Here is a 125212-nt window from a genome sequence, read left to right on the forward strand (position 1 = left end):
GGCCTGCATCATCTGGAATACAAGGTGCCCGACGGCGAGGACGGCGCCCTGACCACCCTGACCCCCGTCTCGGACGGCAGCGCCAAAGTGGTCATCTTGGAGAGCGTCATGTGACGCGGCACTTTGCCCCCTCCCCCCGTCCCCCAACGAGAAAAGGCACCGTTGGGTTTTTCTTTTTCTTTTCTGTGCCACTCAATTCCTGGCTGCCAAGGGGTGGGGGGGAGTATGTCGCCTGCTGAGTGTTGAGAAAGGTGCACCGGGGTTCTTTATCCGCTTCCCACCTTCTCCCGTCCGGTGCCGGAACCCACCCTGGCCGTGGGAAAGAAGGGAACCGAATCCCTAAAACCGGAGCGGGACGGTGGGCGTTCTAAAGGCCATATGGGGTGGGGGGAGGGTGGGGGGGGCAGGGAAAGAGAGCCTTAGATTTACATTTTTTAAAAAAAGAAATGTTATTTTTTAAAGATAAAATATTTTAAATTTCTATATATATATATATACATTATAATATATATATACACCTATATATCTATATCTATATAGCTAGCCAAATTCACGGGAGGGTGGGTTCCCTCCTCCCCAGGGGGAGTAGAGCTGTGTGCGGGGGTCACGATCCGGGATTAGGGCTGCCAAGCCCCCAGTCCAGCCAGGGGTTCCCGTGCCCAGGGGGTTCCCAACCCACCCGCCCACATTGGGACAGCAGGGGGGAACCTCCCCCGACGTTGCCGGCGCAATGACATCACCTGGGAGTGACATCAAAGTGACGTCGCGTGGCGGCCACCCTAGGTGTTTCCAGGGAAACTATGGTTTTTTCCGGTCACTCTAGCCATTTGGAAGGGAAAACTCTATGATACAATAGGTACCATAGAGTTCCCCCCCCTCCCAAATGGCTAGAGCGTCCCCCGCCAGAGGCTGCGAGGGACTTGGCAGCCCTATCCGGGATAGGGAAGATTTGGCATTTCATCTCCAGCTATCTGGGACTGAAGGAGCTGGAGACGGGATGTCAGGATTCGAACTTCAGCTCGGTGAAGGGAAAGCAGAGACCGGCGGTCGAGAGAAGCAGGAAAGGTTGCTGAGAACCGTGACGCCTGGTCTGTGTGCACCAGGGCTTTTTTTGTAGCAGGAACTCCTTTGCATATTAGGCTACACACCCCTGATGCAACCAATCCTCCTGGCGCTTACAGTGGGCCCTGTAAGAAGAGCCCTCTGAGCTCTTTGAGGATTGGCTGCATCAGAGGTGTGTGGCCTAATATGCAAAGACAGGGCTTTGTTTTGTAGCAGGAACTCCTTTGCCTGTTAGGCCACACACCCCTGATGTAGCCAGTCCTCCAAGAGTTTACAGTAGGCTCTGTATGAAGAGCCCTATAAGCTCTGGGATGATTGGCTACATCGGGGGGGGGGGTGGCCTAATATGCAAAGGAGTCCCTGCTACAAAAAAAAGCTGGTCTGCACAGTGCTGGGAAGTTAACGACACCGTGGAGCAGTGGAGAACCTGTTCTTGATTCCCTCCATGGAGAGCAGGGATGGCCAAACTGTGGCCCAGGTGCCATATGTGGCACTTTCACACATATTGTGCGGCTGTTGAAGGCCCCGCCACCCTGTCAGCCAACTTGGAGAAGGCATTTCTGTCTTTAAATCACTCCTCTAAGCCTAGCCAGCCGGCAGCTTAGAGAATGCAGTTAAAGTTGATTTCTTTCCACCTTTCTCTCTTTTCCTGCCTCCCCCCCTCCCTTCCTCCCTCCCTCTTGCCCTACAGAGTCGCAATAAATCCGCTGTGATTGGATGGCGCTGTCTGCCAGATTAAGGTGGCAAATATGCAGGACCGGCTTGCCCACTAGGCAAACTAGGCGGTTGCCTAGGGCTCCAGCAGGGTGGGGGCACCAAATCCGGCCTTCCCCCCCCCCCCACCCCTCCGCTCCCCAGCCGCCTCCTCCTCTCCTCCCTCACCCCAAGTCCATTTGAATGCCTCAAACAACAGTCGAGCGCCGCTCTCGGGCTATCTAAAGGCGCCCCCCCCCACTCACGCCTGCCGCCTACTCCCAGTCCCAGCTCTCTCTTGCACTCTCTCACTGCCGCTCTCTCTCTCTCCCTTGCTGCCGTTCTCCCTCTTGCTGTTGCTCTCTCATTCTCGTGCTGTCTCTCTCAGTTTCCCTGTTGCTCTCTCGTCTTGCGTGCTGTCTCTCTCTCACTGCTGCTCTCTCAGTCTTGCGCTGTCTCTCTCACTTTCCCTGTCGCTCTCTCGTCTTGCACTCTCTCTTTCTTGCTGTTTCTCGTTCACGCACTCTTTCGCTTTTCCTGTTGCTCTCTCGTCTTGCGCTCCCTCTTTCTCGCTGTTGCTCTCTTGTTCTCGCACTCTTGCTTTCCCTGTTGCTCTCTTGTCTTACGCTCTCTCTTTCTTGCTGTTGCTGTTGCTCTCGCTCTCATGCTGTCTCTCTGTTTCCCTGTCACTCTCTCATCTTGCATCCAGTCTCTCTCTCACTGCTGCTCTCTCATTCTTGTGCTGTCTCTCTCTCTCTTTCCCTGTCACTCTCTCGTCTTGTGTTCTCTCTCGCTGTTGCTCTCTTGTTCTCGTGCTCTCTCGCTTTCCCTGTTGCTCTCTCGTCTTGCGCTCCTTCTTTCTCGCTGTTGCTCTCATTCTCATGCTCTCTCTCTTTCCGTCGCTCTCTCGTCTTGCGCTCTCTTTCTCGCTGTTGCTCTCGTTCGTGTGCTGTCTTTCCCTGTTGCTCTCTCGTCTTGCGCTCTCTTTCTCGCTGTTGCTCTCATTCTCATGCTCTCTCTCTTTCCCTGTCACTCTCTCGTCTTGCGCTCTCTTTCTCGCTGTTGCTCTTGTTCTCGTGCTCTCTCTCTTTCCCTGTTGCTCTCTCGTCTTGCGCTCTCTTTCTCGCTGTTGCTCTTGTTCTCGTGCTCTCTCTCTTTCCCTGTTGCTCTCTCGTCTTGCGCTCTCTTTTTCTCGCTGTTGCTCTCTCGTTCTGATGACCCTGAAGCGGGGGGAGGGCCTCCAAACCGGGGGATCCCCTGCTCCCACCTGGGGATTGGCAACCCTAATCTGAGAGGCCTCACAAAGCTGAGGCGTTCGGAGCTAAGAAACTTCCCCATGCATTTGCCACTGACAGGAATCATTTCCTGAGCCTGCAGAGAAAGAATATGGGATTTAGGCCTAAGAGAAATTTTGAGAAGAACTCTTGTGTTCAGTGGGCCAAGTCACAATGATTCCCAGCGCCCTTTCCCTGCCAGACTGAATCCTGCCGGTTCTCTGCCGCAACGTCTGCCCACAGCTCTGCTCAATTTTTAATTTGCTCATTTTCTATGAGAGAGAGAGAGAGAGTGCGCTCTATATATATATATATATGTATGTATATATATGTATGTATATACGCACACACATCTATGTATCTCAAACAAACAGAACTTTAACTGTGCAAAGCGCTTCCCACGTGTATATTTTTAAAGGAAGCGATTATACAAGGGAAGAGAAATATGTAATTTTCTTAATAGGTCCATGGGTTGTTAAAAAAAAAAAGAGAGAGAGAGAGAGAGAGAGAAAGATAAATCAGAAATTTATTTTGTGGCAAAAGCTATAAATATTGCATCTGTATTTGTTTCTAATGTGTATGTATATATGAGATTAAATCGCATAACAAGCCAACCTCATGATACAAGGGACTGGGGCGTTCGGAGATTATAGGGATCGAGGAAACGGAGGGGGTGGGGCATTCATGCCAGTGCAGCAAGAAAAAGCAGGCAGGTGTGTGTGTTTCGATTGTGTCCGCACTACCCAAATTTTGTGCAAAACGGTTCCACCCCACGCTGGACGTTTGCCCTGTCAAGAGCTGTATTCCCCTTGGAATACCTTTGAATCTGTTCTACCAGTACTTTACACCGCAAAGATACCCCACCAGGGCATTTTTTTGTAGCAGGAACTCCTTTGCATATTAGGCCACACCTCCCTGATGTAGCCAATCCTCCCAGAGCTTACAAGGCTGTTCGTACAGGGCCTACTGTAAGCTCCAGAAGGATTGGCTACATCAGGGGTGTGTGGAACCAGGGGTGGAATTCTAGCAGAAACTCCTTTGCATATTAGGCCACACCTCCCTGACGTAGCCAATCCTCCCAGAGCTTACAGGGCTCTTCTTACAGGGCCTGCTGTAAGCTCCAGGAGGGCTGGCTACATCAAGGGTGTGTTGCCCAGGGGTGGAATTCTAGCAGAAACTCCTTTGCATATTAGGCCACACCTCCCTGATGTAGCCAATCCTCCAAGAGCTTACAGGGCTCTTCGTACAGGGCCTACTGGAAGTTCCAGGAGGATTGGCTACATCAGGGGTGTGTGGCCTCATATGCAAAGGAGTTCCTGCTACACACACAAAAAAACCCTGATTGTAACGGCTAGCTGAAAGAGTTCGGAATGAGTGGCGCCTCCATGCGGAGACGCAGTCTAGCCTCGGCCGCCCGAGCTGCCAAGGCCAAGCCGGAATCCTGGGACAGAGCAGACTTTGGTCTGATCTGGCAGAGCATTTTTTCTTGTCTCCCATCGCTTTCACTTTCACAGCGGTAATCCCACGCGGCCTGCGTGGATGTTGTCACGTACGTTATTCACCCACATGTTTGGGGGAGGGCGGGGCAGGGCTGTATTCTCCGTCTGAGGCAGTTGCGCCGGGAGTGGTGTTGTGGGCGCAAGCGGCCAGCCGTTTCCTCCTTCCAACCGGGAGGCTTGTTTTGTCTGAACTCTCCGCGCCCCGTCCTTCAGCACCCGCAAAGGTCGTTTCAGCAAACAGCTTGGAACCCCTCCTGAGGCTTTGACCTTCCTATCGGCCTTGTTTCTGAAACTGTGGCTGGCAACCGTCCGATCCCCCAAATCCTTGATAAGATGAATCGCTTGCCTTTTAAACCGCTTGATAAAATTGAAAATCTGTTTCGTTTGACCCAAAGGACAATAGAGGTGTATTTTTTAAAAAAAGATTATTAACCCTGTTAGAATGTGTGTGGGGGGGTGTGTGTGTGTGTAGCAGGGGTGCAATTCTAGCAGGAGCTCCTTTGCATATCGGGCCACACCCCCTGATGTAGCCAGTCCTCCAAGACCTTACAAAAAAGAGCCTTGTAAACTTTTGGAGGATTGGCTACACCAGGGGTGTGTGGCCTAATATGCAAAGGAGCTCCTGCTAGAATCCTGCCCCTGGTGTGGAGTCATTTCCCAGTACAGCGAAACATCACAACCCAAGTGCCCTGTTAACTCCAACAATCAAAATAAGCCCCAGCTGACTGCCGTTAAAGTTTACAGCCCTGTCGAGAAAAATAACCACCTTTCCAAATCCTGTCATGCCCGTTCAGCAAGAGTCTGTCAGTATTTTTTTTTCCCTCACCTCTTTTGGATGCTAAAGTTTGGGCCTCTGAATTTGGGAGGGCAAGTAGGGGTGCCCGGTCTGTGTTGGAAACTACCTGAAGACTTCGGGGGTGGAGCCAGAAGCGGGCAGGGTTTCAGGAGGGGAGGGGCCTCAGCATGATCCAATGCCACAGAGTCCACCCTCCCAAGCAGCCTTTTTCTCCAGGGGAGCCAATCTCTGCCAGCGGGAGATCTCCAGGCCCCACCTGGAGGCTAGCAACCCTCCGTACAAGGATTAATGCAAGGGTCCCCAACGTGAGTGGGGCCAGGTGGGGCTTTTGCCCATCGGGGTTTCTGATTGGCCGCTGGAGATCTTGGTTAAAATAACATGATTTCAACAGGCATTAGAACCACAACGTTGGTTTTATTCCCTCACTTGCCTTTCCCAGTGTATTTTTTAAAAAATTAACCCTCTTCTGCCATGCCTTTGGGATTCCTCTGTTATGTGTGGTTCCGCCTCCCGTGGCAGCCATTTTGTGGATGGCTCCACCTCCGGCAGCCATTTTGTGGTTGCGCCTATCATCCTGTGTCAGAATTCCAGAGTTGACCACACGCTCAAAATGGCTGAGGAACCCTGGAATTGATGGGTCGGATCCTACCAGTTTTTTCCACTGGCCAAAGGGCAACGAAGAGCCCGTTTTGATCACTGGCGTGGTTTTGCCAGGGCTACGATCCAAAGCCATGCCATCCAGGGACTTTAGTGACGAGGGGAATTGGGTGAAAGGGAACTTAAAAAGCTGCTTAGGTCCAAACTGGTCCCTTCGCATCACGTGCTGTTTTCAAAACAAGCCTTCACCATACAAAGAACTTACCATAATTCTCACTGCATTTCTGGTGCATCATTAAGGGAGAAGGAAGCCTCATACATGGTTGGAGCCAGTTTGGTGTAGTGCTGAAGTGTGCAGACTCATATCTGGGAGAACCGGGTTTGATTCCCCACTCTTCCACTTGCAGCTGCTGGAATGCCCTGAGGTCAGGAGTTGTCCTTGAAAGGGCAGCTGCTGTGAGAGCTCTCTCAGCTCCACCCACCTCACAATGTGTCTGTTGTGGGGGAAGACAGGAGATTGTAAGCCGCTCTGAGTCTCTGATTCAGAGAGAAGGGTGAGATATAAATCTGCAATTCTTCTTCTGTAGGCAGTTGTGAGCCACTCTGGGTCTCTGATTCAGAGAGAAGGGTGGGGTATAAATCTGCAATTCTTCTTCTTCTTAGCCAAGTATGGAACACGCAGCTTTTGGTGCACATTGTACAAGAACTCAGGAGGTACAGTGTGTTGGACAACGAAACGATGAGTGACAGCATTATTGTGGACACAGTCTTAGAGGTGGAAGAGAGGCGTGTGTTCAGAACCGGTCAGAGTCCAGATCGGTCTTGACATTGGGTCGGTCAGTCCCTTGCTCCCCTCCACGTTGCCTCGCCCTATTTCCTTGCAGGTATTCAATGCCTTACAAAAGATCCCTGTAAACATGTTGCCCGACACCCTGGAGATATGTGCTTTCTGAGCCATGCTTTTGATGCAGTTGACCCTGGGTCTCTAGAAAGGGGGCTGGGGAGAAAGGAGGACGAGGAAGTGAGGAAGCATCTCTTTCCGTGTGGATGTTCTGCTCTGCCTTGGCTTCCGTAGAGCAGTTCTCTTCTTCAGGAGTATCCACACAAGGATCACATTCTGTAGCCAGTCTGGTGTAGTGGTGAAGTGAGCAGACTCTTATCTGGGAGAACCGGGTTTGATTCCCCACTCCTCCACTTGCAGCTGCTGGAATGGCCTTGGGTCAGCCATAGCTCTGGCAGTTGCCTTGAAAGGGCAGCTTCTGGGAGAGCCCTCTCAGTCCCACCCACCTGTTGTGGGGGGAGAAGATATAGGAGACTGTAAGCCGCTCTGAGTCTCTGATTCAAAGAGAAGGGCGGGGTATAAATCTGCAGTCGTCTTCTGTCCCCCCACCCCCTTGCTTTGCTGCAGTCTTTGACAAACCAAGTTTGGTATTATCTTTTTGCAAAGGATGAAGTCAAAGCAGCCTTTGGAATGCCTTGTCGGGGCAGGACGGTTTTGTAGGCGGGTAGCATTTTCTTTGCCCCTACGGCTACCATCATCCCCCTACACACACACTGGGGGGGCTTTTTAAAAAATCAAGATGTGCCAGCTTGCTATAGCATTGTAACGTATTCCCATAGTGTACTAGTTGTCGGCTTTAATTTTTAAAGCCATCTAGCCCTTTTCATTGTAGAGTTATAAGGGGAAAGTTGTCGCTTGGACGTGTTCTATTCTGATTCTCCAATGAAAGTTCTAGAGACTTTCACTGGAGAATTAGAAATTGGAAAACTGGATAATTGGAATTGGGATATGAAAGCTGGGAATGAGAAGATCATGGCCGCAGATTCCTTTGCATATTTCGCAGTTTTGAAGGCGGGTACCGTTTTCCTTGCCCCTATGGCTGCTATCATCCACACACACACACTTGGGGGGCTTTAAAAAAAATCAAGATGTTCTAGCTTGCCATAGCATTATAACAACATATTCCCATGGTGTACTAGTTGTCAACTTTCATTTTTAAAGGTATCTAGCCCTTTTCATTGTAGAGTTATAAGGGAAAAGGTGCAGCTTGGACGTGTTCTATTCTAATTCTCCAATGAAAGTTCTAGAGACTTTGATTGGAGAGTTAGAAATTGGGAAACTGGGGAGAATTAGAATTGGGAAATTAAAGCTGGGAAGGAGAAGATCACGGCCATAAATCACTATACCCAGTAAAGCCCTCTGGTGTGTATGGGGGGGGGGGAGGAACAGTGGCTGCAGCTAGCCAAGCAAGGAAAACGCAGAGAACACTTCTACGTGGACTCTGTTGCCACTGTGCATGCCTCAGCGTTTGCAGCAGCATTGAGAGATGCACAGAACGGTCTGTATGTGGGAAAAAGCTGGTGCAGCTTGGGCCCTAGCTTGAGAGAGCAGCCCAGAGTTACTACGGTGGCATGCTGTAGTAATTCCTTCCCACTTCACGCTGCAAACCTGAGAGAGGTAAAAGAACTGAGGCCAGGGCTTTCTTTTTTTGTAGCAGGAACTCCTTTGCATATTAAGCCGCACCCCCTGATGTAGCCAATCCTCCTGGAGCTTACAGTAGGCCCTGCAGGAAGAGCCCTGCAAGCTCCTGGAGGATTGGCTACAGCAGGGGGCGTGGCCTAATATGCAAAGGAGTCCCTGCTACAAAAACAACCCCTGAGACAATCTCCCAGCCAGCTGAACAGCGAGGCCGTAGGTTTGTGTCATTCCGCTAATGCAAACCCAGCCGGCTGTCGGTTGTGATGAGCCTTCCGCCTGTCTTAGAAACCGCACTCCCACCTAGCAGACGCTCTGGGGACGGCTCTTCCCTTCGCCCTTTGTGGCTCACCCATCTAGCATCACCTCTTCTGTTCCCGTCCTGATTGACGGGAATCAAACGGGGGCAGACAACAACACTCTCTGATTCAGCACACGGAAGTATGAAGACTTCCGACGGGGATCAGGCCAAGCTTTTGTTTCATTGTTGAAAGGGCATTAGCGGCTGGTATCGATTGCCAAAAAGGGAGGCTATATAAATTTCCTGTCTCTCCCTGACCAAAATAACCATGGCGGGAAAAGGGGTTTGTTGGGCGAGGCCCTGTGACCTTGATGGTCTTCCGCTGTAGCTGCTTCGCCAAAGATGGCGGCCCTCTCTCCCGCATCCCGGAGCGATCACAAATGGTTTTTATACCTCTCTGCGTTTGCCTTGCCGTTCTGCAGTTCATAAGGGAAGAGGGGGCTTAGCACCGACCCTAGAAAGTCTGAGAGGACAAGGGAGAAGTTTCTAGAAGGCACAGGTTAACTCCTAATGCAGAACCAGGGAAGAACAACTAAGCGGCGGTGCGGTGGAAGGGATTGGATTTTTGCTCAAGGATCCCTGCCCGTTTTGCTCTCGCAGTCTCGCCAGGGGATCCGTAGGGTTGCCAAGTCTGTGCTGGAAAATACCTGGAGACTTTGGGGGTGGAGCCAGGAGAAGGCGGGGTTTGTGGAGGGGAGGGGCCTTGGCATGGTACAAGGCCATAGAGTCCACCCTCCAAAGAGGCAGCCATTTTCTCCAGGGGAGCTGATCTCTGCCAGCTGGAGATCAATTGTAATAACAAAAAAAGGGGGGAGATCCCCAAGCCCCACCTGGAAGCTGGCAACCCTAGTGGATCGGTAACAAAACCGGGAAATGCTCTTAAGAGACAGCGCCTTACCGAAGCCTTACGGAGGCTACGGCAAAATTCACCTCCTTGAGTGAAGCAAAATTCCTTTTCCCGCCGCGCCACGGTTTTCACCCCTTCTTTTCCGTAGATTAATTTGTGTTTCTGAAGTTCCAATAACAAAACATTACTTTCTGGCTTAAACTGGCTTGACCACCCTGAGAATTTCTCCCAGTTCTACCATCTTGCCTTTCCCTCAGAACGGCGGGAATTATTTTCCCCTCAAAACCGGGCCTTGAAGCGGTATTTGGTCGGGGAACTTTTCCTCAACAACCTGCTGCTACTCCCATTAAGATAGGCCGTGCTCCGTGAACCATGCCAAGCCTCTATCCTCCGTCCGCCTGCAAAACCGGGGACACGCGGCCTCCGAAACAAGGGACGTGCGCCCATTGGGAGTCTCATCTGCTCAGGGCCCAATTCCTCCCCTGTGGTGAACCAAGAGAGCGGCTCCGTCTCCTTCTCACGCACACTCCCTCATGCCTGCATTGCCAGAGCCGTGGGAGAACCCCAAATGCAGTCTTCCAGGGTTGCAGCTTTAAATAATTCAGCAGTGTTGTCTCGATGCCAGTGTTGTCTCAAATCCTCTCTCCCTCACTGTGGAACCTCCCTGCCCGGTTTTACCCAGTGCTGGTTATGTACTGTCTGTGATTTTTCATTATTATTTTTGTGTGTGTGCTAACTTTGTCATGGAACACAGCAATAAAAGGAACCACCTGGACCTTCTCGTCTGCACGCGTCTCTGTTCATGGGTGGGTGGGTAGATGGGGGTTGGAGAATAAGCCACCCAAATCGTCATGCGGTCACCCACGGAGTCAGTTTGGTGTAGTGGTTAAGATATCACCTTGAGAGTCAGTTTGGTGTCGTGGTTAAGCGTGTGTACTCTTATCTGGGAGAACCGGGTTTGATTCCCCACTCCTCCACTTGCGGCTGCTGGAATGGCCTTGGCTCAGCCATAGCTCTGGCAGAGGTTGTCCTTGAAAGGCCAGCTGCTGTCAGAGCTCTTTCAGCCCCACCTACCTCACAGGGTGTCTGTTGTAGGGGAGGAAGGTAAAGGAGATTGTCAGCCGCTCTGAGATTCGGAGTGTAGGGCGGGGTCACTACACAGAGAGAGGCCATGGCAGAACACCTCTGTCTCTTACTTAGAAAACCCAACGGGGTCACCGTAGGATATTGACAACGTCACGGTAGTTTCCACCGCTGATCCTAACGCCCCTCCCATCTTCAGAACAGGGACAGTGGCTTCCAGGCCTTGAATTCAGCAGGAGCTCACCGGAGCACAGCTCCTGAACCTTTCTTTCGTTCAAATACATTTGATTGTAATTTTACAAAATATATAAAGTACAGACATGAGATGAAGAATTGATGCAGTATAAAATCACATATTACTTTTTGCAGGTAACCACAAAATATTTACCTCCTGCACCTTTCTGAGGGTTCCCCCTCCTCCTCCTCCCCACCTACCTTGTCCACTGAATAGCAGGTGCAGCTGCATAACGATCCCTGGATTAGGAGAGCAGGCAGCCAGCCAGCCAGCCCCCAAGGGCTTTGCCACACCCCCAGCAGCCCTCATGAACCCCTGGAGAAGCCTACACCACCCTTTCTCCAGTTCTTATGTGATTTTGGGCAGCGGCTGGCTTGTTGGTCTTTTGATTGTGTGGGGAGGGGCGACTCAGGAAGGCCCCAGGTGAGCAAGGCCTGCTTGGGCTGGCTGGATCTCTAGCCAGCCCAAGCAGGCCTCGCTTGCCCGGGGCTGTCCTTGTGTTGAGTTGCTTTTAGCTGGTGGGAGGGTGGAGAATGCTGAGTTATGCTAATGAGCTCCGCCACCTATTTTTCTACAAAACACCCCCTGGTGGCTTCCAAACAAAAGGCAGGGCACGGGAGTGGGGTCAGGCAGAACCCACCAAGATCTGCATGGCTCACATACGCTGCAACCACAGACGTGGGCAGAGGGTAGGGACTTCAGCTTTCTGTATCGAGGGGTGTGCCAGCGCTCCGCTGCCAACCAATGCAGTTCTTAAGCATACCAGCCAAAAGCGGCCACTTGCAGATACAAGCATAGTTTCAAGAGAGGCTTGGATGGACATTTGGAGCAGAGGTCCATGAGTGGCTATGAGCCACAAGGAATAGAGAGCATACTAGGTCTGGGGCAATCATGCTCTGTATTATTGATGTTGAGGGGGGGGGGAACAGTGGGAGAGCTTCTGGAGTTCTGGCCCTGCTGGTGGACCTTCCAATGTCCCCCAGGCTTTGGCCACTGTGTGGTACAGAGTGCTGGACTGAATGGGCCCTTGGTCTGATCCAGCATGGCTTCTCTTATGTTCTTACGTCTGGGGCAGTGATGCTCTGTACTCTTGGTCCTTGCGGGGGGGGGGCAACAGTGGGAGCGCTTCTGGAGTTCTGGCCCCACTGCTGATGGCACCTGGGTTTTGGCCACTATGTGACAGTGTTGGACTTGATGAGCCACTGGCCTGTACCAACATGGTTTCTCTTACGGCCAGAAAGCTGAGAAACAAAGCGTGGCTTTCCGGCTTGGAACAGAGACGGCCGAGGCTTCTTGTTTCCTGCTGGCAACTCAAACCGAGAGTTGCCAATTTCTGCTTGGGAAATTCCTGGAGAGTTATGGATGGAACCTGGAGAAGGCAGGGCTTGACTAGAAGGAGGACTTCACTGGGGTATAAAGCCACAAAGTCCTCCTTCCCAAACAGCCATTTTGCCAGAGGAGCTGATCTCTGTAGTCTATAGATGAGTTGTAATTTTAGATCTCCAGGCCCCAGCTGGAGAAGAATGGCAACCTTACTCAAAACGCAGCCGTGGGTGAACCAAAGAGAAGCCATGTTGGATCAGGCCAGTGGCCCATCCAGTCCAACACTCTGTGTCACAGAAGAACATAAGAGAAGCCATGTTGGATCAGGCCAGTGGCCCATCCAGTCCAACACTCTGTGTCAAAGAAGAACATAAGAGAAGCCATGTTGGATCAGGCCAGTGGCCCATCCAGTCCAACACTCTGTGTCACAGAAGAACATAAGAGAAGCCATGTTGGATCAGGCCAGTGGCCCATCCAGTCCAACACTCTGGGTCACATAAGAACATAAGAGAAGCCATGTTGGATCAGGCCAGTGGCCCATCCAGTCCAACACTCTGTGTCACATAAGAACATAAGAGAAGCCCTGTTGGATCAGGCCAGTGGCCCATCCAGTCCAACACTCTGTGTCACAGAAGAACATAAGAGAAGCCATGTTGGATCAGGCCAGTGGCCCCTCCAGTCCAACACTCTGTGTCACATAAGAACATAAGAGAAGCCCTGTTGGATCAGGCCAGTGGCCCATCCAGTCCAACACTCTGTGTCACAGAAGAACATAAGAGAAGCCATGTTGGATCAGGCCAGTGGCCCATCCAATCCAACACTCTGTGTCACAGAAGAACATAAGAGAAGCCATGTTGGATCAGGCCAGTGGCCCATCCAGTCCAACACTCTGTGTCACAGAAGAACATAAGAGAAGCCCTGTTGGATCAGGCCAGTGGCCCCTCCAGTCCAACACTCTGTGTCACAGAAGAACATAAGAGAAGCCCTGTTGGATCAGGCCAGTGGCCCCTCCAGTCCAACACTCTGTGTCACAGAAGAACATAAGAGAAGCCCTGTTGGATCAGGCCAGTGGCCCATCCAGTCCAACACTCTGTGTCACAGAAGAACATAAGAGAAGCCCTGTTGGATCAGGCCGCTGGCCCATCCAGTCCAACACTCTGTGTCACAGAAGAACATAAGAGAAGCCATGTTGGATCAGGCCGATGGCCCATCCAGTCCAACACTCTGTGTCACAGAAGAACATAAGAGAAGCCATGTTGGATCAGGCCAATGGCCCATCCAGTCCAACACTCTGTGTCACAGAAGAACATAAGAGAAGCCATGTTGGATCAGGCCAGTGGCCCATCCAGTCCAACACTCTGTGTCACAGAAGAACATAAGAGAAGCCATGTTGGATCAGGCCAGTGGCCCATCCAGTCCAACACTCTGTGTCACAGAAGAACATAAGAGAAGCCATGTTGGATCAGGCCAGTGGCCCATCCAGTCCAACACTCTGTGTCACAGAAGAACATAAGAGAAGCCATGTTGGATCAGGCCAGTGGCCCATCCAGTCGAACACTCTGGGTCACAGAAGAACATAAGAGAAGCCATGTTGGATCAGGCCAGTGGCCCATCCAGTCCAACACTCTGTGTCACAGAAGAACATAAGAGAAGCCATGTTGGATCAGGCCAGTGGCCCATCCAGTCCAACACTCTGTGTCACAGAAGAACATAAGAGAAGCCATGTTGGATCAGGCCAGTGGCCCATCCAGTCGAACACTCTGGGTCACAGAAGAACATAAGAGAAGCCATGTTGGATCAGGCCAGTGGCCCATCCAGTCGAACACTCTGGGTCACACTGTCATGACCTAATGCTGCCACCACTCTGAAATGAGGGTCCCTAGGCAAGGCCCAGAGTCCCCTCCCAAGCCCTTCAGATCTCTTGCTTTGTCCAAGAAAATAGGCGTGTAGACCAGGCAGAGTAACAAAGAACAACAAAAAGGTTTATGTTAAATAGGAAAATCAATAAAGGAGAAGCGAAAGATAAGGTGATTTAAAACTATAGAAATGTAGGTGAAGGAAAATAAACATAAAAGTCCCTAACATGACTAAATTTAACTGTCCTGTTCTGTTAGGCCCCAGGCCTTGGCCTGCTCACTCTCTCCCTCAGAGTGAAGGCCTTTCCTCCTAAACAGCAGCTGTCCTGCCTGCTTGGCCTCTCAGGAGGAAAGGCCAGCATCCATCTCCTGAGAGAGCTTTTAAGCCATTCTCCTCAGAGCCTTACTTGGACGCTGATTGGTTGAAACCAGCGCCAAGCATTCTGGGGATTTGTAGGCTGTCTCTTTCTACTGAGATACAGGCTCCCTAGGCCCACTAGGCCTCTGCTCAGCACAGCATAGATCATGACACACACAGTGGCCAAAGAAACCAGGTGCCATCAGGAGTTCCATCAGTGGGGCCAGGACACTAGAAGCCCTCCCACTCTTGGCCCCCCAAGCACCAAGACCACAGAGCATAGATCATGACACACACGGTGGCCAAAGAAACCAGGTGCCATCAGGAGTTCCATCAGTGGAGCCAGGACACTAGAAGCCCTCCCATTCTTGGCCCCCCAAGCACCAAGAATACAGAGCATAACTTGCCCCAGACCGAGTTCCAACAATACGCTGTGGCTAAGAGCCACTGATGGACCTCTGCTTCAGATGCTTATCCAATCCCCTCTTGAAACTGTCTATGCTAGCACCAATGTTCCCCCTAAGCTGCAGAGTCTTGTTAGCAAAATTTCCACTTTGAGCTGCTAGCATTAAAGTTGTGAGCTGCTGCATAAATTAGTGTGCTCTGGGGTCATCCTTCCTGAGTTAAGACAAAAATGTGTGAGCTGGAGGCTAAAAGTCTGTGAGTTAGCTCACGCTAACTCAGCTTAGAGGGAACACTGCTCACCACCTCCTGTGACAGTGAATTCCATGTATTAATCACCCGTTGGGTGAAGTAAGACTTCCTTTTATCCGTTCTAACCCAACTGCTCAGCAATTTCATGGAATGTCCATGAGTTCTCGTATTGTGAAAAAGGAAGAAAAGGACTTCTTTCTCTACCTTCTGTATCCCATGCATAATCTTGTAAACCTCGATCGTGTCACCCCTCAGTCAATGTTTTTAACCTTTCTTCATAGGGAAAGTGTTCCAACCCTTGAATCGTTCTAGTTGCCCTTTCCTGCACTTTTTCCAGTGCTGTAAAATCTTTTTGGGTACTTAACATTTTATTGGAGTTTTCCAATACAAAAAAACAAACAAGATTGCAAAGGGACAAGGATGTAAATAACGTTGCAAATAACACTGCGGTGCAGTAAATAATATTGACTATAGTTAAGTAAGAAGTATGTATAAACAAGCTGCAAACCGTATTGGACAAGAACAGAACAGCCACGTTATGTATAAAAAAGAAAATAAAAGATAGGAAACCTAGCAAGTAGATTAACATTAAGTTATGTAAGATGCTATCATCAATCAATTATGGAATTTAAAGAATATAAGTGTAAAGAGTAATGTATGCTATTACTATTATAAAGTGTACCTTCTGCAACAGTATAATTACCTTGTGCAAGATGTAGGCCACGATTAACACAAACAGAAGAGGAAAGAAGATATATCAAAGGGGGGGAAAGAGAGTAAATTGAGATATTCTGAACTGTATGGTTGGAGATCCCGAGTTGCTACATAATCTACAAATGAAGACCATTTGCAAATGAAATGTGCGTTTTTAGGGCAAACTTCAGAGTGTTGTATGTGAGCAGCGATTTTTTTTTCATGATAAGGCTGTCCCAGATTTCTTTTTTGAGGTGTGGTGACCAGAATTGCACACAGTGCTCCAATGAGGCCGTGCCATCGATTCATACAGGAGCATTATGATACTAGCTGTGGCAGGGGTGGGGGTGGGAGGGTAAGGCAGATTACCAACCTTCTGGTTTGTCTAGGATGGTTCTGAATTCCACAGTGTACGGAGATGACCAGTAGCACAGGTGACCTTATGTTAAAAAGGAACAGTAAACAAATTAATGGAGGAGAAGGTCAACCACAGCAGACCAAAGCGAGAACTGAATGCTGGATTTGATGGGCCTTCATCGATGCCACGTCCCAGTGTTTTTCCTTTTTCCTCCCTGCGAAAGAATCCAGGTAGCAGCCAACATTCTCTGGAATTGTTTTGCAAGTAGCTCTTCTCAGAATTTGCACTCTCCAAGCGGTGATTAAAATCTGGAACGACCCTAAAATTTTCCATTTAAATATATATATATAACGGAATATACATCTTTAAACATCAGGGTTTCTTGGAAGTTCTGGAGTCAAAAATAAAACGTTGCTTGCTAAAACCCTAGAGGGCTGGCGTTGTGTCTGGCATTCGTCCCGGAAAGTAAAGCACAGCGCACCTGTGGGCGGTGCCTGGAAGGGACGAACGCAGCCCACCTATGACAAACAGTGGCGGGAAGTTTAACTGGCCACGGAATCCCTGACACCGTAGTGACAAACAACGGCACCGCGTTTACCTCCCAGGAGTTCCAGGAATTCCTGAATAGGTACCTCATCCACCACATACGGTCCGCTCCCTCTAACGGCCAAGCGGAGCGCATGGTTCGCACAACCAAGGAGGCCCTGGGTCGCATAGTCCAAGAGGATTGGGACCACCGACTGTCCGCCTTCCTGTTTGGGAACAGGATCAAGCCCAACCTGGCTATGGGCATAAGCCCTGCTGAGTTACTCATGGGCAGGCAGATAACCACCCGGCTAGATAGGTTACACCCCAACCGGGCCCTGGACTTCCACAGCTCCCCTGATACCAGGGAGGCCACTAGGGGGTTCTTTCCGGGGGATCCAGTCTATGCCAAGAACTTTGCCAGCGGGCCAGAGTGGATACCAGATCGGGTGCTGCGGCTCACCAGGTCCCGCTCTTACGAGGTCTCGTCGGAAGGGGGGCAGCTCCTCCGCAGACACATAGACCAACTCTGCCGCCACACCCTGCCGGAGGAACCGGCTGGGGCAGGGGGAGTGAGGAATGGGGAGAGCACAGGGCCACCAGAAGAAGCAACCCTGCCGGGGTCGCTGGCGGAGGAGCCTTACAGGGCGGGGGAGATACCTCCACAGGATCAAGACAACACTCTGCCAACCGCGGCCCAAAGCGAGGAACCAGCGGTTACAGAACCCCAGGCAGCAGCCCCAGCTCCCCAGCTCGAACCTCGGCGGTCACTCAGAGAGCAGCAGCCACCCGCTCATGTATCTTGAACTGGGGGGAGGAGTGTTGTGTCTGGCATTTGTCCCGGAAAGTACAGCACAGCGCACCTGCGGGTGGTTCCTGGAAGGGATGAACGCAGCCCACCTATGACGATCAGTGGCGGAAAGTTTAACTGGCCAGGATTGGACCTGACCAGGAAGAAGGCTGTTCCGGGAAATGTATATAACAGGGGCCCGGCCCCGCCATGTTCTTTGTGATGTACTCGCTAATAAAGCGTGTTGCCATCTGAACGTCTCCGACTTCAGTACATTACAGCGAATGATCCCAGAACTGTCCAGTGATTTCTGGTGGAATAGCATAAGCGAACGTAACATAAGCGAAGCCATGTTGGATCGGACCAGCGGCCCATTCAGTCCAACCCTCTGTGTCACACAATAACCAAAACCCAGGCCGCTTGTTTGACACCCCTGACCTTGAGATATACACCCCTTGGGAGGATAAAACGGAGGCAGCTGTGATTTTGCAAGCTACTTTGCATGCCTCTAGACAGGGCTTTTTTGTATCAGGAACTCCTTTGCGTATTAAGCCACACACCCCTGATGCAGCCAATCCTCCTGGAGCTTACAGGAGGCCCTGTACTAAGAGTTCTGTAAGCTCTTGGAGGATTGGCTACATCAGGGGCGTGTGGCCTAATATGCAAAGGAGTTCCTGCTACAAAAGAAGCCCTGCGCCATAGGGGAGAAAAGAAGGGGATACATAAATAAATATAGCATTTCTTTTTCCTTAATTTAAAGAGAACCTTAGCCTGCTAAATTCCACCCAGACTTGCCTCAGGCAGGGAGTGTAGTTAGCAAACAAATCACCAGGGAACAAAATTTCAGTTGTCAAGCCTCGGGACACGCCACGCTATCGAAGAGTGACAGGTGGCGTGAAGTTAAAACTCCGGCCCGTATACTTTCTGCAATGGGTTGCCGTCAAAGGACGACACACCAAAGGCCTCACAGCCTGTTCACTCACTTGGCTGTTCAGGTTCAAAGGAGCTGCCAGGAGCAAAACAAATGCTAAGCCGCTGGTCCGTGGGCAGGATTTCACCCTTTGAGCACCACAGGTACGAGCTGTTCCCACAGACTGGCTGCACCGCCTTCTCTCAACCAGCACCAGCCAGGATTCGGGCATGGGAGTCCAGACTGCTGCGAGCTAGGGGGTGTTGATTTCCGCCACCCTCCCATTTCTGGGAAGAGGGACGGAGAGAAAAGGGCCAGTTTGGAACACAGCCTCTGGCTTGGTTGTTCTTCTTGGCTGTGGTTGTCCCCTGGGTAGCGAAATACCCCTCGCGTTGTCAGGGATAGCCGTGAAAAAAACGGAGAAAGCAGTGGAGCTTGTAGACGTGTCGCTGGCTCCAAAGCAGGGTACGCTTCAGCTCAGGGGTTGTTTTGTAGAAAAATAGGTGGAGGAGCTCATTAGCATAACTTATTAGCATAAGCTACCCCGCCACCAGATAGAATAAAAAGACTGCAGATTTATACCCCCCCTTCTCTCTGAATCAGAGACTCAGAGCGGCTCACAATCTCCTTTTTCTTCTTCCCCCACAACAGACACCCCTGTGAGGCGGGTGGGGCTGAGAGGGCTCTCACAGCAGCTGCCCTTTCAAGGACAACTCCTGCGATAGCTATGGCTAACCCAAGAAAGGAGAGCCTCAGGCGAGCGAGGCCTACTTGATCTGGCTAGAGATCCAGCCAGCCCAAGCAGGCCTCGCTCACCTTGGGGCTCTCCTTGGCTGTCCCCCCGCCCCCAATCAGAGGCCAGCAAGCCATCCATCATCCAAAATCACATAAGAAGTGGAGAAAGGGTGGGGAGGCTTCTCCGGAGGTGAATGAGGGCTGCTGGGGGCGTGGCAAAGCCCCTGGGGGCTGGCTGGCTGCCCAGGGATTGTTCTGCAGCTGCACCTTCTATTCAATGGACAAGGTAGGTGGGGAGGAGGAGAGGGATTAGGGTTGCCAAATCCAATTCAAGAAATGTCTGGGGACTTTGGGGTGGAGCCAGGAGCAAGAGTGTGACAAGCACAATTGAAATCCAAAGGGAGTCCTGGGCATCACATATAAAGGGACCTCACACCATTTAAATGCCTTCCATCCATAGGGAATAATGAAGGATAGGGGCACCTCATAGAATTGGACCCCCTGGTCCAATCTTTTTGAAACGTGGAGGGTGTTTTGAGGAGAGGCACTAGATGCTATGCTGCAAATTTGGTGCCTCTCCCTCAGAAAACAGCCCCCCCACACACACAGAGCCCCAGATATCCACAGATCAATTCTCCATTATCCCCTATGGCAATCGGTCTCCGTAGGGAATAATGGAGTAGCAGCAGACACTACCCTCCCTCCCCCGTTTTCTGATGATCTGGGGGGGGGAGGGCCTCCAAACTGGGGGATCCCCTGCCCCCACCTGGGGATTAGGCAACCCAAAAAAGAGTCACACGGTATGTGGAGCTGGAGAAGAAGCGTCAGCACCGTACGGAACAGACCTCTATACTGATTCAAACTAAAAAATATATATATATATATTGCAGTTCAATAAAATTTCCAATAGCAAAATGTCTCAAGTATCTTCATTTATTAGAAAAGTCATCCACACATCTCATCCGCACGTATTTGGTGACAGTAGTCGCCCTTTTCTAATAAGCGAAGATACTCGAGACACATTTTGATATTGGACATTTTATTGAACTGCAGTATGTTTTTTGAGTTTGAATCGATGTAAAAGTCTGTTCCGTACGGTGCCGACGCTTGTTCTCCAGCCCACCTGGGGACTGTGGCAACCCTAAGGGGGAACTCTCAGAACGGTTCAGGAGCTATGCTCCTGTGAGCTCCTGCTGAATTCAAGGCTTCAGCCGTCTGTCCAGACCCGGAGAACACGGCAAGGCCAAGGGAGTTTCGGAGAGGTCGGGAAACCAGAGGATTTTGGGATGAGAAGAAGACAAGACCGTAGGAGTAAGAAGGGACCTGGATTTTTACTTCTATTCCCAGCCTCTACAAAAAAGCATTCATTAAAAAAAGAGAGAGAGAGAGAGAGTTGTCACACTGAGAGGAAAAATACATCCTGCCGTTAAAAGCGGGGAATGTCTGCTGTCTTCCAAGGCTGGGGGCCAGAATCGCCCTCACCAGAGAGAAAGAACAGGCCCACCATTCAGAGCTCTCCTGGCCTGCCTGCCAAGGGGGCCTGCCCGAGCAGAGCGTTCAATTTGTTAGTCCTGGCTTCCACCCTGTTTTTTTCGCCTGATAAATCACCTGGCAAGGTCTGGGAAAACAGATCCATCAGCCCGCAAATACCAGCCCAGGATGGAGCGAGACAGCGAAAACTTTCCACTTTCGGCCCTGCGTTTTGGGAAGGGGTCAGCCATCCCTCAGGAAGGTCCACAAATCCTTTGGATCACCTCTCTTGTACGAAAAGAAAATCACATCAGCCGACCCTCATGTCTCCATCGAGGATAGCAGACAGGCAGTCCATGGCTGACTCTTATTAGAACATGGTAAGAAAAGGCAAAAAAGTTAAGTCCCCTGTGCAAGCACCACGACATTTTCACGGCAGACTTTTTACGGGGTGGTTTGCCATTGCCTTCCCCGGTCATCTACGCCAGGGGTGGCCAACAGTAGTTCTCCATATGTTTTTTGCCAACAACTCCCATCAGCCCCAGCCAGCATGGCCAATGACTGGGGATGATGGGAGTTGTAGGCAAAAAACATCTGGAGAGCTACTGTTGGCCACCCCTGATCTACGCTTCCCCCCCAGCAAGCTGGGGACACATTTGACAGACCTCGGAAGGATGAGTCAACCTGGAGCCGGCTACCTGAACCCGGCTTCCACTGGGATCGAACTCAGGTCGTGAGCAGAACTTAGGACTGCAGTACTGCAGCTTCACTGCTCGGTGCCACGGGGCTCTAGGAAGAAACGGAACCCTGTTCTAATAACAATCACCCAGTGACTGCCCAACTGCCATCCTCGGTGGAGATATGAACAGAAGAAGAAGAAGATATTGGATTTATATCCCGCCCTCCACTCCGAAGAGTCTCAGAGCAGCTCACAATCTCCTTTACCTGCCTCCCCCACAATAGACACCCTGTGAGGTGGGTGGGGCTGGAGAGGGCTCTCACAGCAGCTGCCCTTTCAAGGACAACCTCTGCCAGAGCTATGGCTGACCCAAGGCCATGCTAGCAGCTGCAAGTGGAGGAGTGGGGAATCAAACCCGGTTCTCCCAGATAAGAGCCGGCACACTTCACCACTACACCAAACTGGCTCTCCCATGGGAGCCCCATGTGGTACTGGAGTCCAAGCTCTGCTCCTGGACTGAGTTCAATCCTGGCGGAAGCTGGGTTCAGGTAGCCGGCTCCAGGTTGACTCAGCCTTCCATCCTTCCGAGGTCAGTAAAATGAGGACCCAGCTTGCTGGGAGGAAAGTGTAGATGACTGGGGAAGGCAATGGCAAACCACCCCGTGTAAAAAGCCTGCCAAGTAAACCTCCTGATGCAATGTCAACTCATAGGTTGGTGATGACTCGGTGCTTGCACAGGGGACAACCTTTTTTAAGAGCCCAGTCGCATGGAGTGGTAAGCTGCAGTACTGCAGTCCAAGCTCTGCTTGAGTTCACTTCCAGCACAAGCTGGGTTCAGGTAGCCAGCCCACGGTCGCCTCAGAGAGCCAGTTTGGCGTAGTGGTTAAGTGGGCAGACTCTTATCTGGGAGAACTGGGTTTGATTCCCCACTCCTCCACTCGCAGCTGCTGGAATGGCCTTGGGTGAGCCATAGCTCTGGCAGAGGCTGTCCTTGAAAGGGCAGCTGCTGTGAGAGCCCTCTCCAGCCCCACACACCCCACAGGGTGTCTGTTGTGGGGGAGGAAGGGAAAGGAGATTGTGAGCCGCTCTGAGACTCTTCGGAATTGAGGGCGGGATATAAATCCAATATCTTCATCTGCCTCACAGGGTGTCTGTTGTGGGGGAGGAAGGGAAAGGAGATTGTGAGCCGCTCTGAGACTCTTTGGAGTGGAGGGCGGGATATAAATCCAATATCTTCATCTACCTCACAGGGTGTCTGTTGTGGGGGAGGAAGGGAAAGGAGATTGTGAGCCGCTCTGAGACTCTTCGGAGTGGAGGGCGGGATATAAATCCAGTATCTTCATCTTCATCTTCTTCCATCCTTCCAAGATCGGTCAAATGAGGACCCAGCTTGCTGGGGGTCAAGTGTAGATAACTGGGGAAGGCAATGGCAAACCACCCTGTAAAAAGTCTGCAAAAAAAAAGTCCCGATGTGACGTCACCCCATGGGTGGGTAATGACCCCATGGGGACTACCTTTACCTTTTTAAGAAAAGGAACACAAAGTACACCCGATACAGATGCTATGAACTGTCTGAATCCCTTTCAGTAATGCAGCAGGGCAGAATGTCCCATTCCATTTAATACTTAGCATCCACAACAAGATGCCCATGGGCACAGCAGTATCCGCCAAGTGCTTTCAGAAAGTTGGGTAGGTGGGTGGCCAGCAGGGCTTTTCATTAGCCACTGGAGCTTTGATCGGCTGTGCAGATTCTTAAACTTGGATGTGAGACCACCAAGGAAGTTCAGGGTTGCTACGCAGAGGCGAGCAATGGCAAACCACCTCTGAATACCTCTTGCCTTGATGTGACTGGCTCCAGCTAGCTCAGCCTTGTCAGATCTCAAAAGCGACACAGGGTTAGCCCTGGTTAGCCCTTGGATGGGAGACTACCAAAGAAGTCCAGGGTTGCTACGTAGAGGCAAGCAATGACCAACCACCTCTGAAAGCCTCTCGCCTTGACGTGGCTGGTCTCGGCTAGCCCAGTCTCATCAGATCTCAGAAGCTACACAGGGCTAGCCTTGGTTAGTACTGGGATGGGAGACCACCAAGGAAGTCTAGGGTTGGTACGCAGAGGCAGGCCATGACAAACCAAGTTTGAAGACCTCTTGCCTTGACATGCCTGGCCTCAGCTAGCCCAAGTCTCATCAGATCTCAGAAGCTACACAGGGCTAGCCTTGGTTAGTGCTGGGATGGGAGACCACCAAGGAAGTCCAAGGTTGCTACGCAGAGGCAAGCAATGACCAACCACCTCTGAATGCCTCTCGCCTTGACATGCCTGGCCTCAGCAAGTCCAGTCTCATCAGATCTCAGAAGGCTAGCCTTGGTTAGTGCTGGGATGGGAGACCACCAAGGAAATCCAGGGTTGCTACGCAGAGGCAAGCAAAGGCCAACCACGTCTGAGCGCCTCTTGCCTTGACATGACTGGCTCCATCCTGCCCAATCTTGTCACATCTCAGAAGCTATGCAGGGTCAGCCCTGGTTAGAATTTGGATGGGGAACCACCAAGGAAGTCCAAGGTTGCTCTGCAGAGGCAAGCAATTGCAAACCACCTCTGAAAGTCTCTAGTCTTGACAAACTGAAAGGAGTCCCCCGTAAGTGGGCTGCGACCAGAAGGCATTTTCCACCTCCAATCGTTCCTCCAAGCCACTCTGAAAATGATGTGAGGTGGGTGGGGCTGAGAGAGCTCTCCCAGAAGCTGCCCTTTCAAGGACGACAACTGCGAGAGCTACGGCTGACCCAAGGCCATTCCAGCAGCTGCAAGTGGAAGAGTGGGGAATCAAACCCGGATAAGAGTCCGCACACTTAACCACTACACCAAACTGGAGCAAGGCCCACAGACTAGAGCAAGGCCCACAGACCAGACTGAGCCCTGGAAGCGTGGGGCTGAGCAAACCCCCTGCCCACTTTGTGACACAACAGGGCACTCATGTTAACTGTGGCGGAGAAGCTCCTACAGCTACTTAGTCAGCAAACAAAGGGTCTGGTTCACAAATGCCTGTGAATCATTCGAGGAATGCTTCAGAAGCAAGCAACGACACCCCATGTGGGCAGGAGACCCACTGGCAGTTGAACTCTGCCTCCCCAGCAAGAGCCATTGCAGTTGAACTCTGCCTCCCTAGCAAAGCTTTCATAGATGACCGCCGTTTGCCTGAACGTTTTTCGATGGAGGCGAGTCAACCGGAAGTCACCAAGAGATAGGTCACCTTGCGAGGCGTCAGCAAAAGACACATACCGAGCCGGTCGGCAGAACGCACAGGGTTATACATCTTGTGCCTTCTGCAAATTCCAAACGGGGAACGGTTTCTGCTCGCCTCTTCTGCGCTCTGCTTCTTCTGGCCACCTGCAGGGCTGAGTATCCTCAAGCCCTTTTCACACCTTCTTCCGCCAGCTTGTCCTGAACTCAACTGACGATGAGAGCCAGTTTGGTGTAGTGGTGAAGTGTGCAGACTCTTATCTGGGAGAACCAGGTTTGATTCCCCACTCCTCCACTCGCAGCTGCTGGAATGGCCTTGGGTCAGCCATAGCTCTGGCAGAGGTTGTCCTTGAAAGGGCAGCTGCTGGGAGAGCCCTCTCCAGCCCCACCCACCTCACAGGGTGTCTGTTGTGAGAGAAGAAGATAAAGGAGATTGTGAGCTGCTCTGAGACTCCAAGTGAAGGACAGGGTGTAAATCCAGTCCCTTTTTCTTCTTTTTATCTTCTTTATTTCGAATTTAGCATTTGGGATTGTGCAAACTTTGTTGTTTTTGCAGCTGTTGCTTGCAAGGGGCAATGGGGATTGGAAAAGGGGAACAAGCAGATGAAGGATGAGGGACGGGGGGTTCCTTGTAAATTAAGGCACTGAGAGTGAAAATAGCTAGAGGTGAGAGTCAGTTTGGTGTAGTGGTTAAATGCACGGACTCTTATCTGGGACAACCGGGTTTGATTTCCCCACTCCTCCACTCGCAGTTGCTGGAATGGCCTTGGGTCAGCCATACTTCTCGTATGAGTTGTCCTTGAAAGGGCAACTTCTGGGAGAGCTCTCTCAGCCCCACCTACCTCACAGGGTTTGATTCCCCACTCCTCCACTTGCAGCTGCTGGAATGGCCTTGGGTTGTCCTTGAAAGGGCAGCTTCTGTCAGAGCTCTCTCAGCCCCACCCACCTCACAGGGTTTGATTCCCCACTCCTTCACTTGCAGCTGCTGGAAGGGCCTTGGGTTAGCCATAGCTCTCGCAGAGTTGTCCTTGAAAGGGCAGCTGCTGTAAAAGCTCTCTCAGCCCCACCTGCCTCACAGGGTGTCTGTTGTGGGGAGGAAGGTAATGGAGATTGTAAGCTGCTTTGAGATTCAGAGCGAAGGGTGGAGTATAAATTCAGTATCTTTTTCTCCTCTAAAACAGGAGTCCCCAACATAGCACCTGTGGGAGCCACGTCACCCCCTGACACCTCTTCTGGTGTCTGCCCAATGTTTTTAGGAAATAGGCAGGGCTTTTGCTCAGGAAGGCTTCTAATTGACTGCTGGAGATTTAATTAAACTGTGAAGATTTCTAAAAAATGTTGCTTTGGAAGCAGTTGCCACCATAGCACGAGGATCTTCCATGGTGTGACTGCAGTTCAGCCACTAGGGTTGCCAATCCCCAGGTGGGGGCAGGGGATCCCCCGGTTTGGAGGCCCCCCCTGCTTTAGGGTCGTCAGAAAGCGGGGGGAGGGGAGGGAAATGTCTGCTGGGAACTCTATTATTCCCTATGGAGATTTATTCCCATAGAAAATAATGGAGAATTGATCCACGGGTATCTGGAGCTCTGGGGGGGGGCTGTTTTTTGAGGTAGACACACCAAATTTTCAGTATAGCATCTAGTGCCTCTCCCGAAAATACCCCCCAAGTTTCAAAACGATTGGACCAGGGGGTCCAATTCTATGGGCCCAAAAAGAAGGTGCCCCTATCCTTCATTATTTCCTATGGAAGGAAGGCTTTGAAAAGGTGTGCCGTCCCTTTAAATGTGATGGCCAGAACTCCCTTTGGAGTTCAATTATGCTTGTCACAGCCTTGATCTTGGCTCCACCCCTAATGTCTCCTGGCTCCACCACAATGTCTCCTGGCTCCACCCCCAAAGTCCCCAGATATTTCTTAAATTGGACTTGGCAACCCTATAAGCCATGGCAGCCATTTTGGTTGCTGGCTCCGTCACATGCAGCAGCCATTTTGTGGCAGCCATGCTGTTGCAGTGTCCCACCACACCATGACAGAATTCCACATGTGCCCGCTGCCTCAGAAAGGTTGGGGACAGTGTCCTCTCTAAGATGAATTAGTGTGAGCTTGCTCACAAGTATTTTTAGCCTCTGCCTCACACATTTTTGTCTTCGCTCAGGGAAAAATCGCCTCAGAGCAAACTAATTTATGCAATAGCTCACAACTAGGGTTGCCAATCCCCAGGTGGGGGCAGGAGATCCCCCGGTTTGGAGACCCTCCCCCCGCTTCAGGGTCATCAGAAAGCGGGGGGAGGGGAGGGAAATGTCTGCTGGGAACTCTATTATTCCCTATAGAGATTTATTCCCATAGAAAATCATGGAGAATTGATCCGCGGGTATCTGGGGATCTGTTTTTTGGGGTAGAGGCACCAAATTTTCAGTATAGCAGCTAGTGCAACTCCCCAAAATACCCCTCAAGTTTCAAAACGATTGGACTAGGGGGTTCAATTCTATGAGCCCCAAAAGAAGGTGCCCCTATCCATTATTTCCTATGGGAGGGAGGAATTGAAAAGGTGTGCCGTCCCTTTAAATGTGATGGCCAGAACTCCCTTTGGAGTTCAATTATGCTTGTCACAGCCTTGATCTTGGCTCCACCCCAATGTCTCCTGGCTCCACCCCCAAAGTCTCCTGGCTCCACCCCCAAAGTCCCCAGATATTTCTTAAATTGGACTTGGCAACCCTACTCACAACTTTAATGCCAGTAGCTCACAAAGCAGAATTTTTCCTCACAAGACTCCACACAGCTTAGCGGGAGCATTGGTTGTGGGGCCCTGTTCTAGGAAAAAAAAAACGGCTTTTGTTCCGGTGACTCCCCGTATAATCAAAAACAGCTTTTTGATTATAATTTTCTTTTTACACAAAAGGTTGAAATGAGACCCCCTCCCCTCCAAAAAGGGTGAAATTCCCTAGTAGTATAGCTGCTCTCTGGCCTTTTCCAGAGCTAAAGCGATTCACATGGCTGAGAGAGAAATGATTAAGATTGGCGTCTTTCTTTCTCCCCCCCCCCAACCCTTCTCAGTAGGAAAGCTGAACAAAACCAGTAATGTTGAGTCTCAGAACCCAACCTGTTTGCAATGGCAGCTAATAGATAAAACCCAAGAAACAGAGGAGAGAGATGGGATAGGCAGGACCTCCTGGAATGGGTCTGTGGCGTTTGTTTGGGAAGTTGCAAGAATTTCCCTCAACTGGCCCGTGGTTACATGGCTAGGCCAGTGGTGACGCAGGGAAGGGCCAGCCGTTTGAGTAAATGTTTGAGGAAATGGGTGTGTGAGCCCCAGCAGGGCCTGAAGGAGGGGTGGGGTTGGTGAAGGAGGTCTGGAGGTTTCTCCCTCTGCCGAGGGCCATCAACAGAGTTCACTCTAAGTTAAGAAAATAACATGTGAGGCAGTCTTCCATGCAACTGGCCCTGCGAGCATTTGAATGTGGGAAAATGCGGTTAGGTAAGAAGAGCCCCATGGCGCAGAGTGGTAAAGCTGCAGTACTGCAGACTGAGCTCTCTGCTCAGTGCCTGAGTTCGATCCTGGCGGAAGCTGGGTTCAGGTAGCCAGCTCGAGGTTGACTCAGCCTTCCATCCTTCTGAGATTGGGTCAAATGTGTCCCCAGCTTGCTGGGGGGGGGGGGAAGCGTAGATCAGGGGTGGCCAATGGTAGCTCTCCGGATGTTTTTTGCCTACAACTCCCATCAGCCCCAGCCATTGGCCATGCTGGCTGGGGCTGATGGGAGTTGTAGGCAAAAAAAAAACATCTGGAGAACTACCATTGGCCACCCCTGGTGTAGATGACTGGGGAAGGCAATGGCAAACCACCCCGTAAAAAGTCTGCCGTGAAAACGTTGTGATGTGACATCACCCCAAAGTCGGAAACGACTGGTGCTTGCACAGGGGACTACCTTGACCTTTTTAAGAAGGCCTAAATGTCTCAGTACAACTGCTGAAGGCAACAAATGTGGCGCAGTATGGAACCAAATATCATTTCGGAGGTTAGTAGTAGTAGAAGAGAAAAAGAAGAATTGGATTTACATCCCTCCGTCCAATCTGAATCTCAAAAGTGGCTCAGAATCTCCTTTATCTTCCTCCCCCACAAGAGACATCCTAGCGATGGCGATCCATGCGACGGTCACCTCAAGACTGGACTACTGTAACGCTCTCTACATGGGGCTGCCTCTATACCGGACCCGGGAACTGCAGCTAGTGCAGAATGCAGCAGCCAGGCTACTACTTGGTCTTCCAAGATGGAGGCATATACGGCCTGGGCTGCGCGGACTGCACTGGCTGCCGATTGTATACCGGATCCGGTACAAAGTGCTGGTCATAACCTTTAAAGCCCTATATGGCCAAGGACCGACTTACCTGAGGGACCGTCTCTCCCCATATGAGCCCCAGAGAGCACTGAGGTCAGTAGGCAAAAATAAACTGAATATCCCTGGGCCGAAAGAAGTAAAACTGCAAAGCACCCGCACTCGGGCCTTTTCCGCCGCAGCCCCACAACTCTGGAACCAGCTCCCAGAGGAGGTGCGGGCCCTGCGGAACTTAGATCAGTTCCGCAGGGCCTGCAAGACCGCCCTCTTCAAACAGGCGTTCATTAATGATGGTACCAATGTTTACTGCTAAATTAATAATGCTTACCGCCACTGTTAGTCTAGGAATGTTTTAATCACTGATTGGTTTTAATGTGTTCTTAATGTTTTATTATTGTATTGTTCATTTTAAATGTTGTAAGCCGCCCTGAGCCTGCTCTGGCGGGGGAGGGCGGGGTATAAATAAAATTTTACATTACATTACATTACATTACTGTGAGGTGGGTGAGGCTGAGAGAGCTCTTACAGCAGCTGCGCTTTCAAGGACAACCTCTGAGACAGCTATGGCTGACCCAAGGCCATTCCAGCAGCTGCAAGTGGAGGAGTGGGGAATCAAAGCCGGTTCAGATAAGCCTCCGCACACTTAACCACTACACCAGACTGGCTCTCTGAAGCTGTTGGTTTTCAGAGCTGGTTTTATACCCTGCCCATCGCTACCCAAAGGTATCTCAAAGCGGCTTACAATCGCTTTCCCTTCTTCTCCCCACAACAGACACCTTGTGAACAGTGTTCCCTCTAAGCTGAGTTACTGTGAGCTAGCTCAGTTTTTTAGCATACAGCGTAACACATTTTTGTCGTACCTCAAGGACGGCCCCAGAACAAACTAATTTATGCAGTAACTCACAACTTTAATGTCAGTAGCTCATGAAGTAGGATTTTTGGTCACAAAACTCCACAGCTTGGAGGAAGTGTTGCCTGTGAGGTAAGCGGGGCAGAGAGAGCTCTGACAGACCCAAGGTCACCAACCTGGCTGCATGTGGAAGAGTGGGCATCGAACCAGTTTCTCCCAGAGTCTACCACTTGTAACCACTACGCCAAACTGGCTCAAACAAATTAGCCATGTCAATGCACAGTACAACAGCCAGATATGAATCCAGTAGCACCTCACAGACCAGGAAAATTTTGGGGGGTATATGAGCTTTTCAGAATAAAAAAAGAGGACCAGTTAAAAAGGACCAGGCAGGAGGCGATGAGAAAGACCTCATCCTGAGACCCTGGAGAGCAGCTGCCAGTCTGAGTCAGCAATATTGACTTCAGTGGATTGAAGATCTGATTCAGTAGAACGCAGGGCTTTTTTTTTGGTAGTGGGAACTCCTTTGCCTATTAGGCCACACCCCCTGCTGTAGTCAATCCTCCAAGAGCTTACAGGGCTCTTAGTACAGGGCCTACTGTAAACTCCAGGATTGGCTACATCAGAGGGGTGGGGCCTAATATGTAAAGGAGTTCCAGCTACAAAAAATGTGATAGATGATAGATGACAGATGATTGATACATGATTGATAGATGATAAATAGATAGAAGGTAAAGGTAATTCCCTGTGCAAGCACCAGTCGTTTTCCACTCTGGGGTGACGTTGCTTTCACGTTTTCACGGCAGACTTTTTACGGGGAAGTTTGCCACTGCCTTCCCCAGTCATCTACACTTTCCCCCCAGCAAGCTGGGGACATTTGACCGACCTCGGAAGGGTAGAAGGCTGAGTCAACCTCGAGCTGGCTACCTGAACCCACCTTCCGCCAGGATCGAACTCAGGTTGTGAGCAGAGGGCTCCGACTGCAGCACTGCAGCTTTACCACTCTGCGCCACGGGGCTCTTTCAGGTAGATAGCATTTTTGTAGCTGGAACTTCTTTGCATATTAGGCCACACCCCCTGCTGTAGCCAATCCTCCAAGAGCTTACAGGGCCTACTGTAAGCTCCAGGAGGATTGGCTATATCAGAGGAGTGGGGCCTAATATGTAAAGGAGTTTGTTCTACAAACAAAGCCCTGAGTAGAAGGCAGCTTCAGGTGTTCAAAGCTAGAAAACCGTGACTCTTGAAAGCTCACACCCTGATCGCTGCTGTATTGGAATCCGGGAGAAGTAAACGGAGTTCTTTAAAGTAAGAAAAACACAGACTTCAGAGTCTTCTGCAGGGAGACTGGCCATTGACTTCTTGAGTTCACCGCTACTGTGGTTGTGCTGCCCCACAATGAATTCAGGAGAGGGGGAGGTTGTCTGATTCAGCTGCCGACAGACCAAGAGTCTCATTGCTCCCGCCGATTTGCACTCCCACAAATTCGGAACATCTGGAGGACTCTCGGCCTGCGTGGTGCGCAAAGGCTCTTTCGGGTGCCCTAAATTCTCTCCCAGGCACAATAGCTTCTCACCCTGTCCCAACACCGTTTGGGGTTTCCTCCCCCATTGAGTCCCTTCCTCAATAAAAAAAAGCCACTTTGTCTTCAGAACCTTCTCTGGCCCTCCCTTTTGCTAATATCCCTGGCCCAAAATTGCTTCTTGTCCTCTCTCAAATTTTGTAATCTTCTCTCCCCCCCCCATCCTTTTTTGGAACACCTCTTCTCCTCGCTCAGACGTCTTACAGGCAATTGCGTCACCTCAGCGGGCACCCTTCTGGCACCAAGCGGAGAATCTCAAACACAGGACCGGCTTGTTGCTGCGGACCTCGGGTGACCTGGGGAAGGCGAAGGCAAAGCCAAGGCCGGATGGATGGAGATCAGAGCCAGGAGGGGGAACCAAGGTGAGACCAGGGAGAGGAGCCGGGAGAACAAACGGATATATTCCACACCTGGCGACCAGCGAGCTGGTTTTTTGACCTTTGAGGCAACTGGGCTAGGCTTGCGTCTAGTCCAAGGGGGTCGAAGTCATTTGCTACGGGGGTCAGATTTGACATAAATGAGTCCTTGTCGGGCCAGGCCATGTGTGCCAGAAAATGCAATAAATAATAAATGGGGGTTTAAAACAGTTTGTGAGAAACCCGACACTTAGGCAAAAAATATTCTAATATTAATTATATTATGAAATAATTGAGTCCAACGCAGTGGTCTTATAGCCCAGTTTCAAATGAAGGTCCTAGGTATTTTTTCCCACTTCGTTTCAATTTTTTCTTCCACAGTGGTTAGGGCTCTTCAAACAATTTATATCCAGGATGTCAATTATATGCAACTTAAGTGGTGATATTCTGCTGTTGTGCAAGATATACTTTTCTTTGAGATATTCTTCTCTTATCTCCTACTTATTTCTTGCATGAACTAAGGAATCAAGCCTCTTTTTTTCTCTGACGTCTTCATAAAATGCAATGCCAGGTAGCAGAGAAATGAACTTTATAAAGGACACAGACAAGAACAATTAAATATTTTTTTTAAAACTTAAAACATTAGCGCTCATCGGTCTTAAAGGTGTTTTCTTTGTATCTCTCCTGTGCAATCCAGGGAACTGGGTGCAAAGGAAGCTCTGGCTCTTTCCTTCCTTCCCCAGGGGACCAGGAGGGGGCGGAGCCTCAGTCAATTGAAGGAAGAAGAGGCTTGGTGCTGTAGCTCTGCTGTGTGATTGAGAGAGCCTGGCAGATCAAGCTGTGATGCAGAAGGAAGCAAGAGAGAGGGAGAAGGAAGCAGATGACAGCCAGTTGCTTGGGGGCCTGATAGGAGCCCTCCGGGGGCCTATGGGTTGTATGTTTGACACTCCTGGTCTAGCCAGTTGGGCAAGAATACACTGAATCCCCCCCGCCCAAACACACCCCTTATTACCCCAGCGTTACGGGAAGGGCTAAAAAAAAGGACGAGATTCCGCCGCCACACCGTTCCGTCACAAACCACAAAGCCGGTTTTGTTCCAGAGGTTTTAATGAGCCGCTTCGTTACAAACACCTTGTCCTTTATACATATATATAAAAAATTACAGAGGGTGTGAGACATACTAAAGCAGGTATTTCCTCGCTCCCAGCGGCGGCAAGCCCCTTCACGCTCCCCGTAAAGCTTTGGAGGGAGCGGCGCGCTACCTAAAGTTTGGGGGAAGGCGAGGAAGGAAGGAGAACACCTGGGGGAGCGGGGCCACAACATGTGCGAGAATAGCCAGAGGAACCTCCCCCTCCAATGGCCCAGCCCCCTCCTGCCTCACCCCAGTGGTCTTCCTTCCCCCACCCCTCTCCAAGCAAGAAAACAATAAATTCCCTGGTTGCAAAGTCGGGCCTTCAGTTCCATGCTGGTAAGCACACAGCTAGTCTCGGGAAGGCAAAGAAAGGCAGCGACGTGAAGAGTTAACCATCCACTCAAAGCTAGAGTTGCCTGGAAGGGGGGGTGGGGTGGATGAGGAATAAGCGCCCCCCACCCCACCCAAACCGATGTCCAGAATGAGAGGGCTCAGCTAGGTCCCCCCCAGACCCGGGGTGGGGGAAAGAATGTATAGCGACCAGCAGATGGAACGAGGACTAGCCAGGGCCAGAGACGGGGTGGGGGTCACTCTTCCTTCTTGTCCCTCGGGCCGTCGCACGCTGCCTGTTGGAGACAAAAGGCAAAAGACAGAGTTGAGAAAAAGGGGACAAGATATCAGGAACGGCTCTCCTGAAGGCTCAACTGCAGGTGTATGGGGCCCTGGTTATAGACAGGGAGGACGGATAATCCTAGGCCGTGACCATACCACAAACCAGGCCCTAGAGCGAAAGAGCATCAGGAGAGCCCCGCTGGATCAGACCAGTGGTCCATCTGGCCCAGCATCTCATCTCACACAGTGGCCAACCAGTTCCTCTGAAGGGCCAACAACAGGGCAGAGAGGCTGAGGCCTTCATAAGAACATCAGAAGAGCCCTGCTGGATCAGACCAGTGGGGATCCATCTGTTCCCTAGAAGGAACAACAAACTTGGTATAGAAGCTGAGGTCTTGGTAGGAACATCAAAAAAGCAGTGATCCATCTAGTCCAGCATCCTGTCTCACACTCAACCAGTTCCTCTGCAGGGCCAACAACTGGGCAGAGAGGCCGAGGCCTTCAGAAGAACATCGGAAGAGCCCTGCTGGATCAGAGCAGTGGTCCATCTAGTCCAGCATTCTCCTGTCTCACGCAGTGGCCAACCAGGAGGGCCAACAACTGGGCAGAGAAGCTGAGGGCTTCAGAAGAGCATCAGAAAAGCCCCGCTGGATCAGATCAGTGGTCTGTCTAGTCCAGCATCCTGCCTCATACAGCGGCCAAGTAATTCCTCTGGAGGGCCAAGAACAGGGCATAATGCCCGACGCCTTCCCTTGATATTGCCTCCTGGCCCTGGGATTCAAAGGCTAACTGCTGCTGAAATATTGATACACCCATGCTAAGAGAAATAAACATGTTTTGGAGCTATATTTTATAGCACACCCAATGTTTTTTGGTCTGTGCACTGCATGTTTGAGAGCAGGGCTGGTCTTTCGCACCAAGCAAACATATTTGCATTACACACAGGTCACCTTTTCCTTCCAAACCTTCCCTATATGGGGCAGCTGAATTTGACCACTGCAGAATTCCCTGTTCTGCCCGCCTCCTACCCCTTGCCTGGAATATGGCTGGAAACAGCGTAGCTGAAAACAATCCAGGACCATGCAGACTTTACTCTTACGGGGCACAATTTCTTCTGCCATCTGCTTGAGCCGAAAGGAGGGACCCGAAGAGCCACACAAAGTACTGAAGGTCATCCCAACCCGGGAAGCTTTATTCAGGCGTCTTTTTCTTTCAGGTGGGTTGGTACGTAACAGAAGAGCTGAATTCGAGTCCAGTAGCCCCTTCAAGACTAATGGAATATCCATGGTATTTTTCTTTCTGGAATTCTTAATTGTGTATGTGTGCGAGACAGAGTGTGTGTGTGTGTGTGTGCACCTGGAAGTCACAGTGACTTCAGGTGACTGACCCCTACTGGAGGCCTGGAGGATATTCAGGGAGGGAGCTGAATAGAGCCTGCCCTGCCCTCCTGACTGCTGGTATTCCAAAGAGGTCTCCCATCCAAGTACTTGCCAAAGAACCTGGAAGTCAGGGCAACCTCTGGTGACTGACCCCTACTGGAGACCTGGAGTACTTGACAGCGGGGCTTTTTTTGGTAGAAGAAGCCCAGCAGGGACTCATTTGCATATTAGGCCACACCCTCCTGACAGCACCATTGCTCCACACGGGTTTTTTTTTGTAGAAAAAGCCCAGCAGGAATTCATTTGCGTACCAGACAGGCCCGTAGCCAGAAAATTCCAATGGGGGGGCATGGAAATGTTTTTGGAGTGGAGGGCCCCTCCCCTCTCTGCCACCACTTTTCTCTCTGGCAGCCCCGCCCCCTCCACGCAGCACCTCCCCCTCCCACTCACCCGCCTGGCGAAACTAAAGGGTGGGCTCCAGGGTGCAAGGTGCCCCCCCCCGCCAGCCGATCACGCGATCAGCTGGAAAAGCCGCTCTGAAGCCAGCGGTGTCTATGCTGGGGCAGTCAGCGCTGAAATTGCTGATCACACCGAAAAGCCGGCGTAAGAACCGCCCGCTTCGGAGTGGCTTTTCCAACTGATCACGTGATCGGCAGGGGCCACCTTGCAAGAGCCCCTGGAGGCCACTCTTTACAGTTTCGCCCGGTGGGTGAGTGGGTGGGAGGGAGGGGGAGGTGCTGAGCGGAAGGGGGTGGGGCCGCCAGGGCCATGGGGAGAAAAGTGGCGGCGGAGAGAGCAGGGGCCATACCCTCTGCCGCTAAGCCAGCCAGAACTGCGCTCCTGCTAGAAAGAAAAGCCCTGCTTTCCAGAGAAGACCCTGGAAGTCACGGTGACCTCTGGTGACTGATCCCTCCTGGGGGCCCAGAGGATATTCAGAGCGGTGGCTGAAGAGAGCCTGCCCCTGCCCCCTGACTGCTGGTATTCCAAGGAGGTCTCCCATCCAAGCACTTGCCAGAGAAGAACCTAGAAGTCAGGGCAACCTCTGGTGACTGACCCCTACAGGAAGCCTGGAGGATATTCAGGGAGGTGGTTGAATATAGCCTGCCCCCACCTCCCGACTGCTGGTATTCCAAGGAGATCTCCCATCCAAGTATTTGCCGGGGCTGGCTCTGCTTAGCTTTTGAGATCTGATGAGATTCTGGCTTGCCTGGGCCACCCAGTTCAAGGCAGCGTCTTATAATCTCCTTTCCCTTCCTCCCCGACAAGAGACACCCTGTGAGGTGGGTGGGGCTGAGAGAGCTCTCCCAGAAGCTGCCCTTTCAAGGAAATCTTTGCAAGAGCTATGGCTGAGCAGCTGCAAGTGGAAGAGTGGGGAATCAAACCCCGTTCTCCCAGATAAATGTATCTTCTTCTTCTTCGAGAGCCCTGTTTGGTGTAGCGGAGAAGCGCGCGGACTCTTATCTGGGAGAACCGGGTTTGATTCCCCACTCCTCCACCTGCAGCTGCTGGAGTGGCCTTGGGTTAGCCGTAGCTCTCACAGAGTTGTTCTTGAAAGGGCAGCTTCTGTCAGAGCTCTCTCAGCCCCACCCACCTCACAGGGTGTCTGTTGTGGGGGAGGATAAAGGAGACTGTAAGCCGTACGGAGTGGAGGGCGGGTTATAAATCCAATATCATCATCTTCTGCTCTAAAGTGCTACAGGACTCGAATCATATTTAAGCGTCTGTCTGTTTGGGACTGTGGTGAGTGTTGATCCCATACACAGGAAACTTACTTTGGCTTAATTTTTTTCTTTAAAAAACCCCAGAGATTCTCAGAAAGCTGAATTTGATACCCCTTACTGCTCGCCCGTGGAAACGAGGAGAGAGAGCCCTGCTTTACGGGACTCCTTGGACGGAGGGCAGAGCGAGAGATAGACAGCTTCCAGCTTCCTCTGGGAGCGTGCCACCCAATAACAAGCGCGGCTGAGTCACCACTGGCAGACAATGGGCGAGTCACAAGACTGTAGACTCAAACACACACATAACAGACCGGCTCCCCGCAGGCCGGTGACGCGAAGTTCAGCCCCATTGTCCTTTGTCCTTCGGCAAGGTCAGGGGCGCTTTTGTCCTTAGGCGCGTCGTTCCAACGTGTGTCACACTGAGCCGCCTTCTGCTGCACACCAGCGGACCACGCTTGCAAGTTATACCAGCAGTCCCTAGCAGGGCTTTTTTTGTAGCTGGAACTCCTTTGCATATTAGGCCACACACCCCCTTGATATAGCCAATCCTTCAAGAGCTTACAGTAGGGCCTGTAAGACGAGCCCTGTAAACTCTTGGCTACATCAGGGAGGGTGTGGCCTAATATGCAAAGGAGTTTCAGCTACAAAAAAGGAGATAGATGAGAGAGAGAGAGAGAGCGCGCTTGTTTTTTGTAGCAGGAGCTCTTTTGCATATTAGACCACACACCCCTGATGTAGCCAATCCTACAAGAGCTTACAGTAGGCCCTGTTATAAAAGCCCTGTAAGGTCTTGGAGGATTGGCTACATTAGGGGAGTGTGGCCTAATATGCAAAGGAGTTCCTGCTACATAAAAGGCGATAGATGATAGTGAGAGAGACTGACAGATAAATGAGAGAGAGAGAGAGAGAGAGAGAGAGAGAGAGAGAGAGATTGTTTTTTGTAGCAGGAACTCCTTTGTACGATACCATTAATACAGCCTTGAACTCAGTACCATACCAAACCTTTAATGGCATAATAGATTCAGATAAAAATACACAGAATATAAAAATTTAAACATTGGAGATAAAATCAACATAAAACCGAGCTTACAGATGCATTCAAACATGGTCAGAATTAAATTTAAGGATGTCAGCCAGAAATTTTGCCACATCCTCACTAACCACCCCCTCAGTATCACTCAATAAATAATAACAGGGTGGCAGAATAGACAAATCTGGAGAAAAAGAAAGCTTGCCAAATAAATCTTTATGGAGGTTATGGTATAAAGAACAATCAAGCAATATATGCTGGATTGAGTCAGGGGTATTTGCTCCACAGGAGCAAAGTCTGTCGGCTAAAGGGACTCGCTGATATCTCCCTTGTAAAACTTTGGAGGGAAACGCGTTTAGTCTAGCCAACATAAATGCCCTGCGATGACTTGGAGTGGTTAGGTCTGATAGATAATTGGGCATTTTGCCACAAAAAGCATAAAGACCTAAGGAAGCTGGAGAGCAAATATAAGGGTCAGTTGGCCGTAATTTCGTTTCCTCCGATTCCCATAGTCTCAGTTTAATACATCTGAAGATATATGACTCATCAGCGGTCCTTTGTATATTAGACCACACAGGCCTGAGGTAGCCAATCCTCCAAGAGCTTACAGGGCTCTTAGTATGGGGCTTACTGGAAGCTCCCGGAGGATTGGCCACATCAGGGGCATGTGGCCTAATACGCAAAGGAGCTCCTGCTACAAAAGAAGCCCTGGTCCCTAACCTTTTCTGAGCCTGTGGGCAACTTTAGAATTCTGACACGCTGAGGCGGGCTCAACCACAAAATGGCTGCCACAGGAGTCAGGGCCAGCTACGAAATGCCAGGGAGTTAAGGCCACGCGCCACAGGAAAAGTAAAGCTTCAACATTTCAGGCTGAAGTTCTGTCTTAAAGGATCCTTTTAAAAGGTCTTAAAAATATTTTCTTGCATCTACGCGGCTTACTTCTAGTCATGCAGCGGATATTTACATGCCGTGACAGCAGCTGCTACTGAGAGAAATTTTTTAAAGTTTGCTAAACAGATCTCCAGCGGCTGATCAGAAGCCGTGGCCTTGCCCACTTTCTAAAGACACATGGCCAATACCAGGAAAAGAAGATATTGGATATCTGGGGGAGGGGGAGGAAGGAAGGGAAGAAGAAATTGGATTTATATCCTGCCCTATACTCTGAATCTCCGAGTGATCACAATCTCTTCTACCTCTCTCTCTCACACACACACACACACAACAGACACTCTGTGAGGTAGATGAGGCTGAGAGAGCTTTTTACAGTAGTTGCCTTTCAAGGACAACTCCTGCGATAGGTATGGCTAACCCAAGGCCATTCCAGCAGCTGCAAGTGGAGGAGTGGGGAATTAAACCAGGTTCTCCTTGCACTTAACACCACCACCAAACTGGCTCTCAAAGAGGAAGATACATCTATCTGGGAGAACGTTTCATTCCCCACTCCTCCACTTGCAACTGCTGGAACCGCCTTGGCTCAGCCATAGCTCTTGCAAAGTTGTTCTTGAAAGGGCAGCTTCCAGGAGAGCTCTCTCAGTCCCTCCCACCCACCCCACAGGGTGTCTGTTGTGAGGAAGGACGGTAAAGGAGATTGTGAGCCACTCTGAGACTCAGAGTGGAGGGCAGGATATAAATCCGTTATCATCATCATCTTCTTTGAATGTGCGTGGCATGGGGGGCTGTGAATTTCCTGCATTGTGCAGAGGGGTTGGACTAGATGACCCCTGGGATCCCCATTAGCTGAGTTTCCTGCTCAAAGCGCACTACACGCCAGATTAGTGACTGGCTGAAAAGCACAAGCTGGGATTTTAACTGTACTTTTTTGCATGCGCGCACGCCAGATGAGCGGCGGCTCAAGGGAACCCCAGCCTGGACTTGCTCGGTTTTTGACAGGAACCGGCTCTGCCCCGCAGCTGTCCACAGCAACAGGGGGACGGGCAGCTGCTCCCAACGCCTGCCATTCCGCCAACTGTCTTAGTGGGGAATCCTGCGGTCCCCGGGGGGGGGAGGAGGAGGAAGGCTCATTTACACTGGCCGGAGGGAGCCGAGAGACAACCATGCTCCGCGTGGCCATGCTTCTCTGACACAAGCTGTGAACGGCACACGGAAGCTGCCCAAAAGGGCCCAGAGGATGGAAGCGAAATCCTGGGCCGTGTGCCAAGATGGCCACGCCGGCTCTCAACTCTCCAGGCTGCTTGACGAACAGCGCGAACGGCTAACGACTACATTTCAGGCGCACGTGCCCAAACAGCACAAAAAGCTAACTCTCTCTTTCACACACACATCCTGTAACAAAAATACACAAAGCTCCCCAAAATAGTCATTTGCAGGGATCATTTTGTAGAAAACTGGGGATTGGATAAGCATACGGAGCAGAGGTCCATCAGTGGCTCTTAGCCACAGCGTATTGTTGCAACTCTCTGTCAGGGGCAATAATGCTCTGTATTCTTGTGCTTGGGGGAGGCAACAGTGGGACGGCTTCCAGTGTCCTGGCCCCTCTGATGGACCTCCTGATGGCACCTGGGGGTTTTGGCCTCTGTGTGACACAGAGTGTTGGACTGGATGGGCCACTGGCCTGATCCAACATGGCTTCTCTTATGTTCTTATGTCTGAGGCAGAGATGCTCTGTAATCTGGGTGCTTGTGGGGGGGGGGCAGCACTGGGAGGGCTTCTAGTGTCCTGGCCCCACTGATGGACCTCCTGATGGCACCTGGGTTTTTTGGCCTCTGTGGGACACAGAGTGTTGGACTGGATGGGCCATTGGCCTGATCCAACATGGCTTCAATTATGTTCTTATGTCTGAGGCAGTGATGCTCTGTATTCTTGGTGCCTGGGGGGGCACAGTGGGAGGGCCTCTAGTGTCCTGGCCCCACTGATGGACCTCCTGATGGCACCTGGGGTTTTTTGGCCACTGTGTGACACAGAGTGTTGGGCTGGATGAGCCATTGGCCTGATCCAACATGGCTTCTCTTATGTTCTTCTGTGACACAGAGTGTTGGACTGGAGGGGCCATTGGCCTGATCCAACATGGCTTCTCTTATGTTCTTAAAAAGAGGTGCTGGAGCTCATTAGGACAGCTCATTTGTATAACTCATCTGCATATGCCACACACACCTGGAGGGTGTATCAAATCAGCTCAACATCCACCTCAGAATGCTTCCTGAATTAAGAGTTGTCATAATAAAGCCTTACTCCCATCATAACGTTTTAAATAATAATAATAATAAATTTTATTTGTATCCCGCCCTCCCCGCCGAAGCAGGCTCAGGGCGGCTAACAGGACATAAATGACTTTCTTCTCTGTGGCCACAGTGGCATGTGGAAGATTTCCATCTGTCTGCTTCATATGTTTTGGTTATTCCGCCACCCCTTTCTGGGGGAGGGATATCAGAAAGTTTGTCAAATCTTAAGAGTTCAGCAAAACTTTCACGAAGGGTTTGAACAATGGAGCCCAGAAGCAAGCAAGAGCCAGTCTGGTGTAGTGGTAAAGTGCGCAGACTGGGAGAACCGGGTTTGATTCCCCGCTCCTCCACTTCCAGCTGCTGGAATGGCCTTGGGTCAGCCATAGCTCTGGCAGAGGTTGTCCTTGAAAGGGCAGCTTCCGGGAGAGCTCTCTCAGCCCCACCCACCTCACAGGGTGTCTGTTGTGGGGGAAAGAGAAAAAGGAGATTGTAAGCTGCTCTGAGACTGATTCAGAGAGAAGGGCGGGGTATAAATCTACGGTTGTCTTCTTTTTTTTTGGGGGGGGGGGTTTAAAAAAGAAAGCACAATACAATTTAGAGGTTCTGGAGCTCTGCTCCTTTGAGCTCCTGCGCAAAATGGGGCCCGATCGTTTGCAGCATCCATCTCCATGCCGCCAGCCTCCAGCTTCCTTAGTAAATGGCGCATGAGAGGGGTGTGCTGGTGTAAGACCCGGCAGCTGCCATCTGGGGCACACAAATAGCAGAGGGCATGTGCCACATTCCCACCCAGCGAGCTGGGGGCTCAGATCGCCTCCTGCTATAGATGCCCGCCGGCCCTCTTGCTGCATCAGCGCTTTTTAAAGAGCCTCCGCCCCAGGGCATCGGAATAGGCCGATCATGCACAAACCCTATTTTTAGGCCCACCGTAAGGCAAAATGTCATTCGGCCTCGGCAGCCGGATCGGACCAGCTGCAACAGGCAAGCAGGTGGGCAAAGCCAAGACAGAACTCAGGAAGGAGAGGCAGGGGAAGGCGGGAGAAGAGAAGACGGAACGGGAAAGAGGATATTCAGAAAGCTCCGTCTACACATTTCTGTAGTTATTCTCGTTGACTTGTTATAGTTATATCTTTCCTAGTCACTATAGGATGGTAAAGCTTATGCAAAACTGTCTTTCTCACCTCTCTTATGTTTCCTATTTATATGCTTTCTCACCTAGCCCTATAACACAGCTGGCCAAACTTGCTTAATGTAAGAGCCACACGGAATAAACATCAGATGTCTGAGAGCTGCGAGACAAGGAAGGAAGGAAGGAAGGAAGATTGGGGGAGAAAAGTGGAAAGAAAGCAACTTTAACTTTGAACAAGATCTCCAAGCTGCTGGCTAGCTGGGAGGGAGGAAGGAAGGAAACATCAGATGTTTGACAGCTGCAAGACAAGGAAGGAAGATGGGGGGAAAAGCAAATTTAACTTTAAATGATATCTCCAAGCTGCTGGCTAGCTGGGAGGAAGGAAAGGAGGGAGGGAGGGAAGGAAGGAAACATCAGATATTTGAGAGCTGCAAGACAAGGAAGGAAGATGGGGAGAGAGGCAGAAAGAAAGCAAATTTAAGTTTAAATGCTATCTCCAAGCTGCTGGCTAGCTGGAAGGGAGGGAGGGAGGAAAGGAAGGAAACATCAGATATTTGAGAGCTGCAAGACAAGGAAGGAAGATGGGGAGAGGCAGAAAGAAAGCAAATTTAACTTTAAATGCATTCATCAAGCCACCGGCTGGCTTGGCTTGAAGAAGTGATTTCAAGAGAGAAATGCCTTCTCCAAGCTGGCTGATGGGGCAGCGGGGGCTTCGAGAACCATACAATAATGTGTGAAAGAGCCACAGTTTGCCCCCCCCCCTGCCCTCCAGATAGGAAATGACGGGAATATATTATGTGGAAGGGCTATCTGTTTTCACCGCATTCTGATTTGTCATGCTATTTTTAATGTTTTATATTTTCACATTCTGCAATATCCTTAAAATGTGTCTCGCAAGCGGTACCTTATGCTCCTTATTTCCCCTTGCGTTCCTTTTTTATTCTGTATCCCTTTCAATGTTAAAATAAAAAAAGAAGATATTTTTTTAAAAAGCTCTGTCTAAAGAAATAGGCCCATGGCAATACAGAACAAGGAGGGGCAGAAGCAGAGGCCCTGGGTATTTTAACCTTATTTGGCAGTGCTGCTGGTTGCGAATTTTCCAAACTGCATCTTCCTTAAGGGCCAAGCAGGCAAAGACCCAACTCTTTCTGTCTGGCTTGGCATCTTGTGATACTTAGAAATGCCGTACGAAGAAGAAAGAAGAAGAAGAAAGAAGAAGAAAGGAGGAGGAGGAGGAGGAGGAGGAGGAAGAAGGAGGAAGGAGGAGGAGGAAGAGGAGAAGAGATGGGATTTATACCCTGGTTCTTCACTCAGAGCTGCTTCCAATCTCCTTTCCCTTCCTCTCCACGCAACAGACACCCCGTGAGATATGTGGGGCTGAGAGAACTCTAAGAGAACCGCTCTTGAGAGAACAGCTCTTTCGAGAACTGTGGAATGCAAAAACAACCGTATGGATTCCAAATAAAACTTCAATTACAAATAATCAGTCATTTCCATTCACGTACAACCACGGCGACAAAACATGGAACGCTCCAAAAGCATACAAATATCATGTTTGCAAAAATGAACAGGTTCACGGTGAGTGGATGGATCTTCAAAGTCCAAACTCCCTTTCAAGTATCCAATGCTTCCTTTCCTGTCGGACCCAGTTCTCATCCAAAAACGTCGGTGCAGAGATATAAATGTTCTCTCAACGCATTGCTAGCTAATACCGGCTGCGTTTCACAACTAGAATGATTAAAGGATTGGAACACTTTCCCTAGGAAGAAAGGTTAAAAGACTTGGGGCTCATTAGCTTGGAGAAACGTTAACTGCGGGGTGACATGATAGAGGTTTACAAGATTATGCATCGGATAGAGAAGGTAGAGAAAAGTACTTTTCTCCCTTTCTCACAATACAAGAACTTGTGGGCAGTCAATGAAATTGCTGGGCATAGAATCGTAGTTGAAAGGGATCTCCAGGGTCATCTAGTCCAACCCCCTGCACAATGCAGGAAACTCACAAACACCTCCCCCCTAAATTCACAGGATCTTTATTGCTGTCAGATGGCCATCTAGTCTCTGTTTAAAAACCTGCAAGGAAGGAGAGCCCACCACATCCCGAGGAAGCCTGTTCCACTGATGAACCGCTCGAATGGTCAGGAAATTCTTCCTCATGTTGAGCCAGAAACTCTTTTAATTTTAACCCACTGGGTTAGAATGGATAAAAGGAAGTACTTCTTCACCCAAAGGGTGATTAACACGTGGAATTCACTGCCACAGGAGGTGGCGGCGGCTACAAGCATAGCCAGCTTCAAGAGGGGATTGGATCAACATCTGGAGCAGAGGTCCTTCAGTGGCTATTAGCCACAGTGTATCGTTGGAACTCTCTGTCTGGGGCAAGTGATGCTCTGTATTCTTGGTGCTTGGGAGGGGCAACAGTGGGAGGGCTTCCAGTGTCCTGGCCTCCTGATGGCACCTGGGGTTTTTGGATACTGTGTGTACAGAGTGTTGGACTGGATAGGTCATTGACCTGATCCAACATGGCTTCTCTTATGTTCTTAAGTTGCTTTTTCATGAGCCGGCAATTCAAAGGCTTGCTGTGGTATCTGAAGACCTCCACAAAACCCTTTGTGTCTTTCCAGGCAACTGTGAGAGTATTCATCATGAACTTGTTCATTTTTGTGAATATTATATTGTATATTTTGGAGCATTCTGTGTTCTGCCGTTGTGGTTGGGCATGAATGGAAATTACTGATTATTTGTAATCAGTTTGGTGTGGAGAGCCAGTTTGGTGTAGTGGTTAAGTGTGCGGACTCTTATCTGGGAGAACCGGGTTTGATTCCCCACTCCTCCACTTGCACCTGCTGGAATGGCCTTGGGTCAGCCATAGCTCTGGCAGAGGTTGTCCTTGAAAGGGCAGCTGCTGTGAGAGCCCTCTCCAGCCCCACCCGCCTCACAGGGTGTCTGTTGTGGGGAAGGAAGGTAAAGGAGATTGTGAGCCGCTCTGAGACTCTTTGGAGTGGAGAGCGGGATATAAATCCAATATCTTCTTCTTCTTCTAACTGAAGTTTTATTTGGAAGCCATACGATTGCTTTTGCATTCCATTGTACTTATGCTGTGCGAGCACTGTGACTGGCCCAAGGTCACCCAGTAGCTCTATGTGGAAGAGTGGGGAATCAAACCTGGTCCTCCAGATTATAGCCCACCGCTCTTAACTATTAAACCCATACTGGGTGTCCTTAAGAACAGCAGCACACCAGGACTCAACAAGATCTGGGCACACGGTTGCTAACTCCAGGAAATTCCTGGAGACTTTGGGGTGGAGCATGAAGAAGAAGAACAGCAGATTTATACCCCACCCTTCTCTCTGAATCAGAGACTCAGAGGAGCTTACAATCTCCTGTATCTTCTCCCCCCACAACAGAGGTGGGTGCGGCTGAGAGGGCTCTCACAGCAGCTGCCCTTTCAAGGACAGAGTCTCAGAGCGGCTCACAATCTCCTTTATCTCCCTCCCCCACAACAGACACCCTGTGAGGTGGGTGGGGCTGAGAGGGCTCTCACAGCAGCTGCCTTTCAAGGACAACCTCTGCCAGAGCTATGGCTGACCCAAGGCCATTCCAGCAGCTGCAAATGGAAGAGTGGGGAATCAAACCCGGTTCTCCCAGATAAGAGTCCGCACACTTAACTACTACACCAAACTGGCTCTCACAAATGGTGAGGGTGGGGTGTAATGCCAGAGAGCCCCCCCACCCCACCCCCCAAGCAGCCATTTTCTCCAAGGGAACAGAACCCTGTCGTCTGGAGATCAACTACTGTTCTGGGAAATCTCCAGGTCTCACCTGGAGGTTGGCAACTCCAACTGCCTGCTGCCACCACAAGCCCACAGACAAACATTAGACTCAAATAACTCTCCCTTGCCCTGCTGATAGTCGTCAGATAGTTGAGCATGAGACAAATAAAATAAGAGCAAGTAGATTCTAAGTGCCGCCCGGTGACACGTTCAAAAGAGTCAATTCTTGGAACCGCATCAAGGGTAATGGTGACTTTGAGGGCATAGTGTCACTGGGGGACTTCACTCATGCCCACATGCCAAAGGTGGTGGGGTCAGGCCTCCTAGACCTTGAAGGGATGAGGACTTGTGCAGGCTGATCCGACGGTCTTGAAGCCAGAAAGATTTTTCAGGGAAATCTTTTGTCTGGAAACCTCTGAACACTGGTGTGCCAGGAGACAAACTCAGGGGAAGGCCTCAGCCTCTATGCCCTGCGATCGGGCCCTCCACGCTTGGCCATTGTGTGAGACCAGATGCTGGACTGGGTGGACTACTGTTCTGACCCAGCAGGGCTCTTCCGTTGTTCTTATGAAGGCCTCAGATCTTTCTGCTCGTTGTTGGTCTTCCAGAGGAACTGGTTGGCCACTGTGAGGCAAGATACTGGAAGGACCACTGGTCTGATTCAAAAACAGCTCTTCTGATGTTCTTATGAAGGCCTGTTGTGGGCCCTCCAGAGGAACTGGCTGGCCGCTGCGTGAGGCAGGATGCTGGATTGGATGGACCACTAGTCTGATCCAAGCATAGCTCTTCTGATGTTCTCATGAAGGCCTCAGCCTCTGTGCCCTGTTGTTGGCCCTCCAGAGGAACTGGCTGGCTGCTGCGTGAGGCAGGATGCTGGATTGGATGGACCTCTGGTTTCAGCCAGCAGGACTGTTCTTATATTCTTATCAGGGGAGAATCTTGGCCTCTCTGCCCTGTTGTTCACCCTCCAGAGGAACTACCTGGCCACTGTGTGAGAAAGATGAACCACTGGTCTGATCCAGCAGGGCTCTTCTGATGACTAGACGTTTGTATTCATTTACAACAAGTCTAACCCTTCTCAGGATTAAGGCAGGTGACCACGCAGGAGTATAAATACATTCACCAAATTGTACTGCTTTTGTTTCTAGGGTATATCCAACGATGTTTGAAACGAAGGCCTGTTCAGCTCCCCCGCCACCACCTCCCTAAAAATCTATGAAATGTCTCATTCCTTCTGTCCCAAATCAAGAAGGAAAGTTAGGGGGCCTTGTGTTGTTCCCGCTACTCCCGCTGCCCCGTTCAGGCACTCCCTTGGGGTGTGACGGCCCAATGCTGAAGCCACGCCCGCCTCATTCACCTTTATCAGTTCCCTCACATGAGGTGGGTGTCTTGTGACTAGCTTACGTGCAGGCCCAAGCGTGGCAGGAGATTTGCCAAGAAAGGGTGCCCTGGAGCTGCCAGGCTCTTCCTCCTCGCCTGGGCCTGGCAACAGGGCACAGATAGGGAGGAGTTGGCCAGAAAGCCCCGGAAGTTTCTTTCAGACAGACGCTGTTTGGGCCGAAACGTAACCTGGCAACCGAAGCCAGGCTATTTTTAAACTTGTGTGTGGCAGTGCCGCAGAGTGTGCTTTTAAAAGGCCTTTTTGGTCAGGCCTCTGCAGGCCCGAAGACGGAAGGGCCGACCTCTTCAAGAGCCAGTGTGGGGTAATGGTTAGAGCAGGGGTGGCCAAACTGTGGCTCAGGAGCCACATGTGGCTCTTTCACACGTATTGCGTGGTTCTTGAAGCCTCCACCACCCTGTTGGCTGGCTTGGAGAAGGGGTTTTTCTCTTTAAATCACTTCTTCAAGCCAAGCTGGCCGGCAGCTTGGAGAATCATTTAAAGTTGCTTTCTTTGCACCTCTCCCCCCACAACCTTTTTTCTTTGCTTTCCTTCCCTTCCTTACGGCTCTCAAACATCTGGCATTCATGTCTTGCAGCTTGCAAACATCTGATGTTTATTCAATGTGGCTCTTACGTTAAGCAAGTTTGGCCACCCCTGGGTTAGTGTGTCAGACTAGGAACTGGGAGGAGAAGGTTCAAATCCTCATTCCGCCGACTAAGAAGACAACTGCAGATTTATACCCCGCTCTTCTCTCTGAAACAGAGACACAGAGAGGCTCACGATCTCCTATATCAGGGGTGGCCAACGGTAGCTCTCCAGATGAAGAAGAAGAAGAAGATATTGGATTTATATCCCGCCCTCCACTCCGAAGAGTCTCAGAGCGGCTCACAATCTCCTTTACCTTCCTCCCCCACAACAGTCACCCTGTGAGGTGGGTGGGGCTGGAGAGGGCTCTCACAGCAGCTGCCCTTTCAAGGACAACCTCTGCCAAAGCTATGGCTGACCCAAGGCCATTCCAGCAGGTGCAGATGGAGGAGTGGGGAATCAAACCCGGTTCTCCCAGATAAGAGTCCGCACACTTAACCACTACACCAAACTGGCTCTCCAGATGTTTTTTTGCCTACAACTCCCATCAGCCCCAGCCAGCATGGCAAAAATCATCTGAAGAGCTACCACTGGCCACCCGTCCTATAGCTTCTTCTCCCACAACAGACACCCTGTGAGGTAGGTGGGGCTGAGAGAGCTCTGACAGAAGCCGCCCTTTCAAGGACATCTCTGCGAGAGCTCTGGCTGACCCAAGGCCATTCCAGCAGCTGCAAGTGGAGGAGCGGGGAATCAAACCCGGTTCTCCCAGATAAGAGTCCGCATACTTAACCACTACCTGGAAGCTTGCTGGGTGACCTTGGACCAGTCACACACTCTCAGCCGAACCCACCTCACTGGAAAGAGCAAGAAACCAGAAGCACCTGAAAGACTCACAAAATTGGGGGCAGAACGGCAGCTTGTGCGAATCACTGCTCACCTCTTCAGAAATCAGGGGAGGAGCTTGTGTGTGTCACTGCTCAGCTCTTCAGAAATCGGAAGACGTGAGCAGTAACACATGAAGGTTCATGCCCTGCCATAAATCTTATCATTAGTCTTCCAGGTGTTGCTGGACTCTTGCACTTTTCTCCTGCTAGACAGACTAACACGGCGACTCGTCTGGATCTGCCTGACTGGGCTGCTGTGAGGATAAAATGGAGTTGCGGAGAATAACATAAGCTGTTTAGGGCAGGGGTGTCAAACATGCGGCCCAGGGCCAAATCAGGCCCCCGGTCTTCTATCAGGCCCCCGAGCAACTGGCTGTCGTCTGCTTCATCCTCCCTCTCTCTTGCTTCCTTCTGCATAACAGCTTGCTTTGCCAGGCTTGCTCAATCGCGCAGGAGCTACAGAGCAAAGCCACTGTTTTCTCCATTGGCTGAGGCTCCTCCCTTGGGGAGGAAAGGGGGGAAGGCAGAGCTTGCTTTGCCAGGTTCTCTCAATCGCACAGCAGGGCTACCGAGTCAAGCCTCTCTTCCTTCTATTGGCTAAGGCTCCTCCCCCTCCTGGTCCCCAGGGAAGGGAGGAAAGAGACAGAGCTTCCTTTGCCCAGTTCCCTGGATCCCATGGGAGAAACACAAAGAAAGCACCTTTAAGACCAACGAATGCTAATGTTTTAAGCATGTTTTATTTTAAGGTTGTTGTTTTTCTAAAAAAAAAAATCTTTGTGTTTGTCTGTGTCCTTTCTAAAGTTTGTATCTCTGCTACTTAATCTCAAACAGGTACACACGCGGCCCGGCTCAACATGGCTCAGTCCAGCAAGGTCTCATTTATGTCAGATCCGGCCCTCATAACAAATGAGTTCGATACTCCTGGTTTAGGGTCTCCCCTTGGGGATAAAAGTGGGACATACAGCAAATAAAATGAAAATAAAGTAAAAGCTATGGCCTGGCATCAGGGGTGCCCAAGCTTGCTTAACACAAGCGCCACACAGAATAAAGGCCAGATGTTTGAGAGCCACCAGACATGAACTTCAGATGTTTGAGAGCCGCAAGGGAGGCAAACGGATGGGGGGGAGAGGTGGAAAGAAAGCAACTTTAACTGTAAATGCATTCTCCAAGCGGCCAGCTTGGCTTGGCGAAGTGATTTAAAGAGAGAAGCACCTTCTTCAAGCCGGCTGGTGGGAGCTTCAAGAGACACACAATGCGTGTGAAAGAGCCACACGCGGCTCACAAGCCACAGTTTGGGCAACCCTTAAACAACAGAATAAAGTTAAGAGTCCAGTGACATCTGAAAAAAAATCTCACACCTTGAACAAAACTTTGTTAAAGGTGTCACTGGACTCTTAACTTGATTCATAAGAGCTCAGGCATTGCTGCCTCTTTACGATACGGATCTGCAACCCAAGTACTAGATCGGGGTGGCCAAATTTGCTTAAGATAACAGCCACAGAGAATAAATGTCAGATGTCTGAGAGCCTCAAGACATGAACATCAGATGTCTGAGAGCCACAAGGGAGGGAGGGAGAGAGGAAGGGAGGGAGGAAGGGATGAAGGAAGGGAGGGAGAGTGGGAGGGAGGGAGGGATGGAGGGAGGGAGGGAGAGTGGGAGGGAGGGAGGGAGAGAGGAAGGGAGGGAGGAAGGGATGAAGGAAGGGAGGGAGAGTGGGAGGGAGGAAGGGAGGGAGAGTGGGAGGGAGGAAGGGAGAGAGGGAGGGAGGGAGAGAGAGAGGGAGGGAGGGAACGAGGAAGGGAGGGAGGGAGGGAGAGAGGAAGGGATGGAGGAAGGGAGGGAGAGTGGGAGGGAGAGAGGAAGGGAGGGAGGGTGGGAGAAAGGGAGGGAGAGAGGAAAGGAAGGACGGAAAGAGGGAAGGAGGGAGAGAGGAAGGGATGGAGGAAGGGAGGGAGAGGGAGGGAGAGAGGGAGGGAGAGAGGAAGGGAAGGAGGGAGGGAGGGAAGAAAACAGATGGGGGAGGGAAGAGAGCTGAAAAGAAACAACTTTAACTTTAAATGCATTCTCCAAGCTGCCATCTGGCTTGGCTTGGCAAAGTGATTTAAAGAGACAATGTTACATGAGTTTGCCCCCTCCACCACCCGGTACCTGGAGCTTGGAGTGTTCATCCAGCAGCCGGTCGTACTCTTTGGTCAGTCCTTCGGCCTGTTTGCGCATTGCCAGTGCCTCGCTTTCGGCCTTCTCCAAGGCTGGGGGAGGAAGAAGATACGCGCATTAAAGTCCCTCTCCACACATCCCCGGCAGGTTCCATCAGGGGTGTGTGGCCTAATATGCAAAGGAGCTCCTGCTACAAAAATCACCTCTCCAGCAAGTGAGCCAGAGCCAGAAACATGAGCACTTGTTTTTGCATCCACTGAAGTGGCGAGACCCCCCCCCCCCCCCCATCTACACAACAAGCCCGGATTTTACCATTTCTTCCTGGGCCATCAGGGGAACTACCCTGCGGAACTCTCAGTCTATTTCAGGGGTGTCAACGCGTCTGTTACAAGAACTTGTGGGCATTCGATGAAATTGCTGAGCAGTCAGGTTAAAACGGATAAAAGGGTGATTAACATGTGGAATTCACTGCCACAGGAGGAGGTAGCTACAAGCATAGCCAGCTTCAAGAGGGGGTTAGATAAAAATATGGAGCAGGGGTCCATCAGTGGCTATTAGCCACAGTGTGTATGTGTGTGTGTGTGTGTGTGTATATATATATATATATATTTGGCCCCTGTGTGACACAGAGTGTTGGACTGGATGGGCCACTGGCCTGATCCAAAATGGCTTCTCTTATGTTCTTATGTGACACACAATGTTGGACTGGATGGGCCACTGGCCTGATCCAACATGGCTTCTCTTATGTTCTTATGTTAGGAGGGCCAGATGTGACGTAAATAAGACCTTCTTGGGCCAGGCCAGAAACCCTCAACTTCCTTTCAGATTTTAAAGATTTTATTAAATTTTCCGAAAAAAGGAAAAGGGAAATTGGAAATGGAAAGTTGAAATAGAGATAAAAAATACAGATATAGTCCAGTCTGTATGATAGCACATCTTCCAAATAAAATGTCATTAGGGTTATTATTATACATTTAACACCATTTCTTCATAATCTATGTAATATTATACTGACTGTAAGTTATCATTTAAATATCCACCAGCTTCGATCGCAGCTCCACACTGGTGGAACCAACCACTGGATGAAGTGCGGGCCCCGCAGAATCTTGCTCAATTCCGTAGGGCCTGCAAGACTACCCTTTTCCAACTGGCCTTCTCTTAAGGTGGATTTTAGTCTCCTACATATGGCCATCATAAATTACAAGAGGAGAACATCCAGAACATAGCACCTGTAAATGTTAGTTTTTAACTTTGATGGTTTTAATTATATTGTTTTGAAGGTAATTAATGAATTATATTGTACTGATATGTTTTATATTGTAATTATGTATTCGTTATATGCTGTGAGCCGCCCTGAATCTGCTGTGGAAGGGAGGGCGGGATATAAATAAAATATTATTATTATTATTATTATTAAATTGGATTGCCTTTCTACATTTTACTATGCATCTTAAGAGATAAAAGTACAGGTTTGCACCAGAATATCTTGAATGTCTAACCATACATATAATCTTTCCCAGTGACTCCTTGCTTCGTCCTTGGGTTTCCCAGCCAACAACCGAGATAAATGGTTTGCTTCCAGCGTTTCCAAAATTTCCCCTATCAAGTCCTATCTCGTAGGAATTTCGTGAAGTTTCCATTTCCGTGCCGGAAGAATTCCGGCTTGCTGTGTTCATATGAGCTCTGAAACGTCTCATCTCTTTTGTAGAGTCACTAGGATATACGTTCAACAAAATTAGTTCTGGTTTCAAATTGGATCTGTGTCTTCAATATTTTCTGTAGAAGTTCATGCACCATCTTCCAATAGCCTTTCGCCACCTCACAGGTCCACCACATATCATAAAACGACCCCACAACAACCCCCAACACCTCCTTGGCCGTCTCCCATCCAAGGACTAACCAGGACCGAGCCCTGCTTAGCTTCTGAGCAATGCCCCCTCTAAGCTGCAGTCTCATGAGCAAAAATTCTACTTTGTGAGCTACTGGTATTAAAAGTTGGGAGCTACTGGCATTAAAATTGTGAGCTCCTGCATAAATTAGTGTGCTCTGGGGTCCTCCTTCCTGCGCTAAGACAAAAATGTGTGAGCGGGAGGCTAAAAATCTGTGAGCTAGCTCACACTAACTCAGCTTAGAAGACGACGACGACTACAGATTTATACCCGGCCCTTCTCTCTGAATCAGAGACTCAGAGCGGCTCACAATCTCCTGCATCTTCTCCCCCCACAACAGACACCCTGTGAGGTGGGTGGGGCTGAGAGAGCTCTCCCTCAGCAGCTGCCCTTTCGAGGACAACTTCTGCAACAGCTATGGCTGACCCAAGGCCATTCCAGCAGCTGCAAGTGGAGGAGTGGAGAATCAAACCCTGTGAGGTAGGTGGGACGGAGAGAGCTCTGACAGCTGCCCTTTCAAGGACAACTCCTACGAGAGCTATGGCTGACCCAAGGCCATTCCAGCAGCTGCAAGTGGAGGAGTGGGGAATCAAACCCTGTGAGGTAGGTGGGACGGAGAGAGCTCTGACAGCTGCCCTTTCAAGGACAACTCCTACGAGAGCTTTGGCTGACCCAAGGCCATTCCAGCAGCTGCAAGTGGAGGAGCAGGGAATCAAACCCGGTTCTCCCAGATAAGAGTCCACTCACTTCACCACTACACCAAACTGGTTCTCTTAGAGGGAACACTGCTTCTGAGATCTGACGAGATTGGGCTAAGCCAGGGGCACCGAGTTCAAGGCTGGACTAACCAGGAGAGGGGAGATTTAACTCGCAATAAGGATGGCACAGATGGAACCCAAAGGTGAGAATTAAATCAGGGCACACCCCGGCAGCGTCAGCGATAGAGACGGCTGGACTTTGTCTAGGACATCCTGCAATTTGTCCACGGCTCATCGGCTGACCTTGGAGAAGCGATTCTGCCTTATCTGTCTGCAGGGGAAAGTATCAAAACAATTTTTTTTAAAAATGAGAAACCCTCCACATAAACTTCCTGGAAGAAGGGTGTAACAATGCCATAAATCCCTCAACTTCAATGGCCCGGGTTTACAATCTTGTCTGCCTGTTGGGACAGAAATAGATCTCTCTGGGCAGCTCAACATTCCACGCTCCCCCTGGGGAGGTTTGGAAAATTCTCACGGCCTCTCCAGATTTTACAACACAAGTCCGACCAACAGGAGAAGGCAGCCAATATCATAATGCCCCCTGTATCAATCAACGGCGCAGCCTTGTTTGGAGCACTGCGCACAATTCCGGTCACCTCACCTCAAAAAAGATATTACGGCATTGGGGAAAATTGCAGAAAAGGGCAACTAGAATGATTAAAGGGTTGGAACACTTTCCCTATGGAGAAAGATTAAAACGCTTGGGGCTCTTTAGCGTGGAGAAACGTCGACTGAGGGGGTGACATGATAGATCAGGGGTGGCCAACGGTAGCTCTCCAGATGTTTTTTGCCTACAACTCCCATCAGCCCCAGCCATTGGCCATGCTGGCTGGGGCTGATGGGAGTTGTAGGCAAAAAAAACATGTGGAGAGCTACCGTTGGCCACCCTTGTGATAGAGGTTTACAAGATTATGCATGCGATAGAGAAGGTAGAGAAGAAGATATTGGATTTATATCCCGCCCTCCACTCCAAATCTCAAGAGTGGCTCACAATCTCCTTTATCTTCCTCCTCCCACAACAGACACCCTGTGAGGTGGGTGGGGCTGAGAGGACTCTCACAGCAGCTGCCCTTTCAAGGACAACCTCTGCCAGAGCAATGGCTGACCCAAGGCCATTCCAGCAGCTGCAACTGGAGGAGTGGGAAGCCAAACCCGGTTCTCCCAGATAAGAGTCCGCGCACTTAACCACTACACCAAACTGAAAGAAGTCCTTTTCTCCCTTTCTCACAAGACAAGAACTCGTGGGCGCTCGATGAAACTGCCGAGCAGTCGGATTAGAACGGATAAAAGTAAGTCCTCCTTCACCCAAAGGGTGATTGACATGTTGAATTCACTGCCACAGGAGGTGGCGGCGGCTACAAGCATAGACAGCTTCAAGAGGGGATTGAATGGAGCAGAGGTCTATCAGTGGCTATTAGCCACAAGGTACAGATGGAACTCTCTGCATGGGGCAAGTGATGCTCTGTATTCTTGGTGCTTGGGGGGGGGGGCACAGTGGGAGGGCTTCTAGTGCCCTGGCCCCACAGATGGACCTCCTGTTTCCTTCTGCCTCTCTCTTGTGTCCTTTTCTCCATTGGCTGAGGCTCCTCCCTTGGGGAGAAAGAGAAGGCAGATCTTGTTTTTCCAGGCTCTCTCAATCACACAGCAGAGCTACTGAGCCAAGCCTCTCTTCCTTCCCCCTCCTGGTCCCCTGGGGGAAGGAAGGAAAGAGCCAGAGCTTCCTTTGCCCAATTCCCTAGATCCCATGTGAGAGTTACAAAGAAAGTACCTTTAATACCAACAAGTGCTAACGTTTTAAGCATGTTTTAAGGGTTTTGTTTTGTTTTTTAAAAACCCAATATTTAATTGGGTGCTTTTTCTGTATCCTTCATAAAGTTTGTATCTCTGCTACCTAATCTTAAATAGGTATACACACAGCCCGGCTCAACAAAGTCTCATTTATGTCAGATCCGGCCTCCATGAGTTCGACAACCCCGCTCTAGTGTCTTACGCTGCCAGGGGTTAATTTCGAAGGGGATGACAGATGATACATCGGCTTGACTAGAATGAGCTTTGAACCAGGGGATTTCCTAGCTCGCAATTTACACTTCCATGAGCCACCAGTTGTCCGTTAGCATCGCTGTCTTGCTGCTGCCAGAGGCGGGAAATCAAAGACGACTGAGCAGCCCCTCAACCAGTGTGGGAAGCTCAAAGGCAAGTATACAGCCTTCTTGCACCTGTCACGAAGAAGAAGAAAAAAGGAGACGAAGAAGAGAGAAGAAGAAAGAAGAAAAAGAAGAAAGGAGAAGGAGGAAGATTTAGACCCCGCCTTTCCCCCTGAATCAGAGACTCAGAGCGGCTCACAATCTCCTATATCTTCTCCCTCCACAACAGACACCTTGTGAGGTGGGTGGGGCGGAGAGAACTCTCACAGCAGCTGCCCTTTCAAGGACAACTCCTGCAGAGCAGAGGTCCATCAGTGGCTATTAGCCACAGTGTGTATATATGTGTGTGTGTATATATATATATATTTTTGGCCACTGTGTGACACAGAGTGTTGGACTGGAGGGGCCGCTGGCCTGATCCAACATGGTTTCTCTTATGTTCTTATGTCTGGGGCAGGGATGTTCTGTATTCTTGGTGCTTGGGGGGCCAAGAGTGGGAGGACTTCTAGTATTCTGGCCCCACTGATGGACCTCCTGATGGCACCTGGCTTTTTTTGGCCACTGTGTGACACAGAGTGTTGGACTGGATGGCCTGATCCAACATGGCTTCTCTTATGTTCTTATGTCTGGGTCAGTGATGTTCTGTACTCTTGGTGCTTGGAGGGGAGGCACAGTGGGAGGGTTTCTAGTGTCCTGGCCCCACTGGTGGACCTCTTGATGGCACTTGGTTTTTTTGGCCACTGTGTGACACAGAGTGTTGGACTCAAGGATGGGCCATTGGCCTGATCCAACATGGCTTCTCTTATGTTCTTAAGAGCTATGGCTGAGTTAAGGCCATTCCAGCAGGGAATCAAACTCCATTCTCTCAGATAAGAGTCTGCATACTTCACCACTACAACAAACTGGCTCTCCAAGAGTGACAAAGATCCCTTTATTTCCTACAAGCCTGTGCTGGCAGAATTCTCCCGCCTTGAGTTTCATTTGGCTGTTAATTGCAGACAGCTCATGCGCTTCAAAACGGGGAGGGGGAGACTTGCAGCTACCTCCCTGCCAAGGCCTGTCCACCTGGGCAGGTAAGCTGGGAAAAGGTGACTGTGAATTGAAATTTAAAGGAACAAGTATGTCCAGGCCTCGGATTCAGCAGGAGCTCACAGGAGTAAAGCTCCTGAACCTTTCTGAGGGTTCCCCCTCCTTCTCCCCACCTACCTTGTCCATTGAATAGTAGGTGCAGCTGCGTAACAACCCCTGGATGAGCTCCGACATCTATTTTTCTACAAAGCGACCCCTGAGTATGTCTGGAAATACTTGGCCGACCCTATCAACTTCTCTGCGTGTGACAGGCGCTTGGAAGACTCCGAATAATAGAATCATAGAGTTGGAAGGGACCCCTAGGGTCATCTAGTCCAACCCCCTGCACAATGCAGGAAATTCACAAACACCTCCCCCTAAAGGTGTACCTATTTAAGATTAGGTAGTGGAGATATAAATTTTATAAAGAACACAGACAACCACAAGTTTTTTTAAAAAAAAAAACTTAAAACATGCTTAAAACGTTAGCGCTCATTGGTCTTAAAGATGCTTTCTTTATATTTCCTGGGCAAAGGAAGTTCTGGCTTTTTCCTTCCTTCCCAGGGGACTGGGGGAGGGAGGAGCCTCAGCCAATAGGATGAGAGGCTCAGCTCAGTAGCTCTGCTGTGCAATTGAGAGAGCCTAGCAAAGGAAGCTACTCCTCCCCTCCTTCCTCCCCAAGGGAGGAGCCTCAGCCAATAGACAAAACTGAGGTTTTGCTCTGTAGCTCTGCTGGGCAACTGAGCAAGCCTTGCAAAACAAGCTGTTATGCAGGAGGAAGCAAGAGAGATGGAGAAGGAAGCAGATGACAGCCAGTTGCTCGAGCCTGATAAGAGCCCTCAGGGGGCCTGATTTGGCCCCCGGGCCACATGTTTCTGTTTCAAAACCTCCAAGGAAGGAGAGCCCACCACCTCCCGAGGAGGCCTGTCCCACTGAGGAACTGCTCTGTCAGGAAGTTCTTCCTAATGTTGAGCCAGAAACTCTTCAGATTTAATTTCAACCTGGTTCTGTTCCTGCCTGCCTTCCTACCCACGGATAACTGGGAAGGGAGAAAAATAAGGACGGATATACTGGATGGAACGGTGCTGGAAAAGAACGCGGCAGATACCACGGACCACAAAGGACAACCGATCGGGCCTCAATTCTGCCTTGAAGCAAAACGGACCGAACAGAAGCTGCTGTACTTTGGCCGCTCGTCGGAAGGGAGTAAAACCTCATGCCCTGAAAATTTTATTGGACTCTTTAAAAAGTGGCTACTGGGCTCAAAAGCTAACCGGAAAAAGCCAACAATACATGGAAAAGTTGAAGGCAGCAGGAAAAATGGCAAGACCCTGATGTAGCCAATCCTCCAAGAGCTTACAGGGCTCTTTTTACGGGCTACTGGAAGCTCCAGAAGGATTGGCTACATCAGGGGTGTGTGGCCTAGTATGCAAAGGAATTCCGGCTAGAAAAAAGGCCCTGGCTTAATGTCATATTTCAATGCTGACACTTAGCTTTTGCTCTGTTTCTGCATGATTCCAGATTTCTGCCGTCCAAATCCTACTGCAGTTGATTGCATTTGACTTAACAGCACACAATCTTGCCTTGGATCTCAGTGTGATAAATTAAACAGCAGGAGAAGGGGACACTGAAGTAATTTGGGGGTCGTCCATTCCTGCCTGTGTTCCCTTTGCCTCCCCCATTCTCACAGTTTTAATTTTCTCGCTTCTTGGGGAAAGAGGTCTTCTCCCTGTGCCTCTTTTGCTTACAATGGTCCACATACTTTGAAGAAGATGATTATATTGGATTTATACCCTGCCCTCCACTCTGAATCTCAGAGCGGTCACAATCTCCTTTATCTCCCTCCCCCACAATGGTTTTAAAACTGATATAAGTAAATTATGGTTTTATATGTTTTATTGGATTGATTGTATTTTATGATGTTGTAAGCCGCCCTGAGTCCGCTTGCGGAGAGGGCGGGATATAAATTGAAAGTAATAAATAAATAAATAAAACAAGAGACACCCTGTGAGGTGGGTGGGGCTGAGAGCCCTCCCAGAAGCTGCCCTTTCAAGGACAACTCTTGCAAGAGCTACGTCTGACCCAAGGCCATTCCAGCAGCTGCAAGTGGAGGAGGGGTGGGGAATCAAGCCCAGTTCTCCTAGATAAGAGTCTGAGCACTTAACCACTACACCAGGGGTGGCCAAACTTGCTTAATGTAAGAGCCAAACAGAATAAACAGATGTTTGAGAGCCACAAGACACAAACATCAGAGGAAGGGAGGGAGGGAGAGAGGGGGAAAAATAGATAGGGAGGGAGCGGTGGAAAGAAAGCAACTTTAACATTAAATGAATTCTGCAAGCCGCTATCTGGCTTGGCGAAGTGATTTAAAGAGACCTCCAAGCCAGCAAACAGAGTGGTGAGGACTTCAAGAGCCACATAATATGTGTGAAAGAGCCACGTAGCTCCCGAGCCGGTTTGTCCACCCCTGCACTACACCAGACTGGTCATGCTATGAGAACACCAGCCAAATGCATGCCCTCCAGAGTGCAGGTGTGCCATGGGAGGGGGGTGGAATGCTGCTCACACAGAGAGAAGGTGCTCGCGTGATAGGATCTCAGCCTGTGCATGACTTTGTTTCGGACTCCGGCGGGCTCCTTGCCTGCAGGGAGCGTCGCTAGTTCCCAGCAGGTTGTTGGCTGCTGTTAAATCCCCGGGCTGGGGTGGAGGGGAGGGGTAAGGGGTGGGGGACGCATACAGCATACTGAGCCCTGTTTTTCAGAAGCTCCGGTTACATTTTCTTTCTCTCCACCCCTCGGTCTTGGTGCCTTTAAAATAACACGGGCGCAGAAAAAAATAGCGAGCGGCCGCGGTCTCAACCGGTCTGAGCGGCTTCGGTGGGTCTCATTGTGTCTGGAGCTGGCAAGCCAGACAGGCTGACATCAGCCTGAGAGGAATCCTGCACCGGGTTGGGTGGCGGGCCGCCTTCCTGACCTTCTCGCCTCCCGGGGCTCATGTAACGGCTCGTTCCGTCCCACTCCTGTAGCGCAGTGCCCCGGCAGGGGTCCAGTGGTCAAGGCCTGTGCAAACTGTGCGTCTTTCCAGATCGGTCTAGCTGGGCAGGCATGTTGGCTCTGAAGCAGGGGTGACTAAACTGTGGCTCTCAAAATCCGCACTGCCCCATCAGCCACCCTGGAGAAGGCATTTCTTTCTTTAAATGCATTCTCCAATCCAGCTGGTGGCTTGGAGAATGCATTTAAAAGTTGATCTTATTTTATTTATTTATTCCTCGCATTTATATCCCGCCCTCCCCGCCGAAGCAGGCTCAGGGCGGCTAACAACAATCGAACGCCAAACAATAAAACAGTAAGCAAACAATTAAAATTAACCATCGCTACCAATTAACAATTTAGAACAGTTTAAAACAATTTAAAACAAATTTTGGTGCTGGCGTTGGTACCATCACATTCAGCGATGTTGGGCATCTACTTATACTGTAGTTCCAACGAAAGGCAAGTCGAAATAGAGCTGTTTTGCAGGCCTCGCAGAACTGGGCAAGGTCCCGCAAGGCCCTTACGTCTCCTGGGAGTTGGTTCCACCAGTGGGGGGCAGCAATTGAGAAGGCTCTTTCTCTGGTAGCCTTCAGTCTCGCCTCCCTCGGCCTGGGGATTGACAGTAAATTCTGCAATCCAGATCTAAGTACCCTCTGGGGAACATGTGGGGAGAGAGTTAAAGTTGTTTCTTTTCACCTCAACTTCCCTCCCCCATCTATTTTCCTTCCTTCCTTCCAATATCTGACATTCATGTCTTGTGGATCTCAAACATCTGATGTTTATTCTACGTCACGGGGGGCCAAACTGTGGCTCGGGAGCCACATGCAGCTCTTTCACACATATCGTGTGGCTCCCACCACCCCACCAGCTGGCTGGCTTGCAGAAGGCATTTATCACTTTAAATCACTTCTGCAAGGCAAGCCAGCTGGTAGCTTGGAGAATGCATTTACAGTTAAAGCTGCTTTCTTTCTGCCTCTCTGATCTTCCTCTCTCCCCCATCTTTCTTCCTTCCTTCCATCCATCCATCCATCCTTCTTTCCCACCTTGCGGCTCTCAAACATGTGACGTTCCTGTCTTGCGGCTCTCAAACATCTGACGTTCATGTCTTCCGGCTCTCAAACATCTGACGTTCATTCTATGTGGCTCTTACATTAAGCGCATTTGGCTACCCCTGCTCTATGCAGCTTTTGATGTTTAAGCAAGTTCGGGCAGCCCTGGTCTGAAGCAGTAGAAGGAAGTAGGAGCCCTGTAGCGCCTTTAAGACCGACCAAGTTTTATTCAGAATGTCAGCTTTCGTATGCGTGCCTGCTTCACCAGACGATGGAATGGTGTGTACACTGTGCACAGCTACGTATAGCTGGTGGGCAGCGGTTAAGAATGCAAAGTGGTACAGAGTTAGAATCCAATGGGGAAATAGTGAAATCAGCAAATTGAAAGGACGTTTGGTCTGGATAGCATTTGCATGGGAAACCAATGAAACAGTAACAAGTCAGAATGGGAGAATGAAGGTGAGAGTGTCATAAGACAATGAATGCAGTCTATTAATTGCTTTACTGCTTGCAAGTCTGACCAAACGTTCTTTTCCACTATTTTGCCACTGGATTCTGTGTGCCAATTTGCATTCTTAACCACTGCCCGCTAGCTATATGTAGCTCTCCTCACTCCACCCCATTCCATTGTCTGATGAAGTCTGCATGCATACAAAAGCTTACATTCTAAATAAAACTTTGTTGGTCTTAAAAGTGCTATTGGACTCCTACTTTGTTCTATTGCTTCAGACTAACACAGCTGCCCACTTGGATCTATCTACAACCAGGGGTGTCAAACTTGCAGGCTGAGGGCCAAATCAGGCCCCCAGAGGGTTCCTGTCAGGCCCCTGAGCAACTGGCTGTCATCTGCTTCCTTCTCCCTCTTTCTTGCTTCCTTCTTCACAGCTTGCTTTGCTGGTGGCTTGCTCAATTGCACAGGAGCTACAGAGCAAAGCCTTTGTTTTCTCCATTGGCTGAGGCTCCTCCCTTGAGGAGGATGCGGTGGGAGAGAGTTAACCTTGCCAGGTTCTCTCAATCACCCAACAGAGCTACTGAGCCAAGCTTCTCTTCCTTCTATTGGCTGAGACACCTCCCCTTCCCAGTCCCCCGAGGAGGGAAGGAAAGAGCCAGAGCTTCCTTTGCCCAGTTCCCTGGATCCCACAGGAGAGAGACAAAGAAAGCACCTTTTAGACCAATGCGTGCTAAGGTTTTAAGTTTGTTTGTTTTTTAAAAAGTCTTTAATTGTGTTTGTGTGTCCTTTATAAAGTTTGTATCTCTGCTCCCTGGCATTGCATTTTATGACACGCATAGCCTGGCCTGACAAGGTCTCGTTTAGGGAACACTTTCCCTAGGAAGAAAGGTTGAAACGCCTGGGGCTCTTTAGCTTGGAGAAACGTCAACTGCGGGGTGACATGAGAGAGGTTGACAAGATAATGCATGGGATGGAGAAAGTAGAGAAAGAAGTACTTTTCTCCCTTTCTCACAATACAAAAACTCGTGGGCATTCAATGAAATTGCTAAGCAGTCGGGTTAGAACGGATAAAAGGAAGTCCTTCTTCACCCAAAGGGTGATTAACATGTGGAATTCACTGCCACAGAAGGTGCTGGCGGCTACAAGCATAGCCAGCTTCAAGAGGGGATTGGATAAGAATAGCCATCAGTGGCTATTAGCCACAGTGTGCATATATAAGTACATATATATACACACACACACACATTTTTTGGCCACTGTGTGACACAGAGTGTTGGACTGGAGGGGCCACTGGCCTGATTCAACATGGCTTCTCTTATGTTCTTATGTGACACAGAGTGTTGGACTGAATGGGCCATTGGCTTGATCCAGCATAGCTTCTCTTATGTTCTTATGTCAGTTCCGGCCTCGTGAGTCCGATATCCCTGATTTACACGGAATGCACATTAAGCCGCGCGACTAACTTTGTGCCACTTTGCATTCCTAACCGCTGCCCACCAGCTGTATGTAGCTCTGCTCACTGTACCCCCATTCCGTTGTCTGGTGAGGTGTGCCTGCATAGGAAAGCTTACGTTCTGAATAAAACTTAGTTGGTCTTAAAAGTGCTTCGGGACTCCTGCTTTCTTCGCGTGTCTTCCAGCTGGACAAAGCTCTTCTGATGGTTTGGGGGGGGTCTGCCTGGGAATGGGGGTCGAGAGGGCAGCTGTAGGCGGGTTTGGCATTGACTGACGCAAACCAGTTCTGCTGGTCCGGAGTGACCTCTCTCTGTCCAGCGTGTGGATGTTAACCTGCCCGTCAAGCGGCCTTCTGCCTTCCAGCCATCCCATGAAATTAATCATCAACCAAAAGGGAGACTACAACCGTGTAACTGAGAGCCAGTTTGGTGAAGTAGTTAAGTAACAAAAAAAAAAGAAAAGGTAAAGGTAGTCCTCTGTGCAAGCACCAGCCGTTTCCAACTCTGGGGTGACGTCGCATCACAACGTTTTTGCGGCAGACTTTTTAACAGGGTGGTTTGCTATTGCCTTCCCCGGTCATCAATGCTTCTCCCCCCAGCAAGCTGGGTGCTCATTTCACCAACCTCGGAAGGATGGAAGGCTGAGTCAACCTTGAGCTGCCAACCTGAACCCAGCTTCCGTCAGGATCGAACTCAGGTCATGAGCAGAGCTTAGGACTGCAGCTTTACCACTCTGTGCCACGGGGCTCCCTAGTGGTTAAGTGCATGGAATCTTACCAGGGAGAACTGGGTTAGATTCCCCACTCCTCCACTTGCCTTGGGTCAGCTGTAGCTTTCGGAGGAGTTGTCCTTGAAAGAGTAGCTGCTGTAAAAAGCTCTCTCAGCCCCACCTACCTCACAGGGTGTCTGTTGTGGCGGGCGGGCGGGGGGAGGTAGAAGAGATTGTGACTGTTCTGAGACTCTGAGATTCAGAGTATAGGGCGGGATATAAATCCAATATCATCATCTTCTAATTGCAAGGTGTCAGAGGTCTACAAAATGACGCACAGGGTAGAGATGGTAGAGGGAGAAGCCCTTTTCTCCCTTTCTCGCAAGGCAAGAATTCATGGGCACTCAAGGAAATTAAGGAGCAGTAGGTTTAGGACAGATAAAACGAGGTACTTCTTCACCCCGAGAGCAATGAAGATGTGGAATTCACAGTTGCAGGACGGCAGTGGCATCCCAAAGTGTAGACAACTTCAAGAGGGGATTGCATAAACATACGGAGCAGAGGTCCCACAGTGGCTGTTAGCCACAAAGTATAGAGAGAACAATATGTCTGGGGCAGCGACACTCAGGATTGTTGGCGCTTCTCTCAACCCGTTTAAGAACCAGGGTCAGCCCCGGTTACCGCTTGGATGGGAGACCACCAAGGAAGTCCAGGGTTGCTATGCAGAGGCAGGCAAGGGCAAAACCACCTCCGTTTGTCTCTTTTCTGACCTGGATGGCCCAGGCTAGCCCAATCTTATTAGGCCTGGGAAGTTAAGCTGGCTCCTACTCGGATGGGAGACCACCTTGGAAGTCTAGGGTCGTTCTGCAGAGGCAGGCAATGGCAAACCGTCTCTTGTGTTGATCTGGAAGGTCCAGGCTAGCCCACTGTTGTCAGTTCTCAGAAGCTAAGCAGGGTTGGCCTTGGTTAGTGCTTGGATGGGACACCACTGAGAGAGTCCAGGGTTGCTATGCAGAGGCAGGCAGTGGCAAACTACCTCTGGTTGTCTCCACCCTGACCTGGATGGCCCAGGCTAGCCTGATCTCGTCAGACCTCAGAAGGTAAGCTGGGTGAAACCTGGCCGGTACTTGAAGAGGAAACCACCACAGACGCCCAGGGTTACTACACAGAGGCAGGCAACGGCAAACCACCTCTGTTCATCTCTTGACCTGGATGGCTCAGGCTCGCCTGATCTCGTCACATCTCGGAAGCTAACCAGGGTGAGCCCTGGCTAGTACTTGAAGGGGAAACCAACAAGGAAGTCCAGGGTTGCTACGCAGAGGCAGGCAGTGGCAAACTACCTCTGTTCGTCTCCGCCCTGACCTGGATGGCCCAGCTTAGCCCGATCTCGTCAGCTCTCAGGGAGCTAAGCAGGGTCCACCCCAGTTTGCGCTTGGATGGAAGATCAGGGTTGCTACGCAGAGGCAGGCGATGGCAAACCACCTCTGTAAGTCTCTTGGCTTGAAACCCCAGCCAGGTCACCGTAACTCAGCGACGACTTGATGGCGTTTCCCACCCCCCACCAACTCATTCAGAAGCTGAACATTTCAGCTCAGCTGTTCCTCTTTGCGCAGGGCGAGAGAGGCCCGCTACAGAACCATGGCGAAGTATTTACAAACCCGCGCTTCGGGGCTGGCCCGCCTCTTCCCCCAAACCTGCAGCCAAGTGGATTATTTTAAGCGATGAGGCAAAAGGGAGGGACGGGGCATTTAAAAAATGGTACATCGGGAAGGCCACAGATGTACAGTCCTGGGGCTATTAATAGATACTGTATTCTCTCCCACTCGCTTCCAGACAGCACCCGTGTCAACGGGGGGGGGGGGGGGGGGGGAGAACATGTAAAGCAGGGGTGTCAAACTCATTTGTTACAAGGGCCGGATTTGACATAAATGAGACGTTGTCGGGCCGGGCCTTGTGTGTCATAAAATGTAATGCCAGGTAGTAGAGATACAAGCTTTATAAAGGCTACAAACATGAGGATTTTTTAAAAGCTTAGAATAAAACACGCTTAAAACATTAGTACTCGGTCTTAAAGGTGCTTTCTTTACGTCTCTCTCGTGCAATCTAGGGAACTGGGCAAGGAAGCTCTGGTTCTTTCCGTCCTTCCCCAGAGGATGAGAAGGAGCCTCAGCCAATTGAAGGGAGAGAGGCTTGGTTCGGTAACTCTGCTGTGCGATTGAGAGAGCCTGGCAAAGCAAGCTGTAACTCCCTCCCTTCCCCGCCAAGGGAAGAGTCTCAGAAAACAAGAGGCTTTGCTCTTTAGCTCCTGTGCAATTGAGCAAGCCTGGTGCTTTCTTTGTGTCTCTCTCATGCAATCTAGGGAACTGGGCAAGGAAGCTCAGGTTCTTTCCTTCCTTCCCCAGAGGATGAGAAGGAGCATCAGCCAATTGAAGGAAGAGAGGCTTGGTTTGGTAACTCTGCTGTGCGACTGAGAGCCTGGCAAAGCTATAGCTCCCTCCCTTCCCCACCAAGGAAGGAGCCTTAGAAAACTAGAGGCTTTGCTCTGTAGCTCCTGTGCGATTGAGCAAGCCTGGCAAAGCAAGCTGTGATGCAGAAGGAAGCAGATGACAGCCATTTGCTTGGGGGTCTGATAGGAGCCCTCCGGAGGCCTGATTTGGTCCCTGGGTCACGTGTTTGACACCTCTGATAAGCAATTTATTTTCTTCTCATGCAAGTTGCAAAGTGGGAAGGAGGCAGTTTCTACCAGGTAGATGAACCCAGGTGGGTAGGCCACACTGGTTTCATTAGAAAGGAAACCGCATTCCCTGCCCCAATCGGGGCACAGTTTCAGTCTGAAGCCTCCAAGGAAACCCCCACCAAACATGACGACGGCCTCCATAGAGCCTCACCTCTCTTTGAGGAAGCCAGTTCGTCCTTCAGTTTCTTGACCTCCGCCTCCAGGGCTTTGTTCTCTTCCAGAACCCCGGTGCCTTTCGCATTCAGATCTCCAGCATCGATCCCTGCCAGCTTCAGCTCCTGTTTTTTTAAGAAGGGGCGGGAGAAAAAGGAGGAAGGTGAGTTAGGGAGTGGAAGTGAAGGGTAGGGGCAGTACTACAAAGAAATTGCATTTACATTCCGCCCTCCACCCTGAATCTCAGAGTAGCTCACAATCGCCTTTATTTTCCTCCCCCACAACAGGCACCCTGTGACGTAGGTGGGGCTGAGAGGGCTCTCACAGCAGCTGCCCTTTCAAGGACGACTCCTGCCAGAGCTGTGGCTGACCTAAGGCCATTCCAGCAGCTGCAAGGGGAGGAGTGGGGAATAAAACCCGGTTCTCCCAGATAAGAGTACGGACACTTAACCACTACACCAAACTGACTCTCAAAGCCAGAAGCACGTCCGTCTCCCACAAAGCATATTCTAAGCTCCCCAAAATGGATGGAATACAGTGTCACGAGAAAGCAGTCATTTTTGGCAAAACAGACTTAACATAAGAACACCAGAAGAGCCCTGCAGGTCAGACCTGTGGTCACACATAGTCCTGTACCCCATCTCACATGGTGGCCAGCCAGTTCCTCTGGAGGGCCAACAACAGGGCAGAGAGGCTGAGGTCTTTGTAAGAACATCAGAAGAGCCCTGCTGGATCAGACCAGGGGTCCATCTAGTCCTGTATCCCATCTCACACGGTGGCCAGCTAGTTCCTCTGGAGGGCCAACAACAGGGCAGAGAGGCTGAGGTCTTTGTAAGAACATCAGAAGAGCCCTGCTGGATCAGACCAGGGGTCCATCTAGTCCTGTATCCCATCTCACACGGTGGCCAGCTAGTTCCTCTGGAGGGCCAACAACAGGGCAGAGAGGCTGAGGTCTTTGTAAGAACATCAGAAGAGCCCTGCTGGATCAGACCAGGGGTCCATCTAGTCCTGTATCCCATCTCACACGGTGGCCAGCTAGTTCCTCTGGAGGGCCAACAACAGGGCAGAGAGGCTGAGGTCTTTGTAAGAACATCAGAAGAGCCCTGCTGGATCAGACCAGGGGTCCATCTAGTCCTGTATCCCATCTCACACGGTGGCCAGCTAGTTCCTCTGGAGGGCCAACAACAGGGCAGAGAGGCTGAGGTCTTTGTAAGAACATCAGAAGAGCCCTGCTGGATCAGACCAGGGGTCCATCTAGTCCTGTATCCCATCTCACACGGTGGCCAGCTAGTTCCTCTGGAGGGCCAACAACAGGGCAGAGAGGCTGAGGTCTTTGTAAGAACATCAGAAGAGCCCTGCTGGATCAGACCAGGGGTCCATCTAGTCCTGTATCCCATCTCACACGGTGGCCAGCTAGTTCCTCTGGAGGGCCAACAACAGGGCAGAGAGGCTGAGGTCTTTGTAAGAACATCAGAAGAGCCCTGCTGGATCAGACCAGGGGTCCATCTAGTCCTGTATCCCATCTCACACGGTGGCCAGCTAGTTCCTCTGGAGGGACAACAACAGGGCAGCAGAGAGGCCAAGGCCTTCATAAGAACATCAGAAGAGCCCTGTTAGAGCAGACCAGTGGTCCATCCAGTCCAGCCTCCTGTCTCACACACTGGCCAACCAGTACCTCCTCAGGGCAAACAATTGGTCAGAGAGGCTGATGTTGCCTCCTGGCTCTGGGATTCAAAGGCTTAGTGCCTCTTAGTGTGGGGGTTCACCCCAGCCACCACTGATAGACCTTCTCCTCCACCAGTATGTGTCAGATCCCTTTTTAAAGGGCCACTGCTACATCCTCCGGTAGCAAATGCAACAAGTCCAATCACACTCTTTGAAATGCGCTACTTCTTTTTGTGCATCCTGAACCTACTGCCCATCAGCTTCACAGAATGCCCTCAACTTCTAGTATTTTGGGAGGAGAGAAAGTTCTCTTTGTCCAACTCTCTCCACCCCATGAGTCATTTTATGACGCGGGTACCCCCCAGAATTTCTGCCGCGGAAGTCACGACTCCTACAGCCTCAGCCCCCCCAGTTTCCGAAAGACTTTCTCTCCCCACCCCTTTCTCCTGTCCCAATTCACTCCACGCAAAGTTCATCATCACAACCCAGCCCTAGATCTTTGATGCAGCTAAAGCGGACAAAACTACCACGGAGAAAGTGACGAGCCCAGGAAACTGTTTTGAGAGGAGACAGAGAGGTCTTTGAAAACAGAATTCACATATTTTAGGTCAGTCGACCGAGTTTACGGCTTCACTCCAGCCGTAAACTGGAGAGCCAGTTTGGTGTAGTGGTTAAGTGTGCGGACTCTTATCTAGGAGAACTGGGGTTTGATTCCCCACTCCTCCGCTTGCACCTGCTGGAATGGGCTTGGGTCAGCCATAGCTCTGGCAGAGGTTGTCCTTGAAAGGGCAGCTGCTGTGAGAGCCCTCTCCAGCCCCACCCACCTCACAGGGTGTCTGTTGTGGGGGAGGAGGGAAAGGAGATTGTAGGCCGCTCTGAGACTCTGAGATTCGGAGTGGAGGGCGGGATATAAATCCAGTATCATCATCATCATCTTCCCAAACCTGGCAAACTCTTGGGTCACATCCAATCCACAACGACAGGCCCTTTGCTATACCACCCTTGTCTCTTTTAGCTGTAGCTACACATCACTGGATACTGTGCAGCAGCAGGGCTTTTTCTGTAGCGGGAACTCCTTTGCATATTAGGCCCCACCCCCTGATGTAGCCAATCCTCCAAGAGCTTACAGGGCTCTTAGCACAGGGTCTACTGTAAGCTGCAGGAGGATTGGCTACATCAGGGGGTAGGGCCTAATATGCAAAGGAGCTGCTGCTACAAAAAAAAGCCCTGGATGCTTGAGAACCGGAAGGGAGGGAGGGAGAAAAAGAGAGGGGGGGGGAGTTAAGTGCGTGGACTCCAATCTGGGAGAACCGGGTTTGATTCCCCACTCCTCCACTCACAGCTGCTGGAATGGCCTTGGGTCAGTCATGGCTCTCGTAGGAGTTGTCCTTGAAAGGGCAGCTTCTGGGAGAGCTCTCTCAGCCCCACCCACCTCACAGGGAGTCTGTTGTTGTGGGGGGAGAAAGGTAAAGGAGACTGTGACCGGTCTGAGACTCTGAGATTCAGAGTATAGGAATACAAATCCAATATCTTCTTCTCCCCCGCCCCCCTTCAGTCACTGAAGGCAGTCCAAGGGGGGGAAAGGCAGCTAGACTTTAGCATGCCCCTAGGTTGGGGGTGGGGAGAATTTTAGCCCACCGTTCTGCTTCTGAAGCATCCTGCTGGCAAGGCCAGTTTTTAGCATGCATAGCCCTAACTTGGCTCAAATCTCCAGAGAGCTTCATGCCACGTTATCTTAGCAATCCGGAGAGCAGTTCCATACAGCCGGCCGGTATGACCTTCACGAGGGGTGGGGGAAGAGAAACTGAAGATGTTGTGGCTTTTCTCAGGCCACCCAAAGAGCCTACAAGCCGGAGCAAGATTCGAACCACAGCATTCCTATCTCAAAAGACGCCCAGGGAGAATGAGATTTACGCAAGAAATCCGACCTGGAGACTTGCGATCCACCTTTTATAAGCCATTTCTGGCCGCCACACTGCGATGGTGCTGCTTACCCAACATTCAGACGAGCCCCCCAACCTATTCCAGCTGTATGGCGAGATGATCATTTGACAGCAATGCTGGTTCAGTGAATTAGGCAGATCTTGAGAAGGGGGAAGAAGAGGAAGGGTCGCACCCGTGCTTAGTTCTCCTGGCCCTTTCATACACATCCAGGGAAGAGCTGATCACCGCTTTGGGGCCAGGGATCCTGGAAGGGTTTTTGCCATCTTCTGGGCATGAGGGTCACTGGAGATGCATGTGGGTGGGGAAGGTATTTGCGAAGCTCCTGCGGTTTGGTGTAATGGTTAGGTGCACAGACTCTTATCCGGGAGAAACGGGTTTGATTCCCCGCTCCTCCGCTTGCACCTGCTGGAATGGCCTTGGGTTAGCCATAGCTCTGGCAGAGCTGTCCTTGAAAGGGCAGCTTCTGGGAGAGCTCTCTCAGCCCCACCCACCTCACAGGGTTTGATTCCCCACTCCTCCGCTTGCACCTGCTGGAATGGCCTTGGGTTAGCCAGAGCTCTCCAGTTGGCCTTGAAAAGGCAGCTGCTAGGAGAGCCCTCTCAGCCCCACCCACCTCACAGGGTGTCTGTTGTGGAGGGAGAAGAAAAAGGAGATTGTGAGTCACTCTGAGTCTCTGATTCAGAGAGAAGGGCAGGGTATATATCTGCAATTCTTCTTCTTCTTGGGTGCATGGACTCTTATCCGGGAGAACCGGGTTTGATTCCCCACTCCTCCATTTGCACCTACTAGAATGCCCTTGGGTCAGCCATAGCTCTGGCAGAGGTTGTCCTTGAAAAGGCAGCTGCTGTGGGAGCCCTCTCCAGCCCCACCCACCTCACAGGGTGTCTGTTGTGGGGGAGGAAGGGAAAGGAGATTGTGAGCCGCTCTGAGACTCTGAGGTTCCGAGTATAGGGTGGGATATAAATCCAATATCTTCATCTTCTTCTGCATTGCGCAGGGGTTTGGACTAGATCAAAGCCGTTGAACTCCTTTGTTACGAGGGCCGGCTCTGACATAAATGAGACCTTGCTGGGCTGAGCCACACGCGTCATAAAATGTAATGCCAGGTAGTGAAGAGATAAACTTTATAAACCAGGGGTGGCCAATGGTAGCTCTCCAGATGTTTTTTGCCTACAACTCCCATCAGCCCCAGCCACTGGCCATGCTGGCTGGGGATGATGGGAGAGTAGGCAAAAAAACATCTGGAGAGTTACCGTTGGCCACCCGTTATAAAGGACACAGACAAACATAATTAATGATATATATATATTTTAATGTAAACACCAAGTATTAGCAATCTTGTAATATTGTGGTCAGTATCAAAGCAAGCTCTCCCTCTCCCCCACTTGCTCTCTAAGAGAGGCCCCTCAGCCAATGGGGAAAACAGAGGCTTTGCTCTGCAGCTTCTGTTCAATTGAGAAATCCTGGCAAAGCAAGCTGTGACGCAGAAAGAAGCAAGAGAGAGGGAGACAAAAGCAGACTTGCTTGCGGGACTGATAGGAGCCCTCCAGGGGCCTGATCCATCCCCCAGGCCATAGGTTTGACACCCCTGGACTAGATAACCCTGGAGGTCCCTTCCAACTCTATATTCTATTATTCGGTATCATCCCACAAGTAATTATCCCTTTATTCAAGTGTAAATCTGGTTCATGCACTCCCCGCTCCCTTAGGCAGCATTCAGTTAACACTACTTTGCTATGGTGTGTGAATGCAAGTAACCAGGACTTTTTTTGTAGCAGGAACTCCTTTGCATATTAGGCCACACACCCTGCTGTCTGGGTGGAATTCTAGCAGCAGCTCCTTTGCATATTAGGCCACGCCCCCCTGATGTAGCCTATCCTCCAAGAGCTTACAGGGCCTACTGTGAGCTCCAGGAGGATTGGCTACAACAGGGGCGTGTGGCCTACTAGGCAAAGAAGTTCCTGCTACAAAAAAAGCCCTGGCTGAAGGTGTCCGTGTTCGGTCTTCGCGCAAAGGCAGAAAATGCACATGCCTCTCAGCTGGCCAGCTTTGTGCCAATCGTGAACGAAGCCGAGTTCGCTACCAATATTCAACTGATCCTAAAACCCCCGGGGGGGTGGGTGGGCAGGATTCTCAGCAAGGCTGAGCTTTGGTGCATCTTTGGTACCCCAACTGCATACTAAACAATGCCCTCCCACCCCAGAAGGGCCAGTATTCAAAAGAACCTCCGGACTGTGGCCAGTGAGAGTTTGGGAGACAGCCAGCACTCCCGTTATCCTCAGGTGAATTGAGAGAGGGAGGGAGGGAGTAAAATATAGATGGGGAGGGAGAAAGGAGGGTGAGGTGGAAAGAAAGCAACTTTAACTTTAAATGCATTCTTAGGGAGGGAAGGAAAAATATAGATGGGGAGGGAGAAAGGAGGGTGAGGTGGAAAGAAAGCAACTTTAACTTTAAATGCATTCTTAGGGAGGGAGGGAAAATATAGATGGGGAGGGAGAAAGGAGGGTGAGGTGGAAAGAAAGCAACTTTAACTTTAAATGCATTCTTAGGGAGGGAGGGAGAAAAATATAGATGGGGATGGAGAAAGGAGGGTGAGGTGGAAAGAAAGCAACTTTAACTTTAAATGCATTCTTAGGGAGGGAGGGAGAAAAATATAGATGGGGAGGGAGAAAGGATGGTGAGGTGGAAAGAAAGCAACTTTAACTTTAAATGCATTCTCCAAATCTCAGCTGTTGAGTGCCCTGCATTCATTCCCTGATGTTGTTGAACAAGGAAAAATTTCATTTTTCTTATTTACAACCACCTCTGCAACCATATCTCAGATCAGGGGTGTGCTTAATATGAGAGCCACAGTCAGATGTTTGATAGCCACAAGGCCTGAATGTCAGATATTTGAGGGAGGGAGGGAAGAAGGAGAGAGACAGAGATCTGTCATTGGATCTTAAATCTGTACCATCTTACATTCTGAGCCATTGCCTACCAGCTAAGTGCGGCTCTGCTCACTGTGCCGGATTCCTCATCTGATGAAGCGTGCTTAGAGCGCATGAAAGCTTACGTTCTAAATAAAACTAAGTTGGTCTTAAAGGTGCAATCGACTCATATTTTGTTCTAATACTTCAGACCAACACGGCTGCCTGCTTGAATCTAGTCTCAAGATTCGTCGCAGAGCCCAGAGTTCCCACCCGGCTGGCTCCAAGGCTTTTTACCCAACACATTTCACGGAGGGCGGCTTTCCTTGGAGGAAAGGCTCTGTGGCCCGCCTCCTTCCCTCTGGCTGCTGCAGCAGCCGGGAATCTCCAGAGGGAGAGGTGGAGGCCCCAGAAGAGGAAAAACTCCCTTCCAGCTCTTCCAAGAACCAGACACAGGCCGCTTCTGCGCACTTTGAATCCACCTCAGTGGTCGTCTGAAGTGGATTCTGCCATTGCACGCAGTAAAATCCAGCTGCAAAGTGCACAGGAAGGGTCAAAACCAGCAGCAACTAGATCTGCCTTGAAATTCCCCCCTCCTTCTTGCGTTTTTCTATTCTCTTCCAAAAAGGTAGCTGTAAACAGGCGGCACTCTCTCCTGCGCCGTTCGGAAGGGCCAAGGAGGTCTGCCAACAGGGAGTTCTGATTAAATGGCACTCCAGGAAAATTACGCCCTCCCCCCCACTCTGATGGGGAGAAGCAACCAGCCCCTCTGCGGCAGCCCTCTGCTGCCCCCTTGAGGCAGCCTCACACAGCGCTCCTGCTGGCAGTCTTGAATCCAGGGTTCCTGGCCCAGGCCTGGCTGGAAATTCTCTACACCGGGGTGGCCAAACTGTGGCTCTTTCACACATCTTGTGTGGCTCCCATAGCCCTCACTGCCCCATCAGCTGGCTTCTCCAAGCCAAGCCAGTCAGGGGTTTGGAGAATGCATTTCAAGTTGCTTTCTCTCCACCTCTCTCACCCTCCTCTCTCCCCATCTATTTGCCTTCCTTCCTTCCTTCCCTCCCTCCCCTCCTCTCAACATGACATTAATGTCTTGCGGCTCTCAAACATCTGATGTTTACTCTGTGTGGATCTTACGTTAAGTTTGGCCACCCTTGTTCTACACCAAGAGATCCTGCTCAACCTACCGTTCCTCTGAACCTGCTCAACCTGCCTTTGCTCTGAACCTGCTCAACCTGCCTTTCCTCTGAACCTGCTCAACCTACTCAATCTACCTTTCCTCTGAGCCTGCTCAACCTACTTTTGCTCTGCTCGGGCATCCTTTCTCCCCAACGGAGACTCCCAAACTCCTCTCCTCCCTGCTACCTTCACAACAACCTTGTGAGGTAGGTTGGACTGAGAGCATTCAACTGGCCCAAGCTCACCCAGCGAGCTTCCATGGGAGAGGTAGGGATTCAAACCAGGTTCTCCCAGAGTAGTCTACTCTGACTACTACACCACCCCACCATTTCTTTTTAAGGTTTACTTTCAGGTGGGCCGGTCTGCAGGCAGGACCAGCGCGTGGGGTTCTGTCGCCTAAGGCAGAACCCTGACGTGTACCCACCTCCCTCCCACAGGGGAAAATTTTAGAGCATGTGCGCAGCATGATGACATCACCCAGAGGTGCTGTTGTTTCTGGGCGCTGAGGGGCGGGCAAGTTCCTCCAACCCTTCAGCGCGCCCAGAAACGACGAGCGCCGTTTTCAGGCTTTGGCGTTCTCCGAGTTCAGAGCAGCTCAGAGTTCGGAAAAAGCAGAAGCCTGGAAGTGCCATTGTTGCTGGGTGCTAAAGGAGAGTTCCTCCAACCCCTCAGCATCCAGTGGGAGGCTCAGGGGTGGCGCGAGTGGGGAATTACTTGGTCGCCTACTTCCAGGCGCCGGCCCTGTCTGCAGGAGAAGAGTGCAACAAGATAATGGAGTGCAACAAGATAATGAGGGGGGATTGGGAAGGCTGAAGGGTCTGGGACTTCTCCATTTAGAAAAGGGACAACTAATGGTGTGGGGGGTGCGGATGACATGAGGGAAATTTATAAAATTATGTATGGGATGGAGAGATCTGACAAAGAGAACTTTCTCTCTCCCCTGCAAAAGACTAGAATTCGAGCTAGTTCATAAATCCGTTTGCTCTGGAGTCATTTTTTCCCTGAGACAAAAATACACGAGCCAGAGGTTCAAAAACTGTGAGCCAACTCACGCTAACTCAGCTTGGAGCGGCGCTTCCCAATTGCAGGGTTGGGACCCAGCACCGGGCCATGCAGGGTTCGACGCCGGGCTCCGGGGCCTCCCGTCCCCTGGCTGCCCCCACTCACCCCGCAGCGTCACCCCTCCCCCCACCTCCTGCTCCCTCCCTTCTCCACCGCTGGTAAATCTGGCTTTGTAAAGCTCCCCCCCCCCGGGCGAGGAAAACAGCGCTGAGCTAACTGGGGCAGGCCGCCGGCACTTCGAAGGGACTGCGCCTGGAACGGGTGCGCGGCTAATCCCTCCCCCACACTTCCTGGATGGGAAGGAAGTGTGGGCGAGGGATTAGCCACGTGCTCGTTCCAGGCGCGGTCCCTTCGAAGTGCCGGCGGCCTGCCCCAGCGCTGAGTTAGCTCAGTGCCGTTCTCCTCGCCGAGGTGGTCAGTGGGGGCGGGGGGGGGCAGGGGAGCTTTACAAAGCCAGAAATTTACCAGGGGTGTAGAAGGGAGGGAGAAGGAGGCGCTTGTGCAGTGAGAGTAAGCAGTTTTAAAGATGAGTTGCTTCCATCCCGTTTTTTTCTGTTTTTCTTTTCTTTTCCTTTCTTTTCTCTTTCATTCTTCCTTTTGTCCCTTTCTTTCACTGCTTCCCTCCCTTTTCCTTCCTATTTCTTTTCTCTTTCTTTTCTCCTCTATTTGTTTCCAACTCTTTTCCCCTCCCTCCCTCTTTCTTTCTTTCTCTCTTTCTGTCAGTCTTTTCCCATCTTCTCACTCTCTGTCACTCTTTTCTTCTTCCTTCCTTCTAATTGCTAATCTGAGTAGACCTGGGGGGAAGATGCCCTGCCATTTCATGTTTTCTCAAAACTACCATTTCATGTCTCTCTTTCTTTCTCTCTCTCTCTCTTTCTTTCTCGTCAGAATTTTTCCCTGTCTCTCTCTCTCTCTTCCTTCCTTGCCATTGCTAATCTGAGTAGACCTTGGGGTGGGGGGGGGGAGAAGCTTGAAATGCCCTATTTCATGTTTTCCCAGGATGAGAGCATGTTATATTTTTAGCTTTCTGCTGTGTGATCCTTGTGCTTTTTCTTGATTTTTTATTTTTAAAATTGCATTGCAAAATGCCACCATTATCCTACCTTTCCTAAACAAAATAGTACAAAAGTTTTAGGCTTGTTTGTACATCATTTCCTGTCTCCCAGCTCCACCCCCAAAGTCTCCCGGCTCCACCCCCAAATTTTAGTGGGCCACGAAGGAGAAGTGTAAAAATAACCAGACCACAGGGAAAAAGTTTGGGAAAGAAGAAGAAGAAGAAGATGATATTGGATTTATATCCTGCCCTCCACTCCGAAGAGTCTCAGAGCGGCTCACAATCTCCTTTCCCTTCCTCCCCCACAACAGACACCCTGTGAGGTAGATGAAGATATTGGATTTATATCCCGCCCTCCACTCCGAAGAGTCTCAGAGCGGCTCACAATCTCCTTCCCCTTCCTCCCCCTCAACAGACACCCTGTGAGGTAGATGAAGATATTGAATTTATATCCCGCCCTTTACTCCGAAGAGTCTGAGCGGCCTACAATCTCCTTTCCCTTCCTCCCCCACAACAGACACCTTGTGAGGTGGGTGGGGCTGGAGAGGGCTCTCACAGCAGCTGCCCTTTCAAGGACAGAGTCTCAGAGCACCCTACAATCTCCTTTACCTTCCTCCCCCACAACAGACACCCTTTGAGGTGGGTGGGGCTGAAAAGGGCTCTCACAGCAGCTGCCCTTTCAAGGACAACTCTGCCAGAGCTATGGAGGAGCGGGGAATCAAATCCGGTTCTCCCAGATAAGAGTCTGCACACTTAACCACTACACCAAACTGGCTCTCCCTGGGAAACCCTGGCTTAGAGGAAACTCCTGCCACAGCTCTTTCAGAGTTCTCTCAAATCCTAAAAAAAAAAGGTCTAGTTCACCACCTAGTGGTGCACAATGCTAAAAGAGCTGGAACTTCAGACTGCCAGACCATCATAGGATCTACCGGCTATACCACACACAATACTGTAAGAAAACTATTAATTATTATTACAGGTAAATTATTAGCACCGCTGCCAGAGTCAGATACAAGCTGAAGAAGATAATGCTATTGGATCTATATCGCGCCCTTTGCTCTGAGCGTCAGAGCGGCTCACAAGCTCCTTTACCTTCCTCCCCCACAACATACACCCTGTGAAGGGGCTGGGGCTGAGAGCTCCCCCAGAAGCTGCCCTTTCAAGGACAACTCCTACGAGAGCTATGGCTGACCCAAGGTCATTCCAGCAGCTGCAAGTAGAGGAGTGGGGAATCAAACCCTGTGAGATGGGGGGGCTGAAAGAGCCCTGACAGAAGTCGCCCTTTCAAGGATCACAACACCAAACTGGCTCTCTTTCCGGTCAAACGCCCCAGGACTTTCCGATAACCCCAAATTCACCAGCCCCCTTCAGAACAGAGTGCTAAACGCCGCCTCCCTCCTTCCTGCCTCCTCCCGGTACCTTCTTCAGCTTGTCATTCTCCTCCATGTACTTCTTGGCGGCATCGCTGGCTCCCTCCGCCTGCTTCTTGAAGGCTTCGTTGGAGGCCAGGGTGGTGGCGTGCTGGGAGATCAGCGTGACCAGACGTCTCAGCAGGCTGGAGAAAGAAGGATGGAGAGTGTCAAAGCACGCCAGAGTTCACAGGCAGGGCTAGAAACGAGCGTATTAAAGCCTAGACCAGGGGTCCCCAACACAGTGTCCGCGGGCGCCATGACCCCTGCTGAGTGTTTGTCAAAATTGGGCAGGCCCAGATGGCGACCCTAATATAAAAATCTGCACAGCCAATCAGAAGCTTCGCTGTAGACTCCACCACAAAATCTCCAGGGAGGCCCTTTCCAGGCCTATTTTGGCCTCTGAGAGAGAACTGCTTCGGACCAGTCCTAATTAGGGTTGCCAGCTCCAGGTTGGGAAATTCCTGGAGATTTTGTGGTGGAGTCTACAGCAAGGCTTCTGATTGACTGTGCAGATTTTTAAGAACATTGCTTTGGAAGCAGCTGCCACCGCAGCACAAGGCTTTTTGCTGTGTGACTGAAGGTGAGTTGCGGCGGCCATTTTTTTTGTTGCTGACTCCGCCCACTACAATGTGCCACAGTTCAAAAGATGCCCACAGGTTCAAAAAGGTTGGGGGCCCCTAACCCAGACCTCCCAAAAAACCTCACTGGTTTCCACCGGATCTATACAGACAGTTGCTCCCTAGAGTCCCGGATTCATCTCTGGGCCGCAAAGCAATAAGTGAAATAATTCAGAGGGGAGGCCGAGATTTGGACTGCTCCAAAGCAAGTCTGCAAGATCTCAGACGGAATATGGAAGTGGCTTCTTCAACAAAGCTGTATTAGCAGCCACAAGCTAAAACACAATTCCTTGGTATAGTTTAGTTCAGGGGTGGCTAAACTTTCTTAACATAAGAGCCATGAACAATAAATGTCAGATGTCCGAGAGCCGCAAGACAAGAACGTCAGATGTCCGAGAGCCGCAAGACAAGAACGTCAGATGTCCGAGAGCTGCAAGACATGAATGTCAGATGTCCGAGAGCCGCAAGACAAGAATATCAGATGTTTGAGAGAAAAGAGGGAGAGGTGGAAAGAAAGCAACTTTAACTTTAAATGCCTTCTCCAAGCTGCCAGCCAACAGGACAGTGGGGGCTTCAAGAGCCACACAATATGTGTGGAAGAAAAACAGGTTGCTTACCTGTAACTGATGATCTTCGAGTGGTCATCTGTGCAGTCACACACATGGGTCTTGCCGCAGGCAACGGATCCGTACCTCGGAGCTCCAATAGCTCGCCTATAGCGTCTTTTGGCGCGCTTTCCTCCCGCCCTGGGGAGCAGGCAGCGACTGCACATGCCTGGAGCGGGGGGAGAGCGCCCATTCCACTCAGTTTCTTCCAGCCGCCATTGGCACTGACACTATACAAGGTTAAGCAACAATTACAAGAGGCCAGCAGCGGGGAAGGCTGGGTGGGCGTGTGTGACTGCACAGATGACCACTCGAAGATCATCAGTTACAGGTAAGCAACCTGTTTATCTTCTTCGTGGTCTCTGTGCAGTCCCACACATGGGTGACTAGCCAGCTAAATGTCCTGGAGGAGGGTGCTGGTAAAAGAAGCAAGTTAGTTACATAAGCAAATCAGATCATATTATGCAACATAGAGATGGAAGCGGATGCACTCACCCCTGACTTCAGTGGAAGATGGATCTGAGGACCGCTTGACCGAAGGAGGCGTCACGTCTCGCACGAACGTCTAAGGCATAGTGGGAGACGAACGTGGATGGTGAGGACCACGTTGCAGCCGCACAGATGTCCTCTAGGGAGACGCCTTGGAGGAAAGCCGAAGAAGTCGAGACCGCTCTAGTAGAGTGGGCCTTAAGACCTTCGGGCAGAGGCTGTTTAGCCAGTTCGTAGCACAACCTGATGGCACTAACTACCCATTTAGATAGTCTTTGGGTAGAGATTTTGTGTCCCCTGTGAGGGTTCCCGTAGGCCACAAACAGATTAGGGTCCTTATGGAAAGGTTGTGTACGATCAAGGTAGAAAGATAAAGCCCTTCTAACGTCCAGAGAATGCAGGGCTCGTTGTCCCTGGTCAGATGGGTTGGAGAAAAACGTGGGTAGAGAAGTTGAAGACGATACGTGGAACTGGGAGACAACCTTCGGAAGGAACGCAGGGTCCGGTCGCAGAACAACTTTGTCCTTGTGGAAAATGGTGTAGGGAGGATCGTGGCGAAAGGCGCATAAGTCACTTGCCCGTTTGCCTGAGGTAAGGGCTACCAGTAATGCTGTCTTCCAGGAAAGAAGGTTAAGGTCTATGGTAGCCATAGGTTCAAAGGGCACTTTAATCAAGCAGGAAAGAACTAGTGACAAACTCCAGGTCGGGACGAAGGGCTTAACAGGTGGATTGAGGTGCAACATGCCCTTAAGAAAGGACTTGGACAAAGGATGGGAGAACACAGTCTTGCCATCAACAGGGTTATGGAACGCAGAAACCGCAGATAAGTGAACTTTTAAGGAGGAATAGCAGAGTCCTGATTTCTGTAGAGAAAGTAGATAATGAAGGATCAGATTAAGGGGCGCTGATTCTGGCTGCAGATGGTTAGATGCCGCGAATGAGCAGAAGCGCTTCCATTTGCGTTGGTACGAAAGTCTAGTGGAAGGCTTCCTTGCGTTGAGGATGATGTTGGCTACCTCTGTGGAGAGGCAGGCGGATGAATCCTCCAGGCTGCCAAGGCTAGAACCCGAGGGTTGTGATGTAGAACCTGCCCATTGGCCTGGGATAAAAGGTTGCCCACAGGAGGAAGACGGCGGTAAGTGTGGTGGGACATTTGGAGAAGTCTCGTGAACCACGGTTGCCGAGGCCACCATGGAGCAATGAGGATGCAGTCCGTGCCATCTCGTGCTATCTTTACCAACACCCGTGTCAGAAGGGGGGTTGGTGGAAAGAAGTAGTGAAGGGGGCCTGCCCATTTGTGAAGGAAGGCATCGTTGCCCCTCCTGGAATAAAAATGAGGACATTTGGCATTCTCCCTGGAAGCAAAGACGTCCACCTTGGGCGTTCCGAAGCATCGGAAGATGCGCCGAAGGTAGGTCGGATTGATGGACCATTTGTGGTCGTCTATGCGAAATCTGCTGAGGGAGTCGGCCAGGATATTCTCCACACCGGGGAGGTGAATGGCAGTCATGTAGATGTTGTGTTTGACACACCATTCCCAGAGCAGTACGGCTATACGGCACAGGCGGAGGGATCTGGTGCCTCCCTGTTTGTTTATGTAATAAACTGTTGCCATATTGTCTGTGGAAATTTGAACGTGTCGGTCCCTGATCAGAGGGAGAAACGATTGGAGGGCCCTGTGTACAGCAATCAGTTCTAGGCAGTTTATGTGCATGGCCCTCTCGGAGGGAGTCCAAAGCCCCCTGACGGTCTTGTCCTCTAAGTGGGCTCCCCATCCCCACTTGGAGGCGTCTGTTGTCACAACAGCCATCGGAGGAGTCGGTAGAAACGGCATGCCTGCGAGCAGGTTGTCGGGCATAGTCCACCAAGTGAGAGATAGAAGTGCTCTCTGTGGAACAGTGAGTAAAACGCTCTGCGGTTGCGCCTGAGGATGGTAGGCTCATACAAACCAGAGCTGTAGTTGTCGCATCCGAAGTCTGGCAAAGTAAAGGACAGATGTTGTGGCGGCCATGAGGCCCAGCAGGCGTTGGATTGTGAATGCAGACTGACGAGGCTGTTGTTGAACTAACTTGGCTAAGGCAATGATAGTTAGTGCCTGATCCTGGGGGAGGAAGGCACGATGGAGAGAGGTGCGCAGAAGGGCCCCTATGAACTTGAGGTCCTGGGTAGGTGTGAGGTGAGATTTTGCAGCATTCACACGAAGACCCAGGGATTTCAGCAGGGTGAGAGCTCTGTTGAGGTTGCTCTGCAGCTGATGTTGAGTCGGAGCTATGAAAAGCCAGTCGTCGATATATGGGAAGACTGGGATGTTCCGGATGCGAAGAGCAGCTGCCACCACTGCCATGCACTTGGTGAAAACGCGGGGTGCAGTGGAGAGGCCGAATGGTAGGGACACATATTGGAAGTGGTCCTGACCCATGGCGAATCGCAGATACCTCCGATGTTGAGGTCGAATGGTCACATGGAAGTAAGCGTCCTGGAGATCTAGGGAAGCCATCCAGGAATTCCTGGGAATCAGGGGCAAGATGGACTGCAGGGAAATCATTCTGAACTTCCTGTATTCGATGTATCGATTGAGGTTTCGCAGATCTAGAATAGGACGCTTGCCTCCACCCCTCTTGGGGACCAGAAAGTATCTCGAGTAGAAGCCTGTCCCTCGATGTTGAGGAGGAACGGGTTCTATGGCATTTTTCTGGAGCAAGTCCAGAATTTCCTGATGGAGGAGTGAAGACGGGGGGGTAGAAATGAAGTAGTGGTGGCGAGGTGGAGAAATGAACTCGATTGCGTAACCTAGGCGCACGATGGTCAGCACCCAGGAGTCGGTTGTAATCGAGTTCCAATTGGGAAGAAACGGAAGGAGACGTGTGCTGTAGGACGGTGGAGTCTGGAGAGCAAGTGGATTTGTGAAAGAGTCAAAGAGACTGCTTGGTCTGGAGAGAGGCCTTCTTAGATTGCTGGGGCTTAGGCCGCTGTTGGAAATGAGGCTTTGGTTGTGGACCCTTCCGCCTCCAGTAGTCAGCTTGTTTTGGTGACCGTTGTCGTTTTGGAAATGATGGTCTCCAAGTTTTTGCTCGATTGAACTGCTGGGAGTTAGGTTGGGAAGCTCCCAGGCGTTTGGCGCGTTTGCGGCCATCATCGACAGAGGTTAACACTTCGTCCGTGGACGCATGGAAAAGGCCTAGGCCATCGAAGGGCAAGTCCTCTATCTTCTGCTTGATGTCGGGCTGCAGGTTGGTAGAACGCAGCCAAGCATGACGGCGCAAGGCGACGGAGGAGGCAAAGACCCTCGAAGAGCAGGAAACAGCATGTCGTACGGTGTTTATCTGCTGTTTGGAGACTCTGGACAATTCTGAGACCAAATTGGAGGCCGTTCTCTGAGAGGTTTCAGGGAGAGAAGGGATTAAGGGTGTGAATTGATTGGCTAGATTGAAAACATAGGCAGAAAAATAAGCCAAGTAGTTGTTGAGCTTGGAATTGGTAGAGGCCAGAGTGAATAACTTCCGCGCAAGGGTGTCCAGCTTCCTCCCTTCGCGATCTGGTGGTGTAGGGTGCCGTGAGGGCTTGGCCTTAGTTGCAGAGTGAACAATAATGGAGTTGGGCGCAGGGTGAGTAGCCAAGAATTTAGCATCTGGGGCATGAACCCTGTAGAGAGAGTCGAATCGTTTGGAGGTAGGCGGCACAGAGGCCGGCTTGTCCCTTGCCTCTCGCAACCCTTCGAGGTGTACGGGTAGCATCGGAAGAAGTGACCCTGGTGGGAAGTCAGCCTGTACTAAGTCATGTACAATGTCTGACACTTTAGGAGAGTCAGACGGCAAGGCAATCTGGAGAGCATCAGCCATAGTGGTGATGAGGTTCAGGTATGCTTTGGAAGCGTCTGATGGTGAAAGGCGCAGCTGTGGTGTAGATTCCGAAGCGACAGAGGCAGGGTGATCCTCCGAATTCGATGAGAGGGAGGATTCCCGATCAGAGTGGGAGTCGTCAGCGTTGGGTGAGTGGTGCGGAGCGATCGACTCCGAAGCCGAAGAACGAAGCTTGGGAGTGTGAGTGTCCTGGGATGGTCGAGTCGGAGAAACCCGGATGGGAGCCGTGGAGGTTCCGGAGGGGATAGTAAGAGGCTTGTTGAGGTCCCGAGGACGATCATGCAGTGGAGACAGAGCCGACTGTCTAGGGAGGTGATCGGATTCTCGGGGTTCGGAGAGGTCTCGGAGTCGACCGACGTCACGGGTTCGAGGAGAATGTCGGATTGGAGGAAGGTCACGGAATCGACCGTATGCTCGGGTTTGGTGAGGATCGTATACTTGGGTTCGAGGAGAGTCGTCATAGCGGATCCGAGGGGCAACGACATCACGACCGAGGTCTGGATATCTGGAGCGGTGAGTTCCCTCGTAGGAAGGAGAGCAAGATCGGCGATGACGAGACCTAACCCTTGGCGAAGGCAATCGTGACTGCGAAGAGTAGTCGTAGCGAGGACGAGCATACGGGTCATACCGGTCATAGTAGGCGGAGGAGCCGGAATCGCGGTATCCCCGCGGGGAGCGAGAGCGATACCGAGGAGGCATAGGAGTCGGTGAGCGTGATCGAATCCGACGCGGTCTTTGGGTCTCTGGGGAATGCGAACGGAGTCGATGAGTAGAGCTTTGGGTCGCTGAATCCCTATAGAGGGGGGAAAGTGCGACGTCCTGGAAAGATCCAATTCGAAGTGAAGACTTCGGGTAGTGTTGAGTAGGATCGGACGGGTCGGGTTCCAAGAAGTCCGAAGGAACTACGCTGTGGACCGACGGTGAACGAGAGTGAATAGGGATAACTTCTACGGCCGTAGAAGATTGTTGAGTGAGCTGCGGCATGTCAGTGATCACATCTGACGGAGCCGAGAGTTCCGACGGGAGCCGGAGTTGTGAGGTTAAGGCATCCATAGGGTCAGGAGCCGAAGTTGAGGCCCGATGCGAGTGCGAGGTCGGGTGCGACTCGGTCGAGCGCGACTCTGAAGACTTCCTCGGAGTCGAATCCGTCGCTTTCGAATGACGTGGTGCTTTCGGCGCCGATCCCTCGGGGCCTGGATGACGCGACTTTTTTGAAGACTTATGGCCGGTCCCGGCGTGCTTCGAAAGTTTCTTTATGGACTTGTGCGTCTGCTTATGCGAGAGAGGCACGTCCGAAGCGGCCGAATCTCCCGCTCTAGGTGGGGGAGGCGGCGAGGAAGATGTGGGCATCGCCCGCAAAGACAGTTCAAGCAGAAAGCTCCGGAGCCTTGCTGCGCGGTTTTTACGGGCCTGTTTCCTGAAATTCGCACAATGTGCACAGGAGTTGACCCGGTGGGCTTCTCCGAGGCAGAAAAGGCAAAGGCTGTGGCCGTCAGTGGTGGGGATTTTAGACCCACAGCGCCTACACTTTTTGAAGGTAACCTTCCCTTCCATGCGCTCCGGACAAGGGAGGGGAGGGAGGGGAAGAAAAGGGGAAAGGAAGCGCAGAAAACGGATTCTTTTTTTTATATATATATTTTAAAAGGACGAAAATAGTAAGGAATAAAGGGACGAGAATACGATACCAGAGGGAGATAAGGATGAAGAGAAAAGCGAGCTAAGGAGGAAACGCAGCGAGGTAGGTGATGTCCGGGTGGCGGTAGGGAAGAAACTGAGTGGAATGGGCGCTCTCCCCCCGCTCCAGGCATGCGCAGTCGCTGCCTGCTCCCCAGGGCGGGAGGAAAGCGCGCCAAAAGACGCTATAGGCGAGCTATTGGAGCTCCGAGGTACGGATCCGTTGCCTGCGGCAAGACCCATGTGTGTGACTGCACAGAGACCACGAAGAAGATCCACAGTTTAGCCACCCCTGGTTTAGTATATTCGATTTATACCCTGCCCTCCCCGACAAGTGGGCTCAGGGAGGCTCGCAGCATATGATAACAAGGCCAACAAAAACATGAATTAAAACGGTCGGTGTGCTAATTCCCAGACCATTCAGTAAAAGATTAAATAGATAACTTAAGTAGAAGTCATTCAATTAAACTTTATAACCATTCTTCTCATCTGATATCTGAGGCGCTGACATTGCAGGTTTGATGTTACTAATTCCAGTTAATGACTAACGATCAAACGCAAGGTAAAATAGCGTTGTCTTACAGGCTTTCCGGAATTGGGCAATGACCCACTTCTAAAATCTGGGGGAAATGTTATTAGGTTTAGAGGCGCTAGGGGAAAGACTGCACCATGGACCTAATCTGAGTTCCATAAACACGGGGCATTTTTACGTAAGAAAAGCCATGTTGGATAAGGCCAATGGCCCATCCAGTCCAACACTCTGTGTCACACAGGCAAAAAACCCAGATGTCATCAGGAGATCCACCAGTGGGGCCAGGACACTAGAAGCCCTCCCACTGTTGGGGCTCGAGAGAGCCAATTTGGTGTAGTGGTTAAGTGTGCAGATTCTTACCTGGGAGAACCAGGTTTGACTCCCCACTCCTCCACTTGCACCTGCTGGCATGGCCTTCAGTCAGCCATAACTCTGGCAGAGGTTGTCCTTGAAAGGGCAGCTGCTGTGAGAGTCCTCTCCAGCCCCACTCACCTCACAGGGTGTCTTATTGTGGGGGAGGGAGATAAAGGAGACTGTGAGCCGCTCTGAGACTCTTGAGTGGAGGGTGGAATATAAATCCAATTTCTTCTTCTTCTTCTCTTTAGTTTGGAGAAATGTCAACTGCGGGGTGACATAATAGAGGTTTACAAGATTATGCATGGGATGGAGAAAGTAGAGAAAGAAGTACTTTTTCACAATACAAGAACTCGTGGGCATTCAATGAAATTGCTGAGCAGTCAGGTTAAAATGGATAAAAGGAAGTCCTTCTTCACCCAAAGGGTGATTAACATGTGGAATTCACTGCCACAGGAGGTGATGGCGGCCACAAGCATAGCCAGCTTCAAGAGGGGATTGGATAAAAATATGGAGCAGAGGTTCATCAGTGGCTATTAGCCACAAGTGTGTGTGTGTGTGTATATTTTTGCCACTGTGTGACACAGAGTGTTGGACTGGATGGGCCATTGGCCTGATCCAACATGGCTTCTCTTATGTCCCCCCCCCTCCAGCACCAAGAATACAGAGCATCACTGCCCCAGACAGAGAGTTCCAACAATACACTGTGGCTAATAGCCACTCATGGACCTCTGCTCCATATGTTCATCCAATCCCCTCTTGAAGCCGGCTATGCTTGTAGCTGCCACCACTTCCTGTGGCAGTGAATTTCACATGTTAATCACCCTTTGGGTGAAGAAGAACCTCCTTTAATCTATTCTAACCTGACTGCTCAGCAATTTCATTGAGTGCCCACGAGTTCTTGTATTGTGAGAAAGGGAGCAAAGGACTTCTTTCTCTACCTTCTCTGTCCCATGCATAATGTTGTAACCCTCTAACATGTCACCCCTCAGTCGAAATCCCCAGCATCATGGTGTGTTTTGGCCCCAAGTTAAAGGCAACGGTAGTCCCCTATGCAAGCTCCAGTCCTTTCCAACTCTGGGGTGACGTTGCTTTCACAATATTTTCATGGCAGACTTTTTACAGGGTGGTTTGCCATTGCCTTCCCCAGTCACCTACACTTTCCCCCCAGCAAGCTGGGCCCTCATTTGACCAACCTCGGAAGGATGGAAGGCTGAGTCAACCTTGACCCAGCTACCTGAAAACCCAGCTGCCGCCGGGATTGAACTCAGGTCGTGAGCAGAGCTTGGACTGCAGCTTTACCACTCTGCGCCACGGAGGCCCCAAGTTACCCAACTTGAAAAGGCGCTACAAATGGCTGCCTTCAGAGGAAACTGGCTGTCATTCCCACACTGGGGAATGCCAAGGGGAAAGTCTGGGCCAGGGTGGCCAAATTGTGGGTCGGGAGCCACACGTGGCTCTTTCACACATATTGTGTGGCTCTTGAAGCCCCCACCATCCTGTTGGCCAGCTTGGAGAAGGCATTTCTCTCTTTATATCACATCGCCAAGCCAAACCAGTTGGTAGCTTGTAGGACGCATTTACCCAAGAGCCCCGTGGCGCGGAGCGGTAAAACTGCAGTACTGCAGTCCTAAGCTCTTCTCAAGATCTGTTCGATCCCAGAGGAAGCTGGGTTCTGGTCACCGGCTCCAGGTTGAATCAGCTTTCCATCCTTCTGAGGTCGGTCAAATGGGCCCCCAGCTTGCTGGGGGGGGGGGGGGGAGGGAAGCGTAGATGACTGGGGAAGGCAATGGCAAACCGCCCTGTAAAAAGTTTGCTGTGAAAACATCATGATGCAATGTCACCCCAGAGTTGGAAAAGACTGCTGCTTGCACAGGGGACTACCTTTACCTTTAAAAAAAAGGAAAAAAAAGAATGCATTTAATGTTGTTTTCTTTCCACCTCTCCCTCCCTCCTCCTGCCCCCATCTGTTTGCCTGCTTGCCTGCCTGCCTTCCTTCCTGTTTGGTGGCTCTCAAACATCTGATGTTCATGTCCCGCGGCTCTCAAACATCTGACGCTTATTCTATGTAGCTCTTACGTTAAGAAAATTTGGCCAATCCCCGTCCAAGCCAAGGAAAGCTGGGAACTGCGCGGTGCACTGAGGATCTGGACCCCGGCCCCATCTCCACAGCACAACCTAGAGAACCAAAGGCTTCCATGCTCTGCCCTTCAGGGCGGCACTGCCCATACACTGGCACGCAGCCGCGGCAAATCAATGCAGCAAACAGGCAATAAAATAGGGGTTGCGCTCAATGCGGCTCTGTCCCCCGCCCTGCAGCGTTTGAGCTCCTCTTCCGCATTTGACGGGAATTCTTTTATAGCCTGGTTGCAAAACAGGGAACCGATTTTCTCGTGGCTTGGAAACTGATGGGCGAGACGCAACACAGAGGTCACTGCAGAAATACCAACACACTCCCCGCCAAGTAATAAAAGGACAGCTGGCACACAGAGGTTCCACAACTTCAGTGAGCTACTAAGCCGCTGAGACAGGCAGAGAGGCAGATCCACCTCCTGAGGTTAACGCCAGGGGTGGCCAAACTGTGGCTCGGGAGCCACATGTGGCTCTCCCACACATACTGTGTGGCTCTCAAAGCCCCCACCGCCCCATCAGCCGGCTTGGAGAAGGTATCTGTCTCTTTAAATCACTTATCCATGCCAAGTCAAGCCAGCCAGCAGCTTAGAGCAGGGGTGTCGTGTCGAACTCATTTGTTAGGAGGGCCAGATCTGACATGAGACCTTGTCGTGTCGAGCCAAGTGTGTACCTATTTAAGATCAGGTAGCAGAGACACGAACGCAAATATACTTTTTAAAAAACTTAAAACATGCCTAAAATGTTAGCACTTGTTGGTCTTAAAAGTGCTTTCTTTGTATTTCTCCCATGGGATCCAGGGAACTGGGCAAAGGAAGCTCTGGCTCTTTCCTTCCTTCCCCAGGGAACTAGAAGGGGAGGAGCCTCAGCCAATAGAGGGAAAGAGGGAAGAGAGGCATGGGTCAGTAGTTTCATCATGCAATTGAAAGAGCCTGGCAAAGCAAACTATTCCCTCCCCACTTCCTTCCTGAAGGGAGGAGCCTCAGCCAATGGAGAAAATAGAAGTTTTGCTCTGTAGCTCCTGTGCGATTGAGCCAAACCTTGCAAAGCAAACTGTTATGCAGAAGGAAGCAATATATAGGGAGACGGAAACAGAAGACACCAGTTGCTCGGGGGCCTGATAGGAGCCCTTCGGGGGCCTGATTGGGCCCCTTAACTGCATGTTTGATGCCCTGGCTTAGCGAAATGCATTTTGAGTTGCTTTCTTTCCACCTCTCCCTCCCTCATCTACTTTCCTTCCTTCCTACTCTCAAACATCTGACATTCATGTCTCGCAGCTCTCAAACACCTGATGTTTATTCTACAAGGCTCTTGCACTAAGCAAGTCTGGCCACCCGTGGGTTACAAAACAAGAGGGCTTTCATGGTGGCGTCCACTTCCTGTGAACTTAGACAAAAGTTCAGACCATAGCTCCATCACAGGAATCCCTACTTAAGAGTGTCCCAATACTGCTGTCTGGAAGACAACAGGCCCCAAAACATATGAAGCTGCCTTATACTGAATCATACCCTAGGTCCACCCAAATCAGTCTTGTCTACTCAGACTGGCAGCAGCTCTCCAGGGTCTTAAGCTGAGGTTTTTCATGCCTACTTGCCTGGATTCTTTTTAGTTGGAGATGCTGGGGATTGAACCTGGGACCTTCTGCTTACCAAGCAGATGCTCTGCCACTGAGCCACCGTCCCTCCCCATGAACATATGAAGCTGCCCTCTACTGAATCAGACTCTGGGTCCATCAAAGTCAGTATTGTCTACTCAGACTGGCAGCGGCTCTCCAGGGTCTCAAGCTGAGGTTTTTCACGCCGACCTGCCCGGATTCTTTTTAGTTGGAGATGCTGGGGATTGAACCTGGGACCTTCTGCTTACCAAGCAGATTTTCTGCCACTGAGCCACCGTCCCTCCCCATGAACATATGAACACGTGAAGCTGTTTTATACTGAATCAGACCCTCGGTCCATCAAAGTCAGTATTGTCTACTCAGACTGGCAGCGGCTCTCCAGCTGAGGCTTTCCACGCCTATTTGCCTGGACCCTTTTTAGTTGGGAGATGCCGGGGACTGAACTTGGGACCTTCTGCTTACCAAGCAGATATTCTACCAGAGCCACCGTCCCTCCCCATCCATTTATACCACTTGGCCTAACGTACCAGCTGAGATACAGGCAAGTGGTCAAGATGCGTGACTCAAAGGGCTCTTCCAAAGCCTCTGGAGCCCCGTCTTCTGCAAGAACAACTCTCTCCTTTTGCCAATCTCACCGGTTCTGGTTATTTTGCAATTCAACTCCTGTTTGGTTTTTTGCTTTTTTTTTTTCCCTAAAGAGCTCACTGGCTAAGACCCCCTCCCTAAATACCTTCAATGAAGATACATCCACACGGGCAGCTATGTTAGTCTGAAGCTACAGAACAAAGTGTGAGTACAGGGGTGTCTTTAAGACCAAAGAAGTGTAATTCCGGGCCAAGCTTTTGTGGGCACACTAGAAGCTGGCACCCGGAATTACACTTTTTTGGTCTTAAAGGGAGAAGGAGACTGGATTTATACCCTGCCCTTCGCTACCTAAGAGCAGCCCCGCAGCGCAGACTGTTAAAGCGGCAGTAGCGCAGTCCTAAGCTCTGCTCACGACCGGAGTTCGATCCCCGGCGGAAGCTGGGTTTATCAGGTAGCCGGCTCCAGGTTGACTCAGCCTTCCATCCTTCCGAGGTCGGTCAAATGAGGACCCAGCTTGCTGGGGGGAAAGCGTAGATGACTGGGGAAGGCAACGGCAAGCCACCCCGTAAAAAGTCCGCCATGAAAAAGTGAGAGCAACATCACCCCAGAGTCGGAAATGACTGGTCCTTGCACAGGGGACTTTTCCTTTTTTCCTTCACTACCTAAAGGAGTCTCAGAGCAGCTTACAATCTCCTTTCCCTCTCTGCAACAGACACCCTGTGAGGTAGGTGGGGCTGAGGGGGCTCTGACAGAAACTGCTCTTCCCAGGACAGCTCGCTGAGAGTTGGTGACTGACTCAAGGCCACACCAACAGCTGCATGTGGAGGAGTGGGGAATCAAGCCCAGTTCTCCCAGATAAGACTCCATGTACTTTACTACACCATGGGTGGCCGACTGTGGCTCTTTCACACATATTCTGTGGCTCTTGAAGCCCCCACTACGTCAGCAGACTTTGAGAAGATGTTTCTCTCTTTAAATCACTTCTCCAAGCCAAGCCAGCCAGCAGCTTGGAGAATGCATTTAAAGATAAAGTTGCTTTATTTCCACCTCTCCCTCCCTCCTCCATCTATTTTCCTTCCTTCCTTCCAGTTCCCAAACATTTGACGTTCATGTCTTGTGGCCCTCAAACATCTGATATTTATTCTATGTGGCTCTTATGTTAAGCAAGTTTGCCCCCCCTGAACTGACCAGGTGTCGCTGGGCTGAAACTTTGTTCCCTAAATGCCTGTTCATCTCCTTCAAAGTCTCCCTTTCTCAAGGCCTCTCTTTTTATTGCCAGCTCATTCTTCTGGTACTTTAAAACATGGCTCCTTGTCCAGGGAAAGAACAACCACAGCCTGTATGCAACCAAGCCGCTAAGAACGCTTGAAGGGCCCTTCACTTTTCCTTAAGGAGTGGCCAACCAGCTCCTCTGGAGGGCCAACAACAGGACACAGAGACCAAGGCCTTCTTCTGGTTCAGCTTAAATCCTTTGGTCATGGAAGCTAATAAAGGAAAATGGAATAGGACGAAGGCCTTCATAAGAACATAAGACCCTACCAGATTAGACCAGTGGTCCATCTAGTCCAGCCTCCTGTCTCACACAGTGGCCAGCCAGTTCCTCTGGATGGTCAACAGGAAGGCAGAGAGGCTGAGGCCTTCTTAAGAACATCATAAGAGTCCTGCTGGGTAAGACCAGTGGTCCATCTAGTCCAGCCTCCTGTCTCACACAGTGGCCAGCCAGTTCCTCTGGAGGGCCAACAACAAGGCAGAGAGGTTGAGGCCTTCATAAGAACATCATGAAAGCCCTGCTGGAGCAGACCAGTGGTCCATCTAGTCCAGCCTCCTGTCTCACACAGTAGCCAACCAGTTCCTCTGGAGGGCCAACAACAGGGCACAGAGGCTGAGGCTTTCATAAGAACATCAGAAGAGGCCCGCTGGATCAGACCAGCAACCATCTAGTCCAGCCTCCTGTCTCACACAGTGGACAGCCAGTTCCTCTAGAGGGCCAATAACAGGGCAGAGACGCTGAGGCCTTCATAAGAACATCAGAAGAGCCCTGCTGGATCAGACCACTGAAGGTCCATCTTGTCTAGCACCCTGTCTCACCTAGTGGCCAACCAGTTCCTCTGGAGGGCCAACAACAGGGCATAGAGACCAAGATCTTCATAAGAACAAAAGGCCCTACTGGATTTGACAAGTGGTCCATCTAGTCCAGCCTCCCATCTCACACAGTGGCCAACCAGCTCCTCTGGAGGGCCAACAACAGGGCAGGGACGCTGAGGCCTTCATAAGAACATCAGAAGAGCCCTGCTGGATCAGACCAGTGGTCCATTAGTCCAGCATCGTCTCTCACAAAGTGGTCAACCAGTTCTTCTGGAGTTCCAACAACAAAGCCTTCCCTTGTTGCCTTCTGGCTCTGGGATTCAGCAGCGGACTGTGGCGAAACACAGAAGCTGCCTTTAGCCTCTAAGCCTAGTAACCACTGCCAGACTTCTCCCCCGTGAATCTGTCTAATCCCTTTTTAATTAGAAGTGAACCTCAATTAATTTAATTTAATTTTCACTGCAACAGGCCCTCCGCTTCGGGCAATAAAGTTAGACTGGCAAAATGGGAACTCCGTTCAGCGCGTTGGGGAGGGGGGAGGAAGACGAGAGACCGAAGACAGAACTTCCTTTCCAGTGAAGTTTGAGATACAGAACAGGGAAACACAACAGCACTTTGGAATGCCACACAGGGCCCAACACTGGCATACCCTGAGGTGAGGCAGCTGGCAGGGTCTATATGAACATATGAAGCTACCTTATACTGAATCAGACCCTCAGTCCATCAAAGTCAGTATTGTCTTCTCAGACTGGCAGCGGCTCTCCAGGGTCTCAAGCTGAGGTTTTTCACACCTATTTGCCTGGACCCTTTTTTGGAGATGCCAAGGATTGAACCTGGGACCTTCTGCTTCCCAAGCAGATGCTCTACCACTGAGCCACCGTCCTAGGGCAGGGGTGGCCAAAGTTGCTTAATGTAAGAGCCACAGAGAATCGATGTCAGATGTTTGAGAGCCGCAGGACATGAACAGCAGATGTTGGAAGAAGGGAAGGGGAGGGGAGGGGGGAGGGGAAGGAAGGGAAACAGAGGGAGAGAGGGAGAGGTAGAAAGACAGCAATTTTAACTTTAAATTTTAACAGGGACTTTAACGGGGATAAATGTAAAATTCTGCATTTAGGTAGAATGAATGTTTATAGGATGGGAGGGACTGGTCTTAGCAGCAGTATGTGCAAAAAGGATCTCGGGGTCTCAGTGGACCATATGCTGAACATAAGTCAACAGTGTGATGTGGTGGCTAAAAAGGCAAATGCAATTTTGGGCTGCATCAACGAAAGTACAGTGTTCAGACCAATCTTTACAACATATTCACAGAAGACCAACAAGGTTCAGAACATGTCTGTTAGATTTCCTGGAATTGGGTTCCAGTGATAAAAGAAGCCTCCAAACTGAAGAAAGACGGATGAAACGTCTTGGCATCTAGAAGAGACATCTTTGGAAGGGCTTCCTTTAGTTCTATGAACTAAATACTGGGATATTGTTACTCCTTGGTGATTGGAAAGACTGTTTTTGAACTGCAAAATGTCTTTTTGCTACTTGCTCTTGTCTATTTGAAGCTCTGTGTGCAAGCTTGGTGAGAACACCACTGACCTCTACAATACACTGTCTTGTATTGATTCACCAGTGTCTCTTAGTGGGTTTTTTTATTTACCCACCTGGGGATTGGCTACCTTAACCCTAGCTCCGGACTCTGCAAGAACTGGACTCAAAACCAAAGCAACCTGCCCCCTTATGAGACACACAACAGAAACGGGAGTCCCAGCTGTGCAGCCGGGTGCTGTACAGGTCTCTGTGGCCAGGCGGCTGACCGATGACCCAAAGGCATTGTTCACTCCCTCTGTCAGCTGCTCTGGCCAGCCAAAAGACAGCTGCTCATTAAGCTGGAGAGCTGGAAGGGCAGACACCAGAGTGGGCACGGACAGCCCGCGGTTCGTCTCCAGCGCCAGGGAGGGGGTAGCTTGCTGGATCAGATGGGCTGTGAGCTGCCGAGATCAGTTGACACAGACCACAAAAATGAACAGGGAGCGTGATCGAAATTTACCGGGAGGGAGGAAAAGAACACCAGAGGGTTTGGAATTTCACTCCAACTCACTGACAAATGCAAAAAACACGGCGGGACTGAAGCAGGCTTGAAGCCTCTAGAAACAGAGCTGGAAGGGACCTCCAAGGGTCATCTAGTCCAACCCCCTGAGCAATGCAGGAAACTCACAACTACCTCCCTCTCCCACTCCACCAGTGATTCCTGCTCTATTCCCAGAGGAAGGCAAAAAAGCCTCCAGCACACATCCTTAGAGCAACTCGACATGCGCAAAGCCTGCTGCATTGTGGGAAAGTGCTCTACACACGCTCAGAGGCTTCACTGGTCCGACTTGAGCAGGTGCCAAAAGCCCCCAGACACCAGGGATGGTGAATCAATTTCAATTGTCGTTAAAAGAACATGGCTAGCCTGCCACCGTGTGGCTAGCAGCGGCACAGCACCCCAGTTCAACCCTGAACCAGCTTCATTCAAAATCTGGCAGCCAACATGAACACCGGAGAGATACGAAAGTGGCTGATGGGGCGGTGGGGGCTTTGAGAGCCACACGTGTGTTAAAAGAGCCACATGTGGCTCCCACGCCACAGTTTGGTCACCCCTGCCCTATTGCTTTTTTGTTTGTTGTTGTTTAGTCGCACAGTCGAGTCCGACTCTTTGCGACCCCATGGACCAAGTCACGCCAGGCCCTCCTGTCTTCCACCATCCTGCGAAGTCTGCTCAAATTCGTGTTCGTTACTTCAGTAACGCTCTCCACCCATCTCCACTTTTGCCATCCCCTTCTTCTTTTGCCTTCTGTCTTTCCCAGCATCAGGGTCTTCTCCAAGGAGTGCTCCCTTCTCATTGAGTGGCCAAAGTATTTGAGCTTCAGCTTCAGCATCTGACCTTCCAGGGAACAGTCTGGGTTAATTTCCCTGAGGACTGACTGATTGGATCTTCTTGCAGTCCAAGGGACTCTCAAGAGTCTTCTCCAGCACCACATCTCAAAAGCATCTATTCTTCTTTGCTCATCTTTTGCTGTCTCCTTCTTCTTTTGGCTTCTGTCTTTCCCAGCATCAGGGTCTTCTTCAAGGAGTGCTCCCTTCTCATTGAGTGGCCAAAGTATTTGAGCTTCAGCTTCAGCATCTGACATTCCAGGGAACAATCTGGGCTGATTTCCCTTAGGACTGACTGATTGGATCTTCTTGCAGTCCAAGGGACTCTCAAGAGTCTTCTCCAGCACCACAGCTTGTAAGAATCTATTTTTCTGCACTCAGCCTTGCTTATGGTCCAACTCTCACAGCCATACATTACTACTAGGAATACCATCGCCTTGACTATACGGACTTTTGTTGGCGGGGTGATGTCTCTACTTTTTATTTTACTGCCTGCGTTTGCCACAGCTGTCCTCCCAAGTAGCAAACGTCTTTTAATCTCATGCCTACAGTCACCATCTGCAGCGATCTTGCCAACTTATAGTGACTCCATACCGTTTCCAAGGGCAGCGGCTAACATGGGGTGGAGAGAGTTGACAAAGAGAACTTTTCCCTCCCTCTCCCAAAAGACTAGAACTCGAGGGCATCCAACGAAGCTGATGGGCGGTAGGTTCGGGACGGACAAACGGAAATCCTGCTTTATGCAGAGAGTGATTAAAATGTGGGACTCGCTGCCAGAGGATGTGGCCCCCCACAGGAATGAGCAGCTTAGAAGGCAATGCAGGTGCACACAAAAAGGATACATTTTGAGAATAAAACTTCACTGGCTATAAAGGTGTCACTGATCTTAAAAGGGGATCAGATAGACCCCTGGAGGGTAAGTCTAGGAACGGCTACCAACCGTAGTGGCTGAGGTGAACCTCCCACCAGCATTAATCCTCTGAATCACAGAGCCAGGAAGCAACATCAGGGAAAGGTTTTGGTCTCTGTGCCGTTGCCGGCCCTCCAGAGGAACTGGCTGGCCGCTGTGTGAGACCGGATGCTGAACAAGACGGACGCCTGGTCTGATCCGGCATGGCTCTTCTGGTGTTCTCATGAAGGCCTCGGCCTCTTCGTCCTGCTGTTGGCTCAACAGAGGAATCGTAAGAGTTGGAAGGGACCTCCAGGGTCATCTAGTCCAACCCCTTGCACAATGCAGGAAACTCACAAACACCTCCCCCTAAATTCACAGGATCTTCATGGCTGTCAGATGGCCATCTGGCCTTTGCTGAAAAACCTCACGAGGAAGCCTGTTCCACTGAGGAATCGCTCGAACGGGCAGGAAGTTCTTCCTAATGTTGAGCCAGAAACTCTTTTGATTTAATTTCAACCCATTGGTTCTGGTCCTGCCTTCTGGGGCCACAGAAAACAATTCCACACCCTCCTCTCTAGGACTGCCCTTCAAGTCCTTGAAGATGGCGATCCTGTCACCTCTCAGCCGCCTCCTCTCCAGGCTAAACATCCCCAGCTCCTTCAACCTTTCCTCTTAGGACTTGGTCTCCAGACCCCTCACCATCTTTGTCGCCCTCCTCTGGACCCGTCCCAGCTTGTCTATACCCTTCTTAAAATGCGGTGCCCAAAACTGAACGCAATGCTCCAGGTGAGGTCTTACCGGAGCAGATTAAAGCGATACCATCACTTCACGTCGTGATCTGGACTCCAGACTTCTGGAACTGGCTGGCCACTGCGTAAGAGAGGGTGCCAGACTAGATGCAACCCTGGTCTGATCCAGCAGGGTTCTTACCGGGGGAAGGCCTCAGCCTGTATTGTCCTGCTGTTGGCTGTCCAGGGCAGCTGCTTGGTCACTGTGTGAGACAAGGTGCTGGGCTAGATAGATTACTGGTCATTGCAGCGGCCCGCCCTTGCATAGCAACCCTGGAATTCCTCGGCGGTCTCCCATCCCATCTCCCAGTGCCAAACCCTTGACCCTGTAACTCAGGGCTGGCATTCTAGCAGGAGCTATTAGGCCGCACCCCCCCGATGTAGCCAATCCTCCAAGAGCTGGCTCTTTTTTGTAAGCTCTTGGAGCGTTAGCTACATCAGGGGGTGTGGTCTAATATGCAAAGGAGCTCCTGCTAGAATTCCACCCCTGGGCCACACACAGAAGCTACGGAGCAAAGCCTCTATTTTCCCCATTGGCTGAGGCTCCTCTCTTGGGAAGGAAGTGGAGAGGGGGAAGGAGAGCTTGCTTTGATACTAATATTACAAGAGCGCTCATACTTTAAGCATGATTTATTTTACGGAGTTTGTTTTTTTTTAAAACTTTGTGTTTCTTTGTGCCCTTTATAAAGTTTCTTTCTCTGCTACCTGGCATTACATTTTATGACCCACAAGGCCCGGCCCGACAGGGTCTCATTTATGTCAGAACCGGCCCTCATACCAAATGAATTTGAGACCCCCAGGTCTAGCGAGCAAAAATTCTACTTTGTGAGCTCCTGGTGTGAAAGTGGGGAGCTCCTGCAGCAATTAGTGCGCTCTGGGGTCCCCCTTCCTGAGCTAAGAGAAAAATGTGTGAGCTGGAGGCTAAAACTCTGTGAGCCGGCTCACACTAACTCAGCTTAGAGGCAACATTGCCTGACACCGCGGAGTCCTATCCGGCCTCGAAGTAGGAGTTTGCTGCAGCGCCTCTTTCTCCTTTCTCGGGGGCTCCAGCCTGCTCACGCAGCAGAAGAATCTAAGCAGAGCACACACCAAGAACAAAACCGGGGAGAGAGAGGAAAGCCTTTGCGGCTGGCTGCAGGCTCATTTCCAAAGGGAGGGGAGAATAGATTGGAACGTCTGATAGGCTGAGACTGCCTGTTCCAGTAAAAGCCTACCTGTTCCTTTACAACAAATAAGCTTGTTGTATTCCCCCACTCTCGCCCCCCAAAAAATGTGCGACCGAGCACAAGACGCTCAGTTCCAGGAAACAGAAATGCTCTCCCAGGAGAACGTTTTGTGCCATTCCAAACGGCAAGTCGTGCAAATGAGGTTTTGTTAACTGATGGGGGAAAAAAGCGACTGGTAATACGAGAAGGAAACCGAGGCACCTGGGTTTGAAATAGGGCTGCCAACCCGCCGGCCCACACTGGGCTGGTGGGGGAAACCTCCCCCAACATTGCTGGCCACTCTAGGTGTTTCCGGGAAAACTCTATGGTTTTTCCGGACGCTCTAGCATTTTGGCAGGGAAAATTCTATGGCACAATAGGTACCATAGAGTTTTTACCTCCCAAAATGCTGGAGCGTCCGGGAAAACCATAGAGTTTTCCCGGAAACACCTAGAGTGGCCGGCATGCGACGGCCCCCACCAAAGGCCGCAGGGGACTTGGCAACCCTAGTTCGAACCCTGGCTGACCACGCCCACGTCTCCTCTCCCTGCAGGCTTGAGAGAATTCACCAGTGTTTTAAGGGGGAAACAAAGTCATCCGAGAAGGCAGGGACCAATCTGCTCCCTGTCACAACTTCCTCTTAAGGTATGTAATGCTGCCACCAGGAATTTGATTCCAAACACTTTATTTAACGTTCCCGATGGAATTGTGCCCAAGTTCTAAGAAAGGGGGGGTCAAACATGCAGTTCGGGGGCCGAATCAGGCCCCTGGAGGGCTCCCATCAGGCCTCCGAACAACTGGCTGTCATCTGCTTCCTTCTCCCTCTCTCTTGCTTCCTTCTGCAACACAGCTTGCTTTGCCAGGCTTGCTCAATCGCACAGCAGAGCTACAGGGCAAAACCTCTATTTTCTCAACTGGCTGAGGCTCCTCCCTTGGGGAGGAAGGGGGGAGGAGTCGCTTGCTTTGCCAGGCTCTCTCATCGCATAGCAGAGCTTCTAAGCCAAGCCTCTCTTCCTTCTATTGGCTGAGGCTCCCCCTGCCCCCAGTCCCCTGGGGAAGGAAAGAGACAGAGCTTCCTTTCCCCAGTTCCCTGGATCCTATGGGCAAAATACAAAGAAAGCATCTTTAAGACCAATGGGTGCTAAAGTTGCTTTCTTTTCACCTCTCTTCCCCAGATATTTTCCTTCCTTCTTGAGCCTCTCAGATATCTGACATTCATGTCTTGTGGCCCTCAAACGTCTGGCATTTAGTCCATGTGGCTCTTACGTTAAGCAAGCGTGGCCACCTCTGATACATACTTATTGGACAAGAACATGGTCTGGATCCATTCTCCTCAACACTAGCAGAGGTGCCTTTCTCTGGAAGAAAGTACCTCCACCTGACACTAGGGGCTGTTCTTGTGTCAGGGGACACTCCTTGTGTGACAGAAAGTCGCCTCTGCCAGCACAAGGGATCTGTAGAAGCCAATGTCACCTGTGCATGTACCTGGCAGAATCCAATCAGTATTTGTATAATCAAAAAGATGTGTCAGTCCAATTAAGAGTGCAGATATTAACCTGGCCTACATTCAAGCTGCGGCATTCCTCAGCTATCACAGGCTGAAAGGGCTGGCTTCCACTTGAAGGGGGTGCATAATGGAGAACTCCATGGACAGTAAAAACCGAACGTTCAACACAGTACTTAACTGCACTTGATTTAAACAACATATGCAAGTTGCGAATTCCACTCATTCCGGGACATGATTCCAACTGCAGGCTGCAGAATTCTGCTTTTCCCTGGAACACTATTGGGGCTGCATGTTGCAGAATTCTGCTTTTCCTGGGACGCTATTCGGCCTGCAGGTTACAGAATTCTGCTTTTCCTGGGACACTATTCAGACTGTAGGTTGCAGAATTCTGCTTTTCCTGGGATACTATTCGGACTGCAGGTTGCAGAATTCTGCTTTTCCTGGGATACTATTCGGACTGCAGGTTGCAGAATTCTGCTTTTCCTGGGATACTATTCAGATTGCAGGTTGCAGAATTCTGCTTCTCCTGGGACACTATTCGGACTGCAGGTTGCAGAATTCTGCTTTTCCTGGGACACTATTGAGACTGTAGGTTGCAGAATTCTACTTTTCCTGGGATACTATTTGGCCTGCAGGTTGCAGAATCCTGCTTTTCCTGGAACACTATCCCACTATTAAACCCTGATTTATTAACCAGCGTCTCTTCCCTGATAACCACCCACACCTTCCCCGGTGTTCTTTGTGATCTGGCCCCAGGTACTCACAAGGACATCAGCAGCGAAAAGCCAGCAATGTACAGGTTGCGTTGGGCTCGGAAAAGTTTCATGTGAAAGTGCTCCACAGCTCCAGGATTGTTCTGTAGGTTCACTTTCTCGGTCACGTCGTCATATTTCCGGATCTCTCGAATGGCATCTGCAAGTCGGCAAGAAAGTCAGAGCTCTGCACTTCAGTGAATTTCACAGGCAAACCAAGCTTAAAGATACTTTAGCGCTAGGCCCAGTTAAACCTCTGCCCCAAATGTGACCTTCTGCTAAGACAGGGACGTCAAACTCATTTGTTATGAGGGCCAGATCTGACATAAATGAGACCTTGTTGTGCCGGGTAATGTTGGGCTGGGCCATGTGTGTACCTATTTATGATTCTCTGCTCATGACCTGAGTTCGATCCCGGCTCGAGGTTGACTCAGCCTTCCATCCTTCCGAGGTCGGTCAAATAAGGACCTAGTTTGCTGGAGGGAAAGCGTAGATGACTGCGGAAGGCAATGGCAAACCACCCCGTAAAAAGTCTGCCGTGAAAACGTTGTGAAAGCAACATCACCCCAGAGTCGGAAACAACTGGTGCTTGCACAGGGGACTGCCTCTACCTTTTTTTTTTTAGCAGAGATATAAACTTTATAAAGGACAAAGACAAACACGATTAGCGATTTTTAAAAAATAAAATAAAACATGCTTAAAACATTAACACTCATTGGTCTTAAAGGTGCTTTCTTTGTAATTCTCCCACAGGATCCAGGGAACTGGGCAAAGGAAGCTCTGGCTCTTTCCTTCCTTCCCAGGGGACCAGGAGAATAGAAAGAAGAAAGGCTTGGCTCAGTAGCTCTACTGTGGGATTGAGAGAGCCTCAACCAATGGAGAAACTAGAGGTTTTGCTCTGTAGCTCCTGTGTGATTGAGCAAGCCTGGCAAAGCAAGCTGAGATGATTTTCCTGGGACACTACTCCAAGGAAGGGATGCAGAAGGAAGCAAGAGAAAGGGAGAAGGAAGCAGGTGACAGCCAGTTGCTTGGGGGCCTGATAGGAGCCCTCCGGGGGCCTGATTCGGCCCCTGAACTGGATGTTTGATACACCATGCTAAGAGATATGGAGTTTAACAACTCCAGAAGGGTAGCTGTATTAGACTTAAGAGATGGGAAGGTCCAGGGGAAAGGACGGGAAATTTCAGAAAACAGATTTCTTCCGAAGAGATGGATCCCGATGGGCAGCCGCATTAGTCTGCCTGGGGAGGAGGCTTTCGTGAGTCGCTGCTCACTTCTGCAGGTAAGAACCATCTGAAGAGGTGAGAAGTGACTCGCAAACGCTCTTCCCCTGCTGCAAACTTTGTTACTCTTTATGGTGCTACTGGACTAGGCTTCCCAATCTCCAGGTCCCAGAGGGGGATCCCCCAGTTTTACAGGCTCCACCCCGCTCCCAGCCAGCTGGCCGACGGGGGAAAGTCCCACCCCCACGGCCGTGATATACCTCTAGATCTCTGGCAGGCTTAGAAACCTGCAAACGGGTCAGGTTTTAGAATGTGTATGTCTTTCAATTTGAGCAGGAAGCAGGAAGTACTTCATGGGGAAGGGTCAGCAGCAGAGCCTTGCGAGAGCACAGTCCCTCCGCTTGTTTTGCTTTCGTTTCAGAGCGAGTAAGTTTGTGTGAGTGTGTCTGAAACAGAGCAGGGTAGCTTTTCAGATGTACTTTTCAGCTTGTACTTTTCAGATGTCCTTGTGGAGGAACCAGAGACAGGTAAGAGTGTGAGTGTGTGCTTCTGTGCTTATTTTGCATGGTTTTCAGTCTTTGTGTAGGAACTTGTTTATGGGATGGAGGAAAACGCCACCTCTCTCGCTATCTGCCGGTGTTGGCCTAAAGAACAGCAGTTCCTGTGAGTAAAGCCCCAGTGAGATCACAAAAATGTGAGCTTGCAAACTCTGTGCGTTTTGGCTGCTTTTTGTGTGCTTACACTTTCCTTTACTAGAATTGCAGCTATTGGGGGATGAGGAAAGGATGACTATTCAGGTGAACTGCACCTGCTGTATTTTTATGTATTTATTTTGGGAATGGGAAAGTCTGGCTCCGCCCAGACTCTTGGCTCCACCCCCAAAGTCCCCAGATATTTTCTGAATTAAACTTGGCAACCCTACACTGAACTCTTGGAGATTCCTTCCGAGGAATTTTTCTCATTTTGGGGGATGGAAAAACAACACATTTTCTGGTGCACTGAGAAAAGCTCCTATGAAATTTTCCCTTTTTGAGTGAATAAAACCCTGGTCATAAGAAGAAGTGCAGATTTATACCCCCCCTTCTATCTGAATCAGAGACTCAGAGCGGTTTACAATCTCCTTTATCTTCTCTCCCCACAACAGACACCCTGTGAGGTGGGTGGGGCTGAGAGGGCTCTCCCAGCAGCTGCCCTTTCAAGGACAACCTGTGCCAGAGCTATGGCTGACCCAAGGCCATTCCAGCAGGTGCAAGTGGAAGAGTAGGGAATCAAACCTGGTTCTCCCAGATAAGAGTCCATGCACTTAACCCCTACACCAAACCAAGCATTTCACCCATTCAAAATGTACAGATTCAAAAAGTCAGAGGATTTTCCATTTTTCTGATGAAAAATCCAGAAAATTTGGAGGAGCTTTTTTTGTGGTAATTGTTCATTCTCTGTAAGGATAATTGTGAAATTCATAACTAGTTTTATTTCTTTTGACATATGCTTTCTCATGCTTCTTGTAAATAGCTTCAGAAATAATTAATATGTTTACTAGGTTTTCAGTGTTATAAAGCTTAGCCTGATACCCACCCCCTGGGAGAGTTTCTGTCTAAGTTATATTTCCTTTTGTTTACTACAGAATTTGTTTTCTATCTTCAAATTTTAATTTTTTCCCCCTACCTCTCAGATGGCAAAACTTGTAAGAACATAAGAGAAGCCATGTTGGATCAGGGCACTGGCCCATCCAGTCCAACACTCTGTCACATAAGAACACAAGAGAAGCCATGTTGGATCAGGCCAATGGCCCATCCAGTCCAACATTCTGTGTCACATAAGAACACAAGAGAAGCCATGTTCGATCAGGCCAATGGCCCATCCAGTCCAACATTCTGTGTCACACAGTGGCCAAAAGAACCAGGTGCCATCAGGAGGTCCATCAGTGGGGCCAGGACACTAGAAGTCCTCCCACTGTTACCCCCCACCCAAAGCACCAAGAATACAGAGCATCACTGCCCCAGACAGAGTTCTAAAAAGACGCTGTGGCTAATAGCTACTGATGGACCTGTCAAGCGCACTCATTTCTGGATCGCATTTTACTATGTAGAGAGCACGTCATCAGCTCTCCAGCTCTCCCCCATTATTTACAACCCAGAGGGCACGTAGCGAAAACATCTGGCCCTCGGCTGTTTATATTGTAGCAGGGGTGACCAACGGTAGTTCTCCAGATGTTTTTTGCCTACAACTCCCATCAGTCCCACCCATTGGCCATGCTGGCTGGGTCTGATGGGAGTTGTAGGCAAAAACATCTGGAGAGCTACTGTTGGCCTCCCCAGCACTATAGGCTGGCTGTTCGTACCTCAAAGCCGCATCCCCCCAGTTTCACACAGACAACCCTTATCTCTTCAGAGAAGTGTGAGAAGGTTTTGATGTTTTCAATAGCCTAAGATTCCTTAGTAGTAAAATAGATAGCTGCTTAGTAACTTTTGAACCCGTGACTCAAGTATGCATCTGTAATGTATTTTTTATTTATTTTTATTTTATTTTATTTAATGGACTTATATCCCGCCCTTCTCACCGAAGTGTCTCAGGGCGGCTGTAACCTTTGATGATACCCTATATAGCAACTGTGTAACTGTTGGGACTCCATTACTCCCAAGGCTTGTGTCCTATGAACATATGAAGCTGCCTTCTACTGAATCAGACCTTCGGTCCATCAAAGTCAGTATTGTCTACTCAGACAGGCAGCGGCTCTCCAGGGTTTCAAGCTGAGGTTTTTCAAGCCTACTTGCCTGGACCCTTTTTAGTTGGAGATGCCGGGGATTGAACCTGGGACGTTCTGCTTCCCAAGCAGATGCTCTACCACTGAGCCACTGTCCCTCCCATAAAACGTCCTTGGCAAAGCTCCTGAGTTTCTTACAATAAACCTATCTTCTGATTCAAAACAAAAGGACTCTGTTATTGGGAAATATCGGCGCTTGACATTTGGAGAGTAATCCCACCTGGGGACTTAACCGAAGTGGAAACTTTCTACCGTGATGGCGGAGAGAGCTCCAGATGGCGGAGAGGCCGCTGACAACCCAGAACTGCTGGTTGGCGAGGATCAAGGACCCGACACAGCCCCGAGGCAACCTCCGTGGCACATACTCGACGCCAGGAGGCCGGCTGGGAAGGGTCCCCGCTGCACCTACAGCGACTATTCATAACTCCAAAGGACTAGGGCTCCAGAAGGTCTGCTAGCCTGATGGATGAAGCACCCACACAGAGGGAAGTGATCTTAGCGCTGCCCCCTCTACGCACACGGATGGAGGACGACAGCGATCAAGGCACAACCGAGGCAAGTGGGGGTGACAGTCTCGGACAGTTCCGCAGGGCCTGTAAGACAACCCTCTTCCGGTTGGCATACAACTGACCGATATCTGGATATCTGAATATCCAAATTCGTGAACATCAGCATATCTGAACATTGGAATACTTGAAGAACCGACTTTTAGGGAAGATGTAGCATGGTATATTGATAAATGTGTTTTTATGTATTTTACTGTATAAATTATTAATGTATTTTAAACTGATTGTTAGAGTTTTATGTTGTAAGCCGCCCTGAGCCCGCTTCGGTGGGGTAGGGCGGGATATAAATCAAATGAAATAATAAATAAGATCGAGGTACCGATCCGATCCCAGACGAGGAAGAGGAGGAACAAGGTCCCGACCCACGGGACTTCCTCCAAATGATGAGGTTTGAAATGGTGGAGATGGCCAGAACTCTCAGGGAGGAAATGCGAGTGAACAACGCCTTCATGACTCAAGAGGTGAAGAGGCAGCTCGATCGGGTACTGCAACCACCAGCACCCGGGGTGTGTGTGTGTGTGTGACCACAACAGCCCCCACAACCCCAACCGCAGCAATCCCTGCCACCACTACAACCCCAACCGCCGCCGCGGCCAGCAATTATGGTAGGGGCCGAGAGTTGGATGCCACCTTCGACGGGGACCCCAAAGAGGTGGCCTATTTTTCGATACAAGCTAACAGCTTCATTTACTACTGGGGGCACACCTTCCCCGATGAGTTCAGCCGAATGGATTACTTAGGATCCAACCTGAAAGGGACCGCCAAGAGATGGTACGTGAGCCTCTATGAAACTCGAAGCCCAGAACTAGATACGGTGGCAGCGTTCCTGCGGGCACTACTGACGCAGTACGAAGACCTCTTACAAGAGACCCCAGCGCTAACAACCCCGAGAGACCTACAACAGGGGGTCAAGGCGGTAAGAGAGTACACGGCAGAGTTTCGGGCCAAAGTACGGGGCTGGAGCGAACAGATGAAAATCGAGGAATTCCAGAGAGGCCAGAATGCCAGCGTGCTGGATCGAGCCCTCCAACAGGCTCGCCCTACCTCGCGGGTGGGATGAGTGCAACTTGCGGGGGATGTAGATGCCAACAAGAAGAGAGTGGCTCCCCAGCGCCAACAGCAGCAAGGGAGTAAGGGGGGACGTGAGTCTCGGCCGGGGGCAAAGGGTGGAAAGGTAGAAGGCAGGTCAATCGGGGGGGGGCATCTTAAACCACCCACCCCCCGGCGCTGCTTTCGATGCGGAGACCCTAACCACATGGCTGCAAACTGGCTCGAGAGGCCTCGAGGCCCCCCCCCTCACTCCGAAAACCAGCGCACCTGAAGCGAAGAAGGCGGAGGGACGAGTGAAGGAGCCAGCCGGCAGCTCAGCAGCTGCAACCCCACGGGAAGAAGAATGATGAAAGGGTTGGAGCACTTTCCCTATGAAGAGAGGTTAAAACACTTGGGGCTATTTAGCTCGGAGAAACGTCGACTGCGTGGTGACATGAGAGAGGTTTCCAAGATAATGCATGGGATGGAGAAAGTAGAGAAAGAAGTACTTTTCTCCCTTTCTCACAATACAAGAACTCGTGGGCATTCGATGAAATTGCTGAGCCGTCAGGTTAAAACGGATAAAAGTACTTCTTCACCCAAAAGGTGATTAACATGTGGAATTCACTGCCACAGGAGGTGGTGGCGGCCACAAGTATAGCCAGCTTCAAGAGGGGGTTAGATAAAAATACGGAGCAGAGGTCCATCAGTTGCTATTAGCCACAGTGTGTGTGTTTGTGTGTGTATATATAATTTTTTTGGCCACTGTGTGACACAGAGTGTTGGACTGGATGGGCCACTGGCTTGATCCAACATGGCTTCTCTTATGTTCTTATGTGACACAGAGTGTTGGACTGGATGGGCCACTGGCCTGGTCCAACATGGCGTCTCTTATGTTCTTATGTGACACAGAGTGTTGGACTGGGTGGGCCACTGGCCTGATCCAACATGGCTTCTCTTATGTTCTTATGTGACACAGAGTGTTGGACTGGGTGGGCCACTGGCCTGATCCAACATGGCTTCTCTTATGTTCTTATGTGACACAGAGTGTTGGACTGGGTGGGCCACTGGCCTGATCCAACATGGCTTCTCTTATGTTCTTATGTGACACAGAGTGTTGGACTGGGTGGGCCACTGGCCTGATCCAACATAGCTTCTCTTATGTTCTTATGTGACACAGAGTGTTGGACTGGGTGGGCCACTGGCCTGATCCAACATGGCTTCTCTTATGTTCTTATATTAAGAGATCATTGTCATCGACAAACTGGGAGAAGAATCCTGGGAAGAAGAGCCAGCGGGAAACGGGAACGACCAGTACTGAGCGGTGCCGAGCAGCAGGTCGTGGAACTAGCGGCGTCACTGCGGGTGAGAATTACGGGGACTTTGTTTTTCATCCCACTGACTTTACTGAACCCTAACCTTAAACATTTTATACATGCTCGAGCGTTACTAAATTCGGGGTGCACCAGAGACATAACCACACCAAATTAGTAGAGGCTCTCGGGACTCCCTACGAGTCCCTTGCAGCATCCCATCCAATTTGAGCAGATGGGATGGAACGGTGATGAAGGGGGAGCCCTGCATGGAACAAACCCAAGGGGTGCCAGTAGGTGCCAGCAGGGATAGATGGCCACTGGGACACCGAGATTTTTGTCGTGGCCCCCTCATCCTATTTTGACAGCGGAAGGATGGAAGGCTGAGTCAGCCTTGAGCCGGCGACCTGAAACCAGCTTCCACTGGGATCCAACCCAGGTCGTGAGCAGAGCTTGGACTGCAGTATTGCAGCTTGCCACTCTGTGCCGCAGGGCTTTTTTAAAACAGTATAGTAGCCCATATATGTAAGTTATATTTTTTGCATTTAATATGGTATTCAGGCCTCGGATTCAGCAGGAGCGCCCAGGAGCACAACTCCTGAACCTTTGAGGGTTTCCCCTCCTCCCCCCCCACCTTGTCCATTGAATAGCAGGTGCAGCTGCATAACAATCTCTGGATGAGCTCCACCACCTATTTTTCTACAAAGCGACCCCTGATATTAAATATATCACATTTGTTTTCTGCTTCATGGCAACATAAGGAACAGGAATTTACAACTGAGCACTGGGTATATTAGCAATTTCTCTTACAGAAAAAAGTATCTGCACTTAAAAAAAATTTTTTTTAACTGTGCGTGCAAGCACACACAAGTGTGCCTAGTAGTCTTTTGGCAACCCCAACTGGGGTTTGAACATTCAGAGAGGCGGCTTTTTATTGCCTGCCCCTGCCTCCCAACCCTGGTATTCTCCGGAGATCTCCCATCCAAGTCCTTGCCGGGGTCATCCCTACTTAGCTTTCAAGATCTGATGAGACTGGGCTTGCCTGGGTTATCCAGGTCAAGGCAGAAAAAGGTATCTGTACTTTTAATTTCCACAAATATGACAAGGTATCTATACTTTTAAATGCCTTAAATATGCCGATTTGTATAGATGTGCTAATTTTTATAAATGCGTTTTACGTTGTTCGATCTGTAAAAGTTGTTTAGGTCTAATAGGGAAGTAGAAAAACACACCGTCGTAAGGAACACACCAACCCCTTGCACTGGGAGTTCGAAGCAAGAGACATTTAGGGATGGTTTGCCGTTGCCTGCCTCTGCGTAGCACCCCTAGTCTTCCTTAGCGGTTTCCCTTCCAGGTACTAAGCAGGGCCACCCCCTGCTTATCTCAGAAGCCGGGACAAACTCAGGACAAACTGAGCCGATCAGGCTACCGACAGCAAAGTATCACAAAGGTTTTTTGCAAAATTTCCATCACTCCAGGGTGAAAAAAGAAACATTTTTCAATCCTACAAAAATTCCTGGGAATGTTAAGGGAGAGCCAGTTTGGCGTAGTGGTTGTGTGCGGACTCTTTTCTGGGAGAGCCGGGTTTGACCCCCCACTCTTCCGCTTGCAGCTGCTGGAATGGCTTTGGGTCAGCCGTAGCTCTCATAGGAGTTGTCCCTGAAAGAGCAGCTGTTGTAAGAGCTCTCTCAGCCCCACCTACCTCACAGGGTGTCTGTTGTGGAGGAGGAAAGAAAGGAGATTGTAGGCCACTCTGAGACTCTGTTCTTGAAAGGGCAGCTTCTGGGAGAGCTCTCAGCCCCACCCACCTCACAGGGTGTCTGTTGTGGGGGAGGAAAGAAAGGAGATTATAGGCCACTCTGTCCTTGAAGGGGCAGCTTGTGGGAGAGCTTTCTCAGCCCCACCCACCTCACAGGGTGTCTGTTGTGGGGGAGGAAGGGAAAGGAGATTGTAGGCCGCTCTGAGACTCTGTCCTTGAAGGGGCAGCTTGTGGGAGAGGAAAGAAAGGAGATTATAGGCCACTCTGAGACTCTGTTCTTGAAAGGGCAGCTTCTGGGAAAGCTCTCAGCCCCACCCACCTCACAGGGTGTCTGTTGTGGGGGAGGAAAGAAAGGAGATTGTAGGCCACTCTGAGACTCTGTTCTTGAAAGGGCAGCTTCTCTCTCAGCCACATCTACCTCACAGGGTGTCTGCTGGGAGGGCGGTGAGGTGGAGGGAGGGTAAAGGAGATTGTGATCACTGTGAGACTCTGAGATTTAGCGTCTAGGGCAGGATATAAATCCAATATCATCATCATCATCTTGTTAGAGCAAAGTTAAGACTGGAGTCCAGCCAAACTTTACATACCAACAATATTTATTCCAGCATAAACGCTCATCACTCACTGCCTCAGGTGAATTCTGACTCACAGAAGCAAACGCGGAAATAAATTTTGATAGCCTTTAAGGTGCCACCGGATTCCCCCGTCTAGATTTTTACCTTTACTGTCTGCCCCAAAATAAAACCTCACAGCGAAAGAACCAACGCAAGTGAATGACTGCCCGGTGTGCTATTTCTGGGACGCTTGACACCTCAGATCTGATATATTCCTGCATCTCTAGCAATAGAAGGGCCCCTGCATGAGGCATCCAAGAGCACAATTTAGTAATAAACAGCTCTGTATGCCAAGGGTGACACCCTTCGCTCCAGCTTCTGTCAATCTGATGGGAAGGGTTAGAGAACGTCAATTATACTTGATGTCACTTAATACCTCAGCCTTCGATTATAGATCCCTTAAATATAGATGCCGAGAAAGGAGAGCGGAGGAGGAGAAACTTAACTGACAGGGCGTTAAAAAAGGCCAGCCTTCTGGAGATTAACAAACAAACAAAAGTACATGTATTTATTTCACAAGGGAATAAAAACAAACGTTGACCCTTACAATAGCCTCAATTATCACTGACAATCGGCAATGACAGCCAAAAGTGACAAATCCCTGTCACTTGTGGATGTCATTACATATTATCAACGGTAATTGAGGCTACTGTAAGGCCTGATATTTGTTTTTAATCTATTGTGAAATAAATACAAGCATTTTGTAGATTTGTTAATTTTTAAACTAACGGTATTATTTGGCTGTATGTTTATATTTTCTTAGCCTTTTAAGTACTTAATGTAACCCCCCTCCCCTTTTTCAGCCTTTTGGAGAAAATGGGAATCAAATTTTAGCAAGTTGTCCACCGTGGCGCAGAGTGGTAAAGCTACTGCAGTTCGGAGCCCTCTGCTCACGACCCAAGTTCAGTCCCAGCGAAAGCTGGTTCAGGTAGCCGGCTCCAGGTTGACTCAGCCTTCCATCCTTCCGAGGTCAGTAAAAAGAGTACCCAGCTTGCTGGGGGGAAAGTGCAGATGACTGGGGAAAGCAATGGCAAACCACCCCGTAAAAAGCCTGCTGTGAAAACGTTGTGAAAGCAACGTCACCCCAGAGTCGGAAACGACTGGTGCGTGCACAGGAGACTACCTTCACCTTTTACCCCCAGACATTTTTATTTACTCCATTTTCCTCCCAAATGAAGACATAAAGCAGTTTACAACATTCTCCACTGTATCTGTCTAACATTCCTAAGAGGCAGTGACGGGTCCAGGGTCACCCAACCTCCTACGACAGAGCAGGAATTTGAACTCAGGTCTCTCACATCCAAATCCAACACTCCATCCCTCATACCACTCTGGCTTTCAAGCAGGCCGTCATTTATAGGCAAATCCTGCCCGCTGGGAGCATGGGGTCAGTCACATATTTCCCTGAAGAGCTATTGGCTCTTTTGTTTGAAACCCTGTCGCTTTGGCCCTCAACAGAAGTTTGGCGGGGGTATCTTGTCTCTGAGGTAAAGCTGGAGGAAGGCCCTGAGGGGGCGAAAAAAGAGAATTTTGAGGAGCCAAGACAACATTCTGAGGAGAGAAAAAAGGAAGGCCGAAGCCATCGGCGCCTGAGGGCAGGCAGAAGAGCAGAGGAATACAAATGAAGAACTCCTCACAGCAGAATTGGATACCTAAAAGGTCAAGGGTGCAAACATGTATATTTGCCCAGTTCCACAAGGCCTGCAAGACAGTATTATTCCAACTAGCTTTTAACTGAAACTACCGATATGCTAGTTTTAAGTGGATGCTAAAGAACACTGAAAGCCATCTGTAACTATTGGAAATCAGCACCGAATTCTTCAAATGGTTTTAAATTTGTTCAAAACTGTTTTAATTTAATGTGTAAACTTAATTATTTTATTGTGACTCTACTGTGCATTTTGAGCTACCCGAGCCTGCTTCGGTGGGGAGGGCGGGATATAAATCAAATAAACTAAATTAAACTAGAAGGATTTTTAATGATACAGTGCACTTCAACTTGCTAGCAAGGTCATGCTCAAGATCCTGCATGCTAGGCTCCAGCATAGAATCAGAGTTGGAAGGGAGCTCCAGGGTTATCTAGTCCAACCCCCTGCACAATACCTCCCCCTAAATTCACAGGATCTTCATTGCTGTCAGATGGCCATCTAGCCTCTGTTTAAAAACCTCCAAGAAAGGAGAGCCCACCACCTCCCAAGGAAGCCTGTTCCACTGAGGAACCGCTCTAACGGTCAGGAAGTTCTTCCTAATGTTGAGCCGGAAACTCTTTTGATTTAATTCCAACCCAATGGTTCTGGTCTGACCTTCTGGGGCCACAGAAAACAATTCCACACCATCCTCTATAGGACAGCCCTTCAAGTACTTGAAGATGGTGATCCTATCACCTCTCAGCCGCCTCCTCTTCAGGCTAAACATGCCCAGCTCCTTCAACCGTTCTTCAGAGGACTTGGTCTCCAGAACCCTCACCATCAGGGGTATGTAGATAGAGAGCTACCAGAAGTAGAAGCCGTGTTTCAAAGAGGTAGAGGAACTAGAGATCACATTGCCAATATTCGCTGGATTATGGAGAAAGCATGGGAGTACCAGAAAAACATCTACTTCTGCTTCACTGACTACTCTAAAGCCTTCGATTGTGTGGATTACAACAAACTGTGGCAAGAACTTAAAGAGATGGGACTACCAGACCACCTCACCTGTCTCCTGAGAAACATGTATAAGGGTCAAGAAGTGACAGAACCAGATATGGAGCAACTGATTGGTTTGGGATGGGAAAAGGAGTACAAAGAGGACGCATATTGTCACCCTGCTTATTTAATTTATATGCAGAGTCCATCAGGTGCTGATCTGGATGAAGCACAAGCCAAAATTCAGACTGCCGGGAAAAACATCAACAACCTCAGACACACAGATGATACCACTCTAATGGCAGGAAGTGAAGAGGACCTAAAATACCTTTTGCTGAGGGTGAAAGGGGAGAGCAAAAAAACTGGTTTGAAACTCAACATCAAAAAAACCACGATCACAGCATCTGGCCCCATCCCTCCTTGGCAAATAGAAGTGGAAGACATGGCAGTAGTGACAGACTTCACATTCCTGGGATCCAAGATCACTGTGTAGACGGTGACCGCAGCCATGAAATTAAAGCACGCCTGTTCCTTGGGAGGAAAGCTATGGTAAACCCAGGCAACATAATAAAAAGCAGAGACATCACACTGACAACAATGTCAAAGCAATGGGACAGAGAAAGCAGAGAAAGAAGCCCTTTTCTCCCTTTCTCACAATACGAGAACTCGTGGACATTCAATGAAATTGCTGAGCTGATTAGAACTGATAAAAGGAAGTCCTCCTTCATCCAAAGGGTGATTAACACGTGGAATTCACTGCCACAGAAGGTGGCAGCGGCTGCAACCATAGACAGCTTCAAGAGAGGATTGGATAAACATATGGAGCAGAGGTCCATCAGTAGCTATTAGCCACAGTGTATTGTTGGAACTCTGTCTGGGGCAGTGATGCTCTGTATTCTTGGTGCTGGGGGGGGGGTGGGGAAACAGTATGAGGGCTTCTAGTGCCCTGGCCGCACTGAGGGACCTCTGATGGAGCCTGAGCTTTTTTGGCCACTGTCAGAGCGTTGGACTGGATGGGCCACTGGTCTGATACAACATGGCTTCTCTTATGTTCCTAAAGACTAACAAAATTTGTGGCAGGATATGAGCTTTTACGAGTCACTGTTCACTTCTGGTACCTGACAGAAGCTCATACCATGCCACAAATTTTGTTAGTCTTTAACGGGCTGCTGGGCTCTCACTCTTTTCTGCTGCTACAGACAAACATGGCTACCCATCTGGACCCAGCGCTATATGAAGAAACCTGTGTCGCACTTAAACTTTTAAGGTTGTGTGGGTGCATTCCGAAATAATTCTTATAAGGCTTAATATACTGTTGCAGTACAGACAGGCATGCTGTGGGTGAAAGAACTGCTGTATTTGGTATGAACATACCTTACATTCCCTTTGCTGCGCTATAAAAATCAGTAACCAGATGTTATAGAGATGTTTTGTGCTGCAGGAATTATTTTGGAATACACCCACACAACCTTAAAAGCTTAACTGTAATACAGATGCCTTCACATAATAAGATTCCTTCACATGTGGTATTAAAATGGGCTCACTGAAGACGACCTTTTGCGGCTGAAACAGGCCCGGTCTGATTTCATCAGTTTATTGTTTTCAGTCAATGCCACTAATAGTACACTGCACTGTTTATAATGTAGACCTGTATGGCCTAAAGGCCTATGTTGTTTTTAATGTACTATTCAAGTGCACGCTATCATTAAAGATATATTTGGTTTAGTCCAGAGAGCAGAGTAACCTGAGGAGACTCAAGAGAACTGCAGACGTTATTGTAGGGTCCGGGAGTTGTGTTTTAAGTGGTTTTTCTTTTCTTTTTTTTTACTTAATAAGATCCCAACTGAAGTGCCGGCTTCAAAGCTGGGGAGATCAGTGTCTCCCTGAGACTTGCGCAAATTGAAACAAGGTTGCTCAACCAGTTCTGGTGGGAAAAGCTTTTCAGAGAGAAGAAATCACCTCAGCGGCCTTCAGTTCACACAACATAGGATCCAAGACACTGTTATTTTCTGAATTAAAGCTAGAAATTCATGACAATTAACATTCATAAAGATAGAATCATAGAATCACAGAGAAGGAAGGGACCAGATCAATAGTCCAACCCCCTGCACAATGCAGGAAATTTACAAATACCTGCCAGAGCTATGGCTGACCCAAGGCCATTCCCAGCAGGTGCAAGTGGAGGAGTGGGGAATCAAACCTGGTTCTCCCAGGTAAGAGTCCACAAACTTAACCACTACAGCAAACTGGCAGACCGTTAGAGCAGTTCCTCAGTGGAACAGGCTTCCTCGGGAGGTGGTCGGCTCTCCTTCCTTGGAGGTTTGCTATATGATCATCTGACAGCAATGAGAGTCCTGTGAATTTAGGGGGAGGTGTTTGTGAGTTTGCTGCATTGCGCAGGGAGTTGGACTAGATGACCCTGGAGGGCCCTTCCAACTCTATGATTCCGAATGCAGAAGTATAAGCAATGAACTGTTCAAAGCCATCTTCCACAGCAAGCAGGTCCAAGTCTCCGCCTCTTTGGAGCCCAACAGATTTACACTGCCTCCTCGCCTCTGCAGTGAGATTGTTCCAAAGGTCCAGTGTTATGGCAGAGAAGGAACACCTCTGGGATGTAGAATATTTTGTGGCAGAGATAGGGCACCGCTGAAAGAACTTCACGAGAGTACGACACCCTGCTGAACATGGCAGGGTGGGTCCCAAGCCACAGGCTCAAAAGTCACCTACCACAACTTTCTGGGTTGACTCAGACTTTTTAAATGGACAGAAACCAGAGACAGAACCCAATGGCAGAAACCATTCCAGCGCTTTGTTGCTCTGAAAGGCGCCACCAGCCTTTCTTCCATTCCAGCACAGGTCAATCTGATACAAATCAAGAGCAATATTCCCTCTAAGCTGTGGAGTCTTGTGGGCAAAAAATTCTACTTTGTGAGGTATTGGCACTGAAATGGTGAGCTACTGCGTCATTTCGTTTGCTCAGGGGCCATTTTTCCTGAGCTAAGACCAAAAAGGTGTAAGCTGGAGACTAAAAAATTGCGAGCTAGCTCACACTAACAGCTGGAAGCTGTATGGTTTTCCCACAGAGTAGCTCTACATTATTCCTAGAGCTATCCTATGTCACTTAACAGGGGGGTTTTCCATGACACACAAAACGCAGCTGTTTTGTGTCTCATGGAAAAACTGATGACCGATGCAAACAGACTCTCGCCCCCTTACCGTTGCTAAACGGCCTCCAGTGATCAGACAGGCTGAAGACCTTACCACTTCATCAACAAATTAATGTGCAGCAAATGGACGACAATTGCGCATGGACATATTTTTAAATATACAGAAAACTTTTACAGATGACTATCTGTAGCAGGGATGGCCAAACTGTAGCCCAGGAGCCACGGTGTGACTCTTTCACACACATTATGAGGCTCTCAAAGCCCTCAAACTGGAGAGCCAGTTTGGTGTAGTGGTTAAGTATGCGGACTCTTATCTGGGAGAACTGGGCTTGATTCCCCACTCCTCCACTTGCAGCTGCTGGAATGGCCTTGGGTCAGCCATAGCTCTGGCAGAGGTTGTCCTTGAAAGGGCGGCTGCTGTGAGAGTCCTCTCACCCCACCCACCTCACAGGGTGTCTGTTGTGGGGGAGGAAGGGAAAGGAGATTGTGAGCCGCTCTGAGACTCTTCAGAGTGGAGGGCGGGATATAAATCCAATATCATCTTCTTCAATGACCCAGCGGCTGACGTGGAAAAAGCAACTCTCTCTTTAAATCACTTCTCCAAGAGAAGCCAGCAGGCAGCTTCCTTCCTTCCTGTCTTGTAGCCCTCGAATAACCGAGGTTCGTGTCTTGCGGCTCTCTAACATCTGACTTTTATTCTACGGGGTTCTTACATTAAGCAAGTTCGGCTATTCCCGATCTGCAGACTCACCACCATAGTTGTACTTTTTATTTCATTTTTGTTTGGAGTTAAAAAATGCAACCCCCCCCCCCCAAAAAAAAACCCTCTAGGCCAGGTGTGTCAAATGTGTGCCCCGCAGGCCAAACCCGCCCGCCCAGGGATTCAAATCTGGTCCACGGGGCTCTCTTCTCCCCCCCTCCTGTCCTCACCCTGCAAAGCTCAGGCTGCCGCTGATGTTCCCAGCTCCTGACTTCTCTTTGCAGAGGCTAAAGCTGAAAGCAAAGAAAATGCCGAGTGGGTTTTCTTTTCAGGCTTCCGGGCAGAGCAGAGGTGAACAGAAAATCTGCTCCATGTTTTCCTTGCAACTTTGTCAATGGAACTTTGTTTCAATGGAAAGGAACTTCCCAGCATTCCTATGGCCAGCTGAAGCTTCCTGGCGTTGCGTCCTTGCAAATCAAGCGCTGATGCTTTGAGCCAGCTTGTCTGATCTCAGTGGAGTGAGAACTAGTGCCTAGTGAGTACTGTGACTCAGGAACCCACAAAGGGGGATATTACACTGGAGAGCCATTGCTAATCTGAGTAGAGCTGGGGGGTGGGGAGATGCTTGCAATGCCTTGCCATTTTATGTTTTCCCAGGCTGAGAGCATTTTCTTTTTTTTTTTAAGTTTTTGCTGTGATCCTTGTGCTTTTTCTTGATAGTTATTTTTAAAACAGTATTGCAAAATCCCACTCTCCCTCCTTTCTCTTTTAAACAAAATATTGCAAGAGTTTTAGGCATTGTTTGTATTTTAGGTTTAAAAATGCTATCTTTAATTGTGTTGGCCTGTGTCCTCTATAAAGTCTGTATCTCTGCTATCTGTAATTTACATTTTAGGAAACACATGGCCTGGCCCCACAAAGTCCCATTTATGTCAGATCTGGCCCTCCTAGCAAACGAGTCTGACACCCTTGCTCTCGGCAATTCCTCGAACTACCCTACATCACTTCTCAGTTTTTCCAGAAGGGACGGCGCAACACAGTCAAGAAGAAGAAGATGATGATGATATTGGGTTTATACCCCGCTCTCCACTCCAAAGAGTCTCAGAGTGGTTCACAATCTCCTTTCCCTTCCTCTCCCACAACAGACACCCTGTGAGGTAGATGAAGCTATTGGATTTATATCCCGCCCTCCACTCCGAAGAGTCTCAGAGCGGCTCACAATCTCCTTTCCCTTCCTCCCCCACAACAGACACCCTGTGAGGTAGATGAAGATATTGGATTTATATCCCACCCTCCACTCCGAAGAGTCTCAGAGTGGCTCACAATCTCCTTTACCTTCCTCCCCCACAACAGAAACCCTGTGAGGTGGGTGGGGCTGGAGAGGGCTTTCACAGCAGCTGCTTTTTCGAGGACAACCTCTGCCAGAGCTATGGCTGACCCAAGGCCATTCCAGCAGGTGCAAGTGGAGGAGTGGGGAATCAAACCCGGTTCTCCCAGCGTCACTGACCCTGACAACCCTACATCAGAGTACAAAACCTGTCTGACAGGGACCTGAGAGGAATTCAACAAACATGGCCGCTGAGTACACCCCCCCCTTCCTTCCATTTCCACTTACCCAAAAACAGGAGGACAAGAATCACAATCAGCACGACAAAGAAGGTGTTCCCATAAGTCACCAGGAGACGCACCAAGCGGGACTTGAAGATTTTCTGCCATCTGTGAAGAATTAGAGAGAGGAGAAAGACCAGGTTATTCTATCCTAAGAGGATTCCCTGTCCGCACGCCCGCTAGCTGTCTGGAAGGGATAACACAATCTCTTCCTTTCTGGGCCTTGCCTTCTGCCTTTACAGCTCAACAGAGACGCACACCATGAGCACCTGTTGCTACGGAGACTCTTTCAGCCAGGCCTGCCATCCTGGTTGCTTAGTAGTTGCAGATAACCTCTGAGCCCTGGGCAAAGCGTAATGCTCAGAAGCTGACGGTCACCAGGCAACGGAGGCAGTCTCAGAGTCCATTTTTACAAGAGTATCCCTGCCCTACTCACAATGCTTCACAATGAAGGAGGGCAGGTCAAAGAAGAAGAGGAAATTGGATTTATACCCCACCCTTCACTACCCGGAGTCTCAGATCAGCTTACAATCTTCTTTTCCTTCCCCTTCCCACAACAGACACCCTGTGAGCAATGTTCCCTCTAAGCTGCAGAGTCTTGTGAGCAAAAATTCTACTTTGTGAGCTATTGGTATTAAAGTTGTGAGCTACTGCATAAGTTAGTGTGTTTTGGGGTCATCCTTCCTGAGCCAAGACAAAAACGTGAGCTGGAGGCTTAAAATCTGTGAGCTAGCTCATGCTAACTCAGCTTAGAAGGAACACTGCCTGTGAGGTAGGGGGGCTGAGAGAGCTGACAGAAACTGCTCTTTCCAGAACAGCTCTGACAGAGTTAGGACTGACCCAAGGTCACTCCAGCAGCTGCAAGTGGAGGAGTGGGGAACCAAACCCAGTTGTGCCCACTTAACTACTACACCAAACTGGAGAGGAGGAGGTGGAAGGAACTGTGAAGAAGACAGTGTGTGTGTGGAGGGGGGTGTCTAACTGAATATCGCTGTTAATGTGTCAAAAATATTTATTTTGTTAATATATCTAATATTTCTTTCAACATCTTTTATATTTCATATATGCCAATTTTGTTAAAATGCTTCATTGACATATTTACCCAAAAATTATAGGTTAAAGATAAGACTTTAAAGTCATTAAAGAATTAATACGGCTTAATTCAGAAGAAAACAGAACGAATGCTATGTTAAGCTTAAATATTTAATATCTGAAGATTACAGAGCTACTAGTTTTAATATAATAAAGTATTTGAAATAAACAGAGGTATAGTGTATGTAATATATTTTACATTGTTCTGTTTTCGTTTCTATCTCTTCTTTCTGATGTAACTACAACTATAAGGTTGAGAAAATAATAAAAATAATAAGGTTGAGAAAGAAAGTATTTTTGAATATGCGTATGTTCAATTTATATGCTTTATAAATTTATATGTTATGCATTATACATTATTTATACCTCTGAAGGCCCTTGATAACTGAAAACACTGAACAATTTTTTAATTTTTAATTCTCCACTCCCTTTTTCCTGTACCTTCATTTCTTTTTCAAATTACAAAAAAAGGAAGAGAGTGGGAGGGTGGGGAAAACGTATGCCCTGGGTCTGAAGGAACATGGAATAAACACATCAACCAAGTTCAGCTTCTCAAGGGCAACTCTTTCTTTTAAAAGAGTTGCAAAGTCAGTCTCCTACACCAAAAGGGTGGCCATGCCGGACTTCCACTGGGCCTCATAATCCTCTCGGCCTCCCCCTCACACAAGAAGTAGTCACAAATTTATAGTGTTTGATTAGTTTGGAATTTTGATAGAGCAGTCGTAGCTGAGCTGCATTCCGCCAAGCAGAAGAATGTGTTTCCCGCCAACAAGTTTTCCATTTTTGTCTCTAAAGATTCATTTGTGGAATTACAAGAGATTAGCCCAGGGGCAGTGTTCCCTCTAAAACTGAGTTAGTGTGAGCTAGCTCACAGTTTTTTAGCCCCCGGTCACACATTTTTGTCTTCACGCAGGAAAAATGGCTCCAGAGCAAACTAATTTATGCAGTAGCCCACAACTATAATGCCAGTATCTTACAAAGTAGAATTTTTGCTCACAAGACTCCACAGCTTAAAGGGAACACTGCCCAGGGGTTCCCAACATGGTGCCCACAGCCACTACAGTACCTGTCAAGTGTTTTTTAAGAAGCGGGTGAGGTCAGGTCGGGCTTTTGCCCAGCTAGCCTTCTGACCAGATGTGCAGATTTTTTTAAATACTGCTTCAGCCACAGCCGTTACCAAGTTTTTTGACTTTGTGAGTGAAGGTAAGCTGTGGCAGCCATTTTGTAACTGGCTCCACCTCCTGTGGCAGCCGCTTTGTAGCTGGCTCCACCTACCATGCAGTGTTAGAATTCCAGAGGTACCCAGAGACTTTAAAAGGCTGGCGAGTGACCTCAGGATTAGACTAAAGACATGATTCCCCTAGGCCACAGCATTCAGCTTTGTGCAATATTTTGGGTTTTTGGCATACGAAGAGCCTGTATCAACCTTTGCCACATACTTTTTGGGACCCGGGCCCAAAGCCTTAGCACATCTCAGCTCCTTTTTGAGAAAGCCTTCAGGCAAATACCAGAAGCCAAGCTGACTTTTCTCCTACTTCCCTCTCACTCACAAGGACGCCTACTCATTCTTTCCAATTCCCACAGATCCTGGCAGTGACCTATCCTTTTATCAGTTTTTGCACGCTAATTACTCTCTATCTTATTATCTACCCATCACATTTTTTTAATCCTGGCCTTCAAAGGAACTCCAGGTGCCAGGCAAACAGTTTCTCTCTCCTCCTCCATTTTACTCTCACAACTCAACCCAATACTTAACACCACGGACCCCATACAACCAGGCCTCATTTTGGCCAGAGCTCCGGAACCTCTAAATTTTACTGTGTTCTGTCTTTCTTACCCTGCCCCCCCCAAAAAAAGTACTTGCTTCTGGGCTCCATTGTTCAACCCCCCCCAATGAGAATTTGACAAACTTTCTAATATTTTCCCCCACAAAAATGGGAAAATACCCAAAACATATCAAGCAGACAGATGGAAATCTTCCTCATGCCACTGTGGCCTCATAGGAGAAAGTAATTTAAAAAGTCTGATGGGAGCAGTGTTCCCTCTAACCTGAATTAGTGTGAGCTAGCTCACAGACCTTTAGCCTCCAGCTCACACATTTTTGTCTTAGCTCAGGAAGGATGACCTCTGAGCGCAATAATTTATGCTGTAGCTCACACCTTTAAGAAGAAGACAACTGCAGATTTATACCCTGCCCTTCTCTCTGAATCAGAGACTCAGAGCGGCTTACAATCTCTTATATCTTCTCCCCCCACAACAGACACCCTGTGAGGTGGGTGGGCTTACAATCTCTTATATCTTCTCCCCCCACAACAGACACCCTGTGAGGTGGGTGGGGCTTACAATCTCCTATATCTTCTTCCCCCACAACAGACACCCTGTGAGGTGGGCGGGGCTTACAATCTCCTACATCTTCTCCCCCCACAACAGACACCCTGTGAGGTGGGTGGGGCTTACAATCTCCTATATCTTCTTCCCCCACAACAGACACCCTGTGAGGTGGGTGGGGCTTACAATCTCCTACATCTTCTCCCCCCACAACAGACACCCTGTGAGGTGGGTGGGGCTGGAGAGGGTTCTCACAGCAGCTGCCCTTTCAAAGACAACTCCTGCAATAGCTATGGCTGACCCAAGGCCATTCCAGCAGCTGCAAGTGGAGTGGGGAATCAAACCCGGTTCTCTCAGATAAGAGCCCGCACACTTAATCACGACACCAAACTGGCTCTCCAGCTTTAATACCAGTAGCTCACAAAGTAGAACTTTTGCTCTCAAGACTCTGCAGCTTAGAGGGAACACTGGATGGGAGTAAGGTTTTATTATGACAATTGAACATATGAACATATGAAGCTGCCTTCTACTGAATCAGACCCTTGGTCCATCAAAGTCAGTATTGTCTACTCAGACTGGCAGCGGCTCTCCAGGGTCTCAAGCTGAGGTTTTTCACACCTATTTGCCTGAACCCTTTTTTGGAGATGCCAGGGATTGAACCTGGGACCTTCTGCTTACCAAGCAAATGCTCTGCCACTGAGCTACTGTCCCTCCCCAATTATAACTCAAGAAGCATTTTAAGGTAAGATGCTTAGCTGATATAATTTAGCACACCTTCCGGTGATGTCACGGGTGTGTGGCGTAGGCAAATGAGTTGTGCTAATAAGTTATCCTAATGAGCCCTGGCACCTCTTTTTCTACAAAATGACCCCTTGCATACAGCAGTTTGGAGGGCAAGAGGAGACCCTTGATGCCTCTTGCTGCTACCAAACTGTCCTGCTGGCTCTTCCCACCCTACAGCTTACCTTGTTGCAGAGATAAAGGGAATGCACAGGAGAAACACCAGAATGACCTCAGCGTAGAGGAAAGTGGCCACGGCGGCCCACTGCAGACTCATGGTGAAAGCCTTCGAACAAATTGGGGTCCAAAAAAGGGTGGGAAGTTTCACAGGTAGGTGTGATTTATCTTAGCTGGAAGGGAGAAAAACACATTTGATTACAGAACTTTGCAATGCAAAGTTGAGCTGATCCTCACAGTGTCGAATTGGAAGCGTCTGCTGTCAACGAAATGGTATCCCTGTAGTAACCTGGAAATTTCTGACACACGCTTTGAAGCATCCCTCTCCATCGCGACCTGTTTTTAAGTCTGGGAGAGCCTTAAACTCTAGGCAAGACACATAAGAACACCTCAGACAGGAGGAAGAAAGGACACATCCCACACAGAGCCAAAGTCACAAGAAGGGCTTTTTTTTACAACAGGAACACCTTTGCATATTAGGCCACACGCACCGATGTAGCCAATCCTCCAAGAGCTTACAGGGCTCTTAGTATAGGGCCTACTGTAAGCTCCAGGAGGATTGGCTACAGCAGGGTGTGTGGCCTAATATGCAAAGGAGCTCTCCTAGAATTCCACCCCTGCATATTAGGCCACACACCCCTGATGTAGCCAATCCTCCAAAAGCTCACAGGGCTCTTTGTACAGGGCCTACTATCAGCTCTTGGGAGGATTGGCTACATCAGGGAGGTGTGGCCTAATATGCAAAGGAGTTCCTGCTAAAAAAAAGCCCTGGGCCACACACCTCTGATGTAGCCAGTCCTCCAAGAGCTTACAGGGCTCTTCATGCAGGGTCTACTGTAATCTCCAGAAGGACTGGCTACATCAAGGGTGTGTAGCCTAATATGCAAAGGAGTTCCTGTTGTAAAAGAAGCCCTGGGCCACACACTCCTGACCACACACTCTTGGAGCTTACAGGGCTCTTCTTACAGGGACTACTGTAAACTCCAGGAGGATTGGCTACGTCAGGGGGCGTGGTCTAATACGCAAAGGAGTTCCTGCTACCAAAAAAAGCCCTGGTCGCACAAGTAATCCAAAGCTGCTTCTGAAGATGTGACCTCAAGTGGGACTAGCTGCAGAGGGAACCAAACGCCACCCGCCCCATATTAATTTCACTGGCTTCCAGGCTGTGCCAGACCCAATGCAAAGAGTTGGCATGGAGCTATGAAGCAGAAGCTGCCCAGGGCCAGGGTACCATGAAGGACGTACCTTACCAGCTTGCCTGCCATTAAGACCTGCCTAAATGTTCACAGATCAGGGAAGAAGCCGTTAGACGCAAGGGCTTCTCTTGTAGGGCCCCTCTCTCAGGGAAGGGGACTCCCCCAGCCAGTCAAGTTTCCTGGTACCCATGATTTTTTAGGCCCTGTGTTAAACCCTTCCGACTTACCTACAATTTGAATCCCACGCACATTAAAAAGCAATTATCTGTGATCATTGTTTGCATTTAGTGTGCTGGATTACTGTTTGCCCCACGGAGCATCTTTACAACAGACAGACAGGGGAGTAGTAGTAGAAGTAGTAGTAAAAGTAGTAGTAGAAGAAAAAGTAGTAGAAGTAATAGTAGATCGTAGATTTATACCCTACCCCTGCCCTTCTCTCTAAATCAGAGTCTCAAAGTGGCTCACAATCGCCTTTATCTTCCTAACCCAAAACAGACACCCTGTGTGGTGGGTGGGGCTGAGAGAGCTCTCCCAGAAGCTGCCCTTTCATGGACAATTCCTATGAGAGCTATGGCTGACCTGAGGCCGTTCCAGCAGCTGCGAGTGAAGGAGTGGGGAATCAAACCCGGTTCTCCCAGGTTAAGAGTCTGCACACTTAACCAGTACACCAAACAATACAAGAGGACATCTCGTCTTTAAGGGAAAATGGTACGCCACTAAGCAAGAAAAATGACCGAATCTGCCAGTCTCCTCCACGGCTCACCTACTAGGGGCGCATCCCTACCCGGACACAGATGTAGCAACCAGACCCCGAGTAAAACCCCATCTCCTGGCTTCCCAAAAGCAGCATCAGTCCATGCCTAAGCACCTTGTGGCAGGATTTGATGCTCTGAAGACAGAAAGAGGTACAATCCAGACTCTGGAACAAACTCACAGAATACCCTTTTCATGAACGCAGCCATCTCTGCCAACCTCCAGAAGCCTGTATAAATGATTTCCGCTTATACAGAGTTCTTGAAAAGTACCGGGTGGCTGTATATCTGTCACTAGCCCTTACGAGAGGGGCGGACAAACTGTGGCTCGGGAGCCACATGTGGCTCTTCCACACATACCGTGTGGCTCTCGAAGCCTCTACTACCCTGTCGGCCATCTTGGAGAAGGCATTTCTCTTTAACCCACTCCTCCAAGCCAGCTGGAAGCTTGGGGAATGCATCTGAAGTTAAAGCTGCTTTCTTTCCACCTCTCCCTCCCTTGTCTATTTTCCTTCTTTCATGTCTGTCTGTCTTGCAGCTCTCACAAACATCTGATGTTCATGTCTTGTGATTCCCAAACACCTGACATTTATTCTATGTGGCTCTTATGTTAAGTAAGCAGGGTGGATAAAAATCAATGATATTTAAAAAAAAAATCAAAAAAATTGGATTTTTTAAATTTAAATTGGATTTTTAAAAATTTAAATCGATTTTTCAAATAAAATGCTTTTTGAGGAAAATGTATCATCATCCAAAGGTTATTCATCCATCATGAAATAAGGATTAGTTTTTAATTCTGAAGCATAAGGCTGTATATTCATGCAATGTTTAAATTTTTTGGTAATAAATTCTATTAATCCATTCACAATTACAGAGGTTTCTGTAAGGTTACTGGGCAGTTTCTCTGTCTTCAAGATATTATTACAGAACACAGATGCTTGGTTTTGCAGTTCTCAAAACTGTAATTTGTGTTTGCAGAGATCACATACCTCTTCTACACAGCAAAAATGTTATTAAATGGTTGAGAAAAGGACCTTAATCTCATTGTTCTACAAACCTATGTACACAGAATCAGCCTCTTAAGTCCTAATTTTCAAAAAGTTCAATGAATAGAAAAAAGACTGCTTGGAGTGGAGTAGATCTGCGCAAGAAGAAACTTAAGTGTGAGGAGGGAGGGGCAAGCAGTAATAATGAAAGTTAAACTTTTGAAGCAGACTACTCCACAGGACTTTGGATCTTTTGTGTGTATAACCCGAGGTTTATCACATTATTCTTTCCTTGGAGGAGAAAACCTATAATGGCAGCAGGCCGTAAAAGAGACCCAAGTTTGGGAATATTTTAATGAAGCTCCTCTACCAATCTATAAAGTGTTCCTAATAGTATTAAAAAATCAATATTTTTATATAACTGTAAAAACTAATACGAACAGTTGTTCTTCTAACAATGAAATCTTCATCTAATTGTGAACATTAAGGTGATACCAGCAAAAAATTAGTCTTTATGTAGAAAACGATGATTTAAATCAAGTCTTACTGACTAGTGATTTAAATCAAATTCTTTGCAGGAATGGCTCTAGAAATCCACCTGTGAAGGTGAGCAACTGCTTCAACTTGGCGAGGCGAAACTACCTACATTCGAACAACCCAAAAAGGACCAGTAATTGCACCTCAAAAAAAAGGTAAAGGCAGCCATGCTTTCCTCCAAGAGCAGAGCGGCAATTTCCCAGCCAAGTTGTTGTCTGTTTA

The 125212-nt window shown here is 49.8% G+C and overlaps 2 protein-coding genes across 2 annotated transcripts in view; one reads left to right on the forward strand and one right to left on the reverse strand.

Moving 5' to 3' along the window:
* Positions 1–187, forward strand: part of SLC6A8 (solute carrier family 6 member 8) — a 70850-nt gene extending 70663 nt beyond the window's left edge. Inside the window, 1 exon segment of the mRNA XM_060252747.1 lies at positions 1–187. This exon segment is cut by the window's left edge and continues 30 nt beyond it. Within this exon segment, the coding sequence (XP_060108730.1) occupies positions 1–114 (114 nt within the window). The 3' untranslated portion in view covers positions 115–187.
* Positions 188–32646: 32459 nt separating this feature from the next.
* BCAP31 (B cell receptor associated protein 31) lies at positions 32647–121687 on the reverse strand. The gene is made up of 7 exons (XM_060252495.1): positions 121528–121687; positions 117150–117250; positions 99788–99935; positions 77192–77327; positions 65958–66084; positions 50505–50605; positions 32647–33315 (listed from the first exon to the last, which is right to left on the reverse strand). The coding sequence occupies exons 1-7, from the start codon at positions 121617–121619 to the stop codon at positions 33277–33279; spliced, it is 744 nt and encodes a 247-aa protein (XP_060108478.1). The 5' UTR covers positions 121620–121687; the 3' UTR covers positions 32647–33276.
* Positions 121688–125212: the final 3525 nt, after the last annotated feature.

Source organism: Heteronotia binoei, chromosome 13 (genome assembly GCF_032191835.1).
Source record: "Heteronotia binoei isolate CCM8104 ecotype False Entrance Well chromosome 13, APGP_CSIRO_Hbin_v1, whole genome shotgun sequence".
Taxonomy (NCBI): domain Eukaryota; kingdom Metazoa; phylum Chordata; class Lepidosauria; order Squamata; family Gekkonidae; genus Heteronotia; species Heteronotia binoei.

Excerpts from the sequence above, each read along its gene's own strand:
- BCAP31 (XM_060252495.1), bottom strand. The coding sequence starts at position 121,619 with ATGAGTCTGCAGTGGGCCGCCGTGGCCACTTTCCTCTACGCTGAGGTC. Across the intron at positions 117,251-121,527 it reads CCCTTTATCTCTGCAACAAG|ATGGCAGAAAATCTTCAAGT; the intron begins GTAAGCTGTAGG and ends AATTCTTCACAG. Across the intron at positions 66,085-77,191 it reads AGAATGACAAGCTGAAGAAG|GAGCTGAAGCTGGCAGGGAT; the intron begins GTACCGGGAGGA and ends TTAAAAAAACAG.